Source organism: Myotis myotis, unplaced genomic scaffold (genome assembly GCF_014108235.1).
Source record: "Myotis myotis isolate mMyoMyo1 unplaced genomic scaffold, mMyoMyo1.p scaffold_m19_p_2, whole genome shotgun sequence".
Lineage (NCBI taxonomy): Eukaryota > Metazoa > Chordata > Mammalia > Chiroptera > Vespertilionidae > Myotis > Myotis myotis.
The window spans coordinates 87,529,156-87,673,334 of NW_023416324.1; positions in this window are offsets into that span (position 1 = coordinate 87,529,156).

A 144,179-nucleotide genomic window follows, 5' to 3' on the forward strand; every position below is an offset into this window, starting at 1 on the left:
CCAAGCTGTCTCAAAGGGTAAGAGATAGACTTTAAAACAAAAGCTATAATGAGACAAAGAAGGACTCGGCAATTCCATTCTGGGTATTTATACAAAGAAACCCGGAATACTAATTGGAAAATACCCATGCATCCCTATGTTTATTGCAGCATTATTTATAGTAACCAAGATATAGAAGCAACCTAAGTGTATTGTTATACAAATTGATAATAAAGAGGCGATGCATATATACAATAGAATATTACTCAGCTGTAAAATAGGATGAAATTGTGCCATTTGCTACATGAATGTACTTAGAGGCTGTTATGCTAAGTGAAATAAGTCTAACATAGAAAGATAAATGCCATATGATTTCACATATATATGGAATCTCAAAAAAATAATATAAATAAACAAACAAAAAAGAAACAGCTCATAGATACAGAGAACCATTTGATAGTTGCCAGATGTGAGGGGGCAAAGGGGAATGGGTGAAAAGGGGGGAGGGGTTAAGATGTGAAAATTGCCAGCTATAAAAACAGTCACTGGAATGTAAAGTACAGCATACAGTCAACGGTATTATACTGCTAATAGCTATGTATGGTGTCAGAGGGGTACTAGACTTATTGTGATGATTACTTCATAAGTTATGTAAATGTCTAATCACCATGTTGTGAAAGTAATATATTGTATGTCAACTGTTTTTGAAAAATAAAAAAGCTATTTTCAAAAAAAATAAGAGGTTATAATTCCATTCATCGACATTCCCTCATGTCCTTTAACACTGTTCTCTGTCTCTTTCTCTCTCTCATAATAATGTCTCCTCACTTTGGAAGAAAATGATATCAAAAGTCACTCATACCAAAACAAACTTAAGAGGTAGAATGTTTGAAGATGTGGCTCAAGTTTTCAGTTACGAGCCTTTCCTTAGTACTAACTAAACCCCACAAAACCACTGGGTTGTATTGGTTAAAGAACTCTGTTAATCACATGGACTATAAGTTTATAAGAATTTTTTTTATAAAAGAAAATGTAATCCTGAAAAAGGTTATATTTCTTATTTGTGAAACTAACAGGTACTCACTTGCATAAGTAGCTATTCTTACATTACATGCACACAGGATTAGAGATAATTTAAGAGCTCTAATCAGTGTGTACTTTGAATAACTTTGATCCCTAAGGAGGGAAATGGACGTCATCAATAAACTGGGTTCTGACTTGCATTAGCCATGGATTCAGAGAATCATGAGCTCAGATTCCAGTAAATACCTGTAAAACAGGAGAAAAGCCATTCGACATTTCAACACTGGAAAACATTTGTGTGAGAAACTTTTTCATAAAGAGAAGATCAATCTCCCCATCACTGACTGAAGACAAAATTAATTACCACAGTTGGCAGAAGATAAATGGTTTCAATGTACAAAATTGTGTAATTATAGCAGCTGCAGAGCTGAAAACCAGCTCCTAACTTTGAACCTCAACCCCAGCTTGACATTTCTCCCCACGTTCAGTTCTGCCACTAGCAAGCATGTTGAAAGTTCCCTGGCCTTGCCTCTATAATTGCACGTTGGGGTTCAGAAGTAATAATTGGCTCCATTGCGTACATGAAACCTTATCATCCTCTGGTTTGCTAAAGGTATTCTATATCATCTTTTGAAGTGTTAAAATCTCCAGAGAGGAAAATTTACTAGGGGATGTTAGTGTTATGGCAACAAAATTAAGTCTGTCACAACATGTCAAATTAACCACCTTCCTAAGGACTGGAGTCAGAGCCTCGTTCAGAAATGGACAAATATTCAGTATCAATTTCTTAAATGTCACTTTAGGCTTGAGTAAAACCAAGGTAAACATCACAATTTATCTCAGCTTTCCGATGTTTGCTCCAGAACAACACTGGCTGGAAAACAAGAGGTTAAGAACTAAAGAAATGCTTCAAGCAAGGGTTTTTCCTCCGCCTTTACAAGCAGCAAAGGAGGTTGTCAGTTAGGCTCTGTGGAGATTTGGGTTCTCCCTTTGAAGCCAAGAGGAAAGTTTTTAATCTCGTGTTTAATTTTAATCCTTTAAAATATGTAAGTGATTTAGAAATGTACAAGTGAAATTTGGCAGAAGACCCTACTGGTAGAAGTAAAGCTGCTTCTTTCAACTCTCCTATAATAAAGGAGTTCAAAACTGGCCACCTAAACTATCTAGATACCTCAGCCACAAGCTGCAATCTAGTGATTTTAAAAGTTCCCCTTATCAAAAATGTTTCCAAAAGTGAAGCACATGTTACAGACAAGGGAAACCACAGGTCACTAGCAAAGAAATAGCCTCATGCTTGAACATTTATTTGCATACTATAGGCCTGGTGCATGAGTTCGTGCACTGGTGGAGTCCAGTTGACCTACCCCAGTGGGGCCAATCAGGGGTGGGGCCAACCGGGGTGAGGGGCCACGATTTGTTCGGGTCATTCTGGTTGTTTTGCCATTCAATCGCTGGGCTTTTATTATATGGGATTAGTCAGCTCAGACAGCCATAAAAAATATATCATAAATTTGTGTGGCTTAAACAACAGAAACATATTTTTCTCACAGTTCTGGAGGCTGGAATTTAGGGTCAGGGTACCAGCATAGCATCACTCCATACACCAGAAGTGGTGGATCGCTTGCCAGTCAGGGCACATGCCCAGGTTGCAGATTCAATGCCCAGTCCAGTGAGTGCAGGAAACAATAGAACAATGTTTCTCCCTCTCTCCCTTCTTCTCTTTGAGATCAATTAAAATGAATGATAAATAAATAATGTTCTATAAGTATGGTTTTAACAGGAAAGACATTAGTGATCTATGAAGTGAAAAACTCATTATAACACATATACACAGCATGACCCCATTTTTAAAAAATATATTTATTGATTTCAGAGGAAGGGAGAGGGAAAGATAGATAGAAACATCAATGACAAGAATCATTGATCAGCTGCCTCCTTCCCACCCCTACTGAGGATCAAGCCTGAAACCTGACCAGGAATCATATCGTGACCTCCTCATTCATAGAGCAATGCTCAACCACTGAGTTCTACCAGCCAGGCCCTATTTTTATCAATACCAGGCACATGAGGTACATTGGCAAGATTTCACTCCTAGATGAAAGTCTGAAGTTGCCCAAACTCCTTTGCAGCTAGGTTTCTGGATATGAATTCATTTCTGCCAACTGGATGCGCTTGCACAATATTTTGAAGGCAGAAGTGGGGCAGAGGCATCTTCCTGCCATTTGGGCTGTTTGCTGCTGGTGATCATGTTTGCAGAGATGTGGAGGCTTTCTGCAGCAGAATCCAGGCTGTGCACAGGCAGTTGTGGCAAAGACAATGCCCAGTGACCTGTTTTGTGGGAGCTGGAGGGCCCTTGTGGGGACAGCAGTTTCCTGATCCCCAGGTTACAGCTGTGCCAGAGTGTCCTGGAATTCAGTTGTGTCTGAGGGGGAAGCTCCTCCCACTGGCCAGGGAGTCTTTCCTGGGGTGGCAGCATAATACCCGCTCCTCAGCTTTCCGATGATTTCCCAAGCACCAATTCCCTGTGCTAAATTCTCTCCTGCCTAAAATAGCAAAGATCTAAAAACATTTTGGATCCTCTACTTTAAATGAAAACAAAGCTGCATGGGGTCAGATATGGGAAGTGGCTGAGGTGTTGTGGAAGGCTTCCTTCTTTGAGTCTCAACTTCCTCTTCTGTAGAACGGAGACCAAAGATTATCTGTTCATAGTTACTGAAGACCGTGGCTGCTGTGTTTCCTGAAGATGGCCACATTTCCCATCCCTCCTGTGGCCTTGCCACTTTCCCCCACGTCCTCTCTTTTGAAGCGGGGCTGACCTCTGACGCACTGGTAGCCAGTACACTGGTTGCCCGCAGAATTCTAAGGCCAAGGCCCTAAAGGTGCTGGGCTCTAGCCCCGCCAACTCTGCCAGGGCTCTGGCTGGTATAGGCCTTGCCCTACTGGCTTGCTTCCCCTCTAGTCTGCAGCCCAGCGCCTTGCTGCACACCATGGCCCACCTGCTGGTGCTGCAGGGCCCAGCAGGTGGAGTAAGAGCCAGGTCAGGCCTCCAGCCCCCTGGCTCCTATGTGCCCTGTGTCCCCTATTCCTACTGCTGCTCCAACTGGGACCAGATGCTCGAGTGCTGTGCATGGCCCGCAGGGACTGTTGTGGCCACCAGGAAAGCCTCCCTACCCCTTCCCTGACTCTGGTGCCCTGATCCCGGATCCACTTCTGCCAAAGGAGAGCTTTGCCCACACAGCTGCCCGAGACCCTCATCTCCAAGGTCCCTAGACTCCAAATTTCTGCCAGCCAAGGCAGTTGACCAGCTGGCCCCACCCTGATCTGGGTGTTGGGGGGATCTGGCCCAGATCAAGCTGGTTGGCTACTGCAATGTGTGTCATAGCCACTAGTCATTTTGGTCGTCCTGGTCATTCTGCTGTAACAGTTGCTGGGTTTTTATAGATATAGATTGGTTAGTTTTTCCTCCAAGAAAGAAAATACTCATCATAATTTTTAGGAAAGTTTTCTTATTCAAAAGAATTTCTCTGTTCAGAGTCAAACATTTACAAGTTACTATTTGCAGACTTCAAGTCAATCATTTTTTAAATACAGCTGTATATTCATAAGATTCTCATATTACTTGCACCAATTAACAGAAGTTAGGTTTTAATCAATAGTGGTATATTTGTGCAGATAATGGTTGTCCCAGTTACTATTTCTACATGAAGGGAAAAAAAAAACCACAAATACTCCACACTTAGTGGTATAAAACAACCATCATTTATTATGCTTTAGAATTCTGTGAGCCGGAACTTCAGAAAAGGTGTAGTAGGAAGCATTGCTTCTGCTCCTGATATCTGGGCACTCAGCTAAGGAGACTCGCGGCCACAGGAAACCGGCCATCTGAGACTGTTCATGTGGCGGCCCATGCGCACATGTGTATCATGGCTGATGCTAGCTGTCAACTGGAACTCCAATTGAGGCTGTTGACCAGAACGCCTACATGTGGCCTCCCCATTGGCTTGTGAGGCTTCCTTCCAACATGGTTGTTGGATTTTAAATTGAGGCCCCAAGAGACAGGAAGTGGAAGCTGCCAGTTTCCTAAGGTCTGAGCCCAGAAACTGACATGGCCTCACTTTTATTGATGAGTTACAAAATCCAGATTCAAGGTTATATATACCACACCTCTCAATGAGAGGCACATCAAGACTTTGTGGACCACAGTGGTACATTTATGCCCACATCTAAGACATGTTGTTGGCATTTATTTCAGGCTTCTATCCATTTCAATTAACTTTGTCTCTCTGATGTCTATTAAATTTCTCATTGCCCACAACTTTCCATTAAGCTGTAGCTCTTGCCCCCTACACTATCCTCAACACTATTCTACTTCCTCATGATCCACCCAGTTCACAACCTGACACCAAATCCTCAAATTCTTGCCCTAACCTAGTGGGAACCAGTCACTAGCATGGCATTAACGATACTTGCTAGATGAGAAGAAAAAGAAATACGGGCTACACTAAGCAGGAACCTGAAAGAAGGCAGGTAAAGAATTGAGTAGAAGAACTTCCCATTGTCCCTGAGAATCAACATAAATAAGTCATTCCAGAAATTTCTAGAAACCAATACAAATCTAGTTCACTTCTTAGTGTTAACTTATTATAAAGTTGAGTGTTAATTGGCCTGAATAAATTGTCATTGCCCATTTTTACATAGTAAAAATAATGAGAACTTTATGAAAATTATATAGAAATAAAATAAAATGTCTAAAGACATGATTTTCAAACATTTTTAAATTTAAATTTTCACCAGTAGAGATGATAAAAAATATGTAATATGACTTAATATATATTTTTTTAAGTGGAAATGTATAATGCTTGCTTACTATATCACTAATCAATAAAGACAGTAAGACAGCATTTTTGAAAACAAAAAGTGTAATGGAAAGTTATGAATGATTACAGCAGCCCCACCAATCTTACCTATGATATTTTATTGCTTTTTATGTTTGTTTGTATGTCTTTACTTCTTTTTTCACTTTTGCTTTTGCTTTGGGAAGTTTATTTCTTCTTTTCATTGCATATTATCAAGAAAATACTTGACTCACCACCTCTGGAAAGAGTGAGTGCAGGATTTTTAAGCTATCTGCACTGTTTTACACAATATAATCTCCATTTCATACATGTTCTCTGATGTAGATATAAATTGCTTTCTCTATTCCTTTTTGAATGCCAGATTGGTGTTTCTTTGAATGTGATAATGTGCAGGTGATTATAGAAGCAGTTCAGCTTTCCATGGGTTATATTTTGGAACGTAATGCTGAAACTTTGGATTTAAGGAGTTCTTATTAGCATCTGAGATCCTATATCCATCTGGCTATTATATTTGTATTAAACAAGAAAGTGAATCAATTCATTAAGAGCAGTGATAATTTTTGGAAGTGTGGAAGGAAATTCAGGACACTGCCTTGCAGTGTTCGTGAGTCATGAGAGCCAAGTATCCACAGCACAATGTGAGTTCAATAAATTGAGAAAGTTTAACAATGTCCCTAGAAATATTGTAAACTAGAAATCAGTTTTAACCTTCACTTCATAGAAATCTTAATAAATTAGAGTTTTTTCTGGTGGGGAAGAGAAACTTGGTCTAATTGGAGGTCTATGTACAGTTCCACTAGCAAACACTAAATCCATTGGAGATTTGCTTGCTGCTGTGATTTTGAAACTTTTTGTAGACTCTAGTATGAGTTTATTCCAGGGACAAATGAAAAGATCTTTATATTTATCTTTGATTCAGAGATGCCACTGAAATATCCCAAGGGAGGAGAGCCTTGGAAGTAGGCATATGCCAGATTGTTTGGCCCTGTAGGGTCCAGCAGTTGGAATGGGTTGTAGATGTAAACCCCCAAGGCCTCTATTCTGTGGCAGAATACTGCACTCTCCTAGAGAGAGAAAATAACAGAGTGGAAGATGTATAGGTCAGAAAGATAATTCTTTCATTGGCCACCCCACAGAAGAAGAGGGAGTAAACATAGAGGATCAGGGTGGTAGGGATATACTGAAGCATTTTAGATTTCATCACTGGGTCAAGACTGCATTCTGTGGGGAGTGGGTGAGGCTGTAAAAGAGAGAGAGAATGAGAGAGAGAGAGAGAGAAGCAAGCTATCTGAGGGCTCCAGGGAGATCCTGCTCAGGCTCTTTTGCTGTATTTTCATCAGTTCCTTACCTCTGGAAGTTTAATGCCTAATGAGTCCTTTAGATATGGCCTTTCAAAAGGTCCCCAGTGTCCCTCAGAAGAGGTCTTCAGACTTCTCCTATTTGTTACTGCTCAGTACCTAGTTGATTTCACTTAGCCCAATGGCTTTATATGATGAGGACTTTCAATTTTAGATTACCAGTTTGGATCTCTTCTTATGTGCTAACCTCATATTTTCAGCTTCAGCTGCCTCATTGAAATCCCCACTGGATGCTTAATAGGTATCTTGAAATCAGCATTTCCAGAATTAATGAGGTGATTACTCCTTCTCCTGAGGTAATAGCACCCCCCCCCCAAAAAAAAAGAAAGTCCCATTGGGTGAGGGTAAATAGATTCCTCAACCTTGATCAAACACCTCTAGGCCAAACTAGTTTGAAAACTGTGCCCACCAGTTTGATTCCAGACATTAAGACTACTCACAGCAGAGTTACTGTGACTGCCTCCAGCACCTCAGGCTTTAGCCGTATGTGAATCACAGACTGAACTCCAGACTGCCCCGGATTTACAAACAAAGTAGACACTCCCAATTCTCCTTCACATGTGATTAAAAACGCAGGTGTGTTGTTCTAGCCAGTTTGGATAGAGTGGATAGAGTGTTGGCCTATGGACCAAATGGTCCAGGGTTTGATTCCAGTCAAGGGCAAGTACTTTGGTTGCAGGCTCCCTCCTGGCTTGAATACTGGTTGGGGCACATGCAGGTGGCAACAAATTGATGTGTTTCTCTCACATTGATGTTTCCCTCTCTCTTCCACTCTCTCTAAAAGATCAATGGAAAAATAACCTCAGGTGAGGATTAAAAACTGAAAAAGGCAGTTGTGTTGATCATACACACATACTAACCATAGATATGATAATTCAAGTGATAAAATATGGCATAGCACAATCCTAATAAATACTGTGACAATGAATTCCCATAAGTATGTCTATGTGTGACTATATGTCAACATGAATGTCAGAGCAATGGCTAATATCTAGTAAAACTGATAAGTATTCTAGCTGCTTCTGGAAAAATGTGGCAAATTGCCACTCCAAGTAATTCTTAAAATGTTTATAGAAACACAAGCCTTTTGTTGAAAGTGATAAAAAAAATACTGGGTACTATTTCAGATAATTAACATACACATAGGTTAGGAAATCTATACTAATAAAAGGGTAATATGCTAATTAGACCGAATGTCTTCCGGATGTCCTTCCAGACAAAGCCACAGCAGCTGCGAGGGCTGAGGGCTGGCGGCACAGGAGAGGCAGCGGCACAAGCTGGTCCAGCGCCGTGGGCCCTTTCACAGAGGCTGCGGGAGAGCCCAGCACCACGTGAGAGGCCGGGGCCGAGGGAGAGCCTAGCACTGCACTAGAGGGCGGGGCCACATGAGAGGGCGGGGCCGCGGCCACTTTTGCAGAGTTGGCACCGAGTGTCCTCCGCACAAGCCGGTCCAGTGCTGTGGCCTCTTCTGCAGAGGCAGCAGGAGAGGGAGCTGTGTGATCCCAGTTCCAGTGTTGCCCCTTCTGCAGAGGCAGCCACAGAGGCATGGCTCGGGCCAGTCCCAGTGCCACACTTCTGCAGAGGCTGGACAGGGTGCTATCTGCTGTGCCTCAACCTCCCACAGGCCCTCCCCCAGCTGGCCTGGCCCCAGATCACTCCTCACCCACCAGTGGGCAGGAGGGTGGGGCCAATGCTATGAAACAAGGGCTGAGGGTCAGCAGTGGCAGCAGTAGTGGGGTGAAGGGGGTGGCGCCTTCCCCTGATCACCTGGTCGCTTCCTGCAGAGGGAGCAGGGAGCAGGCCTAAGCCGTCAGAAGGACATCCCCTGAGTGCTCCTAGACTGTGAGAGGGGGCAGGCTGGGATGAGGGACATCCCCCTATGCATGAATTTCATGCACTGAGCCTCTAGTTTATTATATAATTTCAAGAGTTCTGTGGAAGTCCTGAAGGTCTAGATACCAAGAAAAGGGCTGGTGAGTTTAATGAGCATGTGCATCAAACAGAAAATAGAGCAAAGTTGGTTATCTCTGCACTTGGGGAATATAAAGCCTTAATAAAAATATCTAACTGAAGACATGAGGTGAATAAAACTTTTCCAGTGAAGGGAAGAAAATTGGAACCACAATGATGATATAGAAACAGGCAAGAACTAGGCTTCATGTGGTAATAAAGCTGCCAGTATTGCTTCCAACATGGGATCTGGCCATGGTTAATCAAATTAGCAAATATTTAATTCAGTTCATGGTATGATATTAACTTTTGTCTCTCTGCATAACATCTCTTTTATAGATCTTTTACTGTCTGCCTTTATAGAAAACTAGAGGCCCAATGCATGAAAATTTATGCAAGAATAGGCCTTCCTTCCCCCAGCTGCCAGCACTGGCTTCCCTCAGGCACCCAGGACCCATGCTGCTTCCCCCCTCCGACCACCCCCAGGCACCCGGAACCCGGGCTGGCTTCCCTCCAGCCCCAGCTTGGTCAGGAAGGATGCTCGGAATGACATCTAGAAGATGTCCAGTCTAATTAGCATATTATCCTTTTACTATGATAGATGTTTGCTTTACCTTCTCAACTCGTTCCACCTCATCTTACACATCACCTTGCACATAGTTAATGTTCCAAAAACATCTGTTAAATCTAATAAAATGCAGTCATCCCAAGTCACATAAGCCACCAGAGACAGAACTGTAACTCAAAACATGCTTGTCTAGGACCATTCCAGCTTTCCATACATCATGCTACATGTATGTGCCCATGCCATGAAGTGCAGCAACACAGGATATCCCCATTTAATTTTCTAAAACTGAAAAGACTTTAGATATTTACTCACTATAAGTTTAAAATGGAGCACATCTAGGCTAGGTGAGCTATTTCCTGACAGCATTCTGTCACTGATCCTGCTTCTCGACTTTCGTCACTCTTGAGTTTCAATAGTGGGAGCTTGGATATATGGACATCCACACATAACACTGGAGGAACTTGTTTCTTTTATGATGTTTATATTCATTCTTTGTGAAAGTCTTTGGCAAAATTTGGGCAATGGACTTTAGTAATATAGCAATAGGAACATAATACAAGATCGTAAAAGGCTGAAGTCAACTGCTGAGGTTGATGATTTTTCAGAGTTTGGTATGGGGCATTTATAATAAAAAATGGGGTGTTTACAATTCATTTGTCATTCAGAAATTTGAAGAAAGAAAGAAGAAAAGAGAAAGAAGAGGTAGAAGAGAAAAAGGTAGGAAGAAAGGAAGGGAGAGAGAGAGAGAGAGAGAGAGAGAGAGAGAGAGAGAGAGAGAGAGAGAGAGAAGAAGAAGAAGAAGAAGAAGGAGGAGGAGGAGGAGGAGAAACAGATGGAGAAGGAGAAAAAAATGAGAAAGAGAAGAAAAGAAGGGAGTCAAAAATCAAGAAGTGGTGTGTTAACTGACAATGGTATTGTGGTTACCAGAGGGAAACAGGGAGGGGGGAGGGTAAAGAGGATAAAGGCCCTGGCCAGTGAGACTCGGTTGGCAGGGCATCGTCCAGTGCACCGAAAAGTTGCTGGATCTATTCCTCGTCTGGGCATGTGCCCAGGTTGCAGGCTCAATCGCTGGTGTGGGGCATGCAGAAAGCAGATGATTGATGTTTTACACTGACATAGATGTTTCTCTCTCTCCCTCTCCCTTCCTCTCTCCCTAATAATCAATTTAAAAATATTTTCTTTTAAAAAAATGGGCAAAGGGGGTCAAATATAAGGTGATGGAAGGAAACTAGACTTTGGGTGGTGGGCATACAATGCAATATACAGGTGATACATTATAAAATTTTACACCTAAAACTTAAAAAAGAAGATTTTTGTTTTAGTTGTGCTTTGCTAGATTTATGGGGGTGACATTGGTTAATATGATCATGTAAGTTTCAGGTATAGGTTTCTATGGAACAAGATCTGTATATTGCACTGTATGCCCACCACCCAGAGTGAAATCTTCTCCTATTATCATATATGAGGCCCCCTTCCCCTTTCAACCCCTTCCCTCTGGCAATCATCACACTTCTGTTTGTGTCTATAAGTTTCAGTTTTATATCCCACATATGAGTGAAATCATATGGTTCTTAGCTTTTTCTGATTGACTTTTATTTCACTTAGCTTAATATTCTCAGGGTCCGTCTGTGTTGTTGAGAGTGACACTATGTCAAACTAAAAAGCTTCTTCACAGCAGAAGAAACTGAGAACAATACAAAGAGGCAGCCAACCAGATGGGCAATGACATTTGCAAACAGCAGCTCCAACAAATGTTTAATTTCCAAAATATATAAAGAACGTATAAAGCTCAATACCAAATAAGCAAACAACCCAATCAAAAAGTGGGGGGAGAACCCTAATTGGTTTGGCTCAGTGGCTAGATCATTGGCCTGCAGACTGCAGGGTCCTAGGTTTGATTCCGATCAAGGGCATGTACCTTTGTTGTGGGCACATCCCCAGTAAGGGTTGTGCAGGAGGCAGCTCATAGATGATTCTCTTCCATTGATGTTTCTAACTCTCTATCCCTCTCCCTTTCTCTCTGTAAAAAATCAACAAAATATATTTTTTAAAAGAAAAAGTGGGCAGAGGAACTGAAAATACACTTCTCCCAAGAAGATAGAGGAGCATCCAATAGATATATGAGAAAATGTTCTTCACTAGCAATCAGGAAAATGCAAATCAAACCTATAATGAAATACCACCTCACACCTGATAAAATGGCTATTATCAACAAGACAAGCAATCACAAGTGTTGGAGAGGTTGTGTATAAAGGGATCCCTGCTGGAGGGAGTGTAGATTAGTACAACCACTATGGAAAGTATTCTGGCGATTTCTCAAAAAATTAAGATTAGAGCTACCATATAATCCAGCAATCCCTCTCCTGGGCATATACCCAAAAACTCAAAAACATGTATTCACAAAAATATCTGCACCCTTATGTTCATTGCAGCATTATTCATGGTGGCCAAGTCATGGAAACAACCAAAGTGCCCTGCGATAGAAGGCTGGATAAGTATGTGGTACATATGCACAATGGAATACTACTCCATAAGAGAATACTCAGGCATAAGAAAGGATGAGATTTCTGTTTAAAAAAAAAAGTTCTTGTGCGTTCAATGAGTCCCATGAGTTCCTGTAAGAGGTGCACATGGAGTTTAGAACTATGTTAGCATATAGAATAACTAAAGAGATAAGTTTCCAATACATAAAATTATGAAAAAATGCAAGAGACTGTTAGGTCAACTGTTGAGAAATTTTACATAAATATAAAAATAGAGTGAACCAAATTATTTAGTTAGGTTTTTTTTTGAAGCTATATGAGGTGTAATTTGATCTTAAAATATTAATATCAAGACTAAAAAGCATAAATAGATGTGAGAAACTATATGTAGACTGGCCTGAAAAAGTAGGGGAATTATGTTGGGAGTCAAGGGAAAAAGTTACATGTGGAGGATAGAGAAAAATTATGGAAAAATATATTTAAAATGCACTGCTATATCACAATGTTAACAACTCCAATATGCTATTAAGCAAAAATAAAATGAATTGCAAAACAACATGAAAAGAGTAATTTTAAAAGCATCAAATTTGATATCAAACCTGGTTTCTATTTCTAATTCAGATTTACTGGTAGTGACTATGGGCTTGATCATTTTTAAGTCTCTGCTTCACAATAATGATATTAATATCGTCATTACTAATGACAATAAAATATACTTTGCAGAGTTTTATAAATATTAAATGAATAAACACTATAGAAGTTCTATATAAATTACATAGATGCTGTATGTAACTTTAAAGCAATATTTTTGCTAGTGACATAAACATAACATTTTACTACATGCAGTTTTTATTGATATATAATTGACATACAATGTTGTGTAAGTTTAAGATTCACATGTTACTTTGATACATTTATATATTGCAATATGATTATCAACTTAGCCTTAGCTAAAACCTCCATCAGTACTTGTAACATTACTACAGAGTTCCTTAAGTTTAGCCTAGCGGTAGTAACCATAATGATTTTTTATGGGAAGAGACTGAAGTCAGATTAGTTAAGAAATAAAGGCAGAAATACAAATATGAAATACTGGGTGGGGGATGAGATACTGGGGTAGTTAAACAAGTAAAATGCAAGAACTGGGCATAGCTGCCTGAGAATGACGATAACCCTTCCTAAAAAGAAATATCGGAGAAAAGAGCAACCAGATGCTATAAGGGACCTAGATTTTTCTGTATTTCTCCTTCACAGTGTTTAGTCATTGCTTTGTCTTCAATGCTATGGCTTCATAGGCACCAGGTGGCTATGGCATCTCTAGTGATTGCATCCATGTTCTTGGCAAGCAGCACAGGGTGATGGAGCAGATGAGCTAAACATGCCTCTTTTTCTTGGGAAAGCCAAAGCTTCCCTGGAAGACCCATCCTTTAAACTTTCCCTCATACTTCATCATTCAGAATTGCATCACTGAGCCACCCCTGACTAGAATGTGGCTAAAGAAAAAGGATTAGTGGGTAAAGGCTTGCCCACAACCTATTGTTGTGCCCAGATTTCAAGATTCCCAAGAACCCACAGGGAGCCAGCGAGTCCGATGCAAAAGCAAAGAGTCCTTCATTTCAAACTAGTTCGGCTCCCCGACCACACTCACCGATGCAACGGTAGCCCAGTGGCCGAGAGAGAGCGAGGCCTGATGCGGATTGTGGGTTTTATAGTAAGGGCAGGGGAGGGGACTGTGGGCCCCGCCGATTGGCCGGGCGCGAGTCAGGTCTTGTTACACAGGATGTGGTCATCTCTATGGCGCGCATGTCCCTTGATTGTCATTGGTTAGTTTAAAGAAATCCTGGGCGTGGCCAGCAGGGGCCTGGGCTTCCGGGAAGAAGGCACTCTCCTGAGCACATGGTGGCTGCCCCAAAAATGGAGGACCCAGGGCAAGATGGAGGGCACAGTCCTAGCCCCCACCCCCCCAGGGCAAGCTGAGCCCTGGCTCCAGGGGCCAGTCCGGTTGCCGGGGGTCCAGCAGATCGACCAGTTCCAGCCCAGACAGGCGTTCCCGGGGGCGCCGGCAATAGCCTCCTCCTCATCTCCTCGGGCAAGGGCACGCGCCCCGCCCCGCCGCCGCTGCTGCCGCGTGGGTCCGGTCCGGGGGCGGCGGGCGGGTGGCGGCCTGTGCCAGGCTCCCGCCGTGGGCTGGGGAGTCGGTGCCCTAGGCCGCCAGCAGCGTGGTCAGGCTGTGCCTCATGGGGCCCGGCGGCCGGCCCACGTAGGCCCCACGACGACTCGCCCTTTCACTATCTTCAAAGGATCTTTAAGAATATTAAATAAACTATCTAAATATATTCTATTATCTATAGCACAGTATAGTAGCTGCTCAATCAAGTCTGTTTCTAATACTATGATATCAAATATATGAGTGCCTCCTGAGCAGCAGGCAATTGCTACATACTAGCAATAAATCATTAAATAAAATCAGAATATATAATATTCTGAACTATTTCAGTTCTAGACCTTTAAAAAATGGTTATTTGAAAACCAAGTGAAAATGTGCCACATGAGAGTTGGGGAAGAAAATCATGATTTTAAAGTGAATATCACAGAGGTTAGAGCTAACTGTAAGACCGCCATTGTAGAAATAGAAAATTAGAACTACTAGGATTAACCTTTGAGAAATATTAAAGAGGAAACAAAAGGCAATAGCCAGAATTGGGAGAAACAAACTTTAATAATCTTGTTGTGAAAGTAAAAAAAAAAAAAAAATGAGTTTCAGTAAAGAGTTACAGCTTACTTGTACCAAATTTTACCAAGACATCGAGAACAATGAGGACAGAAGCATGATGTAGCAAGAATAACTTTACTAATGACTGCAATTTCAGCAAATGCTTAGTACACAAGTCACATTTCAAGGAATTAAGGAAAGGTTGTTAGAGGAAAAACACAGTGGGTTAAGAACATTCATTTGTAAGACAACAGGCAGTTAAGCCAACATGAAATAAAGTGATGGCTACCAAAAGCAGATTGTCAGCAAAGAACTTTTAAGAATGTAAAGCCCTAGCGTGTTTGAGGGCAAGGAGAAAGGAATCACTATAATAAGAATGACTTAAATAATGGTAAAGGGAAAGAATAAGCTTCAACATAAGATGTCTCAAAATAAAACTGGACAAAACCTAGATATATGTGAGGTGATTGTCATATTAAATAGGATTGTCACAATTTGAGAATTTAGCAGAGATGATGAGATGATCGAGAGGAGGAGATTGGACCAAATCTTTCTGGTAAGATTAGAGCTGGCTTGGGAGAAAGGAGGAAATAAATGTAGGTTTGTCTCAGGTGAAAGCAATAAATAATCAGAGAGGATCAATAGAATTTCCAAGAAGTAGCAAGTGCCAAAGTGTAGCAGGAAGCAATGTCGGGCAGTCAAGTCTGCATATTCTTAGAAACAGATTTTAAGGCTCAACAATATCCTGGGAATCAATTTTTTTCCTTAGTAACCTAAAGAAAGATGGGGATAAAGTAATTCAGGAATTATATTAGATTGGGGGTTCATATTGAAGACTTGTTTAAAATCAAGTGTCTTTAGGACTCTTGATGGATCGGTAGGAACCATTAAAACGCAAGGTAACCAGAGTGTTCAGGTTTAGTCAAGGAAGTCAAAAGATTGGGCAATTGGAAGTAAATGTGTCAGGAGAATGAGAGACACTCAGAAGTAGGTTCATTAGAGAAGAAGAGATGGAGAATGGCAAAGTGTTGTGTTTGTGAAGAGCCTACCAACTCCAAGATTTCAGAAATGGAATGGTGGCATATTACATGTGATTCTGCAGCGAAATGCTAAAAATATTGTAACTGTAAGTCTGTGAAACTTACTTAATGCACTGACAGAAGGAATGGCAATGTCACCGAGATCAAATATGGTGATAGTGATTAAGAACAAGAGTTCTGAACTAGACCCTAGGTTAACTACCGGCTACAGCACTTAACAACTGTCAAAGTATTATGACAAATAAAAGAAGTAAAGCATGCAAAGTACTCACTGAGCAATAATTGGGAAAGTCAGTAAAGAGATATTTGAGGGGCTAGGAAAGATCAGGAATGGAGTAAATGGGCAGTATTATGGAAGGAGCTTTGAAAAAGCTGGGACTCCATTAAAAATGGCATAAGAAAAAGCAAGTCTCTGTTAAGACAAGAAGGCAAAAGAAAAAAATGAAAGGGAGAAATAGGCTTAAGATAAACAAAATTTCCCCAGTATCAGGAACTTCTTATGTTGCAATCAAAAAAAGTATGGAAGAGAAGAGAAGAGTACAGACAGATGGAGGAATGCGCAAAGAGATGAGCATGAGCCTTTTAGCTGACGCAGGCACGCGTGAGGATTAGAAGTTTCTCTGTCCTCTCACAAGACCTATCAAATGTTTCCACTTTTTAAAAAAGAGGTGGGGAGGGGGGGCGGTGGGGGAAAATGTATTTGTTTTTTGAAAACCAAGGGCCTGATTGTTTGTAGTCTGTTATCCCAAAAGCCAAGAACATAAAGCCAGAAAAAAGGATTGCATAGGAGATCATCACATATGGGCTCACTAAGGCCACTTAGTATTCGCAAAAGAAGTTGGTCCTTGTAACTAGAAAAACACTACATAGAGTATTTTATGTGGCTTTTTTATCTATCATTATTTTTCTATCATCATGCTCAGACCTCAAATATTTTAAGATGTCATGATTTAACTGTAATAAGATATTTAACCTTGACCTGCTAATGGTATAGATTGTTTTAGACCAGGGGTGGGCAAACTTTTTGACTCGAGGGCCACAATGTGTTCTTAAACTGGACCGGAGGGCCGGAACAAAAGCATGGATGGAGTGTTTGTGTGAACTAATATAAATTCAAAGTAAACATCATTACATAAAAGGGCACGGTCTTTTTTTTTTTTTTAGTTTTATTCATTTCAAACTGGCCGGATCCGGCCCGCGGGCCGTAGTTTTCCCACGCCTGTTTTAGACTAAAAAATATTATTTATTGTATTATTTAAGTAGTATTATTTTGTTACAATGCAGAATAGAGAAAAGTATCTTCCTATGCAGTCCATACAAATATGAAAAATACACCCTCACCACCCCCAGTATTCATAGCCACCAACCTTAGCTACAAATTCACCTACTTGTATTTCATTTTAAAGATCTTCCACCACCTTTTTATCTACTGCTTCACTTTTAGATTTTTACTGGGCTATACAACTTTTATTTTTCTATTTGTTCACTGACCTCCAAAAGCCAAAATTACCATGGTTTCTGCTTTATCATAATGCTGTTTGTGAGATTATGCTGAAAGATTAAAGGAGGGGTCTACCTTTAGTACATACCATTTGCATGTGATAACCTAATGCAATTTCAGTAAGTGAAAATCATTGCTTCCAATACAAAACCAGCTATTAAAACATTGCTGTCAGCAAAATATTGTGGCTTAAACTAACTTTGCACAAGATGGAAGAGAATGAAAGGACAGGTCACTAAAACACTATGGCTCTAATCTTCTCCAGGATCCTTTATATTCATAGATTTCTTCATATTCTACTTTTTACATTCTGTAAAAACCATTTTCAAATTTATGGAAAATGGGGCATAAAGTGAGTAGCTTTTTAAAAAATGAGTTACATGGAAGAAAGAACAGCAACTAAGATTTTTGTGATTAATTTGATAACTTCTAGTAGGAAGTATTTAGTTTATCTGCACATAGAAAATGAATATTAAAATATTCATACCCCAAGGCTAACAGAAAAAAATAGGTAACAGCTGTTGGTCTAAAATGTGGTTTCATTATGCAGAAATTGGAATAAGCTTGTAATTATGAATAAAAGCTAGAGCAGTTAAAAAATGTTGAGTAGGTTTTTCAACTCCAACATTTAAAATATTTTCTGTTATAAGAAATCACACCATTTTCCTCAATAAGCTTTCATGTGGTATCAGCCATAGCAGACCTGCTTTTGCTCACCTCGAAAAGAAATGTGAAATAGATTCTTCATGTAAATTTCTTAATGATCTTTTCTAAAACAGGTTTGAATATCTATACTAACTCCATATTTCAAATTAACAAAACCCTAATTTAATATTTATTTTAGATCTAGACATAGCTAATACAAGGAAACAAAGTTTTAAAAAAGTATTTTGGTTAATAATACAGATTACAAGTTTTTTTATCTTTATGTACTGTATTATTCTCTCTTTGACATGATACCACTACATCAATAAAATATTCTTTAATTGTTACAATATCAGATTAGCAAAATGAGGTATTATATGTAAAGTGATTTATGTCAAAATTGCTGATATTAAGAAAACATTTGTAATTGCATTCTAATGGAAAAGCATAAACTAATTTTTTCCATCATTCAATTAATAATCCACTAAGAATTGTAACTTCAGTTTGAAACAGTTTATTTGAAGAAAGATAGCCATTACACAGACACACACATGATACTTAAGCAAATTATATAACAGGGTAAAACACAAAATATATTCTCCCTCCCCCCTCTCACTTCTCCTCTTCTACAATCTGTTAAGAAGCTGGATAAACAATTACTGAACAAAAGATAAAATATGATTGACATATAAATAGTGGCTAAGAGAAGCATTAATCTGACCCATTTCATAAATAATTACAAAACATTTTATAAATATTTTCTGAAATTAAATATTATTACATTTTATTAAACACACACAAAAATGAGACATGGACATTATGTACTAGACCCAAGATGAACAATAGTTAAGTATTTCAGGAAAAACAGCTGAGAAATTTTGTGTCCATTATTTGTGATGTGAACTTTAGTTTATGTGGATCTTGGTACAATGAGCCACTCCCATGCCATGTTTTCCTTTTAGTACTAACCCTCTTCTTCCCTGACTCTAAGATGTGTCTGGAAAACAAAAAAGGAACGAAACACTCTGACTCTCTCCTCCAGCCTCCACCTCCTGGGTCAGATGAGGATCAGAAGCAACAGCAGGCAGGCAGGCAGAGGGCGCACAGACACTGAGACTCTTCCTGGAGCTCTGACCAGCACTTCTATGTTCCTGCTGCACGTGAAATAAAAGGAGAACAGTAACAGTTACCTGAGTGATACCTTTGAAACACCAGAAACATCAGAATCGTTCCTTTAGAATACCCTGAGTAATATACCTGAATTGGAAGAGGAGCAAACCAGAGCTTCATCTTTGCTGTACTTCACAATTGACAACTTTAAAATTGCGGGGTGCCTGCTCCTTCTGTCTCCAGAACAGAGCTGTGGCCGCCCTGTCAGAAGACAAAAGGCGTGCTCAGTGAGAAAAACTCCCACTCCCCGTGGGGCTCCAGTAATATGTTCAATAATTTGGCGTAGGCAGACCTCTAAGTCCCTACCTTAAATAAATGACAAACATGAAAATAAATTGACCTTAAATATCAGAAGGTACCTGTATTTTATTACCAATATATCAGCTCCTAACTTTCTCATAATCATGGCAACTTTCCTGCTTTGCTTAAAAGCAGAAGAGAGGAAGTTTGGAAAGTGAAATTAATTGAAAATCTGCTCTCATGTTCCCTTTAATAAAATTATAACACAAAAATTAGAATCTAAATTTGTCCTTTTTCTAAAACCTATTGCAACTGAACTACAAGTAACCATAAAACATAAGGGTAGATCTCTTCCCCAAGAAGCAAAGTAAATAAAGCATAAGAGTTAACCTAAGTAGATAAGTTAATATTTTTCACTATTTAAATTAGATAACTCCATTTATGTTTTAATTAGAAGTTTATGGACAGTATAAATAGCAATATAGATATTTTTCTAATTCCTAGTTTTATTATGGCACCTTTTTCCTAAGATAAAATGTAAATATAAAGGCAGTAGAGAATATTGAAGAACTAGGAAAATTTTTTTTAAATCAGTTTCTTTCTTCTTCCAAATGCCAACATATTATATGGTAAAAATAGAGCATATTTCTCTGCCACAGTTTTGTGTAATTTGTTATGGAAAATGGCAATAAAACACCTTCAGAAATAATAACAGTATTAAGCCCTTAGAGTGCCTAATAAAGTTTAATATTTTAAAAATGCCATATAAATATTAATTAGTTCATATTAAAAATTTGAGGCAGGTAAGCACCATCAGCACCTTCTAATGAAGAAATGGACAGTGTGACCGAGGTTCTTGCCTGAGGACTGATTCAGGCGGGATCATCTGTCTTTCCGGAGCATATAATTTCTTAAGAATTTCCAGTAAGAATAAAAGGAGAGAGAAGACTCATATTTCAGCTGTTTCCAAACTTTTGAAAGAGTGTTTTCTAAAATATTTTGATTTGTGTTTATCCCCTGATTCTCGCCCATTTATATTAACTGAACACCTTTTTTTGTAGATAGCACTCCACGGCACAGACATCCTTTATTCTTTTAATTGAGCCCCTTTGGGGGAAAGTATGGTTTAAATATAACAATATATTCAGAACCCTAAAATAATTTGATCTATAATAAATTCTTAAGCAAGGGAGGAAGACCAGCCTGGGGACCCTGGGAGGGGAAGATTGCCAGGTATCAAGTCAGAGATTCACAAGGAAGTTGTAGAAGCTCCCTCCCTGGAGACTTTTAAAAATAGAATAGACAGCCCTCTGCATACAGCGGTGCAGGAGGCCCCATTATACTTTGCTATTAGAGAACTTCACTATAGGTTTCCTTAGGCTTGATTAAAAAAAAAAAAAAGTGGGGGGAGGGGACGGGAAAGCCAGGGGATGGGAGGAAAATTCAATTTAAGAAATGCCTTTGATAATGAACACAGTGTATTTGTGCTAATACAAATTCTCTGATTTTACTCTTGATTTTGAGGATAAAGTCTTCAATGGATTTAGTTTCTAATATCTGATTGCACTACTTCATATTTTTATCTGCATTTTATATTACTATTTTGTTCACTGCCTATTGTGCTATTTTTAGAAATTCAGTACATACCAGGTCAACAAGGAATTGAAAGTTGCTTGGATCTTTTACTTTTTGTCCTCTATTAACTCCATAATTCTATATATAAAGTTTGGATAGGTGTTTAGACCCATACATATATATGATTTGATAGTAGTTTTTCAGGGAAATTGAATAATATTTTAAGTAAACATAGCTTTTAATTAATAAACCGTAGACTATATTGATCACAAATTCCATGCAACTTTCTTTTTCAATCATAATCCAAGTAAGATACCATGAACAAACCTATTTGAGACAAATCTTTCTCTCATTAAAATAAAAGATGCCTGGCTGATATGGCTCAGTGGTTGAGCATCGACCCATTAACCCAGAGGTCACAGTTTAATTCCCAGTCAGGGCATATGACCTTCTTGTGGGTAAGAAGCCTGTAGAGGGAAAGGGGCCCTGGCTACTTAGAATCCTCCTCCATCTTCTACACCATACACCCCGGTGCCCTGGAAGTCCCTGCTCATGTGGCCCAGAGCTCACATTTTGGGTCATTGACCTCTTCCCACCTAAGGTTACTGCATCATTAATATACATACCCCTCAGCCTAAACGGTGCCAGAAGATTGGTAAGTGAGGTGTGAATGGAGCTGGGAATGCAGACTGGCATCTCCACACAAACAACAGCAAGAGGAAGAGACAGAAGAGGAGACGGTGGTTGCAGGCCACAGGCCCTCATCTAGCCCTCCTGGGCATCCCATTGCAGCACAAGCTCCTGGGCTCCCAGAATTCCAATTCCAATTTGGTTGGTCAGGTTGTTATAACTTATATTTGTGGAGGTAGGAGGAAAGGACCTATTTATTTGAGTGTTTGTTGGTTTGGGTATGTGAACTTCCATTTGCATACTTCTGCCTGGGGCCTTGGAAATATTTACAGCCATTCTGTCTTAGATATCCTTGTTCTGACATTTTAATTAAAATTAAATTTATACATCAGTAAAATAAGTTAATATCTCTCAAAAAAAAGTTTTCAGACATCTATAAGACTGTATCTAATTTCCCTCACCTTAATTCAAATTATTCTCTGAGATTATCAAAATTTGTTCCTTTCAGTGTTTAAGGACCTGGATGATTCTAGCTTCGTTCTCTCTTTATTACAAGAGGAAGCTATTATTCATATATATGTCTGTGCAAGTCTAGAGTCTAAGTATGTTTATTTTAGTGGGAAGACCAGAGAACCATGGAATCTGTGGGGACCCTGGATGAAGTGGGCATGACGGTTCTGCACAGAGAAGCTAACAGCAGAAAAGAGAACTGAGGCCAGTTCAGGTCCTGATAATAAATTTTCAGCATGGTTTCACCGGTAGAATTATAAAATAAAATCTGGAGAATTCGGGAAATTTTTAATTTGTATTCATATATTTATTTATTTAGTCAAGGAACAAAACTTTACTTTGGCAAGATGTATTTCCATAAGTGAAAATTCAAGGCCTTCTTACAAAATATGAAACTGAAAAATCTTAAAGGCTTGCTAGGACATAATCAACAGCAAATCTACCTAAGCTTGGTCTCCTGGGCTAACACCATCCCTGATAAATGTGCTTTAACCTCAAGTTGAAGGCCAATCTTGTTTTTTAATAAATTGCCTTAATATAACTACATTTTTAGCTATTTGTATTTTCATAAAAACAGTAATTTCAAGTTGTTTTATTATATTCAATCTCTCTTTGGCTAGGAACTCTGGACAGAACAAATATTTCTAATTTCTTATTGATTATGACTTCTACTGGTTTGGATAACAATTATATAAATTTGACAAGGTTCATCCTTTTTAGCTTGAGCCATTAGAAAATCAATTAGCCTTTGTTTTTTATAACAAATATATATATATATATATATATATATATATATATATATATATATGTTATTGGATTGTTCTCTGTTGTAAGATTGTTTGATTATGTTTCCTACCAAAGAATGTTGGGAATTTAATTACCTCCAAAAAATTAATAAATCTTAGGAAGTATTTTACAATATGTCATTCTTTACTTAATAAAGGGCCAGCCCCATATTTCATGAGTTCCCATTCATCTGACAGAGCCGTGGCATTCGTAACTGTGTATATAAAGCCATCAGTCTTCTAGAACCATCTTTAGCTGAGCAAGCCCCAAAGCATGGTCCATTCTGCTCCAATCTGATCAGCATCTTTATAGCTTATCAGCCTTGGGGTTCAATTTTGTTTTGGATGCTTTTATAAATGAGCACAATCACTGGTGAATCTGTTCTTCCAGATTGCCAAGAGAAAAATCGAGAGAAGAACTTTAGTAGATTACTGTGTCATTGAGAATAAAGTACAAGCACAAATGCACAAAGTAGTCTCAGAGTTGATTTTGTCACGTATACATTATCAATTTTATTTCAGTAAAATTAGATGATTGTCTTAGTTATTATTGTTTTTGAAGTTACACTCTAACCCCAGGCTAGGGGTATGATCAATGTGTTATCTAATAAAATCTACTTGTTCCAAAGTACTATTTGTGTTTTCCTAAAAGGAAGGAAAGATAAAAGAGAACTAGCAATAGATAGAAGTGTAAAAATTACTTCAGGACTTTCTTCTTCTGGACAGGTGTATGATGCACTTTATGCTTTTCAGTAGCTAGATTTAATAGTATGGTTGTTCACAGTATCAAGACAGCTGCAGGAATAGCAGAAGTCAAGAGAAAATGTTAATCATTTTAATGGCTTTAGTGTTTATAGAATTTCTCCAGAAAAGATTTTATAATAATATTCACCTCCACGAGTGGCTTTTAAATTGATGAAACAATTTAATGTTCAGAGAAAGATTGTTATTTCTTACATATGTTTATGAAAATATTTTCTATACTCAATTAGATAGAATAAAATATGGTATCATTTAATATTTCAATACAAGAAATAAAATTCCCAAAGATCAGAATATAAAATATGCAAGAATATGCTTTTAACTTGTTAAGCTTCAGAAAGGCTATGAACTGTCAAGGAAGTCCAGTGCTTGGCCCAGGATCATTTCTCTGCTATGCTAGAAATTCAGAGGTGCAATTGTAATGTCAAAAATTCAGATTCATACTGTTCCACCCCCGGGAACCTACTTCTCAGTCAGTATAAACTCTAACTATCGCCTAGATATTGTTCTCTGCAGTTTGTACAGTTTCTATCTACTCATTCTGTGTGGGACATTGCATCCTATGGCATCTTCCCTAAAAATATTTAGGACACATATAGACTAAATATTTTTGTTCCTCAAAACATTGTATGTTGAAACCCTAACATCCAATGTGAACGTTTTGGAAGGTGGGGCACAATTAAGACTAGATAAGGTACTGAGACTGAAGCCTCCATAAGGGGCACAAGAGAGCTAGCTTTCTCTCTGCTGTCTACCATGTGAGGATACCATGGGACATCTGCAGCCTGCAACCTGGAAGAGGGCTGTCACCAGAACCTGGCAATGCTGGTACCCTGATCTTGGGTTTCCAGTCTCCTGAACCCTGAGAAATAAGCTTCTAATGTTTATAAGCCTCCCTGTTCATGGTATTTTATTTTTGTAGTAGCCCAAAAGAATAACAAACACAAAACTCAGTGAAGCACCTTGATGAGACTATAGGTGCATTTGTGCTTGTAGCTTATTCTCCATGACACAGTAATCTACTAAAGTCCCTGTGTCAATTTTCAGTCCTCACCATGGCTTCTTTTATATTTGACTACATATCTAACCATTTTGGCTACCTTTGCATTGACAATAACATTAGCTTACTTATACACCAATCAGTAGTGGAGCCAGAAATACCAGATCAGCCATCAAGATATCTGGTCTCCTTGGCCTACAAGACATCATCTTGTCATTCTTTATATCCAACAGATATCACAAGAGACCTTCTTAGAACTGTGAATGAGTTAAACTACTTTTTAAAAATATTTTTAATAAAACACCTGCTATTTCTCTAAAAACATACTGCACAGGGGATATGTGTTAACACTTCCAGTGGATGCCAGAGACCACAGGAAGCACTGAACCTTATATATGTTTATTACTGTACATACATACTTATGATACAGTTTAATTTATATACTAGGCACAGTAAAAGGTTAATAATAACTAATAATAAAATAGCATAATTACAACATATACTGTAACAAAAGTTATGTGAAAGCAGTCCCCCCACACAAAATATCTTATTGTACTTTATTACCTTTATTCATGTGATGATGTGAAGTGATAAAACATCTTTATGGTGAGATGAGGTAAGGTGAATGAGACATCATTCAGTAAAAACCAATGTTACTTGAACACCAGCACTGCAATGCTGCAGTCTATTTGGTAACCAAGAAAGCTACTAAGTAACTAATGGATAGGGCATCTATACAGCATGGAGACACTGGACAAAGGGGTGATTCACGCCCCAGGTGGATGGAGTGGGACAGTGTGTAATTTTATCATGCTACTCAGAACAGCATCAATTTAAACTTATGAATTGTTTGTTTCTAGATTTTTTAAAAAATCCTCATCTGAGGATATTTTTCCATTGATTTTAGAGAGAGGGAAAGACACAGAGAAATATCGATGTGAGAGGAACACATCCATTGGTTGCCTACTGCATGTGCCCTGACGAGGACCCAGGCTGGGGAGGAGTCTTTTATTATATAGGATACTATGGACTAGGAACTGGATGTTAATCTCATTTGGTAGAAAATAGCTATTTTGTTTTCCAATTTTATTTTAGTGTGATAAGAACACTTAACATGAGGTATACCTTCTCACTAAATCTTAAGTATATAGTACAGTAGTCAACTATAGGTACAATATAGTACAACACATCTCAAAAACTTATCTCGCTTGATTGAAATTTTATTCTGGTTGAATAGCAACTTCTAATTTTTTCCTCCACCTCAATTCTTGGAAACTATAATTCTAGTCTTTGATTCTTTGTATTTGTCTATATTAGATACTTCTTTTAAATGGAATTATGCCATTTTTGTCCTTCTGTAACTGGCTTATTTCACCTAGCATAATGTCTTCAAGATTCATCCATGTTATTGATACTGAATTTTTGTCTGTCAGAATCAAAGAATGAATCCACGGACAGAAAGTGGTATAGCAAAGATGGAGATTTATTGAAGAACAAGTACAGACTCCCAGGTAGGGAGGGGGAAGAGTTCACTGGGTTCCTTTCCCTATGGCTTATAAAGGCTGCAGATCCTGTTGCCTGATATCCCCTCTGATTGGTCAATATTCCCCCTTGAGCTGTGTTCAAAGGTTGATCCTCACATGGGACATATTCTATCTACCAGGGAGAGACAGGAGTCTGCTATAAACTCAGGGGCCCTTTTAAAGCCCTCCTTCCCTCTGGGCTTTCTTCTTTTCCATCTGAATACAGGGCTTCCTTCTCTTTATTTTGTAAATATAGACCTTTCCTGGCTACTTCCTGTTTCTTTGTCTTATGTAAATGCAACTGTTGCTGTTCCCTTGTCTTATGGAAATATAACTGCACCTGCCTTCCTTGTGTTTTAGAAATGTACCTTCTCCCAGTCTGCAGCCCAGCACTTTTCCTTGGACCCCAATTCTAAAAAATCCCTAAGCCTGCCTATGTTCCCCCAAAATTCCTGCTTCATTATCAAGTATTGCAAAATCTCCTCTTTTTAAGGCTGAATAATATTTCATTGTATTTATATACCACATTTTCTTTATCCATTTATCCATGGATGGATGGTTAGGCTGTTTCTACATCTTGGTTATTTTAATAATGTTTCAAACAACATGGGTGTTTAATAAACATGGGAGTTCAATAAACATATCTCTTCAGGAGTTTGATCAAGCTCTTTGGGATAAAGACCCAAACATGTCATTGCCGGATCATGTGGCAGTTATACTTTTTTATTTTTGGATGCACATACATACTGTTTTTTATAGCGCTGCATTATTTTTCATTTCCACCAACAGTCTACAAGAACTCCAATTTCCTCACATCCTTGCTAACAGTTCTTCTCTTTTTTTGTTATTGTTCTTGTTGATGATGAAAATAACCATCTTCACAGGTAAAAGATGATGTCTTATTGTGGTTTTGATTTGCATTTGCCTGATGATTATTGACATTAAGCTTTGTTGGTCATCTGTGGGTCTTCTTTGAAGAAACATCTATTCAAGTCTCTATCTAGCCCATGAAAAGAATGAAAAAATAGCATACAGAATGGAAGAAAGTACTTGCAATCCATGTATCAGACAAGATGTTAATTTCCAAAATATATAATAAACTCTATAATTTAATAGTAAAAAAATCTAATCTGATTCTAAAATGGGCTAAATTTTTAGAGTTGCTGTTCTGAGGGCTATTAGTGCAGAGGAAACAGAGTAAGATTAAAATGCTCATACTCAGTGGATCAGATGCTATTTTCCTCACCAGCAAAAGCCTCCACACCCACCCCCACATGTAAAAAAAAACACAACTGAGCAATGCCTAAGGATTATTATTATAACCAATAATAATGGCTAGTTATTCCTTATAGTAATTCAGCTGCAGCATATCCTTATCCATTTAGGGGGGAAGAAACAGGCGGAGGAGTAGGTGGAAGTTACACTCACCTGCTCCCAGCCTCAAAGTGGACATACAACTAAAAGATAGAACAATAACCTGAATAACTAACTAAACACCAGCTGAACATAAATCTTATATGCGAGGATTTACAGAAGAAGCCACATAGAGACTGGTGGGAAGACCAGAGACATGAAAAGGGCTGGCCAGGCACCCACATTAGGTAGCTGAGAATGCGGGGGGATATCTCAGCTGCAAAAGTTGCTCCTATGGAGTGTGTGGTCTCAACCTCACTCCAGACTTCCAACCTTAAGCAATGGAGCCCGGAAGAGGCATCAGCATAACATCTGACTGAACATTAGCAGGGATTCTGTCTGCCAGAGAGAGACAGGAGTCTGCTATAAATTCAGGGGTCCTTTTAAATGGTCAGTACACAAAATCTTGGCACAGCCACTCACCCTGGGCTCTGCTGGCAGAGGGAGGGAAAATTGGAGGGACCTGGAGTCATGCAAGTACAGACTGGGATGTATGGCTCCTGTGAGAGAGCTGAAGGGACAGCCACCAGATAGTAAGCATAAAAAGGATGTAGAAGCCATAAAAAGAAAAACCTGTCAGAAATTAAAAATGCAATATCTGAAATGAAGAATTCACCAAAAGAAATCAATGGTAGGCTTAATAAAGCACAAGATCCAATCAGTGATTTTGAAGACAATAAAGCAAAAAACAACCAATCAGCACAGCAAAAAGAAGAGAATTTTAGAACATAAGAATAGTCTCAGGGGCCTCTGAGACAACATGAAGCATAACAACATCTGCACCATAGGGGGAACCAGATGAAGAAGAAAGAGAACAAGGAATTGAGAACCTATTTGAAGAAGTAATGGCTGGAAACTTCCCTAACCTGGTGAAAAAAAAGAAAAGACACATAGGTCCAAGAAGTCAGAAAGTCCCAAACAAGATGAACACAAAGTGACCCACACCAAGACACACTATAAATAAATTGGCAAAGGTTAAAGACAAAGAGAGAATCCTAAAAGCTGCAAGAGAAAGACAATTAGCTACCACTAAGGAAGGTCCCATAAGACTGTCAACTGGTTTCTCAACAGAGACATTTCAGGTCAAAAGGCATTGGCATGAAATATTCAAAGTGATGAAAAGCAAAGACCTAAAACTAAGACTACTATACCCAGCAAGGCTATCACTTAAAATTGAAGGTGGAATAAAGAACTTCCCAGGCAAAAAATAAAATAAAATAAACCTAAAAGAGTTTCATTACCACCAAGCCAATGTTACAAGAAAATGTTAAAGGTTCTTCTTTTAGAAAAAGAAAGACAGTAACAGAGAAAAATAGTTATAAAGAATAAAATGGCTATAAATGCATACCTATCAATAATAACTTTAAATGTAAATGGCTTATATGCACCAATCAAAAGACATAAGATAGTTGAATAAATAAGAAAATGACACCATTATATATTCTGTCTTCAAGACACACGTCAGAACAAGATACATGTAGATTGAAAGTAATAAGATGAAAGAAATATATAATGCAAATGGAAATAAAATAAAAGCCAGAGTAGTAATATGTAAGACAAAATCTACTTTAAAACAAAAGCTATAATAAGAGATAAAGAGGGACATTATATAATGATAAAGGGATCAATCTAACATGAGGATATAACCCTTGTGAACATATATGCACCAAATATTAGAGAATCTAAATATATAAAGCAAATCTTGATGGACATAAGGGGAGAGATCAACAATAATATAGTCATAGAGAGGAGGAAAAATGGCGGCGGTATAAACGGACATGTCCTGTGCCTTGTCCTGGAGCAGATAAGGGTGAGCAGCTGAAACGGGTAACATGCAGCCCGAATAGGCAGAGGATTTTCAGCTGAGAGACTGTCTGCAGATAGGAAAGACCGAGAACCCCCAGGAAAAAAAGGACGGAGACTGCGGCTGAAGCCTCTCCTGGTGCGCCAGCTAAGCAGTGGAGACTGCGCCATCTTGGGTGGTTGTTGCCGGCATCCAGAGACCAGCTACTACCCTGGAAACAAGGGATCTCAAGCAGCGTCACTGCCTGAACTCAGACGAGCACTGCTTCTTCTCACGGAAAGGTTGGACATCCCCCTAAAGGTGCGGTTTGAAGTTCGGGTTGGAGGGAGGACCGAGCTCGCGCGCGGGGCGGAATCTGCGCCCCACAGAGTCTGCAGCCGTTGGGACCAGCGTGACCCGCGAGTGGGGAAGGGGCCCCACAGGGCTGCTGGCAGAAGGGAACGCGAAAAATGAGCCCATAGCTGGACTGGATGTAAGGGAGCAGCCTTGGACTTTGCCAATCTGCTGGCTGCTTGGTGCCAGGGGCGAGTGAGCGCGCGGAGACTGCGCGCGGAGACTGTGCGCAGACCTGGAAGGTGGAGGCTTGCAAATTCGCACAACTATCAGGCTCTTGTTACAGTCCCCCTTAGATCCGTGCATTTGATTATTAAACCCAGTGCATGGGATTCCCCAGTTGGGGTCATTCACAGAGCCTGTAGGGGAAAGTTCTTTTTGGGGAGCCTGGGAAACAGCGGGCAGTGGCAAGGAACCAGCTCTGGGCAGTGGTCTTTCCTGAATCAGTTCCCAATTCCATAGAGGAAAAAAAAAAAAAAAAACCCTACTGATAGAGAGGACTTATAGCCTCGGAGGTCAATCCGACACACTGCCACCCAGAGGCAGAGCCACGAACTGTCTCTTCTGCCATCACAAATAAAGGCAGTCTGGTAAACAAATACAAGCTGCCTTAAAATCAGGTCTGTGGTTTACCGCACGGAGGGACAGTGTATCGCAGGGAAGTTCAACACGCCCCTGAATGCCTGGCAGGACTGAGGCGTGCCAAAAAGAAGAGTGGAAGATCTGAAGCACCTTCACTTCCGAATATTTTTATATATATATATTTTTTTTTTTAATTCTTTTTTCACCATTTCATTAAGAACCTATTTTATTTTATTTTATTTTATTTTTTATTTTTTTCATCACTTGATTTTACCTTTTTAATTACTACATTGTTTTAACCAGTATTATTGCTATCCTTTTACCATTTTTTCAAGTGTCATTTTATTTTTTATTATTTTTTAAATTTTTCTTTATTTTATTTTGGGATTAGTGTTATACACACTATTTTCATCGTTCCTTTAGCATCATTTCTCTCTAGCTCACATTTACCCTTAAGCCAAAACTCTCTTCCTCACTTTTCCCCTTTTGTTGTCCTGTTTCTCTTACCCTATTCCTGCTTTGGATTTTACCTATTCCTTCTTTCTAACCACTGTCTAAATTTCACTCTACTTATATATCTAATTTCCAATCCCTCGCTCTCCCCATACAAATAGCCTCTTCCCCACCTCTATTTCATTCTCTAACTTTTTTTTTTTTTTTTTTTTTTGTATTTTTGTTTTTTTTACTTCTCTCCCTTTTCCCAATCTCATTTCGGCACTCCTTTTTGTTTTTTATTTTTCTCTTTAATCTTTTTCTCTTTTTTCTTCTATATCCCCTAATTCTCTTCGCTCGGGGGGTCACCTTTATTTGGGGTTATTAATATCGTGAATGCATTTAGTTTGTTGCCTTGTACGTTGTGCCTTGTTGTGTTGTATTTTGTGCCTTTGAATCAGCGCAGCAGAGAGAGAACTACATAACCAAACACCTTGAGAAGAGAAATCATGGTGAAACAAAGAACCAACCCAAATATGAGAGAAAAACAGGCATCATCAGAAAAGGAAGTAAACGAAATGGAGGCAATGGAGGCAAGCAACCTGTCAGAGAAAGAATTCAGAGTAATGGTCATAAGGTGGATGAAAAAAATGGAAGACCAATTCAACAATATGTGTAGGAACCAAGAGGAAATGAAGAAGAACCAAGAGGAAATGAAGAGAAACCAAGAAGAAATGAAAAACGACATCACTGCCATAAAGAACTCAATAGAAAGCATCAACAGTAGACTAGAAGAAGCAGAGGACCGCATCAGCGAGCTAGAAGACAAGGTAGAAAAAAATACCCAAACAGAACAGCTTCTAGAAAAAAAAATTAAAAAGCAGGAGGAGAGCCTAAGAGAACTCTGGGACAATGCTAAACGAAACAACATCCGAATAATAGGGGTGCCAGAAGGAGAGGAAACTGAGCAAGGAATAGAAAACCTGTTTGAAAAAATAGTAACAGAAAATTTCCCTGATATAGGGAGGAAAAAACTCACACAAATCCAAGAAGCTCACAGAGTCCCAAACAAAATGAACCCGAAAAGACCAACACCAAGGCACATGATAATTAAATTGGCAAACACCAACGACAAAGCAAGAATCTTAAAAGCAGCCAGAGAGAGACAGAAAGTTACCTACAAAGGATCCCCCATCAGACTAGCGACCGATTTCTCAACAGAAACACATCAGGCAAGAAGGGAATGGAATGAAATATACAAAGTCATGCAAAGGAAGGGTCTGAATCCAAGAATACTATACCCAGCGAGGCTATCAATCAAAATTGAGGGTCAAATCAGGAGCTTCGCAGACAAAAACGGTCTACGGGAGTTTATTACAACCAAACCAGCAATGCAAGAAATGCTACAGGGTCTGCTGTAAATAGAAAAAACAGGAAACAGAGAAGGAACGCAGCGGTAAAGAACAAAAATGGCGACTAACAAGTTTCTATCAATAATAACTTTAAATGTAAATGGATTAAATTCCCCAGTCAAAAGGCATAGGGTAAATGAGTGGATAAGAAAACATGTCCCATATATCTGCTGTCTACAGGAAACCCACCTCACAAAAAAAGACGCACACAGACTGATGGTGAAGGGATGGAAAAAGGTTTTTCAGGCCAATGGAAGTGAAAAAAAAGCCGGGGTAGCAATACTTATATCTGACAAATTAGATCTCAAAGTGAAGGACATAAAAAGAGATCAAGAAGGCCACTTCATAATACTAAAGGGAGCAGTCCAACAAGAAGAAATAACTCTGGTAAATATATATGCACCCAATATAGGAGCACCCAAATACGTAAGAAATCTTCTGGAGAAGATCAAGGGAGAGATTGACAGCAATACAATCATAGTAGGGGATCTTAACACCCCATTATCTCCACTGGACAAATCCTCTAAACAGAAACTCAGCAAAGAAACATCAATCCTAAATGACTCACTAGATCAGATGGAATTAATTGACATCTTCAGAACATTTCACCCCAAAGTCACAGAATATACATTCTCCTCGGGTGCACATTTGTCATCTTCAAAGATAGACCATATATTGGGTCACAGACAAAGTCTCTTCAAATTCAAGAAAATTGAAATCATATCAAGTATCTTCTCAGATCACAAAGGCATAAAACTGGAAATCAACTACAACAAAAACAATCCAAAAAAATCAAACACATGGAGACTAAATAGCATGCTATTAAACAACGACTGGGTCACCAGTGAGATCAAAGAAGAAATAAAAAACATCATGGCAACAAATGACAATGAAAACACAACAATCCAAAACCTATGGGACACAGCAAAAGCAGTCTTGAGAGGGAAGTTCATAGCTCTACAAGCCTACTGCAAGAAACAAGAAACAATGAGAATAAATGACCTAACTCTACAACTCGAAGAATTAGAAAGAGAGCAACAAAAAAAGCCCACTGTAAGCAGAAGGAAGGAAATAACAAAGATCAGAGCGGAGATAAACGACATAGAGACCAAAAAAACAATACAAAATATCAACAAAACCAAGAGCTGGTTCTTTGAAAGGATAAACAAGATTGATACACCTCTAGCCAGGCTCACCAAGAAACAAAGAGAGAGGACCCAAATAAACAAAATCAGAAATGAAAGAGGAGAAATAACAACAGACCCCATAGAAATACAAAGGATTGTTAGAAAATACTATGAACAACTCTACTCCAACACACTAGACAACCTGGAGGAAATGGACATATTCCTAGATAAATACAACCTTCCAAAACTTAACCAGGAAGAATCTAAAAATCTCAATAGGCCAATAACTATGGAGGAAATCGAAGCAGTAATCAAAAAGCTTCCAGCAAACAAAAGCCCGGGGCCAGATGGCTTCACAGGGGAGTTTTACCAAACATTCAAGGAAGACCTAAAACCTATCCTCCTCAGACTATGTCAAAAGATCCAAGAGGAAGGAGCACTTCCCAGCTCATTCTATGAAGCCAACATCACCCTAATCCCAAAACCAGATAAAGACAATACAATGAAAGAGAATTACAGGCCAATATCCCTCATGAACATAGATGCCAAAATCCTCAACAAAATCCTAGCAAATCGGATCCAGCAGTACATCAAAAAGATCATACACCATGACCAAGTAGGATTTATCCCAGGGATGCAAGGATGGTACAATATCCGCAAATCAATAAATGTGATACATCACATAAACAAATTGAGAGAGAAAAACCACATAGTCATATCAATTGATGCGGAAAAAGCATTTGACAAAATCCAGCACCCTTTCTTGATAAAAACTCTCAGCAAGATAGGAATTGAGGGATCATACCTCAACATAATAAAAGCCATATATGACAAACCCACAGCCAACATCATAATCAATGGGCAAAAACTAAAACCATTCCCCCTAAAAACAGGAACAAGACAGGGATGCCCCCTCTCACCACTCCTGTTCAACATAGTACTGGAAGTACTAGCCATTGCGATCAGACACGAAGAAGAAATAAAAGGCATCCAGATTGGAAAAGAAGAAGTAAAACTGTCCTTATTTGCAGATGACATGATACTGTACATACAGAACCCTAAAGACTCCATCAAAAAATTATTAGACTTAATAAATGAATTCGGCAATGTAGCAGGATACAAAATTAATGCTAAGAAATCCATGGCATTTCTTTACACCAATAGTGAACTTACAGAAAGTGAAACAACAGAAGCAATCCCATTTACCATTGCACCAAAAAAATTAAAATACCTAGGAATAAACTTAACTAAGGAGGTAAAAGACTTATATGCTGAAAACTACAGGACACTGAAAAAAGAGATAGAGGAAGACATAAACAGATGGAAGAATATACCGTGTTCATGGATTGGTAGAATCAACATCATCAAAATGTCCATACTACCCAAAGAAATTTATAGATTCAATGCAATCCCCATTAAATTACCAACAGCATATTTCACAGATCTAGAACGAACGTTCCAAAAATTCATCTGGAATAAAAAAAGACCCCGAATAGCTGCAACAATCCTCAGAAAGAACAAAGTAGGTGGGATCTCAATACCAGATATCAAACTGTATTACAAAGCCACTGTTCTTAAAACAGCTTGGTACTGGCACAAGAACAGACATATAGATCAATGGAATAGAATAGAGACCCCAGAAATCAACCCAAACCACTATGCCCAATTAATATTCGACAAAGGAGGCAAGAACATACAATGGAGTCAAGACAGTCTTTTCAATAAATGGTGTTGGGAAAATTGGACAGATACATGCAAAAGGATGAAACTAGATCACCAACTCACACCATACACAAAAATAAACTCAAAATGGATAAAAGACTTAAACGTAAGACGGGAAACCATAAAAATACTAGAGGAATCCACAGGCAGCGAAATCGCAAACATATGCCGAAGAAATTTCTTCTCTGATAATGCTCCTAGGGCAATGGAAACTAAAGAGAAAATAAACAAATGGGACTACATCAAAATAAAAAGCTTTTGCACAGCAAAGGAAACCATCAACAAAACAACAAGAAGACCCACTACATGGGAGAACATATTTGCCAATGATACCACCGATAAGGGTTTAATTTCCAACATTTACAGGGATCTCATGAAACTTAACAAAAGGAAGATAAACAATCCAATAAAAAAATGGGCAACGGACCTAGATAGACACTTTTCGAAAGAGGACATACAGAAGGCCGAAAGACCTATGAAAACCTGCTCAAAGTCACTAATTATACGAGAGATGCAAATCAAAACGACAATGCATTATCATCTCACACCTGTCAGAATGGCTATCATCAACAAATCAACAAACAACAAGTGTTGGAGAGGATGTGGAGAAAAAGGAACCCTTCTGCACTGCTGGTGGGAATGCAGACTGGTGCAGCCACTGTGGAGAACAGTATGGAGCTACCTCAGAAGACTGAAAATGGAACTCCCATTTGACCCAGTGATCCCACTACTAGGAATATATCCCAAGAAACCAGAAACGCCAATCAGAAAGGATATATGCACCCCTATGTTCATAGCAGCACAATTCACCATAGCTAAGATTTGGAAACAGCCTAAGTGCCCATCAGCAGATGAGTGGATTAGAAAACTGTGGTACATATACACAATGGAATACTATGCTGCGGTAAAAAAAAAGGAACTCTTGCCTTTTGCAACAGCATGGATGGAACTGGAGAGCATTATGCTAAGTGAAATAAGCCAGTCAGAGAAAGATAAATACCACATGATCTCACTCATTTGTGGATTATAGAGAACAACATAGACTGATGAAAAGGGACAGACTCAAAGACTGAGAAACAGCAATCAGGCTATCAATCCCCAGAAGGAAAGTAGGGGAGGGCGGGGGTAAGGGGAAGAGATCAACCGAAGGACTTGTATACATGTATATAAGCCAAACCAATGGACATGGACAACAGGGGGATGGGAGCATGAGTGTGTGTGGGGGGGAGGTTGGGGGTTAATGGGGGGGATGAGGAAACATTTGTAATACCTTAACTAATAATAAAAAAAATAATAATAATAATATAGTCATAGTGGGAGATTTTAAAACCTCATTGACATCAATGGATAGATCCTCCAGATCAAAAAAAAAAAAACTAAACAAAACAAAAAATCAGCAAGGAAATAGCAGCCTTAAATGACACACTAGATCAAATGGATTTAATTAATATTTTCAGAATATTTCTTCTCAAAGCAGCAGAATATATATTCTTTTCAAGTGTACATGAAACATTTTCTGGAATAGACTACAAGACACAAAACAAGTCTCAATAAATTTAAGAATATAGAAATCATACCAAGCATCTCTCCGATCATAATGATATGAAATTATAATTCAATAACAAGAACAAACTGCAAAACACAGTTTTGCCGCTGGAGTGGCAACAAAGTTTCAATTATAGAAGGTAAATATATCCCAGAATAAAAAAAAAAAAAAAAGAAAAAAAGGAGAGGCTGGGAGCATCAGTCATCCGCGGGCTTGGCCAGCCTGAAAACCCTCAGCTCCTCATCCAAACTGTCCAGGCACCCCAGTGGGAACCCCCACCCTGAAGGGGGTGTGACCAGCTGCAAACAGCCATCAGCCCCTCACTCAGGCTGGCCAGGCACCCAAGCGGGACTCCCACCCAGATCCGGGACACCCTTCAGGGCAAACCAGCCAGCCCCCACCCATGCACCAGGCCTCTATCCTATATAATAAAAGGGTAATATGCAAATTGACCCTAACAGCAGAAAGACTGGGAATGACTGGTCACTATGACACACACTGACCACCAGGGGGCAGACGCTGAATGCAGGAGCTGACCTCTGGTGGTCAGTGAGCTCCCACATAGGGGAGCTCTGCTCAGCCAAAAGCCAGGCTGATGGCTACAAATACAGTGGTGGTGGGAACCTCTCCTGCCTCCTCAGCAGCACTAAGGATGTCTGACTGCAGCTTAGGCCTGCTCCCTGCTGGCAAGTGGACATCCCCTGAGGGCTCCTGGGCTGCCAGAGGGATGTCTGACTGCCAGCTTAGGCCCAATCACCCAGGGAGTGGGCCTAAACCAGTAGGTGGTCATACCCCAAGAGGTCCAAGACTGCGAGAGGGCACAGGCTGGGCTGAGGGACCTCCCCTCCCCGACTGCACAAATTTTTGTGCAACGGGCCTCTAATATATATATATATATATATATATATATATATATATATATATATATATATATATATATATAATACTGGAAGTCCTAGCCACAGCAATCAGTCAAGATGAAGAAATAAAAATCATCTTAATTGGAAAGGAAGTAGGAAAACTGTCATTATTTTGAGATGACATAATACTTTATATAGAGAATCCTAAATATTCCCATCAAAAAACTACTAAACTGATAAATGAATTTACTAAAGTAGTAGAACACTAAATTAATATTCAGAAATTGGTTGCATTTATATATACCAATATTGAACTATCAGAAAAAGAAATAGTATCATTTATAATTGCATTAAAAAAAAAAAACACTTAGGAATAAGTTTAACCAAAGAGGTAAAAAACCTATTCTCAAAAAATTATAAGGCACTGAAGAAAGAAATACTGTGTTCATGAACAGGAATAGTTAACATCATCAAAATGTCCATACGACCCATAACAATCTATAGATTCAATGTAATTCCAATCAAAATACCAATGGTGCATTTCATAAAACTAGAACAAATAACCCAAAAATTTACATAGAACCACATACACACACAAAACTGAATAGCCTCAACAATATTGACAAAAAAGAGCAAAGTTGGAGGTATCATGCTTTCTGATATTAAACTGTACTATGAGGCCATAGTATTCAAAATAGCATGGTACTATATAATTTCACTCAAATGTAAGAGGTAAAGAACAAAATGAACTAATAAGCAAAATAGAGACAGACTCATAGATATAGAGCAGGCTGACAGCTGTTTGGGTGAGGGGGTTGGGAGACTGGGCTAGGGGTGAAGGAATTGAGAAAAGAAAAACAAGTATGATAATGACATAAAAACAGACATATAGGTCAATGAAACAGAATAGACAGTCCTGAAATAAACCCATGCCTATATGTTAAAATAATATTTGAAAAAGAAGACAAAACATACAATGGGGTAAAGATGGTTTATTCAATAAATGGAGTTGGCTAAATTGGGCAGATGCATGCCAAAAAAAAAAAAAATGAAGCTAAATAGACCACCTTCTTATAAAATATACACAAATAAACTCAAAATGGATTAAAGACTTAAATGTAAAACTCAAATACCATAAAAATCCTGTAAGAAACGCAGGCTATAAAATTTCTGACATTTCTCTTAGCAATGTTTTTTTTAGCAATGTTTTTTTCTGATATATCTCCTGTGCAAGGGAAACAAGAGAAAAAATAAAGCAATGGGATTACATTAAACTAAAATGTTTTTGCACAACAAGGGAAACGATCAAAAAAAAATGAAAAGACAGCCTATTAAATGGGAGAACATATTTTCCAATAATACATCTGCTAAGGATTAATATTCAAAATTTATAAGAACTCATACTACACAACATCAAAAAAACAAACAATCCAATTAAAAATGACAAAGGACCCAAATAAATACTTCTCTAAAAAGAATATAAAGATGGCCAGAGATATATGAAAAAGATTCTTAGTGTCACTAATTGTAACAGAAAAGCAAATTAAAACCACAATGAGATATCGCCTTACACTGGCCAGAATGACTATTACCAATAAATCCACACACAAAAAAAACAAGTGCTGGTGAGGATACGGAAAAAAAAGGAACCTTTGTGCACTATAGGAGGGAATGCAGATTGGTGCAGCCACTGTGGAAAACACTATGAAGTTTCTTCAAAAACAGAAAAAATGAAACTGATTATGACCCAATGATTCCACTTCTGGAAATATATCCAAAGAAACCCAAAATGCTAATTAGAAAGAATATATGCACCCCTATGTTCATTGCAACATTATTTACAATATCTAAAATATGGAAGCAACCCAAATTCCCATCAATAGGTAAGTGGATAAAAAAGCAGTGGTACATACATGCAATGGAATATACTCAAACATTAAAAAGAATGTAATCTTACCATTTGCTACAACATGGATGGATCATGAGGGTATTATGCTCAGTGAAATAAGTCAATCAGATAAAGACATAACATAAGATCTCACTTATATGTGGAATCTAAAAAACAAAATAAATGAATGAACAAAATTGAAACAGACTCATAGACACAAAAAAGTAGACTGGTGTTTGCCAGAGGGGAGGGGGATTGGGGAACTGGGAGAAAGAGGTGAAGGGATTCAGAAGTACAGCTTGGTGGCTAACAAATAGTACGAGGATGAAAAGTAAAGCATAGAAAATACGGTCAATAATGTTGTGATAACTTTGTATTGTGCCAGTTGGGTACTGGAGATATTGAGAGAAATACTTTGTAAAGTATATATCTGTCTAACCACTAAGCTGCAGACTGAAAACAATATCAAAAGCAAACTGTATTTAAAAAGGTAATAAATAAATAAAAATATACATTTATCACATGACAGTTTTCTATATTATTAAATAATATGTGTATAAACAAAGGAAGGGCTTTATATGTTACATTATGTGGAAATAAATATATAAGTTAAATACTGGAAAAATAAATAATACTAAATATTTTAACTTTTAAGATTGTAACATTGTCATAACAAGGACTATCATAAGATTAGTGCCACTATTCTCAGGATACCTCTACTTGTTTGTCAGGATGAAGTATTCTAAAACTGAGCAAAATTCATGAATAAGTTAAGGCTCCTGCTCAACTGCCTAATAAAAATATGTACTACCTATACATTGTGAATTATTTCACTTGTTTCCCCGTAATTTTAACAAGCATATCCTCTTTGTCATCATGATTAATTAATGTGATATACTCACATTACATCTTTTCCCCAATAAAAATATCAATGAAACTTCTGAGTATTAGACACCAAATATATGAAAATTTGTGTAAATGGAGAGAGCCTACCAGTTAGGAAGTACATCAAGAAAAAAGAATTTTAAATTAAAAATTTGCTTGGTTTACCCTGTGCCAGTCTTTAAACATTGGAATTTAGAGGACTAACACCTTCATAAATGGGTTACCATGGGAACTCTGCTTGAAGACTGGTCTTCCAAATTTTGAAGATTTTTGACACTCAGAAATGAAGTTGGAAAAGGAGTAGCTCCTAAGATAAATTTGTTATAGAATATATACAAAATAATAAATGAAGTCAATAAATAGGTATTCAAGTAAATTACAGAATTCTAGTAAAAATAGTTTATAAACTTTGACATTCTCTCTTCCAAAACAAAATTTTATAATGAACCTACACATACCAATTATGCAGCTTTCTACAATTAACAAAAAAAGAGAAAACAATTAGCACAATTTTATTTCATCTATACCCTCACCACCAACACCACCATTATTAGCTCAATTGTATTATTTTAAAACAAATTTCAGAAATATTATTTACTTCTAAATATTATATTACATACCTATAAAAGATAAGAATTTTCTGTAGGAATATGTGAGGCCTATACTGAAAATACTTTTGTCAAAAAAGTAGAGTTAATCTGGGAATTTCACTTCCAATTCCTCCTCATTGCCACTGTTTTAAGAAATTTCCTCATTATAATAATATTGATACAAGCATTTCATTTGACCTTTTAAAAAAAAATTAAGAATTTTTTAAACACATTTTTATTGAATTTACTAGAGACCCGGTACACAAAAATTTGTGCACTCAGGGCGGACCCTCAGCCTGGCCTGTGCCTGCTCACAGTCCGGGACCCCTCGGGGGATGTCAATCTGCTGGCTTAGGCCTGCTACCTGAGGGATCGGGCCCTAAGCTGGCAGTCAGTCACCCCTCTGGCAGCCTGGGAACTCTCAGGGGATGTCCACTTGCCAGCAGGGAGCAGGCCTAAGCTGCATTCGGACATCTTTAGCACTGCTGAGGAGACAGGAGAGGTTCCCACCACCACCGCTGTACTGGTAGCCATCAGCCTGGCTTTTGGCTGAGCAGAGCTCCCCCATGTGGGAGCACACTGACCACCAGGGGCCAGCTCCTGCATTGAGCATTTTCCCCCTGGTGGTCAGTGTGTATCATAGTGACCAGTCATTCCCAGTCATTCTGCTGTTAGGGTCAATTGCATATTACCCTTTTATTATATAGGATAGAGGCCTGGTGCATGGGTGGGGGCCGGCTGGTTTGCCCTGACGGGTGTCCCAGATCAGGGTGAGGGTCCCGCTGGGGTGCCTGGCCAGCCTGAGTGAGGGGCTGATGGCTGTTTTCAGGCTGTCCACAGCCCCTTCAGGATGGGGGTGTCCTGCTGGGGTGCCTGGCCAACCTGGGTGAGGGACTGATGGCTGTTTTCAGGCTGGCCACGCCCCCCGGTGACCGAAGCTCCCAGCCTTTCCTTTTTTTCTTTTTTTTCTTTTTTACAGCATCAACTTGAGCAGAGGCCATGGCCAGCTGGAAGCAGGTATCAGGGATTTATTTATCTTCTATAATTGAAACTTTGTAGCCTTGAGCAGAGCCCAAGGCCAGCCAGGGCAAGCAGGAACCTTGGCTTCCTCCATCATCGGGGGCAACCCAAGCCTCCTGCTTGCTCCAGCTCCATGGCTGCTGCCATCTTAGCTGGGTTAATTTGCATACTCGCTCCTGATTAGCTGGTGGGTGTGGCTTGTGGGTGTAGCAGAGTGACAGAGTGATGGTTAATTTGCATGTTTCTCTTTTATTAGTGTAGATGGGGATGACATTGGTAATAAAATTGTATGTTTCATGTGTGCAATTCTATATATACATATATGTATATGTCATCTATATATTGTATTGTGTCTTCACCACCCAATAAATCAAGTCTCTGTCTGTATTTCACCATTTGTCCCCCCTTTTCCCTCTTCTACCTTCCCAACCCCCTTTTCCTTTGGTAATCACCATATCGTTGTCTATGTTTATGAGTTTTGGTGTGTGTGTGTTTAATGAGTAATGAAAGTAGTTATTTAAAAAACTATGGAATGCAGCTAAAGAAATACTTGGTAGTAAATATATAATTTCAAAAAATTCATTTTAAAACAAAAAGAAATAAGAATATAGACTGAGAAAAAAGAAAGTTATCAACTTAAAAGGTAAAAAAAGAATGAGGTAAAACTAAAAAAACCTAAGAACAAAAATAATAATACTGCGTAAGAGTCAAAATGACTGCAAAAGAAAGTCAATGTGCCAGAAACACCAATCAGAAAGAATATATGCACCCCAATGTTCATAGCAGCACAATTTATAATAGCTAAGATTTGGAAGCATCCTAAGTGCCCATCAGCAGATGAGTGAATTTTAAAACTGAGGTACATACACACCGAGCATGACAAACTTAAAGGCTAATACAGGCCAAATAAACAAGGTTTAAGTTTATGTGGGCCACAAAAAAAAGCGTCAATTTTCATAGAAACGTAAGTGTATTTCGATAGAGACATGCTGAATACAAAGGGCTGAAATAAATGAGTCATTGTTAACATAAAATAATAGAACATTTTAATAAAAATTAATATTTTTTATTGAACATTAACTTACCAGACACTGAATATCTGCACAAATTAATCAGCATAATGCAAATAAACCTATTTTTCTTGTTCTTTGAAAACGAAATATTTCCTGTTGAGCACACCAAACAAGTTAGTCCAAGACTAAAGATGTGGCAATTGGCTGCTAAAATATTCGCTGCTAATATTAGTGGAGAGAAATGGTGCGCCTGCGTGTAAGGGAAATGAATGCACCACGATTATAGTAATCAGTATTAGCAAATGTTGTAGTTCATTATTAATAATTATGTATAATAGGATATTGTAAAAATAAATTACAAAATTTTTATTAAGACATTTCTTACATACTGTTATATTGGTTGGGCCGCAAAAATATTCATTGTGGGCCACCTGCAGCTGCGAGTTTGACATTCTTGGTCTACCCAATGAAATACTTTGCTGCTATAAAAGAGAAGGAACTCTTATCATTCTCAACAGCATGGATGGAACTGGAGAGCATTATGCTAAGCAAAATAAGCCAGTCAGAGAAAGATAAATATCACGTGATCTCACTCATTTGTAGAATATAATGAACAACATAAACTAATGAACAAAAACAGATACAGAGACAGAGAAGCATGGAACAGATGGTCAAACCTCAGAGGGAAGGCTGGGGAGGGCGAGGGGAAGGGATAAGAGATCAACCAAAAAACTTGTATGCATGCATATAAGCCTAACCAATGGACACAGACACTGGGGGAGGGGGGAGGGAATGTGCTGGGGGGGGTGTGTGGCCGGGGAGAGGTCAATGGGGGGGAAAGGAGACATATGTAATACTTTAATCAATAAAGAATTTAAAAAAAAGAAAATCAATATGTCATCCACAAAACCATTAGCCACCTTGTACAAACTTGATACTAAATCAGACAAGAATAGCACAAGAGAAGAAAGTTATAGATCATCCTCATATATTTATGGAAATGCAAAAATTAAAAATAAAGTATTAGCCAATCAACTTCAGCAGCACACTATATCCACTGCCCACATCTACACACATGCATATAGTCTTGTGGGGAGAAAATCAGTTTTGATATCAGAAAAGGCTAAATCTGAGTCCTGGGCTATCTATTAATTAGATGGGTCCCCTGTTTTTTATGGTCTATAGTGTTTCTTTTGTTAAAGGATTTCAGCTAAAAACATTGACACAGCTACAACCCATATTATTCTCAATCTACTCAAAATGATGGAAATTGAAATAGTTTGAGAAAGCTTTGCCTTTGAGGTTATTTATTTGCCCTTAAAAATGTTAATGTTGTAATATTTTTTTGACTAAAAGTAAATATTAACTAACACACTTTTTAAAGTACAAGCACATCCAAGATTGTCACCTGAATGCTGTTTTTGTTTTGGGGTCTTTTGTTTAGTGTGTGTGTGTGTGTGTGTGTGTGTGTGTGTGTGTGTGTGTGTGTGTTTTACAGCTAAAAGCAATGTCTTCTCGGCGCTTTCCTTTGTGTAAGCTCTACATAAGAACAAGTTTCATTTCATGACATGTCTCATTGTAAGCTCTCATGGCCTTCCTAGTGGAGGGCCAGAACCAAGCACAGTTTGTACAAACCCACAAACTCTACCACGGCATCGTTTGAATGTTCCATCACTCAGGGATGTACGGTGTCTGCTCTGACACGCCTGCATCTCCAGGCGGTCCGGGTCCTGTAACTCATGAAGGCAGGTAGGCCAGAACCATTTCAGTACAACCCAGACCCCCAAACGCAGCCACCTTCCTTATAGCATCATCAGAATCAATGCCACGACCCTAGACAGAACCTCAGAGACAATAAAAACGGGTTGGTTCCCAGCCCGCTGCCAAAAGTAGGCGTGTTGGCACTGTGCCTACAACCAACTCCTGAAATAGCACCCCTCCACCCGCAGGTGGAAACTGGGCCACTTCAATTAGCAAACAACTGTGCCACAGTTTGCCTTTCTAAGCAAAACTTTACAGGCCTAATTTACTCTATTAAAACGTTGCCACCTCAGAGTGCCTCTTGACTCCGAAGAGAGCTGGCAATTGTTTTCTAGGTAATCTGAGAGTTACCGCCTGGAATTTCCCCGATCTTTTCATTTAATCTGTTTTCCTCCCACCACAGGTAACCTTGCACGTTACTTATTTGTGTGAGACTGCCAGGCCATTCCTCAGACACTTGAATACACGTGGGGTGGAGGGAAAGAGGAGTTTCTCTCTCCCCGTGAGAAGCACTGAATGCACGCTTAGAAGTTAATGCTGAGGGCCTGATTGTCGTGTCTAATGACACAAGTCAGATTTGTCACCATTATCACAAAATGTGTTTAACTTTTCACATAGGCCTACTCATTGAATTAAATCCAAACATTAGAAAACATCTTAGTAAATGTTAACATAGCAGATGCAATATTCTGTATTCTTAGAGAAAGGAAATTTTCATATCCCAGGATTTTCTTATTGTGGTGGTAGAGATGGGATGGAGAGAAAGGAGAGATAAAAGAAACAGTTTTCTTGAATAAAATTAGTATCATTATCAGTGTATTGTGGTAATGACCATATTTTGAGAGAAAAATTTCTCAGTAATTTTTAAAAATGTATTTATTATTTTTTGTCCAGATGGTTTACCTACTTTAAGCTTAACTGTTTTTAAATGTTTAATTTTTACCTTTCCCAAAGAAATATCTTATTATCAGGTAAAATTTAAAATGCCAAATTGAGAAGCAAAAATTTAAACTGCTATCTGACCAGGTAAGGTGAGTTTTATTTCTTTTTTAATTGACCCAAGGGAGAAATTTCTTCATAAAATCTGATGAGCTCCCAATCACTGATGAAATTGCCTTAGATATATGAGGGAAATATTCAAAGACAGAAATTCAGAAACCAAAGAGCTCAAAGAAATCAATGCTGCTACCCTACCCGTAGGACCCATCCTATGTGCAATCCACCCACGGTCTCAGAAGGAGGGCTCTAGTAAGCATATGTCAGAGCAAAGTGTGTGTGTGTGTGTGTGTGTGTGTACACGCGCGTGCGCGCACCCGCTTAAGTAAAGATGAAAAGGTCCACTCTAATTACTCTACAATAGTAAGTGAAAGAAAGCTTCAAAGAAATATTGAGGGATGCTGGCAGTCAGCCAAAAATATTTAACGGTTAGCAGGACAAGTGGAGTCTTGCTGCCTATTCTTAATAATGTTTAAAGAACTCTGTTCTATTCTGAATCACTGAAACCCCTACCCATTTGCACACCATTTATCTTTCCATACGTAGAACACCAGGCAACCATCACCCATACCCAAGCCTTGTCCTGATGGAGGAGAGCTCAGGAAATGCAACTTCATCTAAGGGGTTTTTTTTTTTTCAATTTGTCACGGTCACGCTATTCAACTAGGAAGAAATCTGCAATCCATTAGACATTTTCTCCATGCATTAATAGTCAGAAAAAATAATTATATTTTGTAGCCATTCCTATTATTGTGTTTGTGTGTTGTTGTTGTTTTCAGTTGGGAAATGTTCTCAAAAGGCTGTGCTTGGATAGCAGCATGTAGAGTCAATTAGATTGTGAAAAAAGAAAATAACTCTAAAGAGTGGAAAGGTTTGAAGTCCTACTCCTGGAGAGAGAGGAGGGTGGCCACAGAAAAGGGGGGAACATTTGACATCTGTGGTACCAGGAGAGAGCTCACAACAGAGTGACCAGTTCGGTAAAATAAAACCCCAAATAACCATCCCCGTGTTTTTGAAACTTTTCAAATTTATCAAGGATAGTACCAGCAATTTATCCTACCCTTGAATTTCATTCCTACAAGGGAAAAAAGTTGAATCAAACTTTCTGTCTAAAATCACACGGATATTCTTGGAACATCGGAGAATGTAAGCCTTTCAATAGAAATGCTTTTTTACATAATGACCCTCGTTTTCTTCACAATAATTTGTCCAGAATCAAGTAACCATATTAGATGCAGGGGCCCATTTTAAAATGTGCCTCTTCCCTTGGCTTTTTTAAACAGTTCCAAAATACATGACATTTTATGATTTGGCATTTGCAGAACTTGCATAAATTATAGAATTTTAGGGATCGAGTCAGCCTTACTAGTATATTGCATCTAATTAAAAGTCTTCAGCCCTAGCTGGTTTGGCTCAGTGGATAGAGCTTTAACTGCAGACTGAAGGGTTCCAGGTTCCATTCTGGTCAAGGGTCCATGCCTGGGTTGTGGGCTCAATCTCCAGTAGGGAATGTGCAGGAGGCATCTGATCAATGATTCTCATCATTGATCAATCTCTCTCTCTCTCTCTCTCTCTCTCTCTCTCTCTCTCTCTCTCTCTCTCTCTCTCCTTCCTCTCTGAAATCAATAAAAATATATTTAAAAAATAATAAAATTCTTCCATTTTCAAATTAGGAAACTAGACCCAAGGAGATTAAGTGACTTAATCCAAGGTGATGGCTCACTAGTGATGGAGTAGGGGTTAGGCCATAATCAATTTTTTTATAAAATACTGGTAACAAAATAATCAAACAAAATGTATTTTCTTCCAGAGCTCACTCTATATTCTATTTTCCAAAATTGAGAGAAATGGAACATGCTACAAATAGCTGGAATTCAACAATATATTGTCTACATTCAATTTCTATATTTATGTAGTTATACGTGTGCTTCACATTTTTAAACATTAAATGGCATGTTTATGCAGGCGACTCTAAGTCTCAGTCACAAAATAAGAAAGAAGAATATTTTAAAGGCAAATTCTTTCCTTGCAATATATTTCAATGTGTTAAGTAAGTAGTTCAATGCTCTGGGATTTATTATGTCTCCTTTTAACTTATGCCTTAGCACTATTGCAACATATATAATAACCATCCTTCTATTTCAAATATGGGAATTTGTTTTCTCTAAGGTATCAGATAATCATGAGAGAGGCATTATTTTATGATTACTTGACTGTATTACAGTGACATAAAAATTAATAGCAGAGAAGCAACTAAAAACGCTTTTATGAATATAAAGTTGCTTTTCCGTTTTCAGAACATCTTCAGGTTTGTAGCAATTAAGATACTAAGTAATAGCATTGGCACTTGTATTCTGGACTTTTGTCTCTTAGTGGTATTTCATTTACTTTGTTAATAGAAATGGGAAGATGGTCAGATTATGGGATAACTGTGATTGGTTCATGGAATTTTCAGACACACACCGTGAGCATGTCTTGTTATTGGCTCGCTAGCTATCCTTCCTTCTGACACTAGTACCTTGATTTTCCTTTGTGAGTTCAAGTGGCTCTGGACGTCTAACTTTCCTCCTCCCACTACCACCACCATACTCACTTTATCTCCCACCAGCTATGCGGGAACATGACCCAGAACTAACCAGTGGATTCCCTCCCCTTGTCAAGGTGGTTGTTTTGGAAACAGGCACAGAAGGAAGTCATTCAGTAAGATCGAACCTTAGGACTTTCAGTGGAAAGATCATAAAAGAGGTTTTCTTTATACTAAGCTTAGAAGACAAAGATTAAGAATAGCCATTTCACCATTTTATAAGGAGACCCTGCCTGAAAAAAAGGAAACCACACAGGAAAGTGGAGTGGAGAGAAAGCTACTGATGCTTTTAACATTGCCCACATGTTTGGATCCAGTCAAGCCTGATTACAGACTATCCTTGACATTTCAGTGACATGTGTTAACAAGTCCCCCTACCACCACCCTGCTTTTACTTGTTTTTACTTAAATCGGCGTGAGTTGCATTTTATTCCCTTGCAGCTAAAAGACTTTTAACTAATATCAAACAGCAGAGGCTTAAACTAGAAAGTGACAAGAATCTTTGACTTTGTCCCTTGAACTAATTTTGCCCATTTAGACAGCAAACATTAAAGGTTTAAGCAATCGGGGCTTCAAATTCTGAGCTCTTTGAGTTTTCTCCATCTAAATCTCACCTTTTCTCACAGCCTTCCAAAGTTTTACTCTCTGGATGGCAGGCTGGCTCTTGAGAGTCCCAGAAAATCCTTAAAATATTTACAAACTACAAAACCTGAGCAATATTTTGGATTCCTCATCTTCTCATTAGCCAAAGAGTTGGCCCAAGCAAAGCATTGAGAGGGTCAGCATTTCCAGGTGGGATCTGCCAACCTGCCACCAAAACCCCAAAAGACAAGTGTTTTACTCAACTAGGAGGAATTCCCAGCACTGTAAGAATGCTCATATCAGGAAACATGAGCATTTGGGCCATAAATTTTTGGTGGTTTTTTTAAATAAAATTATGTTTGAAGAAAGGTGAAAGTCATGTATATCTAAGTTCACAATTTTAACAAGCTTATAATAATATTTTAATATGCCTGATGTAAAAATCAGTTATCATAATTCTACTCATGATTGTGCTGAGTTTCCTCATCTTCTCAAATGCCTGGTAATGGGAAATGTTTCTGTGTTCAAGACATTGCTGTTTTTCTTATGCCCGCCTCATCACCATTTGCAGAAGTAAATTTAACAGAGTCACTGTCCTGGGATCTCACGTCATAATGTAATTTAATATCATTATGTGAAGAGGTCAGGGTAGGGGCAGGAAACTTAACAGATGTAACTAATATGTTCTGTCATATGTTTTAATATTTTGAATGTTTCTAAGAGCATAAGTTTGAGATAAGTTTATTTTATAAGAAGCCATGAAAGGCAAAAGTGACCTTAAAAAGAAGAAGCTGTCACCTTGCTTTAAATAATTTTAGCTGTTAATCATGGCTTATAAAAAGATACTACCATCTTAAAATGTAACAGTATTTGTGTTTAGATAGCTCCTTCTAGTTTAGAAATTATCTAACACCACCCCAACAATCTTACAAAATAGGTAAAAGAAACATTACCCCTTCCCTACTAAATAAGAAAAAGAGGCTCAAGTCCTGCAGCTGCTGAATGTCAGACTTGGGTGTTTTGAGTTGCCTCATACATTTGGATTGGTTACCAAAAAGCATCAAATCAAGAGCATTTCCTATTTAGGTATCAGTCCAGCGTATTTCCTACTTACCCACTAATATCGTGACCAAATAGCTAAACCTGGGTCCACTTATTTCTACTAAAATCTTACCATGAGGTTTGAAAAGGAAGAAATTAATATGTAAAAGCCTAAAGAATGTCTTAGAGACAAGTTCTAGAGTGTTGGCTCCATATGCTCTCCAAGTTGTTGCCTGTCACGGTTTCCTTTTCAACACCAACACCCTATCTACACACAGATATCACTCCAACACTGTTTTCTGTGCATGAATCAATCTATCCAACTTAATCAGTAAACCCTAGCAAATCTATGGGACTATATTTTATACATGTATTACCATGAAACCAAAAAAGCTGTGTATAACACAGGCATCATTCTTAATGAATAACCAACCCTTCCTCACTGGGACCAGATCCCTGGAAAGGACCCTGAAGAGAGGGAAACCCCAGAGAAGGAAGAGCCTAATAGAGAGTGATGAGGGCTGATCAGCCTCTTAGAGATTCATGTGACCCAGCATGAAGGGAAATAGCAGAATAAGTCTCTGACTCTGCCTGTTTAGGCAAAAGAGCCTGAGTCCCAGTGAGATAGGATGGACATGTGAAGGGTTTTCTCAGCAATGACTTTCCTGAAATGGCCAAAAGCCAATACCACACACAGTCATAGAACCATTCAAGATCTCCAGAATCAGATAAAACTCCCAGGAAAACTGAGAGTAGGGAAACTCCAAATTAACTGTGATTAAGTCTGCCTCCCTGTTGAAATTTGTCCTCAAAATGAAATCAAATTGATTTGCAAATTAAGGAAATTATGTATTTCACACACCTGAGCTGCTGAGATTTACACTCACTACATTTACTCTCCTAGGAAGTCAAAAGGCAATATGGCTGTGCTCGATATGAAAAATTTCAATAAAATATTGCTAAGGCAACAGAAAAAAAAATCCTTTCATACTATTAAATCCTTCTACTAGATGAGAGTTTTGGTTCCCCTAGATGAGAGTTATGTGTGCACATTTTTATGCATAAACTTTATTCGTTCAACAAATATTCATTAAGGACTTCTTATGCATAAGTTGCTAACTAGACACTGTGAGAAATACAAAGAAATATACAACATACAGTAACTTATCTCAAGTGATTATAATCTAAGTGGGGACAGGGAGACAGATTAAACCACAATTTTGTATATTGGCATGTGCCAAATAAGTCATAGAAATGATAAAAGTTTTATGAGTTTAGACAATTGAGAAGTCAGTATGCAGGAATTGCCAAAGAAAACTTCACAAAGACTCTTTTTTTCTAACAGTGGATAAAGACACATTGGTGGTCATAAAATTATTTTAAGGAGTTATGACCAAGATTTAAACTGGACAGGGTAGAGTAGGGTAGATTATGATAGAGTATGGCAGGAATTATACAATGGTATAGATTGAGGGATGTCTGGAATTATTCTAATTAAAATATTTTTTCTTTGCCATCTGAAGGCTAATTCCCATTGGAAATCTTTAATCAATTGAACAATATCACTTTTCTTAAATCACTTTTTAATAATGAATTCATAGCATATATATATATGTATATATATATGTATATATATGTATATATATATATATAGTGCCTTTTGAAATAATTTCTTTATTCCCTACCACCACCCACTAATTCTAATAAAACCACCACACACACACCACACACACATACACACACACACACACACACACACACACACACACTCACTCACAATGTCTTTAGGGCTAGATCTAGATGAAGGTCAAAGTAGCACCCTCCACCTGCATATACACAATGACTCTTACAACCTCAATCCCTATGGCTCAAGCTAAATAAGTCCCAAATCCTCCTCTGTGACTTAAAATGCATCACTCCCACCTGTTTCCAAAACATGGTTTCTCAGGGAGCTGGTAGAACAGTAAGAGATGACACTAATGCTTTCTTTTTTTAATATATTTTATTGATTTTTTACAGAGAGGAAGGGAGAGGAATAGAGAGAAACATTGACTAGAGAGAAACATCTATCAGCTGCTTCCTGCATGCCCCCTACTGGGGATGTGCCCACAACCAAGGTACATGTCCTTGACCAGAATCGAACCTGGGACTCTTGAGTCCGCAGGCTGACGCTCTATCCACTGAGCCAAACCAGTTAGGACGACACTAATGCTTTCTATGAGCACTTTGCCTCTCTACAAACTCTACATACCACGCAAAAATCTACCAATAGGGTTTACCCTGTTCCCTAGTTATCTAGTAATTAGAATTCTTCTCAGCAGGAAAGAATGCCATAAGTGTTGAGCATTGAGGAGGAAATTGGAAGGGCTCCAGAATCTTTTCACTATTGGCTCAATTGGCTCAACTGGTAGGCATAATGTTTCTGTCTTTAGCTGGATGTTACTATATAACATCTGAGTGAGGAACAGAAAAATATTTATTATTACTTTATGCCTTGTAGTAATTATTCTGAAAACACCAAGGAATCAACCAGCAGAGGGAATCCTAGAAGTTTACTCATAATGCCCAGAGGTAAGGCCATGGGTGGGAAATGAACATCTTGAAAAAGAATATATAAAGATACTTTCATAAGAAGAAGTCAAAACCAATCAGCACATTTCTATCTGTCCCTACTATGTGAGACTAAGATATCATTTCCAATTAAGGAGTTTTGAGAAGCAAATATTGATGTACAGCGTCTGGATTCCTTTTGGATTTGTTTTCTGACAGTTCACAATACACCAAATTGATTCTTGCCATATACATTCACAGCCTCAGGTCTGATGTCCTGGACTGTTTCATCTCATCATCCCTGGGAACATCACTGAGCCATTTAATAGACTCTTCCAGATAAGACAGGTCGTGCTCAATACCAGGTTAATGAAATTTTTGTGGTCATTGCCTCCGCATACATCTTTGTACTAAAGAATGTATGGGCTTTAAACAATCACATAAACCTCTATTCCTTAAGCAACCATGGTAAAATTATTAAATTATTTCTGCTTGGTACTTTCTCTGTGCAGTCTCTTTTAGTCTCTTCACCATTTTTATAGATGTAATCAATTATTTCAGTCAAGCTAAGTACTCTGCCAACTTTCCAGAATTTCTAACATGATTTTAACTACCAGCTTGGGGTTTTATTCAGTATGAGCATAAAAGTTATTATATTCTAATTGCTTGTGATTGTTACTACATTGAGATTTATTTTTGTTGGTTATTTCAAGAGACTCTTAAAATGAGTTTAGTGACTTCATTCTGGTTTTCCTGATTGATTCTATTATTAGGACTGTGGAAGCCTGGGGCCTTTTGGCCTTGCTGAGCATCTTGAACAATTTTTTAAACAGTTTGGGTTTGGCAAAACCTATTTTGCCAAGAACATTACCCCTTAATTTTTAAAAACCATGTGCATTTTAAGGAAAATGTAACCCATATGTTCCTAATTCCCCTGTCCTAAACACATCAAAATGTTTTGTAAGAACCACTTGATTTCCAAGAAGTCTTATGAGTCTTCCTTATAAGTCCTTTAAAGCTATTTTCTTTTAAAACAGGAAGTTACTTCTGCCAAGGATAAAGTTATTTAGACACCGTTTCAAGAAACTCATGAACTAACAACATATTTTATTATTCTCAGACATATTTATTGAATAAAATGGTAGACAAAAATTAAAAATACCTAACTATAAAAGAACCAAATCAAATAAACAAACATGTTTGGAATATATGTATGTTTTCTGAATTCTCATACATTGAAATACTGGTTATAGATTTCCTATTTGACAAGAACATATGCTTCAAAACAGTTTGCTGTAAATGAGAGTTTTTTGTTGTTGGACAAAAGATATTCTAGAATAGTATTTGAAAGTCTTTATTCATCATGTTACAAATTAATATTTCCAGGGTCTTTTGGAAATTTCAATTTGTTTTCATTTTAATGAGTATATCTATAACTTCAACAGTAAAAATAGAATATTAACAAGCCTAAGTCTGTGTACATTTTTTCATAATTCATACATGAATGTGTGTGTGTGTGTGTGTGTTTGTGTGTGTCCACGCATGTGTGTGAAATCCTAACTCTTCTGCAGCTTCCTTCATGAATCTCTCAGGGTTCAAACCACTACACTCTGACTCCTCACAATGAAAGAATTTGGTAATTATTCTTCCTCTTCTAGATGCACAGGCTAATGTGTCAGCACAAGTTTGTCACTTTGAGAAGGTAGTATTTGCCCTCAAGACTCCCATGGAAAGAACAACCTACCAGACCAGTTTCTGTCTGGGTTTCCTGGATATTTTTATATTCTCTCTTTTCCATCTTACTCTCAAATATCAGATAAAAAGAGAAAATACGTTTTCCCATGCCTCACATCTGCAAGGATCCACCTCTTCACTTTTGCCAAATTAGATCTCCCCTTAGATCCACCCCATTTTGGCTGATCCTGGAGGCAAAGACCACTGATCCCACTGGCATGTTGCTGAAGCTTCCATGTTTAGCTTCCTCCCGCCCTGTCACCACACTGCCTGGTTTGTGCATTATTACTTCCATCTGTAAGCCAGTCTGACACTGTGCATTCAGAGATGATCCAATAGATTTCACAGCAAATCTGTTCAAAAGGTAAATTTTCTGATTTGTAAGTAGCCATTTGGTTGGTGCCCAATATCATGAGACAATGGATGTGTTAATTAGCTTGATTGTGGCCATCATTCCACAATATATAGATATATCAAATCATGTTGTAAACCTTAAATGCATAGAATTGTTATTTGTCAATTACACCTCAATAAAGCTAGTAAAAATATGAGAAATTATATCGCCTGGCTCTTTGTGAATATAATTTGTTATATAGTAATGTCACTGTACTATTTTAAAATGTATAAATGAGAAACACAGAATAGATAAGTCATTTTTATCTTCTTCAGGACTCAGTTTCCACATCTGCAAAGTGATGTAAGTGGATGAAATGACTTCTACTATTATTTATTGCACAAACTTTTATAAACCTATTCTTAACACAAATTTTCCAAAAATCTTGAAAGTGAAGAAATTATTGGCAGTTGATATTCAAGGCACACAGTGTTCTCCATGGAAATATTTACTGTTCAGCTTTGAGTTCCTGCTGCATGCCAGGTACTTTGCCCTCCTGGATTTTAGAAGAGCTTTTATAAATAAAAAGCTGTGACAATACCTGATTAGAATTTTTATGGATAAGGAAGGAAAGTAGAAGCTAGAAACTCTCTGTACTTGACATGAAGGTATAAAAACAGTGGTTGATCAGTCTCAGGGGATAGTGGGCAGGGAAGAGCCAAAGTCAGGGCAATAATGAGAGCTAATCAGAAACAAGATTGTATATCTTAAGAAGGTAAAAAGAAATTTAAAATTATTTCAAAAGTAATGTATAAATTTTTTTAAATTTCACTATATTTACACAAAATATACTTTGTTTTTTTACATTTTTTAAAACTAAAAGTTTTATCAGTTTTAAAACAATGTAAATAGTCTGCAGCTATGAACATTCTTATACAAGATTTTATAGACATATGTTTTCATTTTGTTGGGCAAATAACTAGAAGAATTGCTGGATGGTAAGGTAAGTGAATGTTTAAATTTTTAAAAACTACCAAATTGTTTTCTAAAGTGACAGTGCTATTTTGCATTCCCTTTAGCAATGTAAGTAGTTTAATTGTTCCATATTCTAGCCAACACTGGGTATTGTCAGTACTCTTAATATTAGTCATTGGGGGATGTGTAATGATGTGTCATTGTGGTCTTACATAGATTTCTTTATCACTAGTGATGTTGAGCATATTTCACATACTTTGTGGATATTTATATATCTTTTTATGTTAGTTCAAATATTTTGCTTTTTAAAAAATTGGGTTATTTATCATCCTATCATAGCTGCAGACTAGAACCAAATGGTTATCAATAGTTAAATGAATAAACAAGTAGTTGAATAATTATACAATATAATGCTACCTATCTATAAAAAGTAGGAAACTTCTGATGTACACAATGTCAAGGATAAATCTTAAAGTAAATATGTTAAGTGAAAGAAGCCAGGCACATGCATACTGTATGATTTCATTAAAGTGAAATTTCAGAAGAGGCAAAAAGCACACACACACACACTAATATATACTTACAGAAAACATATCACTGGTTATTTGAGGCTGGGAATAGGGAGGATTGTATGTAAAGGAGGCACAAAGTAAATTAGGTTGGGGGTAGGGGGTTCAATAGAAATGTTCTATATCTTGACTTGGATGATGGTTGCATGAGTAAATACATGTGGGTGAGTCATTGTCTGTGAGTTATACCTCAGGAAAGACTTAGAAAGTAAAATAGTTTGATATGATATTAATGTAAAAGATTTTAATCACTTTAAGCAATAAAATCAAGTTATAACAAATAATAGAAATACACAGTGATTGAATTTCTTACTTTTTAAAACAATTCCTGTCACTTTCGTTTGGGTATGTTTTTCTATGTGATGCTTTTCTTCTAAGTTCTCTATAACCCAATGTACTACAACTGCCACCAAGGTAGGGGGGGAGAATAAAAAGGATCATCATAAACATTATTGGGATAAAATTAAAAACATATAGAATCCTGCTTTCTCTAGGCTTGGAGTACCTGACACTTTGGTTACGTAGCAATACAAGGGGCCATGCTTGAGCTGTAGGAGCACCTCAGAAACTTCACAAAATGTCGTAAATTAACTGCAAGAATGCAGCATAGTGAGGGCATTTTTAAAAAAATATATAACTCTTTAATCTGAAAAGACAAGGATAAGGCCAGTCATAATCAAAGTTTTTAAAATGTGAAGAGACTACAAGAAGGATATTCAGATACTTTTATGCTCCTTAACAATTAAAGAAATTCATGAAGTAAATAATACACAGTAGATTGCTCATGTATTTAAAATAGTAAATGGTAGGTCCATCCATAATTTTCTATTAAGTTAACCTAAAGCTTTCTGAGTGTAAAGAATCAGTATTTTTTTTAATTTTTATTGCTGAAAGTATTAAAGATGTCCCACCCCCACCCCCATTGTCTCCATCTAGCCCATACCTGTCCCTGCCCCAGGCCTTCACCACTCTATTATGGGTTATGTATATATGCATACAAGTTCTTTGGTTAGTAACATCCCACTCACCTACCCACCCAGCCTGAACAACAGTCTTCCCCATGTGAATCATCTATTGGTGATATCATTAGAGGCAGATCCCCTCTTGTGAATATGACCCAATGGAAAATTTTTAATGAATTGTTCTTACCAAAGAGCTGATACTTCAAAATTATATTGGAGCCACCATTGTTGCAATATTTTCAACAGTTTACACAAGGTTGGACATTTTCTTTTTATCTGTAACTTTTGAATAGGGAATGGAAGGGGATGAGAGTGAATTTACCAGTAGAAGCGATCAGAGCATAAATAGTCATCTCTTACTATTTATTGTTCATGAATATTGTGTTTGATAAAAAAGAAAGGAAGGAAGGAAGGAAGGAAGGAAGGAAGGAAGGAAGGAAGGAAGGAAGGAAAAAAGAAAGCACTTGAGATTTAAATATATTTTAAAAATAGAACTATTAATCTAACCAGCTTTAACTACAATAATTAGAAAATATTGTTTGAAAAACAGAAAAAGTAATGAAGAATACCAACAAAATTCTGGCTAAACTGCATTTTTATTTTTTTATAAATTAATTCTTGACTGTTATCTTTTTTAATTTACTTTTATATCATTTAACTTGCAAAGACAAGGACAAGGCCAGGCTTTAATTCCTCTGGAGGAATTAAAGGTCATTGTGTTGAGGAATGTAATGAAGTAAAGTAAGAATATACTTTTGGTGAATACAGGTAATACCAACGAAAAGTTTTCTGTGTGATAAAAAAAATTAACTCAGAAATGCTTACCTATGATCTATGGACCACTTTATTTTTGAACCATGCACAGTGACTTTGAAAGGTAAAATTACCTAGATCTGAAAAGCTTTCATCACTAGGAAAGTATTCAAAGTTACCGCTATTAAATAATTATACTTATTTGACTAAATCTAGCATGTTTGGTCAATCTTTTCTTCTTTGATATTAAGCTGTGCTGAACCAATACCCACTTTAGCAACATTTTACAAATGCCTCATTCCAATCCTGTAATGAAATCCACCTGATTTGTGATAACAGTAATAACACAAAACGGGTTTTATTTTGTTTATGGATTGTGAGTAAACAACAAAATTCATGAAGAAGCAAACTGTTTACACCTGATTGGTGGATGAGCTTTTCCGGAAGAGCAGGATTCAGTGCCCTCAAGGAGGCGATTTATTAAATGGAGCAAGAAAAGTATTTTCATTTCACTGGTCTGAATAGAGCAAAGCATCATCATTAAACATGTACTTTAGGGCAGTTGGATTTCTTTATCAGGTATTATGTAAACTCTGTTTAAACACCCATCCAGTCTCCCCAAGCAATCATAGCAACATGACAATACTTATTAGATCATTCTGAAATGTAATCATATATTAATAGTGAGAATGAAACAAAGCCCTAATCTCGAAGTCAGGACATCTTAGTTTGTATGACCTACCATGAGCAAAAGAGTTAAACACAATTCCTTCAACTATAAACATGAAAGTTTAACAAGATGATCTCTAAAATCCATTTCAATTATAGCATAAGATTATTGCTCATTTTCTTCTCAATGTGCTAACTTATGTCTTCCAAGTTGTATTAAAAACATTTCTCTTTCAGTAATGCCTCTTGCCCGCTCATCCCAAAGACACACATAATTACCACGAATTAAAACAAGATTTTAAGTGCACTATTCTTTCGAAACATATGGAAAAGCCAAGACAATGCAAAGGTTTTATGATTGTGGCAAAATCACTTAGCAAATAATTTCCATACCCAAATAACATGAGTTTGGGCCAAGTCATCTCATTTCTCACCTCTTCTATTTTCCATACTAAAAATAGATGATCACTTGCTCATTTTTAAAGTAGGTGTTAAAAAGTTTCTTGGACATTAGGAAAAAAGACAAAACCATGATGTAAAGCAAAACTTGATTATATCTTTTTAAAAACTTGTAAATCTATTTTCAGAACTTGATTGGCTCAGCCATCAAGTGTATTGTAAAGAAATGAGTGAAGAGGAATAGCCTAGATCTAAAATTCAAGCCAGATTTACTTCAGTGTTACAAATCCAAGGTAACAAATTTTAGGTTATTGGGAAAATGGAGGAGTGATGAACCACACAATCATACAACTCATCACTATTGCTGTCTCTGGTGTATTTCAGAATTCAGAATTTAGCCCCTTAGAATTCCCATACATTCCTAAACAGGAGCCACCATGTAGCTGTGTCATACAGGCACAGCAAAAATACCAACTCGTTAATTTCATTTTGTTTAGATAAAGTTAGGCTTTACGTTTTAGCTCGTTCACAAACACCCCAAAACGATTAGACTGCTATCTCTTTGAATGTAGGACTTCTGCTTTGCTTCTTTTTGTTTCCCAACACCTACCACTATGCACATAGCAAATAACTAACACAAACATGTTGCATAAATAAGAATAAGTGTTTGATATGTACTTTCTTTAAGGTTGCACAAGAATTGAATATTAACAAAAATAATAAAATACTTTAATCTGCTCAGTATTCACTGGTGCCAGGCATTTAGCCACTTTACCTTTCATCTACAAAACTACCATATGAAGTTTGATCCTCACCCTTTTCACAGACAAGGACATTCCCAGGAAATTAAGTAAATCGTCCACCGTTATAGAGCTAGGAATCTGTAGCACAGAATTCAACCAATCCGTCTGGCAGCGAAGTCTGTGCTCTTTTCATTTCAACACATATGTTCTCCTTGGTCACTGTTTTAACCACAAGCCATCCAACTTACATAGAACTTTATGAATACTTATGAAAAAGCACAGAGAAAAACGTGGTTCTGCTTTAGGGCTGGCTAATATCATCCAAACAGATCTCCAACTAATCTTAAGTTTGTCTTATAGCTAGGTAGTTTTTTTTTGTTTGTTTGTTTTACCAAAATATTTTTAAAAGCTTTTCTGTCAGAGGAAAAGCCTGTCTGAAAGGATATACATACATCAGTACAAAAGAATAAAATTAAAGGGACACAAAATGTTCTGGGTAACTTCTAAGCTTACTAGAGGAACTATGGAGAGATGGGGAGGACTGGGAGAAAGGAAGGACAACTATCGCGGTCCTTCCAATTAAGTTCAATCCTCAAAACTTAAGCTCTTGAGCCAGAGTTCTAATTATCTTCTTAATTACTTGCTCTTGTCCTTAGGCAAGGCCCTTTCACAGCCTGGGCTCCTTCTTCATTGGTGAAGGAGTCCATGGTAATGACCAAGCCCTCTAAGATTATGACTCAGACCCCCTGCCCCACCGGCACCCCCACCCCCCATACACACACACACACACACACACACACACACACACACACACACACATTTCAATTACTTGTTTTGGGGGAAGTTGAAGAATCAAGTTGGGTCCCACAGGATCGCCCAACAAACAGGATGGGACGAGTAGCAGTCCTGGCCTTTAAGCAAGTTTCACTCTTCTTATAGAATGTTCTTCTGACAAACTTTGTCATCAGAAGTGGTGCCCCATCCATATTGGTTATACATCCTCCCAAAGTTTAGTTAATTTACTGTGTCACGTGGGCTCATTCACTTTAAAGGTTGCTACTTTGGGGGATTATTTGTCATATACTCAAATTCTTCATTCATGGCAGAGCAATATGATAAACACCAGAATCTAATGTTTGCCTTATAAAAATAATAGTTGCAAAACAGAAACATTCTTATTAATTGACTTTCTTCAGTTTCTAAAAGGAGATGGTCATAAATGAAATATGACTAATCCTCAACAATTCACTAAGCCTAAATCTTATATTTATAGCTACGATGCATACACATGTATAACAAATGCCATATCCATATTTTTCATACATATTTCAAAATATTTTCCAAGATTTGTGAAAACTGTTTTATATAAATTACATCACAAGAAACCTAGAAGGTAATAATGTAAAAAACTGAGACTTGGAGAAATGAAAGTGCCCAAAGTTGTGTAGCTATTTAAACAAGCTTTATAAAGTACTTACCTAAATAGATCACTCTTGAGCCCTTTGAAACAACTTAATTTTATCTTCTGAAGTAGAAAAAACCTTATTATTTAAATCACTATTTTTGCTCTTATTATATACTGATCTATATTGACAGTCACTGTAAGTGTCCAGTCACATCATCAAAGGTTATCAGCTCTTTAAGGCTAAAGAATCTGATGAAAGCTATGAACAATTTCCCCAGAGAAATTCAAACATCCATCATAGTTGTTCAACCTTCTGTAGCCTGCCTGTAGGCTTGTGGATCCATGTACCCTAGAGAACCATGAGCTCTAGGTTCAAAAGACCTCACCCGCTGTCTTACCTTATTTCCTGTCTTCCACAGGGCTGTGCCTTGCACACTTTTGTTCTCAAAAATATTTTAACTTTGAAAGAGAAAGACACTCACTATAAACCTTGAAATCTTTATAGTCCAGGAGGTTATATACATGGTTTACCAGCAAATGTGTTTTTCTTTTTTACTATCATATTCAGAAAAGAGACAACTGTAATGTGTGCCCTTTGAACCTTGATTTGATTAGCAAGTTGGGAAAAGATGTTTCTTTAGTGGACTGCTTCTGTCTTACAACATCAAATGCACAGATGGCTATGGAAGACCCAGATTATGCCTAAATTCATTGTTTCATGCTGTAGATAGTTAGGGAGGCACTGAAGTGAATAATAGCACTCTTTTTGGAAAACAAAAAGACTTCTTTCTTGAATAGAATTAATATTTAAAAATAACTTCACAGATCAAAGGTTAAGATAGTAAAATATGCTTCTTTGGAAAAAGCTAGATTTCATTTAAAGGTTTTTATTCTTGGTATTAAATTCACATATGATCATTTCACTTTGTGTTTTCTCCTAAAAAAGTTTTAAAATTTGAACATTGTCTTTCTTGTGGGATCTGTGACAGAAATATCTTAAATCCAGGCTTCTCTCCATCCCATTTGCCTAATTCTGAACTTCATAAATTTTTTGCTGGGTTGTTGGAACAGCTCTTGGTCTCAGAATTCTATGACCAAGCCAGTAGGACTTGACTGACACTAGCTGTTTTCCTAACTATTTTTTAAAAATATATTTTATTGATTTTTTACAGAGAGGAGGGGAGAAAGAGAGTTAGAAACATGGATGAGAGAGAAACAACGATCAGCTGCCTCCTGCACACCCCCCAGTGGGGATGTGCCCGCAACCAAGGTACATGCTCTTGACCGGAATCGAACCTGGGACCCTTCAGTCCACAGGCAGATGCTCTATCCACTGAGCCAAACCGGTTAGGGCTGTTTTCCTAACTATTTAATATGATGCCAAGAGAGATTGTAAAGCAAGAGGATTAAACCTAAATTTATTTTAGTTTGAAGGTTCTTCCAATCTATTTCTGACATAGTGTTCCCTTCCCACTTCTTTCTAAACTCTTGTCCACTTCCTTTAAGTCACAAACATACCTTTAAATTCCAGTTATACTAAAGTCCTCACCATTTTCTTTGCATATTAAGACCTGCCACAATAATAGTGTGCTGTCTCTTCTGGAATGTTTCATTTTTTTCACTTTCATCAACTGAAAACATTTAAAGTCACCATGTGGGCTTGTAAGAAACAGTTCAAATTTAATCTCTCCTCAGAAGACTTTCAGGAACTCTTCACATAGTTATTCTATCCTTTGAATTTCAATTCCCTTTTCTTTCTAACTCTGGTAAAGCTAGTGCCATTGAAAGTTTTATGTGTGATATCTGTCTCTCCAATAAAACTTTGAGGTACTGAAGAATAAAAACATATTTCATTACCTCTACAGACAGCACCACATCAGTAATTGACATAACTTATTACTTCAAAATCATTTAAATAATCAATGAATGATTTAGTGGAGTGAATGTACACATATTTTTTTCTCTACTACTAATCAATATGTGAATTGGTAGTAAATAAATTTGATTATAAAACTTCTTACATTTTAAATTAATATTTCTAAGATATTAAAATATCTTAAATAAGCCGAAACCGGTTTGGCTCAGTGGATAGAGCGTCGGCCTGCGGACTGAAAGGTCCCAGGTTCGATTCCGGTCAAGGGCATGTACCTGGGTTGCGGGCACATCCCCAGTAGGAGATGTGCAGGAGGCAGCTGATCGATGTTTCTCTCTCATCGATGTTTCTAACTCTCTATCTCTCTCCCTTCCTCTCTGTAAAAAATCAATAAAATATATTTTAAAAAAAATATCTTAAATAAGAAAGTATAAAGGGAAAGCTACATTTATTTAGACCTTACAATCCCTAGACAAGAAGAAAATATTTTCATATTCTAAATTTCTAGGATTGTTTGCTTTTTTAAATAGGAAAAAGACATAAAAGTAATTTGGACTTTCAAAATTATAAGAACAGCCCTAGCTGGTTTGACTCAGTGGACAGAGCGGCAGCCTGTGGACTGAAGTGTCCCTGTTTCAATTCTAGTCAGGGCACATGCCCCTATTGCTGGCTCAATCCCCAGTAGGAGGCCTGCAAGAGGCAGTCAATCAATGATTCTCTCTCATCATTGATGTTTCTGATTCTCTCTCTCTCTCTCTCTCTCTCTCTCTCTCTCTCTCTCTCCCCCCCCTTCTTCTCTGAAATCAATAAAAATACATATTTTTAAAAAACTTTAAAAAAATCAAAAGAACATTTTGAAATAAAAATATTCAAAGGAAAGAGAGAAACTATGCTGGCAATTTATAAACAATTAAAAGAATAGAGCTTCCCTTAACCCATAAATTTTTAGGGCCAACTATGATCAGATTTTATAGGAATTTGTCCTTCCTGTTACTGGGTACATTCCTGGAAATGGATATTTATCATAACTTTTTTCCCAGAAAAAATAAACGTCTTGCAAATGTAATGCTGACTGTGTCTGTGTCTGTTCACCTTCTGCTTGCTCCTAGACTTAGCTCCCAAATCAATGCCCCATAGCTAGTTTACATTTCCTTCCTGCCGATGTGACCTGGACCACAGCCAGACTGAGAAGCTCTTGCTTCCGAACTTTGTGATCCAAGAGGATAAAAATACTTCTCTGAAAGTGAAAATCAGAAAAGCATACTTCCCACAATAACCTAGCGCATGAAAATATTTCTGTAAATGTTCTCTTTGTCACAATTTAGAAAAAAAATTAAAATACTATATACTGTGAAAGTTAAATTGAATACAGTATTCCACAAAAACTTTTTGTTTCTACTCTTTTACCTTAATAGAGCTTTGCCCTCCTCTCCCTTCTTCACAATCCCACAGATGTCTTAAGTCTATTGAGGATTTTTGCATTTTCTTACATGTTCAGGATATCCTCGGACCACCCCCCTCCCACCATGAGAATAGTGTTGCTCTCTTTAAATGTCAACCTCTACCGCCCTATCACCCCCTTCTTTCTTTCCTCATTCACCACATCCATCCAGCAGAGCTCCACAGCTAGCCCACATAGTGACTTTGTGTAAGTCAGGCACAAGGCAAATGTCAAGGCACTTTACTGGCATGTGCTAGAAAATGTTTGCAATAAAGATGACAGATAGATAGATAGATAGATAGATAGATAGATAGATAGATAGATAGATGATAGATAGATAGATAGATAGATAGATAGATAGATAGATAGATGATAGATAGATAGATAGATAGATGATAGATAGATAGATAGATAGATAGATAGATAGATGATAGATAGATAGATAGATAGATAGATAGATAGATAGATAGATAATAGATAGATAGATAGATATAGATATTATTATTTTGAGGTAAATGATTCATCCAAAGTCATTCAGTATGCACAACTACAAGCAGTGTCTCAACAAACACAGGCACACAACACACACACAGAGCACTACAAAGACCACTAGCGTTCAAATACCATTTCATCTCTGTTGGAATCTCAAAAAGGGATTTATTCCTGAACTTTCTTTAAAATTATAACATTCACTTTACTCTGTGACATCAAGGACACATTACTTGCTCCATTGTGCCTGACAGTTGGGGAATGAATGAAAGCATACTGCCAGTTCTGGGAAGAGTCTCCCTCCCTTCAGCTAGGAAGGTAACAAAGAAAGGAATTAGGTTGATAGGAAGCATTCTTGGTACCTCTTGAAAGATCCCTGGTCTGTCCACTTTCCAATGAGAACTAGTTATAGTCCAAGTCTCTTTGAGGGAAACTTCATGCAAGTGGTATTTCAGTATGCAGATACTAGTATCTGATCTAGGGAATTTACTGTTAGTCCTAGAATAAATCTGAATGTCAATCAGACTGAGAATTAGAAAGTGTTAGGTAAATGTATGTGAAAATTTATCCAAGCTTCTGATAGAGAAGTTTCTAAGGTAAAAGTAATGGAAAATATAATGAAGATAAAATGCAATATATATTACTATATTACATACATATATAAAGAGCAAACATGAAAATTCATTTACAACTATTTAGATGATGGCTACATATTAATAATCTATAAATGGCATACAAATAGATACAAAGTAATTGACACAGCAAAAACCATATAAAAGATAATTCCACTTATTCATTCTTTTAGTCATTCAAAAGTACTGTTGAGTATCTCTCATATGCCAAGCACAATTCTGGATATTAAGAATATAGCAGTAAATAAAGGAAAGCATCTGTCACAGATTTTTATTTCTAGTTGGGAAGACAGACAAGGAACAAACAAAAATCTATATAATACCTTAATCAAAATCTCAGTTGATCATAGCACTATGAAGTACTTTAGATAACTGATCAGGGAAGATCTCTCTCAGGGGTCAGTTTCAACAGGAGCCTTAATGAAATTAGTGAACAAGCTACTGAAAAATATAAGATTCTTTTCAAGGCAGAAGGAAGAGCTATAACTGCAAAGGCCCTAAGCAAGGATGGAGGTTTGGTGTGTGTATGGAGCAACAGGAAAATCAATGTGGCTGAAGCCACATGTGCATGAGAAAGAATGAATTCCAGGAGGCAGCCAGAGGCTAAGTTATATAGACTTTGAAGACCATGACAAGAACTTTGGTTTTTATTTAATTGTGATGAAAAACCACTGCAGGCTTTTAAACAGAAATGGTACAATCCATTTTTTTAAAAATATTACTCTGGCTAATGCATGGTAAATGCATTGCAGGAAAGCAAGGGTGAAAACGGAAACTTGTTACATGGCAGCTTCTCCAGAGCAAGAAAAAAGTTCCAGAAAACAAAACCAGGTGATCAGACATCCCCCTCCAATCAGAAAATGAGCATATGGGACCAAACCAATAACAACAACAACAAAAAGCCCCATGTAATCTGCAGCTGTAGGAAGAAAACAGAGAGAGAACAATATTTCTAAGAGCTGAGTAACCCAAAATTGCTAAGTATTCACCTGAAATGAAAGGGCCCACAATCCAGGCCTGATTTCCCCTAACCACTTCTGCCTACCAGCCTGATCACCCCCTAATCACAACCCCTGCCAGCCTGATCGATGCCTAACTGCTCCCCTGTCGGCCTGATTGCCCTTAACTGCCCTCCCCTGCCGGCCTGGTCACCCCTAACTTCCCTCCTTCGCCAGCCTGGTTGTCCCTAACTGCCCTCCCCTGCTGGCCTGGTCACCCCTAACTGCTCTCCCCTGCCAGCCTGATTGCCCCTAACTGCTCTCCCCTGCAGGCCTGGTCCCCCCAACTTCCCTCCCCTGCAGGCCTGGTCTCCCCAACTGCCTTCCCCTGCCAGCCTGGTCACCCCCAACTGCCCTCCCCTGCAGGCCTGGTCACCCCTAACTGCCTTCTCCTGCTGGCCTGATAGCTTACAATTGCCCTCCCCTGCAAGCCATCTTGTGACCACATGGGGGTGACCATCTTTGTGCGAGGGTGTGGCAGTCAATTTGCATATTACCTCTTTATTATATAGGATATGACCACAGGAGAGATTTATTAACTGTACACATTAGAATGAAAGGGAATAGAAATTTTAATCTTTGAAAAGTTGGGAATGCTTATCTCAAACATTAGAGAATAAGATTTTTAGTTAAATAATTAAGGGTCTTAAGATATAGCTATATGAAAAAGTTCAGATTAAGTCAGGCCTTTAACCCAAGGCCTAAGGTAAATGTCACTGAGTTGAGAAAAAAAATGGTGATGAAAAGGAAAAGAAACAAATCAGATTTAAGAATTATGTCAAAGAAAGAATTATAGGTGTGACTACTGGCAGAGGGAACTGACTGCAAGCAAAGAGATGAAAGTCTTATTAATTTTAAAGGAAAGTATATTGCCAAAACAACTATGAGTTAAGACTTAAGTCTTTGGCTGAACATTAAAACAATCAAAGGCCACAAAATGCATACAGGAAGGTAAGAAGCAGCAAAAACTCTAGAGCCTTCAACTCCTACTACAAATGTGGCCATGTCAGATAATAGACAAGCAAGAATCTTCCAGATGGCAGAAGCAGAGGCCACAGAGAACAATGGACAAAGAAATTTCTCCCCAAGAGCACACTCAGTTCTAACCAAGGAACTTTTCGTCACTGCCAGGACTTCATAACAGCTGTCCAATAGGATTTTATCATTACCACAGACCAGTGACTACTGTGTATATTGCAATTTTCTGTGTTTTAAATGGGGTACTTATTACAGTTATTCTGTCCCTGTTATACCATACATCTTGGCTACAGAGGGGGATACAGAAAACTTGCAAGTAATTCATCCATATCTTATCTAATAAAAGGCAAAAAGGATAATTGACCATACCTTCGCTACGCTTCCCATTGGTTAATCAGGGTGATATGCAAATTAACCGCCAACCAAGATGGAGGCCTGCAGCCATGCAGCTGAAGCGAGCAGGAGGCTTGCTTGCTCCAGTGATGGAGGAAGCCAAGGTTCCCTGCCTGCCGCGGCCCGGCTCTGAGCTCCTAAAGCAACAAAGTTTCAATTGTAGAAGCTAAACAAACCTCAGATACCTGCTTTCAGCAGGCCGTGGCCTCAGGGCTGGAGCCAGCTCTCAGCTTCAGTGACAGCAACAAAGTTTCAATTATAGAAGCTAAACAAACCCCAGAATTAAAAAAAAAAAAATGAAAGAAAAAAAGGAGAGGCTGGGAGCTTCAGACACCAGCAGCCTGAAAACAGCCCTCAGCCCCTCACCCAGACTGGCCAGGCACCCCAAAGGGGACTCCTACCCTAAAGGGGGTGTGGCTATCCTGAAAACAGCCATCAGTAGCTCATCCAAGCTGGCCAGGCACCCCAGTGGGGACCCCCATCCTGAAGGGGGTGTGACCAGCTGCAAACAGCCATCAGCCCCTCACTCAGGCTGGCCAGGCACCTAAGTGAGACTCCCACCCTGATCTGGGACACCCGTTAGGGCAAACCAGCCGGCCCCCACCTGTGCACCAGGCCTCTATCCTATATAGTAAAAGGGTAATATGCAAACTGACCCTAACAGCAAAAAGACTGGGAATGACTGGTCACTATGACACACACTGACCACCAGGGGGCAGACGCTCAATGCAGGAGCTGCCCTCTGGTGGTCAGGGCGCTCTCACATGGGAGGAGCTCTGCTCAGCCACAAGCCAGACTGATGGCTGCCAGTACAGCGGTGGTGGTGGGAGCCTCTCCTGCCTCCTCAGCAGCGCTAAGGATGTCTGACTGCAGCTTAGGTCTGCTCCCCACTGGCAAGTGGACATCCCCTTAGGGCTGCCAGGCTGCCAGAGGGATGTCTGATTGCCATCTTAGGCCCAAGCCCTGGGGAGCAGGCCTAAGCCAGCAGGTGGTCATTCCCCGAGGGGTCCCAGACTGTGAGAGGGCACAGGCCGGGCTGAGGGACACCCCTCCCCCCCGAGTGCACAAAGTTTTGTGCACCAGGCCTCTAGTATTAAATAATTGACAATCTTTGCATATTAAAATAATGCTTGAACTATTTTACAAACGTATAAAGTTGATCCTTTGAATACCTCAGGGGTTAGGGTGCTGACTCTTGTATAATAGGAAATATGTATATAACTTTTGACCCAAAATATAAGTTGTCCTCAGTATCCATGGGGGATTGGTTTCAGGGATCCTGCAGATACTCAAATCCTCATAGTCTCAAGTCCCCTATATAAAATAGAATAGATCAATATATACAGTTGGCCCTTCACATCCCTGGACTCCCAACCAGGAATCAAAAACAGTACAGATATTTATTGCAAAGGAATATGTGTATAAGTGAACCCACACAATCCAAACTCATGTTGCTCAAAGGTCAATATATATGCATTATTCTAAAATATATCTTACTAGAGGCCTGGTGCTCAAAAATTGTGCATTCCAGGGGGTCCTTCAGCCCGGCCTGTCCCCTCTCGCAGTCCGGGAGCCCTCCAGAGATGTCTGACTCCCGCCACCACTGCTATACCACTGCTACGCCACCCTGTGGTAGCACACTGACCACCAGGGGGCAGCTCCTGTGTTGAGCATCTGCCCCCTGGTGGTCAGTGCGCATCATAGAGACCGGTCATTCCACGGTTCGGTCGATTTGCATATTAGCATTTTATTATACCAGTAAGAATAGTTAGCTTATTTTCCAACAGACATTCAACAATTTTAGTTTTTTAATGCTCTGTCTAAATGATGTATAATGTCAGAAATGTCTAAGTCTTGATTCTATTGTTAGGCTATACAATCAAAGTCTTCATTAAACTAACTCCTTTAGGCTAGCTTGCGCTTCTCTGCCTGTATCCTCTTTACTGACCAGCAATACCTTCCTAAGGACCTGCTGCTACTGCTCTGAAGTACTTTATTTCCAAGCCCTGCAATATAGTCTAAGAAAAAGGAGCCTGTAGCTAAGGAAAATTTAGCTTCCCTCTGTAGCAGCAGATCCTGAGTCAAAGATTTGAGTTCCCATAGTTTATTGGGAAGGTGATCCCAGGAAACACTGGGATCAGAAAATGAGATCACAAAGGGAAGAAGGTCAATAAAAGGTGTTTTACCGTTTGGGTGACTTCAGCTTTATGCCCCCAGGAAGTCACCTTACTTCCATCCTATCTGTCCTATCTACTGGATGTGGGAACTCCTCTGGGTCTGTGATTGAGGGATGCTCCTTGATGGTGATAGTTCCCAGCACTCTCAGGCTGTTGCATGTCCAGGGAGAGCATGCTCCACTGGCCCAACAAAGCCCTCAAGCAAAGGGAAGCAGTTACCAGCAGTTGGAACTTAAACCACATTACACACAGAACTGAGGACCAAGGCGATGGTAACTTCACCTATACTTCGGAAAAAGCTTTATGTGTTGTTTTGGAAGCTGGATGTTGAATCTGTTCTGGATATGAAGCACAAAACATATTTGCTAATATTTTGATAGTGAGAAATTACTGTTCCTTTCATCTGAATCCTGAAAGGGCAAGACTGCCAGGAATAAAGACTAGGTAGAACGTGAAGCAATACTACTTCCTGAATACCATGAAGAATGCTGAGGGAAAAGTAGTTTAAGCTTAGCTGCTTCAAACTGTGGGTTCTTCCTCTGTCAAATTCCACAGATAATAGAGCAAATGTTGAACATTTAGCTGGAGTGAGCAGTAAACCTTTGGGATTGTAAACCACCAAATTTAGGGAGTATTTTTGTCCCTGCACTATAACTATAACAGATATCTTCCATTCCCCGCTCCAGATACACTCTCTACCCTTCTCTGCTACAGGAAGCCAGCCTGTAAAGAGTATGTCAATTAACTCTCTTGCCTGCTGGCTTTTGTTTGAGCTCAACCATTACAGAGACCTGGCAGGAGATTAGAGGGCGGGAGGAGAGTGGGAACAGAGTATTTATAATCCCCAACCTCCCCCACTGTAAGGGTACTTTGAGCTGCCAATTTCGCATAAAGACCATGGCTCTTCTCAAGGTGGCCCAGTTCATAAGACTCTCTCCTTCCAGGTAATTCGCCCCTTTGGGCCTAGGGGTGGAAATAGACCAGTGTCACTAGTATGGGGTTGCCTCCCCTTGATGGCTTCCCTTTATCCCACCTGGATCTTTGTAAATAGCTCCTTTATTGAATACTCTTTGAATTATTCTATTGGGATGAACCATCTATTTCCTGCGGGGCATGGGATGATGCGTTATTCTACCTATACTGTCTATTTTAGTTATTCTAACAATAAAATGTCACATTGTTAAAATATCATTCTTCCTGAACCACTGTGGTTTTCACCACATTCAACCTTGCCAAAATCAATAAAGTGGTTAAAAGATCCAAGTTCCACTGTCATCGCAATATTACTTCCCCAGACAATAATGCCTTTATGTTTAAGAAAGCACTAGCACATCCAAGTTACAAATCTGTCGCTCTATTGCCCAACCCCAGCCTATTTTTAAAATGCAGTGCTAATTTTTTAGTACTTCAGGGCTGTTTTATAAAGCAAGATCTTTGATGCTATTTCTTCTTCCTCACATTATCTCTCTAAACTTTACCCCAGGTTAAGTTTATGTTTGTTTAATGTGTTGAAAGGACAAGCTCCATAAAAATAATATTTATTGAGATGTGATTAGTGATTCCAAATACTGGATCTTGGTAGGAGATGAGGACTGATGTGCTTCTAGTGTGTTGTAAAATAATTTATTAAGCCAAGATAAGAGGAAAAGAGATTATTTACCTTACTTGGGGCCAAGGAAAACTCGTTTAATCCCACACTTAAGTGTTCAATGACATCACCTTAGGAAAATTGTGAAAGTATCTCAAATAAATACATTAACTTTCAAAAAGAGAGAGAAACTAGTAAATTACAGATTATCATCTATGGAATATGTTCAAAAGCACCATTTAGCAAGCCTGTATTTAAAATTATTATACATGAAAGTAATTTTTTCATTATAGTTAATTTATGTTTTATGTAAATTTGACTTACCAAATCATCTTATGGAATTCCAGCCCAAGTTTTTTAGAGACCCATAAACATTTTCTCCCACTGAAAATTACTGTTTTGTTTTTCTCTTTTTGGCATTGCTTCTTTATCCTTAAATCTTAATATTTATATAGTTACACAATTTAATATAAGATCTTTCTCATCAACAGTGGTAGTTTTCGAACATGTAACAGTTCTCTGGGAATCTGAGGACAATAATGAACACTCTCCCTATAGTTATGTACATGGGCCTATACATATACTACTACATTAAATTTTGGAAGGTTCATTGATATCCTAAAATTTATCCAAGGGTGAATAACTCCTATAAATCTATAGCTTAATCCTCACAACATTTCTATGAGACAGGTATTGCTATTTCCATTTTTCAATTGAGAAAGTTAAGGTACAAAGAAGTTAAATGACTTTTCCAAGTCAGGTAGTAGAATTTGGTGTTAAACTCAGGCCTTTTGACACTATGTCCAATGTTCCCCCTCTAACCCATGACTCCTTCCTATTTTTATCAATATGCATAATCACTGCATTCAACTATGAAGTATTTTATTTAATTAAGGTAGTTTCAACCTTTAATTAATGAGAGTCCTAGGATATCTGAAGTTTTGTAAATAAATTGCAGGTTGTAAATCCCATCTGATTGTTATATCATAGCTCCATTTTCTTTTCATTTAGTTAAATCTCTGCTCTATAAAATTTATTTACTCAGAAGCATTTCTAATTTATCTCATGGTGTTATACAAAATTAAAAGCAAATATCTATGCCCCCCAAATAGATGTGGCTCATTATTTATACAGATTTTTCTTTCCTCTGTTTCTTGCTTAGCACCCATGCCAAGCCCACCACCTTGCATTCTGGAACCACTGCTTTGTCCTATTGATACCCAAGTCGGTGTGGAGAAGAGAATGACAAGGACACTTGGCTACTCAAAAAGGAGAGCTGGTTTTAATTTTGCCACTTAGCAGATAAATTACCTTAAATAAACCACATATACACTGTAACAATTTCCTCACCTGAAAATGAAGATGATATAGTCCATATCTATTATCCAACAAGATAATATTGCCTGAGAAAGTACTTCAGACATTTTTAAATCACCATACACATTCAGGTTGCTATTATTACAGTCAGCAACGATATGGGAGATAATAGTGATGGCTGAACATTTGCAGTGAATAATTTAGTGGACATACCTTACTGTTTTACTTTTTAAAGAGCTTTTTCTATTGATTTTTTTAAAAACAGAGAAGAAGGGAGAGGGAGATAGAGAAATATTGATGTGAAAGCAAAACATTGATCTGCTACCTCCTGCATGCCCCCTACCAGGAACAGAGCCTGTAACCTGAGTATGTGCCCTGATTGGGAAATGAACTGGCAACATTTCGGTGCAAGGGACAATGCCCACCCGAGCCACACCAGCCAGGGCTGTTATACTTTTTTAAAAATGACATGCTGATCATTTGATATGTGATACTGACCACACTGGGATCACTTGTGCAGTCAACTTTGTAGAGGAGATGATGTCCTACTTCCTGCAGTGAACATAAGCCAACAGGTGAGTCACTTAACACACTCAGTGACCTTTCATGGTGCAGTTATTTACCGACTGAGATTGTGTGGTAGATTTACTATCTGATATTAAATTACCACTACATTATAAATAACACCAACCCCAATGGTCTTTAAAAATAATCTTCAGTAAGCTCTGTAAATAAAGAGGGATCCATTGTTTATAAAAACTATACGTGGTATTTTTAAAGATATTGTTGTATGATCGGTTTGGTTGATTTTTCAGAATTTTTAATGCAGTAGGGCTTATTTTTACAAATTTTCTTGCATTGTAATTGTTTAGTGAACATCATCGCAGTATATCTTTCAACACACAGTAAATGAAGCCAACAGAATTAGATCATTTGAGTACAAAATGTGCAATGAAAGTAAGTATAAACAATGAGCAGAAATCAAATGGAGGCAGGAAAACTGTCAGCAGCGGTTCTCCAGGATTATAAAATCCAGCTGGGGAAATTGGTTCAGAGAAAGCTTACAAATTATCCCAAGTATTTTAAAAATCATTTTAAAGAAGAAATTGCAATTTCTTTAAAAGACCAGTTTTTTAATGATTTGACACTTAACCTATGACTTTAAAACAAACAATAACTGTAAACATTGAAGTGACCTTTGTAACATTTCAGGATTAGATTCTGTTAAGCTGCAAATCTGTAGAAATAAAATGTCTCTGAATAAAACAACTGAGGTTATAAGTCTCAGACCTCATCATGCGTGTACAATTTTTTTTTACTTTATGTTTTCTGAAACAATGACTTCTAGCTCTAGCTCCATTCAGTCCAGTGGCCAGTTCCAGGGTTAATTAGTGCGGTATTTTTGCAGTCTATGGCTAGCCTGAAGGTTTTATCTACTCACTCATTCCAGGGGTGGCATCTTTGTTTCTGAGGGTAAACTTAGTGCCACAGTATCAGTGGTGTTGGGACAATGTCTGGCTCTCAACTGTTATCTTCTTTGCCATAGTCAGATGATGAAATACTTACATTTTACCTATTTCTGGCCATTGGTATCGAACCATAGTGCAATATGTCATTGCCATCGGGTCTTAGATCTTTGCCCCATGAAAGTCATTTTGCATCCTCATAGTCTTTGCTAAAATACTTCTTCAGGTCTACCAGCAATCTCTTCTCTATCTATGTGCCTTTTTAAGTGGGAGTAAAGGGAAAGAATATCATGTAGAATGTAAGGATCTCTACTGTAAGGGTGCTTACAATCCTGAGAATATACTTACTATTTTTCCATGCTTTCCTCATAGTGCTCACACCAAGCTTTACCCACTTGCATATGGGCTTTGGATTCATGGTTTGGGTCAAACCTAAGGTTATAAAAGTTTTTATTTTACCTCAGATACCTCATCTATACAACAAATAGAATAGTATTCTTTTTCATAGGGTTGTTGCAAAGATTAAAGTAGATAATAGATATAAAAACAATTTGAATGTTGGCTGGTGTATAATAATATTTCAACAAATGATATCCATTATTGGCATAATTATTATATCTCCTTCTCCTCTCCATTCTCTCCTGCAACTTGTCCTATGCATAGAGATTCATCAATATTTATGACTCCACTAAAAAGACAGTAGGATTAACAAATGTTGGTCAGAAGACATTTTTACAAGTTCTCACATGTCTTTCTTCAATCTGTCATGTTAGCTTATGAGTATGCAGAATTTCTTATTGCTTGGCAGAAACTTTCCCCAAATGCCTAAAAGATGTATTTTCAATGTGGAGAATAGGGCTAATATTTGGATATAGCCATTAATATCTATTTAGTTTCATAACCACAAGTCAGGATTGGATATTTTAAATAAGGAAAGAGAACAGTATGAATTCTGTCAGCTGTCATCTGTTTCTTTTCATGAAAGAACCCAGTTTTAAATCCAAAGAACCAGTTCTTCCAAAGCATTACAGTAAAAAGCTCCAAAGATGAAATCAACCCAGAATCACCTCATGGGTAACTAGCCCAGTAAGTTAATTACAGGATTCTTTGTTGCTCTTTTTTATTGTGAGTAAGAGTTCTTGATGCAATATTTTTGGTTAATTGAAGATTTTCTTTAAAACTACGCAAGACAGCCTGCAAATAGTACATTTATGTATGTAATAGAAATGGTTGTAATATATCATTAAGGCACTCCAGGGCATGCTTTATTGGTTCATTAATACAGTACATGCCTTAGGTGTATTCAACCACTCGGGGCCTATATTAATGGACCAATAAAATGTACCCGGGAGTGCCTTAATGCTACCCTAATATGGCTAAGTTTAAATTAATTTTTTCAGGCTTATCTTTTTAAAAATCATTTTTCTCTCCTTGGGAAGAGAATTTTCTTTACAGGAGAAAAAAGTTCATAGTGACAGAATAAAAAAGAAGCAGGATAATAAAAATATTTTTGTTTCATCAATTTCTTTATCTTTTTGGATGTTTTACATTTTTGGATGGTTCTATTTCTAATCTTATGCATTCTACTTCCAGTGTCTCCCCACCACTTCCATGAAAATCAATAATCTTGTAGCTAGAAGCAGGAAAATGAGAACTATTTATTTTTGGAAGTAACAGATTTACTAGGAAATTTCATGTCCTCCTATAAAACTCCCATCACCTTTCAATATTCCACTTGGTCAGAACAAATGCTTACCTTGCTGTAAGGACAACCTCCTTTAATTACTTCTTGTCACCTCTGTAATCAAGAAAATATGCTTCCCCAAAAGTAAAATATTACTCCTAATCATCTACATTTCACTTCTATCTTGGCTTTTCAGAAGTTCTTGAATTCTACTTTGGATCATTAAGGAATCTTCTTGATAACAGAAATGTGGGGAGAAAGAGTTTAATCAAGCACAAACTGAATTAAAATCTCAGTCTTACCATCTACTTGTTCTACGATATTGGCCTGAAAGCTTTCAGTTTCTCTTCAGCAGATGAAGGTAATAATGCCTATCTCATAGGAATGTAGCATGAACGTTAAATGAGATGATTTATGCAGAACCTTTGGTAAAACACCTGGCACCTAGGAACCATTGGAAAAATGGTAGTTTTTGCTATTAACTTATGAAATGCTACTGAAAAGACCAAAATGAATGGCAACAGTTGAATAGTATGGCTTTTCCCAAAAATAATGCTGACAAATTGAGCATTCAAAGTATGAAAAGCAGATATCTCTGATCACCTCTTCCTTCCCTCCCCCCCCCAAAAAAAAATTATATATATAGTCCGGAACTTTCTTTACTTTGATAATTTAATTTTCCTAAGAATTCTAGTCATCTGGGGATGTTCATCATCATCATCATCATCATCATCATCACAAATGTCATAAATAAGTCCTGTTCTGTGGAAAAACACTAGCCTTGACTCTGTCAGAGTGGGAAATAGAAATTGGATCTCTGTGTTCAAAGAAGTTATATTTTAATTGGAACAACCTGGTATATGGAAGAGTATACATAACAGTACAAGATACATTGGAAATGCTATTTGAGTTTTAATTCAATTTTGAACATAATAGAAAAAAACCTCAGTGAACAAGATCAATCACAAAAAAGTCCACCCAGCCTGTGGGAACTACACAAGACTGTTTGCTTAATGGGGGAGAAAGTAAATATTGAAACTGGTCATGATGAATCCAGAAGGAAGAAGTAGAACTCCACATTGGGGAGTGGAAAAAGAATTTTGATGAAGAATGTTTGGTGAGAGGGCTCTTGGAGAACATTAGTAGGAGATGCAATAAGGCTGGATTATGGAGAGCTCTGCCTTTCAAGTGATAGAAAACTAATACAGGAATTTTTTAAAAAATATTTTTATTGATTTCAGAGAGGAAGGGAGAAGGAGAGAGAGTTAGAAACATCAATGATGAGAGAGAATCATTGACTGGCTGCCTCCTGCATGCCCCCCACTGGGGATCGAGCCCGCAACCCAGGCATGTGCCCTTGGCCGGAATCAAACCTGGGACCCTTCAATCCACAGGCTGATGCTCTATCCACTGAGCCAAGCCAGCTAAGGCAATACAGGAATTTTGATCAGGGAAATGTCCTAAATAAAAGTGGTTTTTAAAAATGTTAATTACTGTGATGTTTATGAACTGGAGTAAAGAGAAATGGTGTAAGAGAGAGCAGTTGAGAGAATATTTTCATATTGCATTCTTGAAGTCGTAGGGATCTGAATAAGATAAAACAGAAAGAAAACAGAAACCAATTGTGAATGAAAATCTAACAAAATTATAAATATTTTATTGTAAAATATTAGGATAGTGTAAGGAGCCTCTGGGACAACTTCAATTATACCAACATTCAAATTTTGAGGATGCCAAAAAGAGAAGAGAGAGAGAGCAAGAAATTGAAAACCTAAGTGAAAAAACAATGACAGGAAACTTCCCTAACTTGCCGAAGGAAATAGACATACAAGCCCAGGAAGTGCAGAGAGTCCCAAATAAGATGAACTCAAAGAGGCCCACACCAAGACACATATTAATTAAAATGGCAAGGATTAAAGACAAAGAGAGAATCTTTAAAGCAACAAGAGAAAAGCAATTAGTTACCTACAAGGAAGTGCCCTCGGGTGTCAGTTGATTTCTCAACAAAACTTTACAGGCCAGAAGGGATTGGCAAGAAATAGTCAAAGTGATGAAAACCAAGGATCTACAACCAAGATTACTCTATCCAGTATAGCTATCATTTAGAATCAAAGAACATATAAAGAGCTTCCCAGACAAGAAAAAGCTTGATCCCAGGCACTGGTCAGAGCTCATGTGGGAGGCAAATAATCTATGTGCCTCTCTCACATGGATGTTTCTCTCTCTGTGTTTCTCCCCATCCCTTCCACTCTCTCTAAAAATCAATGAAAAAAAAATCCTTGAGGATTAACAAAAAATAAATAATAAAAATAAACAAGTAGAACAGAAACAGACTCATAGGTACAGAGAACATTTTGATGGTTTCCAGATGAGAGGGATGTTTCAGGGAGGGGTACAAATTGGTAATTATAGAATAGTCATGGGGATGCAAAGTGCAGCATAGGGAATATAGGCAATAATCCTATCTAATAAAAGAGAAACATGGTAATTGGCGGACGACCGCTACCCTTCCTATTGGCTAATCAGGGCTATATGCAAATTAACTGCCAGCCAAGATGGCGGCCGGCAGCCAGGCAACTTGAAACTAACATGAGGCTTGCTTGCTTCAGTGATGGAGGACTCCAACGTTCCCCACCTGCTGCTGCAGGCCTCTGAGCTGCAACTCTAAGCAACTATGTAACAAATATAGAAGCTAAACAAAACCCCAGAAACCTGCTTTAGTCTGCCGTGCTTCAGCCAGCAGGATCACAACATTGTAAGCAAAGGCCAGAAACCTACTTTCAGCAGCGGAGGCCTAAGAGCTAAAGTGAAGCCTCGAAGCTAAAGCTGGCCCAGAATAAAAAAAAAAAGAAAAGAAAAAAAGGAGCAGTTGGGAGCTTCAGTCACCCCTAGCCTGAAAACAGCCCTTAGCCCCTCACCCAGACTGGCCAGGCACCCCAGTGGTGACCCCCACCCTGATCCAGGACACCCTTCAGGGCAAACCAGCCGGCCCCCACCGGTGCACCAGGCCTCTAACCTATATAGTAAAAGGGTAATATGCCTCCCAGCACTGGGATCAGCAGAGCCGCGAGGTCTCCCGGCACCGGGATCAGCGTGACAGGGGGCAGCGCCCAAACCCCCTGATCGCCCTGTGGCTTTGTGTGTGACAGGGGGCGGGGCCACAACCTCCCTATCCACCCTGCTCTGTTCGTGACAGAGGAAGGCGCCCCAACCCCCTGATCAGCCAGCCTGATAGGGGGGAGCTCCCAACCCCATGATCGCCCTGCGGCTCTGTGTGTGACGGGGTGCGGCGCCCCAACCCCCCCCCCCCCCCCGCCACGGGCCCTGCTCTGTGTGTGATGGGGTGGAGCCATAACCTCCCCATCGGCCGTGCCCTGAGTGTGAGAGTGGCAGCGCCCCAACCCTCTGATCGGCCCTGCTCTGTGGGTGATAGAGGGTGGCGCCCCAACCCCCTGATTGGCCCTGCTCTGTGCGTGACAGGGTACAGAGCCCCAACCCCCCTGATGGGCCCTACTCTGTGCGTGACAGGGGACAGTGCCCCAACCCCCCAATCGGCCCTACCCTGAGCGTGACTGAGGGTGGCATCACAACCTCCTGATCGCCCTGCTATGTGCATGACAGGGGAAGGCGCCCCAACTCCCCAATCGGCCCTGCTCTAAGCCCAATCAGGGGCTGCACCTAGGGATTGGGCCTGCCCTCTGCCACCCGGGAGCAGGCTTAAGCCAGCAGGTCGTTATCTCCCGAGGGGTCCCAGACTGCGAGAGGGCACAGGCCAGGCTGAGGGACCCCCCCTCCCCCCGAGTGCACAAATTTTTGTGCACCGAGCCTCTAGTATTCTAATAACTATGTATGGTGTCAGATGGATATGAGATTTATCAGGATAATCACTTAGTAACTTATATAGTACCTAATCACTAGAGTGTACACCTGAAATTAATATAATATTACATGTTAACTGTAATTGAGAAAAATTATTAAAAAGGTAAATAAATAAATATTTTATTATAATATGCAAGGGAGAAGAAGGAGCTGAATGGCTGAAGAAATGGGAAGATTGGAAACTATTTAGTCAACTCAGTTTGCTTAGTAGAGAAAAAATTTTCCAAGATCTCACTGTATGAGCCTCACATGTTCCTGAGTAATAATAAAACACTCTCACCACCCTTATCCAACATGGTAATGAAAGTCCTAACCAGAGCAATCAGGCAAGAGAAAGAAATCAAAAGCATCCAAATTGGAAATTAAGAAGTAAAATTGGCCCTAGCTGGTTTGGCTCACTGGATAGAGCATCGGCCTGGGGACTGAAGGGTCCCAGGTTCGATTCTGGTCAAGGGCATGTACCTGGGTTGCAGGCACATCCCCAGTAGGGGGTGTGCAGGAGGCAGCTGATCAATGTTTCTCTCTCATCGATGTTTCTAACTCTCTATCCCTCTCCCTTCCTCTCTGTAAAAAATCAATAAAATATATTTTTTTAAAAAAAGAAGAAGTAAAATTGTCACTTTTTGCAGATGACATGATTCTTTACATAGAAAAACCCTAAAGACTCTGTAAAAAACGATTAAAAAGAACAACAAAAAACAGAGTCAACGTTGCAGGATACAAAATCAATGTACAAAACCCATTGCATTCCTCTACTAACAATTAAATTTCAGAAAAAGAAATAGAAAAAACAATCCCTTTTGCAATTGCAAAAAGAATAAAATACCTGGGAAGGAAGTTAACAAAGGATGTAAAGGACCTATACACTGAAGACTGCAAAGCCTTATTAAAAGAGATTGAAAAAGCGTAGAACAGATCAAAGCAGTACAAAGCCATGGTCATTATTAGAAAATACACGTTGAAAGTACATATTTCAGCATAGGTGTGTTAGCTGAGTGCATTAATTCTATGTCTTAAGAAAAACACACTATGTCAATTACCAAAGCACAAAGTATAGCAAAACTTTGAAAGCCTCCTAGAAATATTTCTCAGCATCATACCATGCTCTCTGTATTTCTTTCATTTTTCCAAAAAGGTTTCCTTCATCTTCACCCTGTCTTCTCCTTTCCACTTACCTAAATAATATTTACTTTTCAAAGCCCACTTTCTCCAAGAAACTTTGCCTAACTACTCAAACACACATTGAGCACCTCTGCTTCCTTGAACTCTTAGAACCTTTGCTGAATTAGCTTCTTAATTTAGCACTTAATTATATATGTCCACAGCACACAAGTCCATGTGCTTAAAAGAGAAAAAGGCAAAAGTAGGGAATATATTCACTCACATTCCACAAAATTACCATAGCTAGTCTCATTTCTCCAAAAAGAGGAATTCTAAACACAGTTAGAAAAATAATAACATCATTACAATGAGTATGCCTACTCTCGGGGTGACTGCATTGTAATCCTCATTTATTAATTCAAATAAAATAAAATACTAATTCACTAGTTCAAAATGACATTGCATTATAAGCATCAATTTTAAGCATCATGGAGATAAAAGGGTGTTTTTTATTAATTTATTTGCCTAAATTGTCCAAAAGAAAATTAGCGTAAATATATGATAATTTAGTCAAATAATTATTTGAAAAGTTAAAAGAAATATATATTTATTTGTTCAGATATCTGCCTCAACTCAAGACGATGTGACCAGGACTGCTGCAACAACGGTCTCCAAGGGCATGCCTTCCAACAGCTGTCATGTGGTGAGATGGGGCATGAGAGTGAGGAAAGTCTGTCTATCCGAGGTTGAACTGAGTGAGAAAACCCAGAATGTCAAGAGAAGCCAAAATCCATTAAGGAGAGCAATGAGTAAAAGCTAGAGAGAACAGAAATTTCATGTGGACGCCAAAGAGCCAGAGGCAGATCAAAGCTGGGATATATTGCCAAGAGTCAGAGCTGGAATTAGTGAGAAACCCAGTGTAGCATATCGGTCCTAGTGTTGAAAATTTCAAGCAATTGTTTAAAAATAGCTTGGAGCATCAAGGTTCTACTTAATGATACTGAGTAAAAGATCATTTTCTAATTTTTCTTGACACTTTTTCTGTCTGTTTTTGCATTCAATTTTCTGTTATCCTTTGTAGTTTTAGACACGGTCTCAAAGATGATTAATTGTTAATTTTAATAATTTGCCCCAAACTTAAGTTGTTAATATTTAGAATTTCACTGTATGTTTTAGTGTATAGGTTAAATTATTTCACTACCTACATAAAAGTTTTTAAAAAAAGACATACAACCACAAACTTTGAAGCTGACAACGTATTTTAGTGATCATTGAACAATGATATCACAGGAAAACATCAGTCATAACTAAAGATGAGGTTTTTATAGATATCCAGGCACATGGCTCAAACTCTTATATCAAATAAAATCTTCAGGTAGATTTCAGTTTTGCGAATAACTATTCAAGACTACATCATAGAACCTGAAAATTTCCCCTAGTCATCTCCATAATAGGCTCAAAAAGTCTTTTTACCACAGATGGTCTTTCACTACCATGGAAAGGATTGTTCCAACCTTCTGGAAGGCAATTTGGCAACTCATATTAAAAGCTTGCAAATGCCCTCATCCTTTGACAGAGCAATTCTGTTGCACTGTTTGTGAATTTTTTACCAAAGAAGCAGTCATGGATGTGTGCAAATATTTATCTCAAAGATATCCATTGTATTATTGTTAATAATAGCTACAACAATACAAAATTCAAATGCACAAAATAGGAGTGTGGTTAAGTAAACTATGACAAACCCATGTAATGAAATGAATTAGCCACAGAAAAGTATGTTGTAAAAGAGCATTTAATAAATATAGAATGTTAGATTACAAAGAAAGTGATAAAAGCAAGTTACACAGTATAACCTCTGAGCTTCTAAACAATACCACGAGAAAAAGAGAAAAAGAGACCTAGTTGACTAAAAATATTAATATACTTTATCTCTGATTGTTCTTTATTGTATATGTGTGTGTTTATTGAATTTAGTGGGGGTGACATTGGTTAATAAAATTATGTAGGCTTCAGGTGTACAAGTCTATAACACATCATCTGTATATTGAACTGTGTGCTCACCACCCCAAGTCAAGTCTCCTTCCATCACCATTTATCCCCCCTTTACCTGCTTTACCCCCCTCACCCCTCTTTCCCTCTGATAATCACCATACTGTTGTGTGTTTCTATGAGGTTTTTTTGTTTGTTTGTTTACTTAATCCTTTACCTTTTTCACCCAGCACCCTTAACTCCCCTCCCCTCTGATAGCTGTCAGTCTGTTCTCTGTATCTATGAATCTGTTTCTGTATGTTTGCTAGTTTATTTTGCTCATTGGATTCCACATATAAGTGAAATCATATGGTGCTTGTCTTTATCTGACTAGCTTATTTTACTGATTGTTCTTAGAATACAATTTGAGTTCCTTAACATGATGTAAAATGTCCTATGTGATCTGGTTTCTACCTCCTGTTCTAACTTCCTCCTTGCCACTCCTTTTCACTCCCTGCTCTCTAGTCATTTGGCCTCCTCTGTTCCTGGAACATGCCCATAGACTTCCAGCTCTGCGGTCAGGTCATTGTAATTCCTCCATCTAGAAGGCTCATCTGCTTTTCACCACTTCTACTCCCTTACCCTTCTCTCCTTCAGACCTCAGATTAAAACACACCTTCACAGCACTCCGCCCTTCCCCCTCAACCTAGAATAGATCCCCCTTCAAACATTATCAGGGAACCCTGGACTCCAGTTTCATAGCATTTAAATCTATTGTAATCATATAGTTGTTTTTGTGACTATCTGTTTTCTATGTTGTCTCTAATAGACTGCAAATTCCATAAAGTCACAGACTATGTATTTGCATATTCACATATTATAATTCACTCAATAAATTGTTACTAAAATGATATATGGATGACATTACGGGGACTATTTAACTTCTCTATCATTTTACACCAAGCATATATAACCTTTACAATAAGAAACATAAAGTCTTTTGTTTTGTTTTTATGTGGGTTTTGCTTTTGTTTTTTTATTAATTTCAGAGAGAGGAAGGAGGGGAGGGAGGGAGAGAGAGAGAGAGAGAGAGAGAGAGAGAGAGAGAGAGAGAGAAACATCAATGATGAGAGAGCATCATTGATCAGCTCCTTTCCACATGCCCCCTACTGGGCACCTAGCCCACAATCTAGGCATGTGCCCAGACCATGAGTCAAACCGTGACCTCCCCATTCATGGGTTGACGCTCAACCACTGAGCCACACTGATGGGGCAAAACATAAAGTTTAATTATAAAAAAATATATTTGAAATAGTGTAAAATGAATGAACATCAAGTTTGGCAATGTATTTGAATTATTCGTGCTACAACAATTCTCCATTTTACTAGATTATCCCTTTAAACCAGGATTTACTATCTCTGTTACTTATTTTAAACTTGAATTTGACTTCAAAATTTTCCACTGTAATCATTAGAAATTCCTCAGAGTAAGAACATAAATACCAAGTAGGAAGTCTCCATGTGGATGGTGAAGGGAATTTTGCCTTAAAAAGCTATTTCTCAGATAATAAGTACTAAAATAGCAAATCCATGGGTCGGATAAAAAGAAGAGATAATTCAAAGTGTGTGATGGTTCAACGCTCTGTGTGAACTGATAATATCTCTCCCTATTCCTTTCTTTCAGCCTTGACCTCTGTAACAAAGAATTTGGTTTCCGCCATCCAGCCAATCTGAAAATGACTTGTCAACCTAGTACATGATCCACAGTCTTAGTTCATGAATCCTTTGTGATGACGACAGATCCTTATGTTTGTACTTGTTTTAGTTTAGGTCCCCCCCCCCCCAAAGTTGCTTCTCTATTTTTAAGCACATAAAATGTATTTCAACACTTAACAACACAAGAAGTATAATCAGGAGCTGCAAAAGGTTCCAGCTAAATTTCTCGTTTGAAGTGATAACCAAGCATTGCTACACAGGGCTGGCTGCATGGTAGCTTAATGGTATGTTGTAAAACCCTTTTCACCATTAAACAGGAAAGTAAACCTGCCAAATTTATTTTAAAATACAAAATTAATTTCCTGCCACTGTCTCATTGCCAAAGTCATTTCATCCAATGTTGAAGATTTATAAGTTGAATATCTTCTAAATATTGAAAGTTAAATGCTGTGTTCCTAACTGAACCTCAAGTTATTATTTCTACATAAAGAAAAAAAAAGAACAAATATAGTACTTCTTCAAGTGATCTCAATTGTTCAATATGTAAGTAAGGTTCTTGGTGATATTTTAAGTTCATTATTATTAACCTGGCAGAAGCACAGTTTCATAACTGAGTACAATTTTAATAAAATCAAACATTACTACAATATTGTAAGTGCCTCATCTTGACTTTCTTCTAATCTATCCAAATTCAGTGTTTCTGGTAGAACCACTTGAGTTCACATTAGATTTATTTCACACTATAAAAGCACAATTCATTAAACAGACTAGTCTATTTAAAACAAAGGCAATTTTATCACAGTCAATTCAATTATTTAACACTGCTTTTTTAACTCACTACTTAAAGCTTTCTTTTGACAAGTATTCCTTTAAATAAATGAGTTATAATTTAAAGAAAAAAAGATCAAGTGACACTATATGCAATTAGCCTATAGGAAGATGTTTTTCTTTTAATATAATCTATTTTTTTCAGTTAGACTGAACTTCAAGTAACAGAAGCCATCAAGGTTATTTTTCAGCAGAAATAAACATAAAATAACTTTCTATGTTCAATTAACTTTACTTTGCTCTGTTGCTTGTATTTTCATTTAAGGAAGTAACTATTTGTCCACGCCTACATAATTAAAGCATGAGAGTGGTCATCTGAATAATTTATTCTAAAGATAATGTAACCTGAAGTCCATAGAATCAACCTTCTCATCCTACTAATAATCTGATTAGTTACTTTATAATATTAATAAGCATTCAAATGGAAAGTTTAGTAACCGCCTAGCCAAGTGCTAACAAAAGCAAATTAAGCTAGTGTGGTGGGTTCCTTTCAAAAGTTTCCCCACAAAATGTTTTGTTTAAAAATTATTATGAGATTTAAATTTTATTTAAGTTTACAGACTTGAACTTCAGATAATGAGCTGAATAAGGAATGTTTCCAGTATCAAAGAAAAAGGAATTTAGATGTGTTTAGCACAAGCCTTATTCATCAAACAGCGTTTTCATAAAGGCAATGTTATTAACTTTTCATGCGAGTTGTCCTAGAAAAATAAGGTGAAAGGATTCAAAGGAACATGGCACACATGTCTGTCATAGTCTAAGAAGATTATGATTTTAATATGTGATTTATGAAATGAATCTCATGGCTTTTAGTCAGATTTCAAGTAGTGTTGCTCCTAAATGAAAATACTCAAAATAGATTATTGTTATTAAAATATTTCAGATTGAGGGAATGTTCAGTACTGGGCCTTTCATATTTTTGCTTTTATTTCTCCTTTATACTTTTATTAAGAAATATCTTTGGATACTTTCAAGTATCCATTGGATCCAAATAACTCATTGGATCAAATGACTTCTTTTAATATAGATTAATGAATGAATATATTTTATCAAAAACAATTAATAAATGAAATCCTTTGTCACATTGTAGTCACCTAGAAATTAAACCCTGAGCACTGGAATATACCAAAATCAAAATAGTACTAAATTTAATGATAGCTATGTATGTCCCCTGGACTTACTTTGCATCTTCTATATCCACAATAATGAAATAATTTTCAACAAAGCACTACAATATTTTAGTGAGATGTAAGTGTCAAATTTAACCAGTCACAAGTTATAAAACCTACGAGCCAAGTTGGATAGTATCCGGAAGGTCTCATTTGGATACAAGTTTACATGGATTATTTACTTAATTTAGAAAAACAATGGTAAGCCAAGCTATACCTGGAGGGAAATGAAAGAAAAATCTAGACAAAAATTTCAAAACAAAATAAAGTTGTAGTATGTGTGTCTATTTTAGAGACTTATTTTATCCCTGTCTTTCATTTTCCCCAGTAAATGTGCCTGGTGTCCCGTCAGGTGTTGTTCTACTCTAAAAATGTTCTTTCGTCCTCCTGTGGGTCACCACTGGCAAAAACGGCCAAGACTGACACCCAAATATATTGCTGGATCTCTGTAGCCCACAAAGTTGATGCCAGTAGCTGGAAGTGGTGGAATAAGCAGTAATGAAATGTGCTACTAAGAGCATTCACATCTTCATCCTAATACGTCATAAAGCACAAGGATGAATCTCTTTGAGCAATCTCCAAGTTCCATTTCTATACCAGCATTTCATGTTGCCAATTGACAAGATTTCCTTTTGTAATTCACTTCAGTAGCTTCTATTTGATAATGGGATTTGTGGCTCTTATCCCACCTGCTTAATGTGGGACTATCTTTTTATCCTTTCATACTAAGTATTGGGAGTCTTAGGATGAAAGAGGTAATTTTCAGACTCAGGGTATTTAGGCAGAAAAAAAAACCCCACAAAACATTCTGTGCATCCAATGAAGATACATTTGCCAGCACAACTCTCTCTATGTTCCATCATCAAGGGACAAGAGGAATAAGAAGTCCCCATTCTTAAGAACTTTCCTACCATGTGGGTTTTATTTTCCTTATAACTTTCTGTCGTCATATTTTCTTTACTATTTTCTGTATATCTAATACTTATCAAAAGAAAAAATGAGTAAAAAATATATATATTTCATGGATTCAATCCACAAAAATATACACTCCTCTCATAATCTAAAAATAAAAAAGAGGAACAATAGTATTAATACAATTTTCATTCTGAATTTCATTTTTTCTCATAATTGTTCATCATTCTTTGTTTTAGTTATCACTGAAGAAAGATTTCTACAACTATAAATTTAATTTCTACTAGAATTTTAAAGGATTTTAAATAGTTTATGGACTAGCAATAACTATGTTGATAGATAATTATTTAAAAACAGTTCTACGGTCAAATCACTTTGAAGATAACACAAAAGCTACCTAATCCTGGAAATGCAGAGCACATTTTTCCATATCAGAGGTTACTGATATTGATATTGTTAGATGTAAGTTGTCAACCATGTCTGAAAACTATTTAATACCAAAACATAACCAATAGCAACTGAAAATTAAGGATTATGAAGACCTATAAACCACAACATTAAACCACAAATGTCTTTAAAAAAGGCTTTGGAACATATTTCACATTTAAAATGTTACAGTATAAATATTTTAGTTATACATTTAATATTACATATGTAAATTTGAATTATAAGAGCAAATTCTCAATAGACTATCTATAAACAGTCTAGGATTATTATAAAATATCTTTAAATGCCTACTAGTTATCTAATGTAGGGTATTTCCCTTGAATCATGACAAATGTAGTTTGAATAATCCTGCTTTACTCAGAATGAGCTCAGTTGCTACAGTAAATATAAATTATAACTTATGGATACAAGATAATTAAGCACATATTAGGGCCTTTTTCTTTGTTCAGAAGAGATGAGTGTTCAAAGAAGAAATAAAAAACATAAGAATTAGATTAAACAGAGTACAAGCAAGAAAAAAATGTCCCATTTAGACTAGAAATAGCCCTACCATCTATACTAATAAAAGGGTAATATGCAAATTGGTCACAATGCCCTCACAGTCACGACTGGATATGCTAATTAGTCAAGACCAGTATGCAAATTGACCATCACTCCAACACAATAATGAGAGGGATATGCTAATTAACCCTGATATGCTAATTAGCCATGACCAGTGTGCAAATTGACAAATCAAATTGACCAGTGTGCAAATCACTCCAACACACAAGATGGCCACCCCCATGTGGTCAAAGATGGCCACCACAAGATGGCCTGCGGGGGAGGGAAGTTGGGGGCAATTGGGCTGGCATGGGAGGGCCGTTTAGGGGGACCAGGCCTGCAGGGGACGGCAGTTGTGGGCGATCAGGCCTGCAGGGGAGGGCAGTTAGGGGTGATCGGGCTGGCAGGGGAACAGTTAGGCATCGATCAGGCTGGCAGGGGAGTGGTTAGGAGGTGATCAGGCTGGCAGGCAGAAGCAGTTAGGCACAATCAGGCAGGCAGGCAGGCGAGCGGTTGGGATCCATCAGTCCTGGATTGTGAGAGGGGTCCCAGATTGGAGAGGGTGCAGACTGAGCTAAGGACACCCCTCCCCCCAGTGCAGGAATTTCATGCACCGGGCCTCTAGTTTTATATAAATGAGGATGATCTCCTTTTCCAAGGAGAAATGTTCTCTTATTCATTCATCAGTGAACATCTATTGAGCACCTACAATGGCAAGTCACTGTGGCAGACACTAGGAAGAGAAGTGAGGAGAGAGACCTAGTCACTGCCCATGGAAAGCTTAAGTTTTAACAAGGGAGGCAGACAGTAAATAATTGCCCAAGTAATTAACCCATTACAATTATGAAAGATGCTACAAAGTGGTGCTGGATGGGATGGAGTGGGTCACAGGTATGGGCATATGAGTGAGATTAGACCTAGTCCAATAGATAGGGAAATTCTACTTAAAGAAGTTGCATTTAATAAGGATCCTACGGCTGATAGGAATTCACCAGAAGAGGACAGCGAAGGGCAATCAAGGCAGAGTTGCTGTGCCTTTCATAGGAAAGCTGGCTGGAAAGCAGAGAGCCATAAAACTGCTGCGGAAAGGCTGGTAGAGTAGGCAGGGGCCTGATAGGAAGGACCAGGTACAAAGAGCAGTTAAAAGATCACCTCCCAGCCTGGTCAGCATGGCCCAGAGGTTGAGTGTCAACCTATGAACCAGGGGGTTCAATTCCCAGTTAGGGCACATGCCTGGGTTGTAGGCTTGATCCCCAGTGTGGGGTGTGCAGGAGGCAGCCAATAATGATTCTATCTCATCATTGATGTTTCTATCTCTCTCCCCCTCCTTTCCTCTCTGAAATCAATAAAGATATATTTTTTTTAAAAAGATCACTGCCTTAAAAAGGTATTTTACCTCTGGCTTTTTGCTCAGTGCAGGGGTGCAGGGGTGAGGATGGTGGTGAGGAAAATGTTCTTTTCAGAAAAACACTGTGTTCTGTGATCTTTCCAAGGTTCTGACCTCTACTGTGGCTATCTTTGACTTCTAGCCTGAACTTATATCTTCCCAGGTCTCATCATTTCATTCGTGTTTTTGTCTACTCTTCTTCAACCAAGCCTGCAGCACACCCACCTAGTTCTGTCTATGTTAACACTATTGGAAGGGTGGAAAATGTATCTCTACTTCCAGTCCTCACATACTGAAAACAGATGAGCTGCCATTCTGTCTTTGAAATCCACTATTTATCCAATATTCAATTAATGAAACACCAAATTAACTCCATTTCAAATATGGAAATACCTTCAATTCCTAGATGTTATTTAAATTAGAATATGGGTAGAGATATTGAAGCATGGTAGCAATCATCTTGGGTAACAAATGCTGTTTAATATTTTAACCCTGCTGTTCTGGCTTCTGTAATTATTTGCTTGCTAAAATAATAGAAAAGTTATTTTGATTTTCTGAACTTATATAAACCATCCCATTCGATTGAATACCCCATTGATTGTGGATTGAATACCCCATTGATTGTGGTTTTACTGGTCTTTCAAAACACATTCCTCTGCACCTGGAAACCAGGACAGCACAATTGCTTTAAATTGCTTCAAGGCTCCAGAAAATGGTTTTCTGTTGACTCAGTGGCCACAAGACCTGAAATTATCATTGATCTTTATAGATAACTAACTTGCTCAATTTAGCTTCTGTAACAAACTGCTTTTGCAAACGAGGTTCCTCATTCCAAACCTCGAGATGTAATCAATACCTTTGTGATATTTGCCTATGTAAGCCTGATGTTTCTGCCACTCGGCACTGCGAGATTTGGAGCCGCTTCTCCCTCTCAGTCTCCGGCTTTACTGATTAAATGACTCATTGATTTGATCTTGTATCCTGTGTGTTACTCACGGGGTACATTACAACAATATGACTCCTAAGCCACTTATGTTTTCAAGTTTTAGGTAAGCTCTATAATTTTCAATGCAAATTACATCCCAGTTTCTAATACAGAACACCAGTTTTTATTCCATGAAAAGATACTTTTACATCAGTTATCTATTTCTATCCCAAGGTTTTAACAGAGGATATTGAATTTTTGCAAATCTAGGAAGCTCATAATTTCTATATTCATACAATATCTTGAAACAGAGGCTATTCTTTATAAAAGTTTTCAGTTTTCTGAGGTTCCCTTTAAAGTTTGTCAAAAAAATAAGTAGGATACATTTTTACAAGCCAGCTTCAATATGGTTTCATATATCATAGTTCTAAGGAAAATCACATCCAGGATGTTTTACGAACTGGTTGATGAATTAAATACTAACTGGTTGATGAATTAAATAGATGTGAATTCCCAGAAGATTCTATGCATAAGAAGAGTTGGTGATTAGCATTTCAAATTGTTATAATCTGCCTATGAATAGAATTACTAAGAAGAAAGGATGCTTATATTTACCTGTTGTTAACTTGAGGATTTTTAGAAAGTAGAGAGACTGGTGAAGCAAGCATTGAGTGTGTAGTACCATCTGCAATATTCCCTATTATTTCCTGGAATTAGAGAGAGGTTCTTCTATGAATATTATACCATGAGGCAGCTGTTTAATTTTTGCATATAATTGATAAAATAAAACTATAGACAGTGTTAAATAGTTCTTCTTCTAAAGGTTTGTTTGTTATTCAGAATCTAAAAACCATATTCCCAGAACATAAACACTATAGTATTTGCCTTTTTAAAATTTTAATTAAGTTCATTTTGGTAAAATTGGCTAATAGCATTATATAAGTGCTAGGTGTACAACTATATAATAGAACACCTGTGTACTCCATTAAGTGCTTCCCACTCAAAGTCTAGTCTCCTTCTGACATCATACATTTGACCCCCTTTGCCCTCTTCATCCTCTCTGCAGCCCCATTCCCCTCTGGTAACCATCATTCTGTTGTCTGTATATATTAGTTTATTTTGTTTATTTGTTGCTTTTTGTTTTATTTCCTACATATGAGTGAAATCATATGGTTCTTGTCCTTTTCCATCTGACTTGCTTCACTTAGCATGATACTCTCAAGATTCATCATGTTACCAAAATGGCAATGTTTCATCTTTTTTAGGGCTAAGTATTCCATTGTATATCTCACATCTTCTTTACCCAACCATTTATCAAAGGACAATTAAGTTGTTTCTATGTTTTGACTATTGTGAATAATGCTACAATGAACATAGGGGTACATATATCCTTATGAATAAGTGTTTTCAAATTTTTTCAGGTAAGTACCCAGAAGAAGGCTTGCTGGGCCATATAGTAACTCTATGTTTAACTTTTTTAGGAAGTTCCATACTGTTTTCCACAGTGGCTGCATCAACTTACATTCTTTTTTTTTTTAATTAAATCTTTATTGTTCAGATTATTACAGTTGTTCCTCTTCCCCCCCCCCCATAGCTCCCCTCCACCCGTTTCCCACCCCACCCTCCGCCCTCACTCCCCACCCACTGTCTTCATCCATAGGTGCACAATTTTTGTTCAGTCTCTTCCCGCATCCCCCACACCCCTTTCTCCCCAAGAATAGTCAGTCCACTCCCTTTCTATGCCCCTGATTCTATTATAATCACCAGTTTATTCTGTTCATCAGATTATTTATTCAGTTGATTTTTAGATTTACTTGTTGATAGATGTGTATTTGTTGTTCATAGTTTGTATCTTTACCTTTTTCTTCTTCCTCTTCTTAAAGGATACCTTTCAGCATTTCATATAATACTGGTTTGGTGGTGATGAACTCTTTTAGCTTTTTCTTATCTGTGAAGCTCTTTATCTGACCTTCAATTCTGAATGATAGCTTTGCTGGGTAATCTTGGTTGTAGGTTCTTGCTATTCATCACTTTGAATATTTCTTGCCACTCCCTTCTGGCCTGCAAAGTTTCTGTTGAGAAATCAACTGACAGTCATATGGGTACTCCCTTGTAGGTAACTGACTGTCTTTCTCTTGCTGCTTTTAAGATTCTCTCTTTGTCTTTTGCTCTTGGCATTTTAATTATGATGTGTCTTGGTGTGGTCCTCTTTGGATTCCTTTTGTTTGGGGTTCTCTGCGCTTCCTGGACTTGGAAGTGTATTTCTTTCACCAGGTAGGGGAAGTTTTCTGTCATTATTTCTTCAAATAGGTTTTCAATATCTTGCTCTCTCTCTTCTTCTGGCACCCTTATAATTTGGATGTTGGTATGCTTGAAGCTGTCCCAGAGGCTCCTTACACTATCTTCGTATTTTTGGATTCTTTTTTCATTTTGCTTTTCAGGTTGGGTGTTTTATGCTTCTTCATGTTTCAAATCTTTGACTTGATTCTTGTGATCCTCTAGTCTGCTGTTGGGAGTCTGCATAATATCCTTTATTTCAGTCAGTGTATGCTTAATTTCTAGTTGGTCCTTTATCACAACCTCGAGGGTCTCATTAGATTTCTTGAGGGTCTCATTGAGTTTATCGGCGGTTTCTAGAAAATTCTTGAAAAATCTTAAAAGTGTGGTTTTGAACTCTATATCCAGTAGTTTGCTTTCCTCCATTTCTGTCATTTGTGTCCTGTTTCTTTGTCTCCACATTTTTTTATGCTTCACTGTGTCGATAGAGTGGCTTTCTGTGCTAGGTGTCCTATAGGGCCCAGTGGCTCAGCCTCCCCAATTACCTGAGGTGGACACTCTTGATTCACCCCTTGTGGGCTTTGTGCACAGTCTTGTTGTAGTTAAGCTTTGATTGTTGTAGGTAACACTGGGAGGGATTGACCTTTAGGCCAATTGGCTGTGAGAATCACCTGTGTCTGCAGTAGGAGAACTTCTGTGCTGGAGACACCCCTCCAGGGCAAGACTTGCTTCAATGGGGCTTTGGTGGTCACTGAGTCTGCCCCCTGAGTGTGTCCTTTATGGATCTGAGGAGCTGCAATCTGGATGGTCCCACTCTGACCACCCGGCACACTGGCTCCTGGATCTCTAAGGAGGTGCTAATCTAGCCTTTTCCTGAGGCTACCCAGCAGGAGCCAGCCCTGACACAATGCAAGTTGCCCTGGGGCCTTGGGCCAGCTGCAGTTTTTTAGGTAATTATCAGATTACAAAGGGCCAGGCCTTTCATATGCAAAGGCCTCCGTGCACCGCTTGGGTGGGGCGGGGTCCCAGGGGATCAACAGGGCGTAGCGAGCAGTTATGGCTGCTCTCAGACCTGCCCTCAGAAGCCCTGCTTCTCAGTGTCCCGGCAATCGCTGCAAGCACATCTGAGAGAAAGCTGCCCTTGAGTTCCGACTAATGCTAGACAGTCCAATTTCTCCCATATGAGTCTGGGTCCCCAGAGACTCGCCCGGAACTGGAACTCAGAGCTTGAGATTCCCTCCCAATTGAAAAAGACAACCATGTCCTCAGCCACCAGCCCTCTCCGCATGCACCTCTGTACCTCTGTATTTTACTTCCGCACCACCCCTCCTCTGAGTCTCGGTATGCTTTTCTCTTTCCTTATAGTTGTAGAATTTCCACTCAGCCAGCCTTCCTGTGGTTCTGGATGATGTCCGTTCCGTCTTTTAGCTGTATTTTTGAAGTGGTTGTGCGAGGCAGCAATCTCCGGTGTTTACCTATGCCGCCATCTTGGTTTTTCAGCTCAACTTACATTCTTATTAACAGTGTACAGAGGGTCCCTTTTTTTTATATCCCCTCTAACACTTGTTATTTATTGTCTTGTTGATAACAGCCATTATAACAAGTGTGAGGTAGTATCTTATCATGGTCTTGAGTCACATTTCTCTTATAACTCGTGAAGCTGAGAAATATATGTACACCAAAACACACACACACACACACACACACACACACACACACACACACACACAAATGAAAGAGACTACATCAAACTAAAAAGCTCCTGCCCAGCCAAATAAACTATTAACAAAGGAAAAAGGCAACCTACAGAATGGGAGAAAATGTTTGCAAACAATACCTCCAATAAGGGTTGAATATCCAAAATATATAAAGAATTCATACAACAAATGTGAACAACAAACAATAAATGATGTGACTAAAAATTGGGCAGAGGACCTAAACAGATACTTTTTCAAGGAAGACACACAAATGGCCGACATGAATATGAAAAGATGCTCAACTTCATTAGTTATAAGGGAAATGCCATTGTTAGGTTATCATGCACACAGGGCTTATTCAGCTCACAATAAAAATAACCCTCGTATTTCTCATGTTTTGGAGTTTTTGAATATGAGTATTTTTTTAATATGCGAATTATGTAAGTTAATAGTACACTGTAAGGTTTTGAGTACGTGGTCTGATTGTCATTCCTTCCTGTGGAATCTAGGGACTCGATTGATATTTGTTTCACTTTCCTATCCCTTGTTATTTAATAGGTTGATTTATGAGAGCATTTGTAGGAAGTGGGGAATATTAATAAAAAAGAAAGAAGGGAAAAATTGAGTGACTTCCTCAATATCCCAATACTAACTCTGTAGACACCCATTTTGTTTTTTCCTGGTGCTCAAGTCTTCTCACCATGCCAACCTATCCATTCTTCCTGTGATCTCCAATTTGCCAATATTTTCCCTTGATCAACCCCAGCACTGCTGATCCCAGCTAAGTATTTGAAATGAAGCCATCTAAAATCTGAATGCAGTTTTAAGGATGTTTAAAATACTAGACTCTAATTTTTAAATAGGGATGGCTTGAAAGCATAATTGATTTTCTAATTTGTTAAAACTTCTAATTTGTGCAAGCTTTAAAGAAAATGTTAGAAAATAGGGGAATAGAGGAAAGGTATTTGACATAATGAGTCTACCAGAAGCCATGGCCAGTATGGCTCAGTTAGTTGGAGCGTTGTCCCATATACCAAAAGATAGCAGGTTCTATTCCAGGTCAGGGCACATTCCCAGGTAGCAGGTTCAATCTCTGGTCAGAGCACTTGCAGGATGCAACTGATTGATGTTTTTCTCTCACATCAAGGTTTCTCTCTCTCTCACAAAGATTCTGCCAATAAATCCATTCTTGGGGTCACTTTCCCTGAGCTAGACATGATTCTGACAGCCCTTTTGGTGCCTTCACATTTAAACCTATGTCATTGTCTAAAACAGTTTATGTGCCAATATATCCTTAGTGGGAGTAAAGAGAATAGTCATGGGAGTCTCTTCTGTATTGTCTTTTGTCATCCAATAGGACTGCAGCATTACTATGTTGTGACAAAATTTATAACATGTTTCCAAGAATATTTTAAAATACACAAAACTCAATTCTCAGAAAATGGCATAAAAGGTTTAAAATTCTGTAATCAGTTTTTAACTGATAAAATTTCAGTAGTTATCATGTCGTAATTATGACCATTTAACTTCCATATATTGTATCCTATCATAGAGGCCCAATGCATGAAATTCATGCAAGAGTAGTCCTTCTCAGCCACAGCGGCTGCCTCAATCCCACGGCTGCAGCCCCAGCTTCATCCAGAAGGTCATCTGGAAGGACATCCAGTCTAATTAGCATATTATGTTTTTATTATTATCTATACTAATAAAAGGGTAATATGCTAATTAAGGTAGACATCTTCCTGACGACCTTCTGGATGTCCTTCCAGACAAAGCCGCAGCAGCTGTGAAGGGCCGAGGCTCAGGCTGGCAGTGGCGGCGGCAGTGGAGTAATGGGGGTGGCGCCTTCCCCTGACCCACCAGGTCGCCTCCCGCAGAAGGAGGCCAGACTACGGCTTAGGACGGGGCTGAGGCAGAGGTGGTTAGGGGCAATCAGGCCAGCAGGGGAGCAAGGTAGGGATGATCAGGCTAGCAGGGGTCAAGGAAGGGGCAATCAGGCTGGCTTGTTAATTTGGGGGGTGAGTTGTCTGTTTGTTTTGGTATGGATGTCCAGTTGTTCAAGTACCGTATTTTAACCATTAAATTACCTAATCAAAAATTAATTGACATTATATGTGTAAGTCTATTTTTATATTCCATTCTATTATCCGTATTTATATTCATTTGCCAATATCATGATATTTTGATTATTGTAATTTTATAATTAGTCTTAAAATCAGGTAGTAATAGTCCTCCAAATAGAACTGTTTGTGCAAAAACAAGTTTATTGATATGTGTTATTATAAATATATTACTAATACAAATTATAAAATTTAAAAAAAAATAGTCCTCCAACACTGCTCCTTTCAAAAAAATGTATTGACTGCCCTTGCCAGGTGCCTCAGTTGGTTGAAACATTGCATCATATGCCAAAAGGTTATAGGTTTGATCCCCTGTCAGGGAGCATAAGAGAGCCAACCATTCCATGTTTCTCTCTCTCTCTCTCTCTCTCTCTCTCTCTCTCTCTCTCTCTCTCTCTTTTCCTCTCTTTAAAAAATTAATAAAAATATCCTTGGGTAAAGATTTTTAAAAAAGTTTTGATTATTCCATATTCTTTTCATTTTTATAAATATTTAGAATAAATGTGTCAGTGTCTAACAAGTAGCCTGCAAAGTAGTTTCTTCCTTTTTTTGTAATGGATCTTGTAAATCTAGCTTCCTCCAATATTTTATTTTTATCTTTGGTTAAAAGCAATTCATTATTATCTGACTATTATGGATAGGTATGTGTCCTACTTAGAATTCCTAACGTTTCTTGAATCTGTGGTTTCATATCTTTATTCTTCTGGGAAATCTTAATTGAAATGTTTCTAATATTTTCTTTACCTATTTTCTATCTTTCACACTTTTCTTTCTAGGATCCAACTGCAGATATGTTAGGTCATATGATTTGTCACACAGCTCCTGGATGCTCTGTTCCTTTTATTCACTTTTTCTCCATAGTATTATGTCCATTTTGATTATTTTAAGAAATGATAGTCTCTTAATGTTTTCCTCACTGATACTTTCCTCAGCTATATAAACTTATTTGCTGAACTGTTCAAAAGCATCCGTGATGATGTATGTACACATGTGGATGTGGGTATAATTCTAGAATTTCTTTTTCATTATATTATGATACATTCTGACTCTCTACTAAGATTTGCCATCTGTTTTTGCATGTGATTCACCTTTTACATTATATTCTTCAATTTGTTAATAATAGTTTTTAAAATGTCTAATAGTTCAGCATCTCAGTAATCTCTGAGTTTGGTTCTGTTGATTGCTTTGCCTGTTGACAACAAATTACTTTTCTTGCTTCCTGTGAACAATACAATGTTTTAGTAAACATTATGTGTAGAACACCAGAGACATGGTATGTAGAACATTATGTGTAGAACAGTGCAGAACTAAGTATATATCACTTATGATATTTATTTTTTTGTGATAAGGCACTAGTCATTAATGACTATTATGTCATTACTGTCTGGACTTGAGAAAAACTAGTAAAAAGTTTAACAGGATTTAGGTTTTGATGTTGCCATGGTTATGTTTCTTATACAGTATGTTTCAATTCTTTTAGTGGCAAATTACCATTGCCTTTTGCTTAGGATAGGGCTTGGATTGTCAGAGGTTTTCCTTAGTGTTTTTGTTCATCCCTGCATACCATACATCCTATAATTAGTTGCTCTTTCACCATCCTCTCACTTTTCCTTCAATGGTAGACTCCTGTTGTTTGTTATTCCACAATATTTTGGGGAAGCAGAAAGCGTTATTTGGGTGCCAGGGTCTCAGAGGTAGGGTTTCCCTTTACTCTCCACAGCAGCAAAATTCTGACTAGTGTGAGTAGTTAGTCTTAAGTTGTAATTTTCCCTCCTTTAGAAGTAGCAAGACCCTAATGTCATGAGTACAGAGAGAGTGTGAGATCTTGAGCAAAGAAGAGTCTCTTAGTTATCTCCGACTCACCCAACCATGGAATACAGTGTTTTTACTTCCACCTTTTAGCCAGCTCAGCTACTACATGGGTTCTCTAATGTCGCCACTTCTTGTCCCAGCAATTTTCACAGAATTGTCCCTAGACTTTAAAAGTTTTATAAATTATCTGGTTTCTGTCATTGTTAGGATGAGAACAATATTTTTAATTTTAAATATTTATTTAAATCTCTTTTCCCTATATACCTTGCAACGAAGTCTTCATTTCACATATATACATATGTGTATCCTAAGTCCTGAATTCAGTCAGCTCATATAATTTTAACCTAATTTTATATACATTTACCTTATTAGATTTTGAACTTTTGATCTAGATGTATTTTTTAATATCTCCAAATGCTTAGAAAATATTTATTTTAGTTTGAGGTATTGTGTTCTACTTTCCTGCTTTGTGGTTGTTTAGAAGGGGGAGACTATTCAACAGCTGAAATTATTTTATTCTGATTTTCTGTTCTCTTCTTACAGTAGTTTTATATAAATGTGATCTGTTTTATGTTTTATTTTTTTTTCTATTCCTATTCAATTCATGGACAGGTAACTAGTTCAAGAGTGCCCTCTTCTGTTATTTTAATAAAATACAGATGTTTTAATGGAAAAGGAGTAGGTGAAGGTACTACCATTCTTCATTTTCTTTTCAACAGGATCCATAATTTCTTACTCCTTATTTCCTTCTTTGCCTTCCCTATCACATCTCCAAAGGGTCCTGTTTCTTCTCTCTATATAGGATTTTTCCTAAGAACAATGCTTCTTCGCGTATATTATATCTGGCCCCACTCATTTCCGAGTCCCTTCCCTGTAGACAGTGCAGTCTACTACGAAATCCTAATTCTGTGTTTAGTATTTTGGCTCTTGTTCTGGACTATTTTCCTACAGGAGTCTTTTGTGTGTGTGCATGTGTGTGTGTGTGTGTTTGATCTAAATGTCCTCTCCCATCTATCCTTTTTATAAATAAGGTCTCTGTAGCCTTACCTCTCTCTTTAAACACACTCTTAGTATCAGACAGAAGGAACATTCTAGAATTTATTATTTTATTAATATTCATAAGTAATTTGAAAGCTTGAGGTTTTTGTATCATATAATACTTAACGTATGGCTCATGTATGATTTAATTTGGACTTCTGCTTTGTTATATGGTTTTAGAGGGGAAGATGTATGTAGAAAAGTAAAATCAGATATACACCCTTCAAATTGTAGTATATTCATAAAATGGAATATCACACAGCATTAAAATAGAATAATTTTTTATAAATATAACATGGATGAACCTCAAATGCAATTCTTGTACTGAAAGTAGCTAGATACAAGAGTATTCATACTTTATGGTTTTTATTTTTATGAAGTTTAACAACAAGGAAAAACAATTTATTGTGATATAAATAAGTTGTATTTAAATAAGATGGTAGGTGAATTCACTGCAAAGGATCATAGGGAACTGATTGGAATGATGAACATTTTATATCTTAACTAGTGCAGTGGTGGCTGCACAGGTACACAGTATACATTTCTCAAAATTTATCAAATTTTACACTTAAAATGCATTTTGGTAGGTAAATTTTCCCTTAATAGGTTTAATTTTTTTTAAACTCAATGTATGGGTAAATAACAGATTAGATACAGATGCAAAGAGAACAAATGGACTAGATACACCAGAAAGATAAAAATATAGACAATATAAAAAGAAAGTTAAGAGACTTAAAATAAAAAAGGAAATTTTAATAATATTTCTGTAATAAGAGTTCCAGAGATCAAGAATATACAGGCAAAGGAAATGCAATATTTAAAAAATAAATAATTTTTCTGGAAACAAAAGAAGAAACAAACCTTTATGTAAAAGGAAAAAAAGCAAACAGAAATTAAAGCATGTTAATTTATTTTAAATCTACATCAAAACACATTGTAATAAAACTGTAGAGTTTTAAAACCAAAGAAAAAATTTAAAAAGAAATCATAAAAACAGAAAGAAAAAAGAAAACCTGAATGATGAGCAATGTTCTTATCAGTAAAAGCAGGTGCCAGAAAACAAGAGAGAAAGAACTGTCAACATACAATTCTATACCTAACTAAATTATTACTCAAACAAAGACAAAAAATGTGAATGCACATGAAGATAGAGTTTCCTATTCATTGCCACATGCTGAACTTTTAAAAAAATATGTAATTCAGTAAAAAGGAAAGAAAAAAAGCAGCAATGTTGAGAAATATTAGTAAAAAGAAATAATTGAGAGTCAAACATTTTGGCACAATCTTAGAGATATGATTTAAAAATTGTTACGGGAATAGTAGAAGTTGTTAGTTATTATTTTATTTTCTTTAGAACAGAAAAATTATAATAAACCACTAAAGGAATTATCTGAAAGGGACAAAGAATGATGTGGTTTCTTTCAAAATTGAAGAAGAAGAACTATGAGAAATTCTGAGAAAGTATTACGTATAATAACAACAATTAAAGCATTTATAGAGGCAATGTGCTATCCTAATTATTAGCACAGATTCTAAAAACAGAATGCATATGTTCAGTTCTTCATTCATCACTTTCTAATTGTATCACTTTGAAAAGGTGACTAAAATACCTGTTTCTTACCTATAAAATGGAAAAAAAAAATTATCGGGCCTACCTCAGAGAGTCATTGTAAGGAATAAAGGAGAACAGCTTTTTATGGAAGTTACACCTGCTATTACTCTCAATACTTGAAAATACTTGGGCATTTTAACTCTGAAAGCTAAGTGGAACTACAATGGATTTTCTTTGCTCGTCTGTTTATTTCTCCTAATAATGAATGCCTTAGTAATTCCTTTGTGAGTTTCTACTAGAAAATTTACCTGACAATTGTGAAACTCCATTGCTCATTCATAAAATGGGTATGAGGTTACATTATATTTTAATGCTATTATGATGAGCAAATAAATCAACCAGGCTAAAATGTTTAACTAATCAATAAGACAAAGTTCTGACAATGACTTACATGATTCAACATGATCTAGATCTCATATTAGTCAATCTCTCACTCCTCTCTAGCCCCATTCACTTCTTTGCTCTTGATTGAATATTCCAACCTATTCCCAAATCAGGGCCTTTATATTTGCTCATGCTCAGATATTGTCATGATCACTCCTCACTACTTTAAGGTCTTTATTCAAATGTCTTCTCAGTAAGAACTTTCTTACCACTTTTACTTACAAACACTTCATATACACATTTCCAGCTTGGTCTTCCTCTGACATACCATATATTATACTTATTCATCTCACTTTCTTTTCTTTGTCCCCATCCAAATGCATGCTTCATGAAGGCAGAGACTTAACTTTTTTTTCTTGTACTGCTTTCTCCATCACCTAGAAAAGTGTCTGGTACATAGTTGGCATGCGATAAATATTAGTTGAATGAATCATCTGAAGGCTCTGTATCAGATACTTATCTCATGTTTCCTACTTCCTTTATGCTCTCTGCTTTCTAAACCTCATCAGCTTCCTCCAATCAGGTCCTGCAAGAGTGATGCCTGGGCTTTACAGGGGTCACCCTGAGTATGCTGGCCTACCCTTTAGCTTTCACTGTGCAGCCATGCCTACAAGTCACTTCCAGACTTGGATGAAACACTGTAATATGCATAGGCATGATCTGATATCCTGAATGACCATCCAACGGGCCAAATGATGCAATCCAAAAAGAACAGAGAAGTTAACTCCTCCCTAGTGAAGAACTTTGAACAACAGGAAATGAGAGTGGGCTGCAATATGCAGGCAGCTACACTCCAGCTCTTCTCCACGCCCGCAACTACTCAGTGGTATGGATTCTTCTTGAAACCTGTCTGGAGATATCCCTTGTGCTAGGCAGACACACCCAGCAAGCAATGTACAGAGCCTCTTTGCGGCTTGGTCTGAAGCAAGAGCAGTGCAGTGACACACTATGTCAGTTTGCTTCACATCACTCTGCTTCATTTGTCTCCCCACCCATTACAACCACCCTCATCCCTTTGCTCCAATTTTGTATCTTTTAAATCAGGCACCAGCACTATAATCCTTGCCTCAGGTTCTATTTTCTAAATAACCTGGATAAGACAGAGTCTTTGATGTTTCTATTCCTTTGGATTCAAGGGGCAAACTACATTAATCCCTGCGTAGGTGAGGATACAGTGGCATTAGCCATGTCATTGGAGTCAAACTGAACTAGGTTTGAATCTTTACTAGTTATGTGACCCTGGGCAATTCACTTAATCTTTCTGAGACTAAATGTCTTCATGTGAAAAAAGAAAAGAATGATGAAATAACATAATATACTACATTTCCTGACACAAAACTGTCACCCATAAAAATAGTTAAACAGTAAAAGCCATAGTACATTGATTTCTCTTCACAGCAGGGGGAGATGCTATGATCAATAATTTAGAAAAGAGAAATTCAAAGCATGGTATTAATATTTCTTTTATACTGGTGAACTTAGTTTTAAGTAAAGAAGATCAATAAGTAATTTCCTATAATGCCTCAGAATATAGTAAAAATGATTGCTAATTTTTTATTTTTGTTTAAAACATATAAAATACTTCTTCATATATTTTTATTTGATGTTCCCAGCAACTCTTTGAGGTAGACTTCCTCATAATAAATGTATTTTGTACTACAAATTCTTACTGGCTATAAAATGATATGATAAGAAAAAAACATGTATGTCTCCAAAGTAAATAAATTTCCCAAGATTTTGTATTGTATGTATTAGTTTGCACCATAATACTGGATGCTGTAACAAATAAATTTTAGAATTTGCCAGTGCTTATAGTCAGTCATCTCTCTTCAGTACAGCCATTCATGACTTCTGTCTTGTGGTTCTGCCTCCTTCAAAGGCCTCGGAATCCTCTGCTTTCAGGTAGAGGTGGAAGAAATGGTTAAAGGTTCACCTTTATCCATTTAAGTGGTTTGGCTTAGAAGTGACATTCATCACTTCTCACATTACATAGTCTTCTGATCACAGTTAGATGCAAGGGGTGCTGTGACACTGAGCCATGTTAACTGGAGGTACATACTTGCTAACCAACAGTCTATGGAATGGAAGTTTGGTGAACAATTAAGCATGTCTGCCTAGAAGAGTTATAAAAGAGAGTCTTTTCTATAACCAAGGTTCTATGACACTAAAGCTTGTGCTCTTCTCAGCAGATATGAAATGCTCAGTGATAACTCATTATAAAGAGAAAACAAAAAAATTATATGTCATAGCTTCCTATGGTGGTGAATTTTATTTATAATATATGGTACATTGCTTTTAATAAAAGGCAATATCATATTACTATTACATAGCTGCACAGATTCTAATACAAATCTAAAGTATATTAATATATTGCTCATTTGAGATGAATAGTATAAAACAGACGCACTTTGCACTATAAATGCTCACAATACATCTTTAATGGACATGTCTATCAACATAGATCAAGCCAAACTTATAAAAATTAAAACCAACATTTGATTTGTTTTTACCCACTATCTTGATTTCTCCTTTATTTGAGGTGAATTAAAATCATGCAACAAAAGGGTAGAAAGGTAAAACACAAGGACAATACTTTCAGTGATGTGCTAAAGTATATTTTCAACATTTAACTGTGGTTTATCCAATGAAACTGAGTCTGTGAATCTAGTAAACAAAAGAATTCATTATTTCAAATAGAAACATCCATGTATGCAACCAGATATTTTTAAAAAGAGACGAAACAAATTCAGTTTTAAAATTCAACATATTTATTGTCCATCTCTTTCTTCTAATTTCCCCTCTAACCAGAAAAGTTAGTGTTATGAAAAAAAGACACATACCTAGTATATTTGTCTAAAAGGTGCTGACACATCCTGAGAATTTTCAAACATGTTTGTTTACATATGGTTCTTCCTCAGCTATCAGTTGTTTCCATGGTGCTTTTGAAAAACAGAGGGGATTTTCATAATGGTAGTATGGGCCACTTGTATGGTATAAATATACATATTGCTAAGTAAACACTGTATACACATAAAATGCATACATAACACTATTTCTTGCTTATACAAGAGCTAAAGTAAAGACAGTGTCTTCTGGCTTAGCTCACAAAATGTAATTTCTATAATGAATCATTTTTTTTCTTATATCCTTGATAGTCTAGACCAGGCAATAAGATGAAACTTCACACACAAAAAGGAAGCTAGGAATGGCAATACTATCAAACACTAAATGAAGCCCAAATCAATGAATGCTAAATAGTTGAACATTAAAATAAGGGCAGTGAGTTTTTTACTTAAACCACTTCATTTTCAACATTCTTCAGCGTAAGGGAGAAGCTTCCACTAGTTTTGTATGCATGGTAACTAAATCTGCTTTCCTTTTAATATTCTAAAACCTGCCTGGGTATGGCAATGTTCCTCATTACTCTGAGTGGCTGTAGGTTTCTGAAGGCTCACTGTGTCTGTCTTTTGTTTATCACCTTACAGAGATTAATCTCCACACAGTGATCTTCTGGTACTGTTAGCCTTAGGTTTGAACTTTTTAGTCCATCAAGAAAGAAAGGGCAAGATTTCTTAATGGCAGAGAAAATATCTAAAGTATATAAACAAAAGAGAAACTAGTGTAATAAATTCTCATTAAAAAAAAAATCCCTCACTGCAAAAGGAAAAAATCCATGGTAGAATGTTATTTTCACCTATCCCTTTTATGTATTCCAACAACACCCCCAAATTTTCATGAAAATGTTTTTTTCTTCTTTTCTCTCCTTTCTGATCAGCTTCCTGCCCAGAATTTGATACTGATTGGAAGCAAGTTCTATGTGCTCAGCAATTTATCTTTCTACATCACCTGTTTCTACGTGATAAATTTGCTATTTTCAAATTAGTGTGGCATTTGCTCAGTTAATTATATGCATTAGGAATTATTTCAATGGGAATGTAATTTTCACCACATAGGTGCTAAAGCAGAACTCTTCCCCAAACCTACAATTACTATGTGTTACTTTTTAGTCATTTTTACTAAGCAAAAATCTTAAAAGGAACATATCCTAGGAAAAATAATAAAAACTTTGAAGAAACAGTAAACATCATCCCCCACAAAAATGCCTAGAAATAAGAAAAAGAATATAGTTCTCTTTCAAATCAAAATAACCTAGAAACCCCTAAAAAAAAAAAAAAAAAAAAAAAAGTCTTCCTAACCTCATCTAACTTACAGCCTAAATTGTGACTTTAAAAATATTTTTTTCAGGCTCAAGCTATAAAGCAATAAGCTCATTGTAACATAAACTTATCAATCCTATACTACTTTCTATCCAAATGCTTAAAATAAAAGACAATTACCAAGATTTCTTATTTTGATTTTTTTTACTTCAAATTTCTATGCGGCCTTATTCCCTTTTAATACCATTTTCTATAAAGAATAAAAAGCTCATTAGCTTATTATAACAATAGCTGACTAAACTCAAAAAAAAACATCTACCCTTCACATTTGAGTTTTATTTTTGGATTCAGTTAAAATACTTCTAAAATATGCATGCATTGACTTTGCAAAGATGTAATTGTGATATTAAATTTTATTGAAATTTCTCAGGTTCTGATTTGTGTACAGGCTTGTGCTCTGAGTTCCCACGAAGCAGTAAAACGTTTAAAATACTGTCTGTGCAAATGCAAAATTTATGAATTCACACATCTCTGGTTGATTTATGTGAAATAATAATGCACTATTTAATGCTTAAACATGGCTAGGAGCAATGCCAGGCTATCAAGATGTACAATGGAATAATAGATTTATAAGACGGATAACCTTCTTGCCTAGAGAAGCTTGTTTAAAGGTGTTGTACAGATATATTAAACTATATGTAATTTTATACTCACTTAATGCTGTAGGCCTGTACTGCAAGCAATAAAAGATTACAGCCGTGGCATTTGCAATAATAAAATGATCTGGCTATTCAACATAAGGTATCTGAGGACTGAAAAGAGATAAGGAACTTGTTTAAAACTTTTGTCCCTTTTCATTTATTGCTCTTTACAACATATTGTTTTCCTTTAATGTGGCCAATGTAACTCCCTGCCCCAGCGGTTATCTCTCATCATGCAACTGAGGGGAAGGATTTCTATGGGGACAGTAATTGGATGTTTCCAGGAGGGCTCCAGGCACATTAAATCATCACCTGATTTGCTTAGAAAACTAAATGTAAACTTATTAGGAGGAGATATAAGAGAAAATAGTAATTGGCGGTTTTCTGGTAATCTCTTTACTCTTTATTATGCTTGCATGTATTTCCTTCTTAATCAGAGATGGCAGCTTTTTTTTTTTTTTAGTTTTGGGGCTTTTTATCATCATAAAGTAATCACTAAAATAGACTAGCTCAACTTTCATGCTCACACAACTTAAAAGATATACAGAACTTTAGAATTCTTAAAGGGATTATTCCCGGTGTATAATGCTTTGAGTTTTGTAGTGATTTGCTTTCTGAGTTTGACCCTCTTACACAGTGTGGTGAGTTAATGACAAATGTCTCTAAAATAGATATAAACAAGGTTATAAACACATTAAAAGATCTCTATTGTATTGCAATTTCAACTAAGTTCACCAAATATATTACTCATTTACATGCTGTTGAATAGCGATTCAACAAAGTGATTTTCAAAACCAATGAGTTATTTAAAAAGAAAAATTTATTTCAACTAATACAGAATTTTTATACAATCTACTTTGAAAGAACAAAATTTTTGACGAATCAAAATGTTAATGCGATTCCGTTTACATTGATTAATAGTTATACCAAAAATATTAAGACAAGATGAACGACTAGTTATAGGGAAATAAATATTAGTCCTAAATTTTCATATTATATGATAAAGGGTCCAGTTAAAATCAAATTAAAATTTGATAACATTTTAAAAATAATTATGAGGGGTTTTTGTTGTTTTTTCCTTTTAACTTCCCATACTCATCTGCGTGTCTGTGGCTACATTTCCTACTTAACACAAAGTTTTTTAAGTTTGACAGTGTTATCAGTTATGCTGACCTTAAGGTCAGCTATATTTTTCAAGAAGCAGCCTGCGTATTAACCATCAAATGTTCAACTCCCTTTCTGTGTATATAGTTTCTACAGTGCAAAATTTCAACAGCCATTGTTATTGACATTTCAGCAACTTTTATCCCCTATTTACACACACAGTGGAAACATGTATAATTAAGAAATATCCCAGTGCTGAAATATCATCGTATGTGGGCACTAACTGTTGAATGATTTTCGGCATTTCCAACATTGCCCCGAGGAGATGTACAATATCTAAGCAGCCAGAAATCTTGTAACTAGTTGAAACTTGTCAAAATATGTGGTCAATCTGAGTTTCGAAGGTATAGTTTGTGTCCATTGGAACCAGGGTTCCTGCAAGCTACAGCTGCCTGCTTTCCTGAAGTCAGACCAACTGAAACATTTGCAAACAGATAATCGTGGGTCCCTTTATAAAAATGAGATGGGAGAAAGGGTACTGTGGCACTACTCAACCTTGACTGCTAAAGGGATACAAAAGTATTTTTTCCATTAAAACATTAATGCAAATACAAATGTATGATATAATTGGAAAATATGTTAAATTTGCTAAAAGCCATTGTCTATTTGAGTATTCTGTTTTGGGAGTTGAGGCAACTTTTTTTAAGTCTCTGTACCACGTATATTATTTTCTATCTTCTTACCCCGCTTTATGTTTTGTCATAATACAAAGCACTTCCAATACCTGAATTATTATTCATTTGTTTATGTGGTTATTGTCTAACTCACTCAACCTAAATGTTAAGCTCTGTGAGTGTAGGATATACAAATACAGTAAATCCTCCCTTAGCGTCATCAATAGGTTCTTGAGCCAAACGACCATTTAAATATTCATTGAAACAAATGAGTGCTTTTTTACTAAATAACTATTTAGCCTTGAACAAGTCATTGAATTTTTCTGGGTTCCAGTCTCTCCCTAATTTCAAGAATGAGGGAATTAGACTTAGTGATCTCCAGGTCTTTCAGATTCAAATGTTTTAATATGATTAAAATGCTTTAATGTGACCCTGTAAACCATCCTTTCTAAAATATGGTATGTTTCCATGAATTTGTGTAGACAAATATGAAATCCTCTGCATCACTGATTATAGTTTCTATTCAAATTAGTATGGCAAAAGATTATATTTTTCTATTTTTAATTGTTCAAATTTGTGTTCAGTTACTTAAAAAATAGAGTGATTTTGCCAATGATCAATGTACTGCTTTTTAGGTCCACATTCACCCTTCATTGCCCTGCCTTGTTATACTAAAGCTGGACCCTCTAAGCATTTCTTTGCCCACTGGCACAATGCTAACCTTTGTCATGGAGGGTGACAGAAGGACGCTGGAGGAGAGGAGTCTTTGAGGGTACTCAGTATGCCTTCCTCCCCCTTCTCCCTGCAGTGCCACCAGCATGTGGGCACCAGGTGGTGCTCAGTTACCCAGCAAGCTTCAGCAGCACTCCTGCAGCAGCCTGCAAGCCAGTTCAGCTGCTGCCCAGAGGCTAGCAGGCCCCTGGTGGGAGCTGTGTGGAGGGTTCCCCCTGTGACCTAGTGGCTTCCCAGTGAGCTTCACTAGCATCCCAGCAGGGGGTTTCTGCTCACTGGCCCGAAGCACCTCAGCCAGCTTCACCACCAGCAGCTTCAGCACCAGCAGCTTCATCACTCTCTCCATGTGTTCCTCCGCACTTTGCCTTAGCCAGAGAGTCAGCTGCTGCTCTATTGGATATTTCTATGTTCCTTGGGATTCTCTTTACCTCTTAGTAGTTAATGCTTAGTTGCTAGTTAATAATTTTTTAGAATAAGTTTACTTGTTTGGATTATGGTGTGTGTGTTTGTCTCCTGGCTGAACCATGAATAACATAGTTATTTTTTAAAGGATTTATCTAATAAAAGTTAATAACTTATATTCTATTACCTCAAATTACACTAACATCTATATTTGAATTTTGTAAAACTTTGGAAGTTCTTATAATTTTAAGACTCTTTTCTTTCTTAAAATGAAAAAAAATGAAAAAACTCAAGTCTAAAAGTATGCTTCCGTAGTTTCTAGTTTTATATATGGAGATTGTTTTAAAAAGAATAAATTTCTTTATGAGTGAGGGAAACTGATTTAATAAATACACAAGTCCCTAGAGTCCAATTTACTTTATAGCAGAGGATAAAATGCCTTCATGTAGATTACTACACACTCCTTATATGGGGTTGCACGTGGTATTAACCACCAGATCCAAGCACAGTAGCAATGACGGTAGCTTAAGCTGGATTAGGCATGGGTGCTTTAGAGTTAGAATATGGGATTCATAGACCACATTATGAAATATTATATGGTTTAAGGTAAAACATACAATAAATTTCAGATTATTTTTCTCCTTTTGAAAGAGCTCTTTAAATAGCACAACATACATATTTTCGTGTATCATCTCCCTTAGCTTTCAAAAGCTAAATGTAATTCTCAATATTTGTTAACATTGTTCTTTTGCTTAGCTGAAAGAGATGATGTCATCTAACAAAAATATACACACTACGTTATATTCCTTAGAAGCTGTGCCCATCTGGTCTTCTTTCTTTCTAAGGAATAATTAAAGTCAGATTTGGAACAGGGGTCCTAATTTAAACACCAGCAGTAGCTTCTTAAAAATTAACATTTTTCAAATTTTAGTTCATGTTATTCTTTTACTGCTACTGATGAAATATTTAAAAATTGCCATCTCAAAAGAGGAAGGGAAATGGGGTAATAATGGGACATTATTTTTATACTAAACTATTGCACATTGAAGGCAGGCTGGATGGGAGAATTAGAGAGGGAAATATTATAAAAGAGAAACCTCCACCTCAGTATATTTAGAAGTAGAGGTTATTCTTACCTGGCAACCAGGCCAGTGATTTCATCCAGTTTGTTTTAACGTCTTTCCCTCTAGGACAGCAGTTCTCAACCTGTGGGTCACGACCCCTTTGGCAGTCGAACGACCCTTTCACAGGGGTCGCCTAAGACCATCCTGCATATCAGATATTTACATTACGATTCATAACAGTAGCAACATTACAGTTATGAAGTAGCAACAAAAATAATTTTTTGGTTGGGTCACAACATGAGGAACTGTATTTAAAGGGCCAGAAGGTTGAGAACCACTGCTCTAGGACCTTCCTGCCATTTCAGTCACCTGGCCCAAGCTTCTCATTTTGCAAGCTAGAAAACTAAGATCTGTAGAGGTTAAGGCCAAGGTTACATGGCTAATTGCTGGACTGAGTTTTAATGCAATAAGAACTGCAGTCCTTTTTATCAAAATCAGTGACAGGGTCTGCTAGTTGCCTCCCAATGCCCGGCTACCCCTGTCTTCACACAGAATCCCACTTTTTAGATGGGCAGATTCCTATTCAGCCTCCCTTACAGCTAGATGTGGCAATGAGACCTCTTGGCCTATAAGATGTGACAGAAGTTTTGTATATCACTTCCAAGAAACATCATGAGAGGTATAAGGCATAGCCTTTCCTAGCACCTTGCTGTTTCTTGCTGACTCAATTAAAACTAAACAGCTGCCACTCACACAGCCATCTTGAACCCTGAAGTGATGTACTACACATGGCTGAGCAACAAGATAGAAGGAACATGGGTCTTTGCCACAATAGAGCCTTTAACACCAGCTTTGGACTGCTTACCTCAGGACTTCTTCTACATGAGAAAGAAATTATCTTGTTTAAGCCACTAGTAGGCATATGTGAACAAACCTAATCCTAATGGCTCAAATAATTGCAGGTCCATAAATTATATAACAGCTCTTCTGGAAGAGAATAACAAATCCTCACCTTGTTACTCAAAGTGTGATTCACTAACCAGCAGAAATGGCATCAACTAAAATCTCAATAGAAACCCAAAATCTCAGGCCTCTCCCTACCAAACTGGAAGTGGATGTTAACAAGATTCCCAAGTGATGTCTATTCACATTCGTGTTTTGGGAAGCACTGCTATAAGATGATTAAGAGTTCTGGTGGAAGATGGCCGCGGTATAGGCAGACGCGTCCCAGGTCGTGTCCCTGAGCAAATGGAGTGAGCAGCTGAAACTAGTAACATCCACCCCGAATTGGCGAAATTCCTCAGCTGGCGAGACGGTTTGCAGCCGGGAAGAGCAGAACTCCCCTGGAAAGGTAAAAAAAACAGGGATTTGGGCAGGAAAGTTTGCCACACCTCTGAGCCCAGAGAGTCGGAGGGAGACCGCGTGGCAGACAGCCGCGTCCCTTGGGACAGGCACAGCCCCTGACGGGGGAAAGGAGAACTGCGGGATTCCTGGCGCTGCCGGGGGAATTGAGAGCTGGGTCTGTGATCACAGAGGACTGAGCCTAAAGGGGGCAGCCTGAAGAGCTGACCAGACCATGCAGTCCCGGTAAGAGAAGAAGCTTACAGAAACCAAGCCTTCCCCATTTCCGGGGAAGCGTTTGTTGTCCGGCCGGCGTTTGTTTGTTTGTTTTCACTGAATCCTGTTCATGGGACATTTTGGATACAGACACTCACCTGTGCTGAAGAGAGGGATAGTGTGCGGAGGAGTGGAATCTGGGGAGAGACTGAGGAGAGAAGGGGGACAGGAAGAGGTGGCAGCGAATTGAGTGCTGAGACACCCCTGAGCCCAGGGCTGAGGCAGCCATTCTTTCCGGAGAGTGAGACTCCTCCCCCAACCCCCAGGCAAGGAACACAGCCACACCCAGATTCCACCCTGTAGGAGATCAAGGATTAAAATAACCTGATCAGTCCCTGGGAGTTAACAGGGTCTGGCCTATAGAGGGATTTTCAATCCCAGCAACAACACAGCACTGATAACTCTTACGCAGCCAGCTCTGGGCAGTGAACTTCCACTGGACAGAGAGGCCCTATAGCCTCAGAGGCCAACCCCAGAACACTGCCACCCAGAGGCTGACCCACAAACTGACTCTTTGCTAAACACAAAATAAGGCAGTCTGGGAAACAAATGCGGCTTGCTTTAAAATAAGGACTGTGGTTTATAACACAGAGGAACAGTGTATCGCAGGGAAACTCAACACTCTCCTGAATACCTGGCAGGTCTAAGGCGAGCCACACTGAAGAATAGAAGAACCGAAGGACCTTCACTACTGCAATATTTTTTTTTTCTTTTTTCACCTTTTAACTAAGAAACCAATTTTTTTTTCTCTTTTTTTTTCTTTTTTTTCTTTTCTTCTTCTTTTTTTTTCTTTTTTTTTCTTCTTTTTTCCATCACCTGATTTTACCCTTTTAATTACTACCTTCTTATTTTTAACCAGTATTATTACTGCTACCATTTTACCATTTTTTTTTAAAGTGCCATTTTATTTTCTCTTTATTTTATTTTGGGATTAGTGTTCTCCATTCTATTTTCATCGTTATATTATTGGTTGTTTCTAGTTTGCATTCATCTCCAGGGAGCTGTTGCTGGAATTTGTTGGGATTAATGGCTGTTCTATAGGAGTATTCTCCTCATATAAAAAAGTATCTTCCCCTCTTCCACTTCATTCTCTCTTTTCGCTCTTTTTTTTTCTTTTCTTTTCTTTTCTCGCTTTTATTTTCCCCCCTCCTTTTTCCCAATTTCATTTTTGCACTCCTTTTTTTGGTCCCTAATTTTCTTTTCTTTTTTCTCTTTTCTCTTTTTCTCTTCCTTCTTCCTTATCCTCTAATTCTCTTAATTCAGGTGGTCACCTTTATTTGGGGTTATTCATATCGTGAATATATTTGTGTATAGTGCCTGGTACGTGGTGCCTTGTTGTGTTGTATTTTGTGCCTTTAAATCAACGCAGCAGATCCAAGCAACAGCAACCTCCTGAGCACCACACCCTCTGCTGAGGAACAGCAGCTGTACGTGAAACCTTGCCCCACCAGCCAGAAGAGCCACCACAGCTGTGAACAGCACCCACCAGAGGAGCTGCTGCCAACTGAAGAGCAGCTGCTACCGCAACCGCCCGAAGAGCAACCACAGACCAAGGAGTCACTGCCACCAAGGGAGCAGCCACTGAACGACTCAACATCTAGATATGTCAGCGAGATCAAACATGGGTAGACAAAGAAACCCCCAAAGGAAAGAGAAGGAGGACTCTCCAGAAAAGCAGCTAAGTAATACAGAGGCATGCAACATGACAGAAAAAGAATTCAGAATAAGGGTCCTAGAGTGCATAAACCGGATGGAGGAAAAAATCGACAACCTCTCCAAGAAGCTAGAAGAAACAGATGAAAAAATCAACAACTTAAGTAAGACCCAAGAAGAAATGAAGAGTGATATAGCTGCAATGAAAAACTCCATTGAAAGTATCAACAGTAGACTAGGAGAAGCGGAGGACCGAATTAGTGATTTAGAAGACAAGGAAGCAAAACACACCCAAAACGTACTGCAATTGGAGAAAAAAAATGAAAAGACAGGAGGAGAGCCTAAGGGAGCTTTGGGACAACATGAAACGAAACAACATACGAATAATAGGGGTACCAGAACAACAGAAGGATGAACAAGGATTAGAAAACCTATTAGAAGAAATAATATCAGAAAATTTCCCTGAGGTGGGGAAGAAAAAAGTCACACAAGCCCAGAGAGTCCCAAACAAGGTGAACCCAAAAAGACCCACACCAAGACACATCATAATTACCATGGCAAATGTTCAGGACAAAGAGAGAATCTTACAGGCTGCAAGAGAGAGACGGAAAGTTACATACAAGGGATCTCCCATTAGATTGTCAAATGATTTCTCAACAGAAACACATCAGGCCAGAAAAGAATGGACGGAAATTTACAAAGTGATGCAAAGCAAAGGACTGAATCCAAGAATACTCTATCCAGCAAGGCTATCATTCAAACTTGAAGGGGAAATAAGAAGCTTCACAGACAAAAAAAGGCTAAGGGAGTTTATCACCACCAAGCCAGCAATGCAAGGAATGCTAAAGGGACTGGTATAAAAATAAGAAATAAAAAGCTCAGAAAGAAAACAGCCACACAAAAACAGAAATGCCTACAAACAAGTACCTTTCAATAATAACTTTAAACGTAAACGGACTAAATGCTCCAAACAAAAGACATCGAGTGGCTGAATGGATAAAAAAACATGACCCATACATCTGCTGTCTACAAGAAACCCACCTCATTAGAAGGGAGTCACACAGACTGAAAGTGAAAGGATGGAAAAATATCTTTCAGGCAAATGGAAAGGAAAAGAGAGCTGGGGTAGCAATACTTATATTGGACAAAATAGACCTCAAAGTGAAGGCCATAACAAGAGATAAGGAAGGCCACTTCATAATACTAAAGGGATCAATACAACAAGAAGATATAACCCTGGTAAACATATATGCACCCAATGCAGGAGCACCCAAATTCATAAAAAAACTCCTGGAGGATATCAAAGGAGAGATCGACAACAATACAATCATTGTAGGGGACTTTAATACACCACTGACAGCACTGGATAAGTCTTCTAGACAAATAATCAGCAAAGATACAGCAATCCTAAATGACTCACTAGATCAGATGGACTTAATAGACATCTTCAGAACACTTCACCCGAAAGCCAAGAATATACATTCTACTCAAATGCTCATAGGACATATTCAAAAATAGACCATATATTGGGGCACAAGCAAAGTATCCCCAAATTCAAGAAAATTGAAATCATAAAAAGCGTCTTCGCAGACCACGATGGCATAATATTAGAAATAAACTACAATAAAAACAACCCAAAATACTCAAACACCTGGAAGCTGAATAGCATGTTATTAAATATTGATTGGGTTACCAATGAAATCAAAGAAGAAATTCAAAACATCCTGGAAACTAATGACAATGAAAACACAACAATCCAAAACCTATGGGACACAATGAAAGCAGTCCTGAGAGGGAAGTTTATAGCTCTACAGGCCTATCTCAAAAAACAAGAAAAAATGGTAGTAAATCATCTAACTCTACAACTCAAAGAATTAGAAAGAGAGCAACAAGAAAACCCCAGAGTGAGCAGAAGGAAGGAGATAATAAAGATTAGAGCAGAAATAAATGACATAGAGACCAAAAAAACAATACAGAAAATCAATGAAACCAAGAGCTGGTTTTTTGAAAGGATAAACAAGATTGACAAACCTCTAGCCAGACTCACCAAGAAGCAAAGAGAGAGGACCCAAATAAACAAAATCAGAAACGATAGAGGCGAAATAACAACAGACCCCACAGAAATACAAATGATTGTTAAAAAATACTATGGACAGCTCTACTCCAACAAACTAGACAACCTGGAGGAAATGGACAAATTCCTAGAAAAATACAACATTCCAAAACTCAATCAGGAAGAATCTAAAAATCTCAACAGGCCAATAACTATGGAAGAAATTGAAGCAGTCATCAAAAAGCTTCCAGCAAACAAAAGCCCAGGACCAGACGGCTTCACAGAGGAGTTTTACCAAACATTCAAGGAAGAACTGAAACCTATCCTCCTCAGACTACTACAAAAAATTCAAGAGGAAGGAACACTTCCAAGCTCATTCTATGAAGCCAGCATCACCCTAATACCAAAACCAGGTAAAGACAACACAATGAAAGAGAATTACAGGCCAATATCGCTCATGAACATAGATGCCAAAATCCTCAACAAAATCTTAGCAAATCGGATCAAGCAGTACATCAGAAAGATCATACACCATGACCAAGTAGGATTTATCCCAGGGATGCAAGGATGGTACAATATCCGCAAATCAATAAACGTGATACATCACATAAACAAATTGAAAGAAAAAAACCACATGGTCATATCAATTGATGCAGAAAAAGCATTTGATAAAATTCAACACCCATTTTTGATAAAAGCTCTCAGCAAGGTGGGAGTAGAAGGATCATACCTCAACATAATAAAAGCCATATATGACAGGCCCACAGCCAACATCATACTCAATGGACAAAAACTAACACCATTCCCCCTAAGAACAGGAACAAGACAGGGATGCCCCCTCTCACCACTCCTCTTCAACATAGTACTGGAAGTGTTAGCCATTGCAATTAGGCAAGAGGAAGAAATAAAAGGCATCCAAATTGGAAAAGAGGAAGTAAAACTGTCCTTATTTGCAGATGACATGATATTATACATACAAAACCCTAGAGACTCCATCAAAAAGCTACTGGACTTAATACATGAATTTGGCAATGTAGCAGGATACAAAATTAACCCCAAGAAATCCGAGGCATTTCTATACACCAATAGTGAACTTTCAGAAAGAGAGATTATAAAAACAATCCCGTTTACCATCGCACCAAAAAAATTAAGCTACCTAGGAATAAACTTAACTAAAGAGGTAAAAGACCTCTACTCAGAAAACTACAGGACGTTGAAAAATGATATAGAGGAAGACATAAACAGATGGAAGAACATACCGTGTTCATGGATTGGTAGAATCAACATCATTAAAATGTCCATACTACCCAAAGCAATCTATAAATTGAATGCACTTCCCATTAAAATACCAATGGCATACTTCAGAGATCTAGAACGAACTCTCCAAAAATTCATCTGGAATAAAAAAAGACCCCGAATAGCTGCAGCAATCCTGAACAAGACCAAAGTAGGTGGGATCTCAATACCAGATATCAAGATGTATTACAAAGCCACTGTTCTCAAAACTGCCTGGTACTGGCACAAGAATAGGCATATAGATCAATGGAATAGAATAGAGAGCCCAGAAATCGGCCCGAACCAATATGCTCAATTAATATTTGACAAAGGAGGCAAGAACATACAATGGAGCCAAGATAGTCTCTTCAATAAATGGTGTTGGGAAAATTGGACAGATATATGCAATAAAATGAAACTAGACCACCAACTTACACCATACACAAAAATAAACTCAAAATGGATAAAGGACTTAAATGTACGACAGGAAACCATAAAAATTCTAGAAGAATCCAAAGGCAACAAAATCTCAGACATATGCCGAAGCAATTTCTTCACTGATACAGCTCCTAGGGCACTTGAAACGAAAGAGAAAATGAACAAATGGGACTACATCAAAATAAAAAGCTTCTGCACAGCAAAAGAAACCATCAACAAAACAACGAGAAAACCCACTGTGTGGGAAAACATATTTGCCAATGTCATATCTGATAAGGGCCTAATCTCCAAAATTTATAGGGAACTCATACAACTTAACAAAAGGAAGATAAACAATCCAATCAAAAAATGGGCAAAGGACCTAAATAGACACCTTTCAAAAGAGGACATTCAGAAAGCCAAGAGACATATGAAAACATGCTCAAAGTCACTAATCATCCGAGAGATGCAAATCAAAACAACAATGAGGTACCATCTCACACCTGTCAGACTGGCTATCATCAACAAATCAACAAACGACAAGTGCTGGAGAGGATGTGGAGAAAAAGGAACACTTGTGCACTGCTGGTGGGAATGCAGACTGGTGCAGCCACTATGGAAGACAGTATGGAGTTTCCTTAAAAAACTGAAAATGGAACTCCCATTTGACCCTGTGATCCCACTTCTAGGAATATATCCCAAGAAACCAGAAACACCAATCAGAAAGGATATATGCACCCCTATGTTCATAGCAGCACAATTCACCATAGCTAAGATCTGGAAACAGCCTAAGTGCCCATCAGTAGATGAATGGATTAGAAAACTGTGGTACATCTACACGATGGAATACTATGCTGCTCTAAAAAGGAAGGAACTCTTACCATTTGCAACGTCATGGATGGAACTGGAGAGCATTATGCTAAGTGAAATAAGCCAGTCAATGAAGGAAAAATACCACATGATCTCACTCATTCATGGATAATAGAGACCATTATAAACTTTTGAACAATAATAGATACAGAGGCAGAGCTGCCTCAAACAGATTGTCAAACTGCAGCAGGAAGGCCGGGGAGGGTTGCGGGGCAGGAGGTAGGGGGGTAAGAGATCAACTAAAGGACTTGTATGCATGCATATAAGCATAACCAGTGGACATAAGACATTGGGGGATAGGGGAGGCTAGGGGACTGTCTAGGGCGGGGGGATAAAATGGACACATATGTAATACCCTTTGTAATACTTTAAGCAATAAAAAAAAAAAAAAAAAAAAAAAAAAAAAGAAAATCTCTCTTCTCTCTCTCTCTCTCTCTCTCTCTCTCTCTCTCTCTCCCTCTCTCTCTCACACACACACACACACAGAGAGAGAGAGAGAGAGAGAGAGAGAGAGAGAGAGAGAGAGAATATTATTGAGCCATAAAAAAAAAAAAAAAAAAAAAGAGTTCTGCCACAACTGCCCTTGATGCTGAACCCTGTGGGTGTGGGAAATTTTACTGCAGGGTGTTTCTATAACCAACAAACTGTATGGTCTCTGGCAAGATGCCCAAATTCTGCTTCATGTATTATAATCACTTGTAGACAATTAATACATGAAGGTCTATATTTTAAATGTAATAATCATCATAAAGCCATTGTAAACATGACTTTTCTCTGTCTCAGGAAATCCTAGGAACAAAATAGGTCAATGCTCAGTTTGTCATTGTAAAATGTTGCTTTGAAGAAATGGATAGATTTTATCCAGAAGTGTGTTTCTTAATCCCAGTCTAGATGTGTTTGGGTTTTGTTTTTTTCCCCCCCACATACTCTGGCTAATTTGTTCAGGAAGGAAATGATACAAGAGCTTGATGTGTATTGGAGAGCTCAAATAAACTTGTCTAGGGTCACACAGGGAGTCAGAGGTACATGAGATTGGACTACCAAGATTCTGTCTAACAACAACAACAAAAATCTATTATAGAATTCTGACCCTGCAAATATTCTTCAGAAAGGTTCTTACGGAATAAAGCTTAAATTTAGTATAATGTCCATATTGAATGAGTAACTCTAATTGTAAAACATAGGATCTCTCTTGATGTTTTATTTAAGTAATATCTTAGCTTCTATAATTATTAATAAACTAGAGGCCCACTGCACAAATTCTTGCACAGGTGGGGTCTGGCTGGCCCAACCCCAACTAGGGCAGATCGGGGCCAGGCCTGTCGAGAGTAGATAGCAGGAGGTTGGCCAGCCAGCCCTGCTCCCGGTTGGGGTGGGGGGACTAGTTGGGGGTAGGGCCAGCCAGGGGGAAGGGCCACGGAGGTTGGCTGGCCATCTCCACCCCCCCATTGGGCCAGTTCGCTGGCTGCAGTGGGCATCACAGCGACCTGTCATTATGGCATTCCAGTTGCGGGCCTTTTATATATATAAATAATAAGTATAATCTAAAGCATAAAATACTTAAGAATGAGCCTAATAACTTTAGTAGACTGAGGAGGACAGCTTCCCAAACGACTGAACACGTTCTCCCATGTCCTTACCCTTGTACTGGCGATTTGGGGAATTACCTCTAACCCTGTCTGTCTAATGTGTTAAATGATGTTGCAAGCAGCCATACTTGGTGACACAAGAGTACTCAAATCAGACAGACCACGGTTATAATTCAAGATTTTCAAATACATTAAATCGAGTAATATATGTTTGTTTCTTAGCTTTATTTAATATAATTAACATACACTAAGCTTTATATATTTAAAGTATGCACTTTGATAACTTTGATACTTGTGAACACTCAGAAAACCACCACCATAATTAAGGCAGTAAACATAGACATCACCTGTTAAAGTTTCCTTTGTAATCCCTCCCTCTTTCCCTCCCTACTCCCTAATCCTGTTTAGAGGCAACCATTGATCTGTTTTGTCAGTAGACCAGTCTGACTGTTCTACAATATTATGTAACTAGAATCACACAGTATGTACTCTCACTTCTCCCCCATAACAATTCTGATATTATCATTATTGTTTTATAAAAAAAAAATAGTTGTTCTTTTATTGCTGAACAGTGTTCCATTATGAGGATATACCACAAATTGTTTATTTATTCACCCAGTGATGGATATATTTTTTTCTAGTTTGTAGCTATTACAAATAGAGTTGCTAAAAATACATGTGTAAAAGTCTATGTGTAAACATACTCTTTCATTTATCTTGGTCTGGCACTTAAGGTAAATGAATATCTAAATTAAAAAGCAACAACTGCCAAACTGCTTTCCCATTTTGAACCCCACCAGCAGCACACCAGAGTTGAATTTTGCAGCATCTTCACCAGCCCTATTGTCAGTCTTTCTGAGTATAACCATTCCAGTGGCTGTGTGATGGTTTCACATTGTGGGTTTAATTTACTTTCCCCTAATGACTGATGATGCTGACCATCATATACTTATTGGCCATCCATACATCTTTTGGGTAGACTACCTGTACAAATCAGCTTATTATTGTTGTATTTTGAATATTCTTTCCATGTTCTAGTTTAAAATGTGTGTTTTTAAATATGTGATTTGCAATATATTTTTCTAATCAATGGTTTGTTTTTTGCATTCTCTTCATAGTGTCTTCCAAATAAATTTCTTAATTTGGATAAAGGCCAATATATATGAATATTTTTTATTATGAAACACAATCGATGTTGTGTTTAAGAAATCATTGCCAAACCCAAGATAACAAAGATTGGCCTCTATGCTCACTTCCAGTTGCTTTCGATTTTTAGGTTTTACACTTAGGTCCATGTACCCCTTATTTTTGTTAATCATCATCTAAGGACATTTTTTCCATTGATCTTTTGAGAGAGAGAGAGACTGATTTGCAAGAGTGACAAATTGATGGGCTGCCTCCGCATGTGCCCAGACCAGGGCGGATATTGAAACTGCAACCCAGGTACATGCCCTTGACCTAGAACCGAACCCTGGACTCTTCTGTGTGCAGTATGACACTCTATCCACTGAGCCACAGCAGCCAGGGCGGTCCATGTGGCACTTTTAATTAATTTTATGTGTTGCAATGAATGGGTCAAGTTTTATTTTTGATTTATTTATGAATGTCTAATTGTTCCAGCATCTTTTGTTGGAAAGACTGTACTTTTTTCATTGAATTTTCTTCCTTGAAAATTATTTGACCATGTATGTTTGAGCCTATATCTGACTTATTCAGTTTCCTCAATCTATTTCTCTACTTTCATGCCAATGCCACATTGTCTGATGATATAAATAAAACAATATCAGAACAGAGGGTTCACCAACTTTGTTCTATCTTTTCATGGCTGTTTTTGGCAATTCTAGGTGATTTTCATTTCCATAAAAATTTAAAGATCAGCTTACTATCAAAAAGCTGTTGGGATTTTAACTTGGATTTCATTGAATCTATAGATCACCTTAAGGAGAATGGAACCTAAAAATATAATTTTCCCAACCAAAACATGAGTCATAGTTTTCTAAAATAATTTAAATTTTTAAAGTTTATATCAATGTTTGGTAGCTCTCAGTGTATAAGTCTTACACATCTTTTGTTAAATTTAACTCTAAATATTTTATTTTTGATGCTTTTAAAATGGTATTATTTAATTTCAATTTCCAATTGATTATTACTAGCATATAAAAATATTTTTTTTCTTTTTAACCTTGTATCCTACAACCCTACTAAACTCACTTTGTGTTTCTAGGAAATCTTTGGTAGGTTCTGTAGGATTTTCTACATAAACAATTCTATTATTTGTGAATACTGACAGCATTAAATTATTTCATTCCAATTTTTATGTCTTTTATATTGTCTTGCTAATAGCATTGGCTAGATTCACCAGTACTATGTTGGATAGAAGTGATGAAAGAGAAGGATATTCTTGTCTTCATCTTAAGGGGAAAATATTCAAACTTTATCATTAAGGATGATGTATGTGTAGATTTTTCATATATTCCTTTATCAGATTGAGAAATTTTCCTTTTATTCATACACAATTTGCTGAAAATTATTATCAGTTATCAACCCACTTGGTGCATGTTGTATTATCTTTCTAAAAAATGTTAATGGATTCTATTATAAAATTTTGTTAATTAATTTTGCATCAATGTTTATGAATGGTATTGGTCTATGTATTTTTTATTCTAATATCTTGTCTGTTTTTTGTATCTGGATAATGCTATCCTCATACAGTGAGTTGGTAAATGTTCTACCTTGCTTATTTTCTGGAACTGTTTATAGATACTTTGTATTATTTTGTCCTTAAAAGTTTGTAAAATTCCCATGTGAAGCTACCTCAGCATGGAGCTTTCCTTGAGGGAAAATTTTGAACTAAAAATTTGATTTCTCTTATAGACAGGCTATTCTGAATTTTTGTTTCTTCTAGAGTGAATTTTGAGTTTTGGCAGTGTATGTTTTTCAAGATATTTGTTCACTTACTCTAAACTGTCAAATTTGGTACATGCATTTTTCATTTATTATTTATTGTCCTTTTAGCATAGATAGCATCTACATCTATATTATTTGTATAGTTCTTGATATTAATAATTTGTGTTACCTTTCTTTCTATTCTGAACAGTCTGGATAGAGGTTTATCCATTTTCTTGACCTATGCAAAGAACCACCTTTTGGGTTTGACTGATTTTCTCTTTTGATCTAAATTTTATTTTATTGATTTCTGCCAACATATTTATTATTTTACTAGAGGCCTAGTGCACGAAAATTGTGCACTCGGGGAGGGGTGTCCCTCAGCCCGGCCATCATCCTCTAGCAGTCCAGGAGCCCGTGGGGGATGTCCGACTGATGGTAGGCTGTCAGTCGGACATCCTAGTACTGCTGTGGAGGTTGGAGAGGCTGTGCTCACCAGCTGTGAGCCTGACTCAGGGCTTCTGACTGAGCGGTGCTCCCACTGTGGGAGCACACTGACAACCAGGGGGCAGCTTCTGGATTGCACATCTGCCCCCTGGTTGTCAGTGTGTGTCATAACAACCAGTCATTCTGCCGTCCGGTCGATTTGCATATTAGGCTTTTATTATATAGGATTACATCTGCATACCCTGGTTTTAGTTTGCACTTTTTCTAATCTCTTTAGATGATAGAGAGGTCAATGACTTAGACTTTTCTCTGTTCCAATATATAGCATATATGGATATAAATTATTGCCTAAGCACAGCTTTAGCTATATCCCACAATAATGATACATTATGTTTTGATTTTCACCCTAATTTCAATTTTGATTTTTTTACCCATGGTGAGAGGAATTAGCTTGACAGACAGGACGGGGGTCCAGTGGAAAACAAAGGCAAGTGGAACATAGGCAGGGGCAGACATGGCAGAGCAAGGTTAATCAAAGGAACCAACCATGCAAACATAACAGAATGTTTTTAGACTCAGATGGGGAGGTATGTGAAACTAGGGAGGGTCTGCAACAATGAGGTGAACTGATGCATAGGAACAGGGAAAGTTCAACTCTGTTGCTTGGCAAGAACAATTGAGAGAGTCAATCAGATGGCAACAGGTTTGATTCCGGTCAAGGGCATATACCTTGGTTGTGGGCACATCCCCACTGGGGGGCATGCAGGAGGCAGCTGGTTGATGTTTCTCTCTCATCGATGTTTCTAACTCTCTATCCCTCTCCCTTCTTCTCTGTAGAAAATCAATAAAATATATTTTAAAAAAAAAGAAGACAAGAGATAACAGGATGTGATGAAAAGGAAACTATTAATCATTGCTGCTAAAAATGTTAACTAGCCCAACCACTATTTAAAGCAATACAGAGTTTCCCCCAAAATTAAAAATAGTTCTACCATTCAATCCACCAATTTTGCTTCTGAGTATTCATCCAAAGAAAATGAAAACAGGATTTTGACAAGATATATGCATTGCTATGTGTACCATACCTTTATTCACAAAATCCAGAATATGGTAATAACCCAAATGTCCATCAGTGGAAGAATGGATTAAAAAAATAGGGTACATATATATGTAATAAAATATTATTCAGTGATTAGAAAGGACTTTGAGCACATTTTGTTAAGTGAGATAAGTCAGACCGAGAAAGACAAGTACTGTATGACATTACATATATGTGGAATCTAAAATAAGGTAAACCTGTAAAAAAATAGAGTAAACTGGAGCTTACCAGGGATGAGAGGTGGATAAGAGTGAAATTGTTTAAGGGTACAAACTAGTAACAAGTAGTAAATAATCCTTAGCTATCTAATCCACAGTATAATGAATACAGACAATAATCTACACTAATAAAAGACAAAGATACTAATTGACCATACCTTTGCTACGTCGAAGCCATGTCCACCAGCCAATCAGAGCGACTATATGCAAATTAACCCAACCAAGATGGCGGCCAACAGCCATGGAGTTGGAGCAAGTAGGAGGCTTGGTTGCCCCAGCTATGGGATAAGCCAAGCTTCCTGCCTGCTATGGCTGGCTGTGGCCTCTGCAAAAGGCAACAAAGTTTCAATTATAGAAGATAAATAATTCCCAGATACCTGCTTCCAGCCAGCCTCCACTGGGAGCTTGGGTGGCTGGGGGCTGTGGCCAGCCTGCAAATAGCCATCAGCCCCTCACTCAGGCTGGCCAGGCACCCCAGCAAAAAGCCCTACTCTGAAGGAGCTGTGGCCACCCTGCAAACAGCCATCAGCCCCTCACCCAGGATGGCCACACACTCATGGCGTGAGGGTCCCTGATGGGGGGCTTGGCCAGCCTGGTAAAGCCATCAGCCCCTCACCCAGAGTCTCCAGGGAATCCAGCAGGACCCACCATCCTGAAGGGGCTGTGGCCAGCCTGAAAACAGCCCTCAGCCCCTCACCCAGGCTGGCCAGGCACCCCAGTGGGGACCTCCACCCTGAAGGGGGTGTGGCAAGCCTGAAAACGGCCCTCAGCCCCTCACCCAGGCTGACCAGGCACCCCAGCAGAACCCCCACCCTCTTCCGGGACATCCTTCAGGGCAAACCAGCCAGTCCCCACCCATGCACTAGGCCTCTATCCTATATAATAAAAGGGTAATATGCAAACTGACCCTAACAACAGAACGAGTGGGAATGACTGGTCACTATGACACACACTGACCACCAGGGGGCAGACGCTCAATGCAGAAGCTGTCCCCTGGTGGTCAGTGTGCTCCCACAGGGGGAGCTCTGCTCTGCCACAAGTCAGCCTGATGGCTGCCAGTACAGTGGGGCTTTGACTTACGAGATTAATTCATTCTGGACCGAGCTTGTTAAGGAGCTCATTAAGGAGCTCGTTAACTCAAATTACTCTATCAACTCAATGCAAAAAATTGGCCAAGAGACAGCTGGTATCTCAAAAAACTCGCTAGTTGGGACACTCGTAAGTCAAGGCCCCACTGTACAGCGGTGGTGGTGGGATCCTCTCCTGCCTCCTCAGCAGCGCTAAGGATGTCCGACTGCAGCTAGGCCTGCTCCCTGCTGGCAAGTGGACATCCCCTGAGGGCTCCCGGGCTGCCAGAGGGATGTTTGACTTCCAACTTAGGCCCAATCCCCTGGGGAGCGGGCCTAAGCCAGCAAGTGGTCATTCCCCAAGGGTCCCAGGCTTGAGAAGACACAGGCTGGGCTGAGGGACCCTCCTGAGTGCGCACATTTTGTGCACCAGGTCTCTAGTGTATTATAATTATGTAATCTGATAAATATCACTATATTGGAAATCATATTACAGTGTCTAAATATACCAAAGTAACACTCTAACACCTTAAATTTACACAATGTTACATGGCAAATTTATTCAAAAATAAAAAATAGCTAAATTCAGTGATTTTTAAATAGTACGTATACAAACAGCAAACATTAAAAAAAAATATTTAGCCCTAGCCAGTTTGGCTCAGTGGCTAGACTGTTGACCCTCGGACTGAAGGGTCCCAATTTCAATTCCTGTTAAGAGCATGTAAGCATAGCTTGGTTGCAAGCTCAATCCCCATCCCTGGTCGGGGTGCGTGCGGGAGGCAACCAATTGATGTGTTATTGATTTCCAATTCAAATCAATTTTCAGATCTAGAATCTATATCTCACATCAATGTTTCGCTCTCTCTGTGTCTCCCCCTCCCTTCCACTCTCTCTAAAAATAAAAATAAATGGAAAAATATCCTCTGGTAAGGATTAACAACAAAAAAAAGAAATCTAAAATTTATATTTTTGAATAAAGTCAATGACAATTCTACCACAATTTAAAAAAACAAAAGCTTTCTTTCCCCATCTCCAAAAAAAATCATTAGGATTAAATAATACAATATGTTATTGTAGTATATAAAAATAAGTACTAAAAGTTATCACTTGTAAAACTGAAAGTCTCTTTCAAGACATCAAAAACGAAGTTCAATATCAAATAATCAATTAATGAAAACATTTAAGATTCTTATGGCCTTAATTGGTTTTGCTCAGTGGATAGAGCATTGGCCCATGAACAGAAGAGTCCCGGGTTCAATTCTGGTCAAGGGCACATACCTCCGTTGCAGGTTCCTCGGCCCTGGTCAGGGTGTGTACAGGAGGCAAGCAATCCATGTGTCTCTCTCACATCAATGTTTCTCTCTGTCTTTCCCTCTCCCTTCCACTCGCTCTAAAAATCAATGGAAAATACCCTTGTCTGCAGATTAACAAATCTATACATATAAAGAGGTAATATGCTAATTGCCATTAAGGTGTCCCTGTAAAGACCACTTTGCATATTGATGTGTGGGCAAAAGGGGGCCTGCAGCTGGAGCCAAGTTCCTGGTCTGAGGAGAGTGCCTGACAGGAGCCTGGACTGCAAAGGAAGAGGAAGCGCCACAGGGAGCTCTTCCAATTCCCCTGCAGGGACACATTACCCCAGACCCCTAAACCTCAGGGGGGCAGACGGACACCCTACCCCAGCCCCCGCATCCCCAGGGGGATGGGGAGACTGACTGGACGGGGAGAAGACCCAGCCTCGGGGGTAGCTGCAGCCCACACCTCCTACTCCCGATCTCTTCCCCTGCTACCCCCCGCCAGGGGCACCCACAACAATAGCATGCCTGCGACCACCTGTCAGCATCCCTGAGGCACCGGGACTGGCAGCCAGCTGCTGCCAGGACCCCTCCACTGGGGCTTGGCATGCCTCTCCTCCCTACAACTCCAGACGTGGGTAGGGGCAGGCGTGAGCGGCCCCCCAGGGTCAGACCCTTCCCCGCCCCATGCCTCCCAGCAGCAGAGCCATCTCTCCGCAGTGGAAGCCCTCTGAACCTCGCTGGGGGCATAGCTAAACCCGCCCTCCTAGCTCGCCTGACTCCGCCCTGGCCCAGCCCCCACCCCACTCCAGGAGATTGGAGCCCTGCCCTGAGTAGGTACAGCTATGAAACAGCCACATACAATTTAAAAAATGGCGCCAAGTGGGAAGGTTTGACAGTTACTCCCTCTTCAGCCTGACCACCCCCTTAGATCCCCCCCTAGCACCCTGCCCCCAGCCAGCGCCTCCAGGGATGACCATTGCTACAGGACTGCTGGCCAGAGCCCTCCCATCCGAGGCCTGTTGAACCCTCTGCAAAGTTTCCATAGCTACAGTCCCAGGAAACAATCATGCCCTCCTCCCCTAATCAGCACCTGCTACCTTCAAGGGTATTCATGGGCTTAAAAATAACAATCCCTGCCCTACCGGTTTGGCTCAGTGGATAGAGCATCCTCCTTCGGACTGAAGGGTCCCAGGTTCAATTCCAGCCAAGGGCATGTACCTTGGTTGCCAGCACATCCCCAGTGGGAGGTGTGCAGGAGGCAGCTGATCAATGTTTCTGTCTCATCGATGTTTCTAACTCTCTATCCCTCTCCCTTCCTCTCTGTAAAAAAATCAATAAAATATATTAAAAAAAAATAACAATCCCTTCCCATTTAGACATCACTTACTTGATGAAACATTTCTAGGTTTATTAGCTCAGAACCTCCTCATGACAACCCAGTGAGGTAGGCAGAGAAGAGATTACAATTCCCATGGAATATGCATATGTATTCAGAAATGAAGCTCAGAGAGGAAAAGTGTCAAGCCGAGTGGTTCCCAAGGTGCAGCACACACCCCACGGGAGGGCAATTTTATTTTAAGTGGGAGCAATTTGAGAATGAGTTAACAGTGAATTATTTGCATTTCTTATGGTTCTAGGGGGCCTCATCTACAATGTATCTAATCTAATAAAAGAGAAACATGCAAATTGACCATACCTTTGCTATGCCCCAAGCCACGCCCACCTGTCAATCAGAGTGACTATATGCAAATTAACCCAACCAAGATGACGGCCAGCAGCCACAGAGCTGGAGCAAGCAGGAGGCTTGGTTGCCCCAGCTATGGGATAAGCCAAGCTTCCCGCTGGCTCTGGCCTCTGCTGAAGGCAACAAAGTTTCAATTATAAAAGATAAATAAACCCCAGATACCTGCTTCCAGCCAGCCTCCACTGGGAGCTTGGATGGCTGGGGGCTGTGGCCAGCCTGCAAACAGCCATCACCCCCTCACCCAGGCTGGCCAGGAACCCCAGCAGGGACCCCACACTGAAGAGGCTGTGGCCACCCTGCAAACAGCCATCAGCCCCTCACCTAGGCTGGCCATACCCTCATGGGGTGAGGGTCCTTGATGGGGGGCTTGGCAAGCCTGCAAACAGTCATCACCCCCTCACCCAGAGTGGCCAGGGAACCCAGCAGGAACCACCACCCTGAAGGGACTGTGGCCAGCCTGAAAACGGCCCTCAGCCCCTCACCCAGGCTGGCCAGGCACCCCCGCAGGACCCCCCTCCCTGAAGGGGATGTGGCCAGCCTGAAAACGGCCCTCAGCCCCTCACCCAGGCTGACCAGGCTCCCCACCAGCATCCCCACCCTCTTCCGGGACACCCTTCAGGGAAAACCAGCCGGCCCCCACCCGTGCACCAGGCCTCTATCCTATATAATAAAAGGGTAATCTGCAAACTGATCCTAACAGCAGAAAGACTGGGAATGACTGGTCACTATGACACACACCGACTACCAGGGGGCAGACGCTCAATGCCGGAGCTGCCCCTTGGTGATCAGTGCGCCCCCAAAGGAGAGCTTTGCTCAGTCACAAGCCAGGCTGACGGCTGCCAGTACAGCGGTGATGGTGGGAGCCTCTCCTGCCTCCTCAGCAGCACTAAGGATGTCAGATTGCAGCTTAGGCCTGCTCCCCGCTGGCAAGTGGGCATCCCCTGAGGGCTGCTGGGCTGCCAGAGGGATGTCTGACTGCCAGCTTAGGCCCGATCCCCTGGGGAGAGGGCCTAAGCCAGCAGGTGGCTATCCCCCGAGGGGTCCCACACTGTGAGAGGGCATAGGCTGCACTGAAGGACCCCTCCCCACCCAGTGCACAAATTTTTGTGCACTGGACCTCTAGTCTTACATAAGAAAAGGCTAATATGCAAATGACCGAATGGTGGAATAAGTGGTCACTATGATGGGCACTGCCCACCAGAGGGCAGACACTCAATCCATGAGCTTCCCCCTGGTGGTCAGTGTGCTCCCACAGGGGAGCGCCCATCAGCCAGATGCTGGGCTCACGGCTGGTGAGCACAGCGGCAGTGGTGGGAGCCTCTCCCACCTCCATGGCAATGCTAAGGATGTCTGACTGACAGCTTAGGCCCACTAAGCCATCAGTCAGACATCTTCCCAGGACTCCTGGACTGCTAGAGGGCACAGGCCAGGCTGAGGGACCCCCCCACACACACACACACACATACACATGCATAAATTTCATACACCAGGCCTCTAGTAAATAAATAAATGAAAAGATTCTTATCAACACATTCATGCTATTGTGAGGGCATGTTTTATAGGTTTATCTGGTATTCCTTGTTGCAACTTAAAATCTCTTTGTGCTTCAGAAATAGTTACTATTTGCATTGCACTCAGTCAGAACTTGTTGGATTCTATCAGCTATAGAGGGGACTGATATTTTGATTTTTGCTTCTCTGTGGTTTCTCATCCTTGCCCCCATAAAAATAGTAATGACAATAGTATTTTAGGACTCCAGTGTTGTTTTTTCAGAATGTTACATGTGAAGGGAAAGTCTATTCTCAACCTTCAACATTTATTCTTAGACTGATTAAAATTCCCATCAACTGTGATGGCAAACATCCTGCTTATGTTCTAGCAACCAACTTCTTAGGGGCAAAGTTCACTTTATCAAATTTGACAAGCACTGGCTGGCCACTTCTGCAGAAAGTGCACACAATACAAACATTGTGAGCAACCAGGTAATAATATTGCCTTGAAAATGTTCATACCAGAACATTCATGGCAAGATTATTTCTAAGATTGAAAAAAAATTTAAACAATCTAAAATAAATAAAATGTGGTATATCCACATGATAAAATATACTGCAGCCATTAAAATAATGTCTTAAAGAATATTTGAGATTGGGGAAATGCTTAACATATAATACTTAGTGTTTTGTTTTGTTAAAAAAAAAAAAAAAAGGCATGGAAACAAGCCACTACAGTCTGGTCCTAAGTGTGTGCTTATGTGATGTCCACATACACACACACACACACACACACACACACACACACACACACACACAAACATACACGTAATTATTAAAAAAATGCTAAATGTCTATGGACACATCTTTTTTTTTTTTTAAATTAAATCTTTATTGTTCAGATTATTACATTTGTTCCTCTTTTTTTTCCCCCCCATAACTCCCCTCCTCCCAGCTCCCGCCCCACCCTCCGCCCTCACTCCCCACCCACTGTCCTCTTCCATAGGTGCACGATTTTTGTCCAGTCTCTTCCCGCATCTCCCACACCCCTTTCCCCCCCAAGAATAGTCAGTCCATTCCCTTTCTATGTCCCTGATTCTATTATGGTCACCAGATTATTTATTCACTTGATTCTTAGATTCACTTGTTGATAGATGCATATTTGTTGTTCATTATGGACACATCTTAATACTAGGATTACAAGTCATTTTTGCTTTACTTTTTCTACTGTTCTATATTTTCCAATTTTTTATAATATTTTAACTTTTAACTAAATCTTGTAATAAAATATTGGGAATATTCATAGAAAAACATTCCAAATATATTCTTAAGAGGCGTACAAATCCTCAGTAAATTTAACTAGCTGGAAACAAGACTAAGTCTTGACTAGTAAGCAGACATTCTGACTATGTCACATTGAATGGTAAGAAACATTAACACCTTTTTGCCCAATCTCCTCCAGCAAGTCATGTAAAGGTTTTTCTTCAGGTTTTCTATCAGCCTAATTAAATTTCATGGGACTAACAAGTGATTTACTGGTATTATCTTGGTGAGGTAACTCAAAAACATCATCTTTAGGCCTCTGATTTTCAACAGAGTATTGAGTTTTCTGGGTAGAGGTAATATTAGAGATACTTGCAACAAAACAGATATTTTTTCCTGGCAGGTTTGAGATAATCAGAGACATGAGCAGTGCTTTATACCCCTCATTATGCAGCCTTCTACAAACTTAAAATAATAATTCAATTTAGGATCTTCAGTGACACTTAAATTCAGTAATGTTAAGTCACCATTATGAATCTGAAATATTGACTGTGGCAATAACAGCTAATATGTCTTAGCCAAATGTGTGCTGTTCCATTTTGTGGATGACATTTTTCACGTGAAGTTGAAGAGCCTACCAGATTATTGTCCAAGGGCACTGTGTTTCATTAAGGGTTCATTCTGATTTTCTTCATTTATCTCCTAGAACAAAAGGAATGTTTCAAGTTTTCAAATGAGTTGGCGCAGTAGCTGTATGAGCTGTCCCTCAGCCCATTTGGAAGTCTGCAGGTGATGTGGAGCCCATCCTAACTTTACAGGTGGCCTAGCCATGGAGTCATGATGGTTTGAGCCACTTCTGGTTTGTGAGCTGTCCCCTCTGTTGATTTCTTGGTATTCCACAGAGAGAGTGCCAAAGCATACATTCCTCCCATGTCTGCCAGTGACAGCTGCTGTGCTGTCATGGGGATCATGAAAACGGAATATTCAGAGTCCCAGCCACTGTTTTAATAAAGTGGTAAGGATATGTCATGACAAGCATATTAATTGCTTGTTGATAAACTGTATCAGGGACAATTTCTACTTTTGAACTGTACTTTTAGCATAAACTACTACATTTTCCCAAGGCCAAACATCAAAATTGCTTTTTTGTCAATAATGATAATTATCTGGTTCTAGTTTCTGGATTTCACGCTGCTGGGTTTAGAACATCATCCTATCATAAAGTAGCAATTTATTTGACAGTTTCTGTATTTTGCATCCTTTAATCTACAAACTAATGGTGGATATTACCCTCCATAAATTGAACTGATTTGGAAATGTTGTGGAACACTCAGTCAGGTTTAATGGCCAGACCCAAATGGAGTTCCACTTCTCAGGTATTTCTTGTACACACTTTAATGCAGTACCCCAGATAAGTCTTTTTTGAGATCATTAAAAATATTAAAGACAAGTACATGATCTCACTTATATATAGAATCCAATGAACAAAATAAACTGACAAACAATACAGGTCCAGAGGCATGGATGCATGGCACAGACTGACAGATCTCACAGGGAAGCTAGGGGTAGTGAAAGCCGGGGGTGGGGCAGGAACTGGGTGGAGAGGAGCAATTGGGGGGGGGGGGGATGGGGGACATTTGTAATACTCTCAACAATAGATTTTTTAAATGTCAATCTTGATTAAACCAAGAGGTGTCAATGGAAGATTTAATAACTTTTATATATAATGAAATCCTATAACACAGCTCAGAAAAATAAATATTAATCAATGTTAACCAAATGACTCTGCAATAATATAAGCAGCAAAAAATCATGTCTAGGTTTACCCCATACTCCTAGACAAGGTCATATAGTTCCTTCCTGGTAGAACTACTCTCTGAAAAAGATGGCGAGCTCTATCATTGCCAATAGGTATGTAGCTCTAGGGAAGCTCTAGTTCCAGGAAGTACATGAGAGCACACAGGGAGATAAAAGCAACTGGTTGAGGAGAGAATCTTAAAAATGCCTGGTTGCTGCTAATGGGTCAGGCTATGTTGAGTTCAGGTGACAACCTTAGGAACACCACTTGCCTCCAAGACCTTTAAGGCCTTGAGGAGCAACCCAATAGACCACTGGGATTTTTAGCTTTTTTAATTGAAAACTTCTGTGTCTTCCATGGCGAAAGGGTGAAAGATCAGAAGCAAGGTAAAGAAAAAAGGATAAAAGAGGAGGAAAGGAAAAACTAAAGGGGGAGACCCATTATTTTCAGTACTAAATTATATATATATAAGTTAATAGAATTTATTCATTTTACAGTGTTGCTTCATTTAATCTGCACATCACCTCGATAGGTTATTGATATAACCTTCATGTTATACATAAGGAAATTGAAAGCCAAAGAGATTAAAAAAAAAAAAAAAAACTTGCCAGATGTCAGATAGCTCACAAGAGTCAATATGGGGTTTTTACAAGTCTGTGGGTTTTTACATACAGTGCCCTTACTATGTGCCCTACCCACTCTATATGACCAGGTATTTGTTTGCTTTTTGCCCCACAGATTTTCTGTGTGAGTAGAATGGCAGTTATCTTCTGGGAGGTATATCTGTTGAGATTAGTGCTCTAGAAAAGTTGAATTGTCAGCAAATGAGTTTCAGAAATGCAGTACCCATTGGAGTGGCTATTGTTTGAGAAGTTCTAAATATCTAAACCTAATTTTTAATCTTTTTTGTTTAGCAAGGTCTGACACTCTCTGCCCATATCCTTCAACTCAAATCTCCCTAGCTTAGCCTTCTTGGTGATATACTAAATGGCTCACCCAAAAAAGTCATACCCTCGTCCAAGATATTTATCACTTCTTTAAAGTATATCCTAATCATTATGCATTTCCTCTTCTAACCTTCTAGCATAACTTTCTCACACTCGTGTTAATACAATTTATTCACTTTTACTAAAGATGGGATCCATAAGCTAAACAATGAAGAAAAATAAAGAAGGCAAAGAATAAAAGAAGGAAGGGAGGAAAAAAAGAGAAAATGAGTAAAAGAGAAGAGAAAGAGAGAAACAAAGAAAGCATAAAGGAAGAGACAACGGATAGAAGAAGCAAGAAGAGGGAGAAAGGGGTGGAGGGAAGGAATAGGGAAAGGAGAAAAGCAGGGGTAGGAGAGGAGGTGGCGGGTGAAAGGGAACTCAAATCTCCTGAATGGTATTAGATTGTTTTCCCACCTATAAATCTTTTTATTTTTTAATCACAGAATTTTTAGAAATTGAATTTTAAATATCAAGTCTAATTATTTACTAGACACCCCTAGAAAATTCACCAAAATCATAAAATTAGTGGTAGATTTGAGACTACTCTTTTCATTATCCCCATTATAGCCATAATATAGGCTGTATTCCCAGAAATAAATTGGATATATTTAACATATATCCAAGGTTTGTGTTCAGATGTTTTGCTTAAGCATAATAAAATACATTACTTAATAAGGTTGCTTAACAAACTATATTGTTTTATTCAGCAGTATCAGTAGAACTTCTGATGATAATCTAAAAAATAGAACTACTTCAAGTTTAATCAACGGGAATATCTTTTTGTGGATCTAAACCTTTTGTCCCTGGAATTCTGAGTGAACTTACAGACACAGAAAGCCAATTCCTTAAGACTCACAGGTGTTTACTAGGATGCCTGTAGAAGACCTTCAGGATTCCCTTTGTTTTTCTCAATTCTAAAATGCAATAGAAAATAAGAACTATAGTGATTATATACTTAAAGTGAGCAAAGTGACATCATGTAATACTTTAAATTATTTGATGCTTTTTAGAAATAGTATTTATATAAACTATTTCTAGGACTAGAATGGAGAGAAAATCAGATTATTGCAAGATGCATGACCTTAAAATGAAAAGTGAATGATAGTTGTAGAGTCTGTTCATGTTTCATGCTTACTTTATAATTAAGATAAACTTCAAACAGAAGCTTTAGAACAACACACACACACACACACGCACACGCCTACCTGTGACATAAACTACTGCATTCCACTGTCATAAAAAATGTAAAGCTTAGCTGTCCCAAGGGCAAGTAGAATGAGCTTCTCAGCTACTCATCTGGGTTTCAGTATGGCATCTTGACAAGTGGATAATCTTCAGTACACAAAACAACTCCACAAGTAAAAACCAGTTCAAAGACACCCTTTGCAGAAAATCAGTTCTTTATTTTGACACAACATTATTTAAGCCCTGGATTAGAATCCCTAAATTTGTGAAAGATATTCCAGTAAACTGTTTTTACTCTTTTTTCCTGGGATTTCTTTCTTTAGGTGCTCTAATTAAATTAATTACATTTTTAAAATAGCTGTCATGATTTTGAAATGTTACTGGTTTTCTTTCTTGCAATATTAAACAACATAATCATATTTTAAAGGTTTAAGCATATCCCACCCACACAAAAAGTAATAGGAATGTATGAATATTGATTGAACAGAAAAGATGTTGCTACTGTGCCCATGTTTAACTATTTTTAGTAAAATATTTAAATAGCTCCAGCTGAAGTCATAGTAGCACATCAAAGATTGTATGCTTCATGATGATTATAGCTTTGTTGGGCTATTAAAGACTGTCTTTCATCACACTGAATTCAATTTTTGTTCAATTTTCTTCCTGCTCAATATGTCTTTATATTCTGCTTAAAATACAGATCTATTTTTTCATTTATAAGTAATTTTAGCTTTCCTAATTGATCTAAAATATTGCTTACTTCAAAATTGAAGTGTTTTTATTCTTTAAAATATTTTATTCATGTGTATATGATTTTGTATTTTCTAATATGTCAGAATGATACATAATAAAGAGACTAATATTAATGCCAGGTGACCATTTTTTTAAATTTAATGTGTCAAGTAGTAAAATTAATTATAACTATAATTAGTAGTTAGGAGATACATAAAACAAAATATCTAAAATATGACATCAAAAACATAAAGCATAGCAAGGGAGAGTAAAAATGTACTGATTTTAGAATACATTAAACTTAAAAACCTATCAGCTTAAAAGAATATATATATATATATATATATATATATATATATATATATATCTCCCATATATTAATACACAGTTTATATATGAAACTCAAATATATCCTATCTAATAATAGACAAACATGGTAATTAACTGTACCTCTGACATGCTTCCCATTGGCTAATCAGGGTGATATACAAATTAACTGCCAACCAAGATGGCAGCCGGCAGCCAGGCAGCTGAAGCGAACAGGAGGCTTGCTTGTTCCAGTGAAGGAGGAAGCCAAGGTTCCGTGCCTGCCACTGCTGGGTTCTGAGCTTGCTCTCTAAGAAACAATGTTGCAAGTATAGAAGCTAAATAAGCCGCATGCTTTCAGCCAGCCGGCCGAACTGGAGTTGCAACAGAGTTTCAATTATAGAACCCAAACAAACCCAGTACCTGCTTTCAGCAGCCAAGGTCTCAGAGCTGGAGCCAAGCCTCAGAGCTAAAGCTGGCTCTCAGTTCCAGTGACAGCCATAGAAGGTAAATAAATCCCAGAATTTAAAAAAAAGAGAAAAAAGGAGAGGTTGGGAGCTTCAGTCACCTGCCAGCCTGAAAAAGGCCCTCAGCCCCTCACCCAGACTGGCCAGGCACCCCAGTGGGGACCCCCAACCTGAAGGGGGTGTGACCAGCTGCAAACAGCCATCATCCCCTCATCCAGGCTGGCCAGGACCCAAGCAGGACCCCCACCCTGATCCAGGACACCCTTCAGGGCAAACCAGCCAGCCCCAACCCATGCACCAGGCCTCTATCCTATATAGTAAAAGGGTAATATGCTTCCCAACACCGGGATCAGCAGAGCTGCGAAGCCTCCTGAACCCGGGAGCAGCAGAGCCATGAGGCCTCACACCCCAGGATAAGCGGAGCAGCAAGACCTCACTGCCCCTGTGTCAAGCGGAGTGGCAAGGCCTCCCAGCACCGGGATCAGCGGAGCAGCGAGGCCTCCCAGCACTGGGATCAGCAGAGCCACGAGGCCTCTTGGCCCCTGGAGCAGCGTGACAGGAGGCAGTGCCCAAACCCCCTGATTGCTCTGCGGCTCTGTGTGTGACAGGCAGCAGGGCCACAACCTCCCTATCTGCCCTGCTCTGTTCGTGACAGGGGAAGGCGCCCCAACCCCCTGATTGGCCCTGCTCTGTGCCTGATAGGGGGGAGCTCCCCAACTCCCTGATCGGCCCTGCTCTGTGTGTGACAAGGTGCGGCACCCCATCCCCCTATGGGCCCTTCTCTGTGTGTGACAGGGGGGAGTTCCCCAACCCCTGATGGGCCCTGCTCTGTGTGTGACAGTGTGGAGCCGCAACCTCCCCATTGGCCCTGCCCTGAGAGTGACGGGAGGGGGTGCCCCAACCCCCTCATCCGCCCTGCTCTGTGTGTGACAGGGGGCAGTGCCCCAACTCCCCTATCGGCCCTACTCTGTGTGTGACAGGGGGCAGTGCCCCAACCCTCTGATCGGCCCTGCTCTGTGTGTGACAGTGGGTGGCACCGCAACTTCCCCATCGACCCTGCCTTGAGTGTGACAGGGGGTGGTGCCCCAACCCTCCAATCAGCCCTACCTGGAGCGTGACTTAGGGTGGCATCACAACCACCCGATCCACCCTGCTCTGTGCATGACAGGGGGTGGCACCCCAACTCCCCAATCGGCCCTGCTCTGAGCCCGACCAGGGGCTGCACCTAGGGATTGGGCCTGCCCTCTGCCACCCTGGAGCAGGCCTAAGCCAGCAGGTCTTTATCTCCCAAGGGGTCCCAGACTGCGAGAGGGCACAGGCCGGGCTGAGGGACCCCCCTGCCCCCCTCCCCCGAATGCACAAATTTTTGTGCACTGGGCCTCTAGTATTTATCATGGTAAACCAAAAACCTATAAAATATACACAAAAGATAAAGAAAAGGGAACACAAACATAACACTAAAGAAAACCTGCAAACCATAAGGAAAGAGACCAAAAGAAGAAGAAAAGAACAGAGAAGAACTACAAAAAAATAAAACATAAAACAACAATTAACAAGTGTATAACTACATGTCTATCAATAATTATTTTAAATGTAAAAGAATTAACTCTCCAATCAAAAAACATAGAATTAGCTGAATGGATAAAAGCCAACCCATTATGTGCTGCCTACAAGAAACTCACTTCAGCACAAAAGACACACACAGAGTGAAAGTGAAGGAATGCAAAAAGATATTCCATGCAAATAAAATGAAAAGAAAGTCTGGGTACCAATACTCATTACAAACAATATAGACTTTAAGACAAAGACTGTAAAAAGAGACAAGAAAAGCATCCATATTTACACACTAAAAATAGGCATTCCTAAATATATAAAGCAAATATTAAGGACATAAAGGGAGAAACTGAGATTATTATAATAGTAGGGAACTTTAATATCCTACTTACATTAATGGATAGATCAGTAAAAAAAAAAAAAAAAAAAAAAAGCAGTAAACAAACATTAGCCTTAAATGGCACATTAAAGAAGATTACCTTAATAGATATAATAGATCATTCCATCCCCAAAACTGCAGAATACATGTATTTTTCAAAGGCAGATAGAACATTCTCTAGGATAGATCACATCTTAGGCCACAAAACACACCTCAGTAAATTCAAGATTGAAATTATATCAAGTATATCTTCTCTCCACAACAGTATAAAATAAGAAATCAATTACAAGAAAACTGGAAAAACACAAACACATGGAGAATACAGTAAACAATATGCTACTAAACAACCAATGCTCAACTATTAAAGAAAATAATTAAAAAGATATCTTAAGACAAATGAAAATAGAAACATAGCTCTTTAAAATCTATGAGATGCAACAAAAACAGGTATCAGATAATATTCATATAAATACAGGCCTTCTTAAGAAATAAGAAAAATCTCAAATAAACAATCTATACCTAAAAGAACTAAAAAAAGAAAAAACAAAATCCAAAATGAATAAAAGGAAGGAAATAATAAAGATCAGAGCAGAAATAAATAAAACGAAGACTAAAAAAACAATTTTTAAAAATCAGTGAAACTAAGAGTTGATTATTTGAAGAGAAAAATAAAATAATAAACCTTTACTCAAACACTTCAATGGGGAGAAAAAAAGAGAGACCCAAATGGAAAAATCAGAAATGAAAAAGAAGTTATAAATAGCACCACAGAAATACAGAGGGCAATAAAAGAATACTATAAATACCTATATACCAACCAATTGGTCCACCTAGAAAAAATGTATAAATTTCTGGAAACATAACTTTCCAAGACTGAATTGGGAAGAAATAGAAAATATAAGCAGATCAATTACTAATAATGAAATTAAATCAGCAATCAAAAAATTGCAACAAACAAAAATCCAGGGCCAGACAGCTTCACAGGGAATCCTTCTAAAAATAGTTTACCCTGATAATAAAAACAGCATTGCCCTGATAACAAAAACATACAAAAACACAACAACAAATTAGAGAAAATTACAAATCAGGCCAACATCCCTGATAAAAATATCTGTAAAAATTCTCAACAAAATATTAGCAAACCAAATTCAACAGCACATGAAAGGATCATACACTATAATCAAATGGGATATATTCCAGGGATAAAGGGATGGTTTATATACATATACTAGTAAGTCCATCAACGTGCTACACCACACTAATAAAACTAAAAATAAAAATTATGACCTTCTCAATAAATGCAGAAAAATTATTTGACAAGATTCAATATCCATTTATGATAAAAACTCTCAACAAAGTGGCTAAAGAAGGAACATACCTCAGCATAATAAAGGCTATAAATTACAAACCCATTGATAACATTATACTCAATGGTGGAAAGCTGAAAATTTTCCCTCTAAAATACAAGAATGGCCCAACCATTCTGTGTGGCTCAGTGTTTGAGCATTGACCCCTGAACCAGGAGGTCAGGGTTTGACTCCTGGTCAGGGCACATGCAGGAGTTGCTGGCTTAATCCCCAGTAGAGGGCATGCAAGAGGCAGTAAATCAATGATTCTCATCATTGATGTTTCCTTCCCTCCCTTCCTCTCTGAAATCAATAAAAATATATTAAAATATAAAATAAAAGACAAGGATGCCTCCGTCACCACTTTTATTCAGCATAGTATAGAAAAGAAATAAAAAGCATCCAAGTTGAAAAGGAAGAATTAAATTGTCACTATATCCAGATGACATGATACTATATAGAGAAAATCCTAAAGATGCCAACAAAAATCTACAAAAACTAATAAATAGCTCAGCTGGCCTGGCTCAATGTTTGAGCATTGACCTATGAACCAGGAGATCACAGTCAATTCCCAGTCAGGTCAAATGCCTGGATTGCAGACTCAATCCCCAGTAGGGGGCTTGTAGGCGGCAGCCAATCAATGATTCTATTTCATCCTTAATGTTTCTATCTCACTCTCCCTCTCTTTTCCTCTCTGAAATCAATAAAAAAATATATATTTTTAAAAACACTAATAAATAAATTCAGTAAAATTTCAGGATACAAAATGAATTTACAGAAATATTTTGCATTTTTTTGTACAGTAATAATCAACTATCAGAGAGAGACATTGAGAAAATAATTCTATTTATAATTGCATCAAAAAGAATAAGTTAATCAAAAAGGTAGAAGATCTGTACTCTGAATACTATAAGACATTGATAAAAGAAATTGAGGATGGCACAAATAAATGAAAGGGCATACTGTGTTTGTGGATTGGAAGAATTAATGTTCTTAAAATGCCCATATACTACCCAAAGCAACCTATAGATTCAATGCAATCCCTATCAAAATACCAATGGCATTTTTCACAGAATTAGAACAAATAATTCTAAAATTTATATGGAACCACTAAAGACTCTGAACACCCAAAGAAATATTGAGAAAGGGCAAAATGGGAGGTATCACTTTCCCTGGTTTCAAATCATGTACGAATCATATACAAAAATAAACTCAAAATGGATTAAAAACCTAAACCTTAAAAATCATAAGAGAAAACATAAGCAGTGAACTCTTTGATATTAGTCTCCATAATATTTTTTGGATATGTTTACACAGGCAATTACAACAAAAGTAAAAATAAATAAATGATAGTACATCAAACTAAAAATTTTTTACAGTGAAGAAAACCATCAATAAAATGAAAGACAACTTACTTAATGAGAAAAGATATTTGCCAATCATATAGCTGGTAAGAAATTAACATACAAATTATATTTTTTTAAAAAACTCATGCAACTCAACATAAAGAAAAACAATCCAATTAAGAGATGGACAGAGGACCTCAAAAGTCATTTCTCCAGATAAGGCAAAAAGATGAACAACAGACATGAAAAGACGCTCAACATCACTAATCATCAGAGAAATGCAAATTAAAACTTCAGTAAAATACCACCTCACCCTGTCAAAAGCAAGGAGGTGGAGAAAAGGGGATCCTCATACATTGTTGGTGGGAATGTAAATTTGTAAAGCCACTATGAAAAACAGTACGGAGATTACAAAAAAATAAAAATAGAACTAACATATGATCCAGCAATTCTACTTCTGAGTATTTATTCAAAGAAACTTAATTGGAAAAGATATGTGCACCCCTAAGTTCATTGCAACATGATTTACAGTAGTCAAGATATGCAAGCACCTAGGTGTTGATCAATTCTAGTAGATGATTGAATATAGAATATGTGGTACAGGAATACTCATGCACTGTTGTTTGATTTGAAAATTGGTGGTTCCACTATGGAAAACAGTATGAACGTTTGACAAAAAAATAAAAATAGAACTATGTTATGAACCAGCAACACCACTTCTGGGTGTATACCTGAAGAAATCCAAAACACCGATTCAAAAAGATTTATGCAGCCCTATGTTCATTGCAGCATTATTTACAATAGCCAAGATATGGAAGCAACACAAGTGCCCATCAATAGACAACTGAATAAAGATATGGTACATATATGTAATAGAATATTATTCAGAGAAAGACAAATGCCATATGATTTCATTTCTATGTGGAATCTTAAAAACAAAAAGCAAGGACACAATGAATAAACAAAACAAAACAGAATCGAGTCACAGATACAGAGAGCAAACCGATGGTTGCCAGAGGGGATGTGGGTGGTGAGATGGGTGAGAAAGGTGAAGGGAAATAAAAGGTATGAACTTTCAGTTATCAAATAAGTAAGTCATGAGGGGATACAGTTAATAATATCATAACTTTGTATGGTTACAGATGGTTACTAGACTTATCATGATGATCATATCATAAGGTATATAAAGTTAAACCACAGTGTTGTACACCTGAAAACTAATATAATGTGTGTGTCAATTATACTTTAATAAAAATTAAAACAGAAATTTAAAAAAATTATTTTAAAGAGCTGTCAACTTTTCTTGGCCTAGATAACTCTTTGCTCAGATGTTGAAACTTAGCTCAGGAGTCAACTCCTACAGGAAGTTCCCCATATACCCCAAGTGCAGGCTGTTTCCTTTCTATTTGTCCCCATAAGATCTTCAAACCTAATATGTTGCCTAGTTCATAGTCAGCATTCAATAAATGTTTGCTGTTGAGCTGTTTATTAATAATCCTAAAATTGGTACCTGAGGTAACATTTATTTTCTAGGTAACCAGTAATGTGCTAAGCAACTGTTGTGAATAATTTTCTTTTATCCAGAGGGCCTCGATATGAGTTTTCCAGACCAACAACAGGTCAACATTGCCTGAGATCTTGATAGAAATGTAAATTCTTGGGTCCTACCTCAGATCTAATAAATCAGGAACTCTGGGGCTGGGTCCCTGTAGTCTGTGTTTTAATAAGCCTTCCGGGTGATTCTGATGCCTGCTAAAGTTTTAGAAATACTTCTCTAAGTAGAAATGTGTGTTTTGTTACATAAAAAGAATTGTATTATAAAAATAAATCATGTTAAATGAAAAATGTCCCCTCTAAAAGAATAAAAACGATCCCGATGGTCTTCTAATTTTAGTCTGCAGGCTTCTTTCTATGAGAAGAGAGAAAAATGGCTGTTAACTGGTACTGCTGCTTGTTTTCACTGTAGTTTGTTAATAAAAGTTATTGGGTTGTGTGCCCACCACCCAAAGTCAAGTCTTTCATCACTATATATTTGACTCCCTTTACTATTTAATTAAAAAATAAAAATGAGTTATTGAAACAAACTTGTAAACCATTATACAGTAAGAACTTGTTTAAATTAGTGTTTCTAAAATCCATTCTAAATTTGTTGTCCATATAAATAGTCAAAACGGTGTCATGACACAATTATATGCTTTGTTCTTTGCCACAAATCCTAAATTTACTGACACTGTCACAAGCAATTTAGCAGTCAGCACTGCAATTCCTAAGTGGTGTTGCACAGTATAAGCATTAAAATATCACAATTGTTTTCTATTTTTGCTAATGGTGACTACAAACCTACATTGCTACGTTTTCCTCCTAAACAGTATGAGAAGCTTTAGAAGACCAAATTGTCAACTTCATATCATTAG